This window comes from Oncorhynchus mykiss, chromosome 3 (genome assembly GCF_057628025.1).
Source record: "Oncorhynchus mykiss isolate SJ-2025 chromosome 3, ASM5762802v1, whole genome shotgun sequence".
NCBI lineage: Eukaryota > Metazoa > Chordata > Actinopteri > Salmoniformes > Salmonidae > Oncorhynchus > Oncorhynchus mykiss.
The window spans coordinates 76664294-76808472 of record NC_143024.1 but is presented as its reverse complement, the minus strand read 5'-3'; the positions used below and the strand labels follow the sequence as shown (position 1 = coordinate 76808472).

At 44.1% G+C, this 144179-nt stretch overlaps 5 protein-coding genes across 12 annotated transcripts; 3 read left to right on the top strand and 2 right to left on the bottom strand.

Annotated features, from left to right (window-relative positions):
• Window positions 1-56946: 56946 nt before the first annotated feature.
• On the bottom strand, window positions 56947-62704 carry insig2 (insulin induced gene 2). 4 transcript variants are annotated; one of them, XM_021597674.3, is made up of 7 exons: window positions 62524-62704; window positions 61374-61639; window positions 61169-61262; window positions 60124-60248; window positions 59349-59515; window positions 58668-58767; window positions 56947-58523 (listed from the first exon to the last, which is right to left on the bottom strand). In XM_021597674.3, exons 2-7 carry the CDS (start codon window positions 61545-61547, stop codon window positions 58482-58484), a joined length of 702 nt encoding a protein of 233 aa, XP_021453349.1. In that variant the 5' UTR covers window positions 61548-61639; window positions 62524-62704; the 3' UTR covers window positions 56947-58481. The 4 variants fall into 4 exon arrangements, with proteins under 4 accessions (XP_021453349.1, XP_036830818.1, XP_021453350.1 ...); XM_036974923.2 differs by having other exon boundaries at window positions 56947-58432; window positions 62524-62695; XM_021597675.3 differs by having other exon boundaries at window positions 62500-62684.
• Window positions 62705-75291: 12587 nt separating this feature from the next.
• Window positions 75292-87755, top strand: LOC118944694 (coiled-coil domain-containing protein 93). Its single transcript, XM_090230170.1, is given in 23 exon segments — window positions 75292-75599; window positions 75779-75892; window positions 76015-76099; window positions 76196-76307; window positions 76403-76501; window positions 76644-76695; window positions 78748-78752; window positions 80366-80466; window positions 81173-81209; window positions 81431-81532; window positions 81626-81674; window positions 81769-81857; window positions 81983-82096; window positions 82224-82360; window positions 82481-82562; window positions 84362-84436; window positions 84541-84612; window positions 84755-84863; window positions 84942-85024; window positions 86949-86986; window positions 87100-87181; window positions 87331-87435; window positions 87641-87755. Coding segments are annotated over 21 exon segments (1683 nt in total). The 5' UTR covers window positions 75292-75599; window positions 75779-75892; window positions 76015-76016; the 3' UTR covers window positions 87698-87755.
• Window positions 87756-88276: 521 nt separating this feature from the next.
• LOC110520386 (uncharacterized) lies at window positions 88277-109307 on the top strand. Of its 2 annotated transcripts, none has more exons than XM_021597667.3 (13): window positions 88277-88464; window positions 94328-94473; window positions 100368-100449; window positions 100663-100798; window positions 100927-101129; window positions 101249-101385; window positions 103496-103637; window positions 103769-104050; window positions 104234-105508; window positions 105682-106457; window positions 106617-107033; window positions 107267-108234; window positions 108572-109307. In XM_021597667.3, the coding sequence occupies exons 1-12, from the start codon at window positions 88342-88344 to the stop codon at window positions 108231-108233; spliced, it is 4686 nt and encodes a 1561-aa protein (XP_021453342.2). In that variant the 5' UTR covers window positions 88277-88341; the 3' UTR covers window position 108234; window positions 108572-109307. The 2 variants fall into 2 exon arrangements, with proteins under 2 accessions (XP_021453342.2, XP_090086292.1); XM_090230166.1 differs by having other exon boundaries at window positions 88278-88464; window positions 107267-108225.
• Window positions 109308-109351: 44 nt separating this feature from the next.
• Window positions 109352-116528, bottom strand: zgc:152951 (Thioredoxin_like and DUF547 domain-containing protein). Of its 3 annotated transcripts, none has more exons than XM_021597671.3 (11): window positions 116200-116528; window positions 114286-114525; window positions 113960-114089; window positions 113085-113237; window positions 112802-112981; window positions 112240-112313; window positions 111953-112150; window positions 111730-111867; window positions 111486-111575; window positions 111256-111399; window positions 109352-111173 (listed from the first exon to the last, which is right to left on the bottom strand). In XM_021597671.3, exons 2-11 carry the CDS (start codon window positions 114523-114525, stop codon window positions 111045-111047), a joined length of 1476 nt encoding a protein of 491 aa, XP_021453346.2. In that variant the 5' UTR covers window positions 116200-116528; the 3' UTR covers window positions 109352-111044. The 3 variants fall into 3 exon arrangements, with proteins under 3 accessions (XP_021453346.2, XP_021453345.2, XP_090086293.1); XM_021597670.3 differs by lacking the exon at window positions 116200-116528 and adding an exon at window positions 115236-115518; XM_090230167.1 differs by lacking the exons at window positions 112802-112981; window positions 113085-113237; window positions 116200-116528 and adding an exon at window positions 115236-115497.
• Window positions 115424-118824, top strand: LOC110520388 (uncharacterized protein C3orf38 homolog). Of its 2 annotated transcripts, none has more exons than XM_090230168.1 (4): window positions 115424-115559; window positions 117135-117310; window positions 117410-117648; window positions 117799-118824. In XM_090230168.1, the coding sequence occupies exons 1-4, from the start codon at window positions 115424-115426 to the stop codon at window positions 118163-118165; spliced, it is 918 nt and encodes a 305-aa protein (XP_090086294.1). In that variant the 3' UTR covers window positions 118166-118824. The 2 variants fall into 2 exon arrangements, with proteins under 2 accessions (XP_090086294.1, XP_021453348.1); XM_021597673.3 differs by having other exon boundaries at window positions 115484-115726.
• The last annotated feature ends 25355 nt before the right edge of the window (window positions 118825-144179 follow it).

The following is a 144179-nucleotide window of genomic DNA, read 5'->3' as shown; positions in this document are numbered from 1 at the left end:
ACCTTTTTTTTAAAAGGTATCTGTGACAAACAAGTTAATATCTGTTTTCCCAGTCATGTGAAATCCATAGATTAGGGCCTAATTTATTTATTTAAATTGACGGATTTCCTTATATGAAATTGTTGCTTGTTGCATTTATATTTTTTCAGCATAATATTGAATTGTGTTTGGTTGACAAACCAAATGTCAACATTTAAAGGAGCTGTATCTACTGCTTGGACACTTCCATCTGAGTTACTGGCTTATTCTATTATCCTATTCTTAATCCTATTCTTTCATTTATATTTTTGGTAGAGATGGAGATGTGAATCAAACATATTTATTATTAACTTGTAGATGCCATTTGAAATCAACCAACACTTGAAACCCTAAGCCCATACAGTGCATTCGGGAAGGTATTCAGACCTCTTGACACTTTCCACATTTTGTTTTGTTACAGCCTTATTCTAAAATTGATTTTTTTAAAATAATTCCCCTCCTTAATCTACAGACAATACTCCATAAAGACAAAGTGAAAACATGTTTAGGCATTTTTGCAAATTTATAAAAAATAAAAAACATATAATACCTTATTTGCATAAAGTATTCAGACCCTTTGCTATGAGACTCAAAATTGAGCTCAGGTGCATCCTGTTTCCATTGATCATCCTTCTATTTCTACAACTTGGGGTCAACCTGTGGTAAATTCAATTGATTGGACATGATCTGGAAAGGCACACACCTGTCTATCTAAGGTCCCAAAGTTGACAGTGTATGTCAGAGCAAAAACCAAGCCATTAGGTCGAAGGATTTGTCCGTAGAGCTCTGAGACAGGATTGTGTCGAGGCACAGATCTGGGGAAGAGTAACAACACATTTCTGCAGCATTGAAGGTGCCTAAGAACACAGTTGCCAAAATCATTCTAAAATTGAAGAAGTTTGGAACCACCAAGGCTCTTTCATAGAGCTGGGCATCGGGCCAAACTGAGCAATCGGGGAGATGGGCCTTGGTCCGGGAGGTGACCAAGAACCCAATGGACACTCTGACAGAGCTCCAGAGTTCCTCTATGGAGATGGGAGAACTTTCCAGAAGGACAACCATCTCTGCAGCACTCAATCAACCAGATCTTTATGCTAGAGTAGTCAGACGGAAGCCACACCTCAGTAAAAAAGGCACATGACAGCCCACTTGGAGTTCGCCAAAAGCCACCTAAAGGACTCTCAGACTATGAGAAACAAGATTCTCTGGTCTGATGAAGCCAAGATTGCTCTTTGGCCTGAATACCAAGTGTCACGTCTGGAGGAAACCTGGCACCATCCCTACGGTGAAGTATGGTGGTGGCAGCATCATGCTGTGGGGATATTTTTCAGCTGCAGGGAATGGGAGACTAGTCAAGATTAAGGGAAAGATGAACAGAGCAAAGTACAGAGAGATCCTTGATGAAAACCTGCTCCAGAGTGCTCAGGACCTCAGACTGGGGCAAAGGTTCACCTTCCAACAGGACAACCACCCAACCACACAACCAGTACAACGCAGGAGTGACTTTGGGACAAGACTCTGAATGTCCTTGAGCGGCTCAGCCAGAAACAGGACTTGAACCAGATCAAACATCTTTGGAGAGACCGGAAAATAGCTGTGTAGGGACGCCATCCAACCTGACAGAGTTTAAGAGGATCTGCAGAGAAGAAGGGGAGATACTCCCCAAATACAGGTGTGCCAAGCTTGTAGCATCAAACCCAAGAAGACTCAAGGATGTTATCGCTGCAAAAGGTGCTTCAACAAAGTACTCAGTAAATGGTCTGAAAAAATATTTAAATTTCATATTTCAGTTGTTTTTTGATACATTTGCAACTATTTCTAAAAACTGTTTTTGCTTTGTCATTATGGGTATTGTGTGTAGATTGATGAGGGAAAAACACTATTTAATCCATTTTAGAATAAGGCTGTAACGTAACAAAATGTGGAAAAAATCAAGGGTTCTGAATACTTTTCCAAATGCACTGTATGTATTGTCTATTTTTAGTTTAATCCTGGGCTGAATTTAAACATTAGTTGTTGATGACTTCCCAAATGCTATATAGGGCTAAATAGCCTCATTGATAATATATGATTAATATTGTATGGTTACATTTAATTTGCTCTGTTGATCCTACCCTTTGGAATGACTTCGATAACAACAGTGAATCTGTTAACTGGATAGTTCTCAACAGTCATTCTCACAATAGGACATTGGTAATAGTCAGTGACAAATATTAACGCTTGGCTAAAACCCTTGATGGGAGACCAACGGGATAGCTGTAGATAGATCAACTCTCCAGTAGGAGGTGCTGCCCAGCCCATTTGTTTTTGTTATAGTGGATATTACGTTGAAGATCTGACGTTGTTTCAAAAATAACAAATTCAACATATTTTATACAAGGTTTGTCTATGTTGAAAATTGGTTGCCATAATGAAATAATCCTGTGGTTAAAAATGACAGTTGATGACTTTTTTCAAATCCAATATATTCTCCACATCACAATACGTAGACAAATTACACTGAAACAATGTTGACTTAACCATTTTGTGTACGTGCATGGGAGTAGCCTCCCTCAATCGGTGAGCGAAGGGCCGTACACCCTGAGTTTTCACTCACTTGCACTACCAGGGATGGGCAACTCCAGTCCTCGAGGGCCTGATTGGTGTCACACTTTTTCTCCATTCCTAGCAAACACAGCTGATTAATCAAATTGTATTCTAAACTGAAGATCATGATTAGGTGATTATTAGAGTCAGGTGTGTTAGTTGGGGCTGAGGCAAACCTGTGACACCAATCAGGCCCTCAAGGACTGGAATTGCCCACCCCACCCCTGTCCTAGATCATAGTCTTAAATGGTACCCATATCTTGTCAGTGCCCCTCAGGTACAATAACATCAGCCAGGTTGTTCAAGATTGACGTCAAAATTGGACGTCTTTTCATGTCCTTAGTACGACGGGAAATGCCTTCAAAACCGTCCACTTGGGGCAACAGTGAGCGTAATTCATGTTGAGAATGGTTGGGTTTTGCTGGGGCATTGTGGATGGTGTAACTCCATGACTCTGGCTCAAAAGGTTGTGTGTTCCATCCTAGTCTTGGGCGCTGTTTTTTTATTTTTGGTTTTAACCCTCTGCCAAACCTTATCACTTACCTTAACCATTCGGAATGAGTGCCTAAAGTTAACTTCAAAATTTGACATTTGGAGAACTTGGATGAGCTTCTAATTATGCAGTGAGACTGTGAGAGATTGTTGAATAAGATATCATACTAGTTTGTCTGCCTGCTTGATGTCAGGCTTTTAAAGTAAGGCCCATATGCTCCACACACACACACACACACACACACACACACACACACACACACACACACACACACACACACACAGAGTTAGGATGACCATATTTAAAATACCCAAATGCGGGACAATATTGCGATTTTGTGGGACATTCGTGGGACAGTGTAGCCTATATGAATAAGATCATGTATAATACCTATTTAGTCATTATGTGATCTTCCAAGACATTGATTCAACTTTGAACTAACTTTACTAAACAAGCACTGTTGTGAAAAGTGGCGGAGCAACGCTCCGGTGCGCTCTGGCAGGCAGCACTACACCCCTTCACTCCACTGCTGCACCGAACAAGCACCTAGCATAGCCAAAATTGTATGATGCAGAAACGAGAGACCACGTGTGCCTGTTGCATGAACATCTGGGAATACTTGTTCCAAGGAAACAGTTTTGGTTGGTCTCAGTGAATGTAAAAAGGAAGGGAGACTATTAAAATGGGATTGAGTGAAGTAGCCGCAAATATGTTGAAGTATCAACTAATGAGCAAAGAGAGCATCACAAGTGATGAAATTACCTTATATCTTTCAGTCTAATACGGCAAATTACTTTTGTAGCTCTTCATTAGAAGCACACTTTTTGTAAGTAGTAAGGCTTAACTGTCCTCTCCAAGTTAGGCTGGAATTTAGATCAGAAGGATATGAGAAATATGATTGGTTGATGATAGGCCTATGACATTGGCCTATATCTCATCTTGTTGCTGCACAGAATATCAGTTCTCAATAACAATTGGAGAAGTGCTAAACATCACAAGTAGTTTTAGGCTACCACATCCTTATAATATACACTACCTTACAAAAGTTTGGGGTCACTTAGAAATGTCCTTGAATTTTGAAAGAAAAACACTTTTTTTTGTCCATTAAAATAACATCAAATTGATCAGAAATACAGGGTAGACATTGTTAATGTTGTAAATGACTGTTGTAGCTGGAAAGAGCAGATTTTTTATGGAATATCTACATAGGCGTACAGAGGTCCATTATCAGCAACCATCACTCCTGTGTTCCAAGGGCACGTTGTGTTAGCTAATCCAAGTTTATCATTTTAAAAGGCTAATTGATCATTAGAAAACCCTTTTTCAATTATGTTACCACAGCTGAAAACTGTTGTCCTGATTGAAGAAGCAATAAAACTTCTTTACACTAGTTGAGTATCTGGAGCATCAGCATTTGTGGGTTTGATTACAGGCTCAAAATGCCCAGAAACAAAGAACTTTCTTCTGAAACTCGTCAGTTTAAGCCTCCACAGCTTCTGAATAACAGAAAGATATTTTAAGAACATGTCTGCATTTCTGGTGTCAGGACATCGGGTATCTAAACATTGCCAGAGTTCATTTGGACTAACATTGTGTCATGTGACATATTTTTCATAATGTACAGCAGACCACTGCAAAAGAATGTGGTCCAAAAAGGATTTTGTTCAATATAAAATACATTTTCTCTGGATTTTTCTAGGAATATAGGCATGGACATTGATACGCCTTTCACTTAAAAAAATGTATGTGTTTGATTTATGGTGAATGTAAAACAGCTTCTAAGATTGAGCAATGAGGTGGTGCTGAGTTGAGTTCTGTTTAACTGAGCTGATATTTTGTGTTCAAAGGTATGCCTGTGAAGGTGAGAAAGGGAAGAGGCAAAACTACATTGGCACACATAATTCTGTCAGATTACTGGTGACAGGGATGCAAATAGTTCTCAAACCTTCAAGAGCATGTGACCTTCATATCACTAACACTCTGACACTCCATGTACGGTAACCACGTCTCAGATTATGCCGGACAGTCCCAAGTTTTGGCCCTTTGTCTTGCGTCCTGCAACCAAACAATCATATCCCCTATTTTATCAACAAATTGAAACACCACTAATTTAGAAAATAAAGGTTGATTTGGCCGTTATTTCAGTCACATGCCGACCTGTCTCTTGCAGTCACGTTGTGCTTATGAAAACATATACACTATCTTACAAAAGTTTGGGGTCACTTAGAAATGTCCTTGTTTTTGAAAGAAAAGCTCATTAAAATATAAAATGTATCGGAAATAGAGTGTAGACATTGTTAATGTAGTAAATTATTATTGTAGTGTATTGTATTGTATTGGAATATCTACATGGCCATTATCAGCAACCATCACTCACTCCTGTGTTCCAATGGCACATTGTGTTAGCTAATCCATGTTTATCATTTTAAAAGGCTAATTGACAATTAGAAAACCCTTTTGCAATTATGTTAGCACAGCTGAAAATGGTTATTCTGATTAAAGAAGCAATAAAACTTGCTAGTTGAGTATCTGTTAGTTGAGTATCTGGAGCATCAGCATTTGTGGGTTTGATTACAGGCTCAACATGGCCGGAAACAAATCACTTTCTTCTGAAACTTGTCAGTTTATTTTTGTTCTGAGAAATGAAGACTATTGTAACCGATGTGAAGTGGCTAGCTAGTTAGCGGTGGTGCGCGATAATAGCGTTTCAATCGGTGACGTCACACGCTCTGAGACCTGAAGCAGTTGTTCCCCTTGCTCTGCCGTGGCTTATGTGGTCCGATGGGTAACGATGCTTTGTGGGTGACTGTTGTTGATGCATGCAGAGGGTCCCTGGTTCAAGCCCAGCCCAGGTCAGGGCGAGGGGACGGACGAAAGTTAAACTGTTACACTAAGTGAGAAATTGCCAAGAAACTGAAGATCTCATACAACGTGTAAGAACAGAACAGCGCAAACTGGCTCTAGAGGAGTGGGAGGCCCCGGTGTTGAACAAGAGGACAAGTACATTAGTGTCTAGTTTGAGAAACAAGCACCTCATTAAATAGTACCCGCAAAACACCAGTCTTAACGTGAAGAGGCGACTCCAGGATGCTGGCCTTCTAGGCAGAGTTGCAAAGGAAAAGCCATATCTCAGACTGGCCAATTAAAAAATGGGCAAAAGAACAGACACTGTACAACGATATGGCTTTTCCCTTGCAACTCTGCCTAGATGGCCAGCATCCCGGAGTCGCCTCCTCACTGTTGACATTGAGACTGGTGTTTTGCTGGCACTATTTAATGAAGCTGCCAGTTGAGGACTTGTGAGGTGCCTGTATCTCAAACTAGACACTCCAATGTACTTGTCCTCTTGCTCAGTTGTGCACCGGGGCCTCCCACTCCTTTATATTCTGGTTATAGCCAGTTTGCTTTGTTCTGTGAAGGGAGTAGTACACAGCGTTGTACGAGACCTTCAGTTTCTTTGCAATTTCTTGCATGGAATAGCCTTCATGTCTCAGAACAATTATAGACTGACATGTTTCAGAAGAAAGTTATTTGTTTCCGGCCATTTTGAGCCGTAATCAAGCCCACAAATGCTGAAGCTCCAGATACTGCTTCTTTAATCAGGACAACAGTTTTCAGCTGTGCTAACATAATTGCATAATTGTTTTCTAATGATCAATTAGCCTTTTAAAATTATAAACTTGGATTAGCTAACACAACGTGCCATTGGAACACAGGTGTGATGGTTGCTGATAATGGACCTCTGTATGCCTATGTAGATATTACATTAAAAAATCTGCCGTTTCCAGCATTAACAATGCCTCCACTATTTCTGATAAATTAATGTTATTTTAATGGACAAATTGATTTTCTTTCAAAAACGACATTCTAAGTGACCCCAAACCTTTGAACGGTAGTGTATATATTTTCATAAGCACAACGTGACTACAAGAGACAGGTCGGCATGTGACTGAAATAACGGCCAAATCAACCTTTATTTTCTAAATTAGTGGTGTTTCAATTTGTTGATAAAATAGGGGATATGATTGTTTGGTTGCAGGACGCAAGACAAAGGGCCAAAACGCGGGACTGTCCGGTATAATCTGAGACGTGGTTACCGTACATGGAGTGTCAGAGTGTTAGTGATATGAAGGTCACATGCTCTTGAAGGTTTGAGAACTATTTGCATCCCTGTCACCAGTAATCTGACAGAATTATGTGTGCCAATGTAGTTTTGCCTCTTCCCTTTCTCACCGTCACAGGCATACCTTTGAACACAAAATATCAGCTCAGTTAAACAGAACTCAACTCAGCACCACCTCATTGCTCAATCTTAGAAGCTGTTTTACATTTACCATAAATCAAACACATACATTTTTTTTAAGTGAAAGGCGTATCAATGTCCATGCCTATATTCCTAGAAGAATACAGAGAAAATGTATTTTATATGGAACAAAATCCTTTTTGGACCACATTATTTTGCAGTGGTCTGCTGTACATTATGAAAAATATGTCACATGACACAATGTTAGTCCAAATGAACTCTGGCAATGTTTAGATACCCGATGCCCTGACACCAGAAATGCAGACATGTCCCTATAATATCTTTCTGTTATTCAGAAGCTGTGGAGGCTTAGATTCCACTGTATGCCTGGTTTTCATAGACACCATGCTCAAAGTGATTTGGCCCAGGATCTTTGGCCATGTAGGAGTACTTGGGCAGAAAAAATACATTTGCTGAAAAATTAGGGACATTTTTTCCATATTCACAGCAGACTCATGTCTGACACCCCAGATGAAGAGCAATGCCAGAGTTTTGCCCATACAGAGTAAAATAAATATGAAGACAAGATGGAGTTAACGTTGGAGAAAGAGATGGGATCATGTTTCACTCTGCACCCTTCAAACGAACCTTGAAAGAAACTCTCATCAATTACAGAAGATAAGCTCATTAGGGACATAAACTGGCCAAGTTCACCTCAACATATTTACACTGATCTAACAGACATTTCAGGTCAACACTTAGAGCTAGCCTGTCGTTCACTGTCATTCTCTTCAACATCATTACCTATCAACGCTTATAACTCTTTGCCAACCACTTAGCCTCATTTAGGCAGATACTTATTCAAGTTTTTTGCCACATCCATCAGACAAGTCAGTCAGTGGACATAGAATAGCCAGAGCTGTATGTCCCTGACCCCTACTAGATTACATAAAGTTATAATACTAACCTGTCAAAGAGAATGTTAAGTTCATGACACTATGGTGACATCATAGATGCAGAGAGCTAATGTTTTGTAAGGGGAGAACAACTACCCCCTCTCATTGAAGCCACGGAAGTTCAAGACCGACCGCTGTACTGAAGGCATTGTAAGTGTCCCAGGTGTGATGAATGCCCTTAATTACTGTGCATGCTTTTGCCCTAATTGAGTGTTCCTAATTGATTGTTTCATGGAGCAATGTGTTTGGCTGTTTATATCCCTTGTTTGAAGCGTGGCTGTCCAGGGGAAGGCGCAGGTTAGAGGGAAGTGATGTTGATTAAAGCTGTGACAGAGTGTTGGAAACCGACGGGTTTTGCTAAGAGAAGTATTACCTTGATGAAATAATGATTTCAGCTAAAGATAATGTTAAAATGCTCCCCATGCACTGAAACCTGTTTTGTTTGATATAAATGTTTGCATTTGTTGTCCGTCCTCCATTTGTGCTAATGCTAAAGTGGGTATGGAAGCTGAAATTGGGAGATAAAACAAACTGAACTGTAGCATGCCTCTCCTCCTTTCATGTTCTTCTGTTCAAACTCAAACTGAAAGAACCTGTGTAGCCAATGGTAGAAGTGTTTATTTGAGCTCCCTACGCTCTTGGTCTAAACCTAGGGTGGTGTAGTCTTATCTATGGTACTGAACTGTGTCTAGTCAAAGCTGCTCTTGACCAGCCTTTGACATTAGCAGAAAACCAGATCTCCCCGAATTATAGTGAATGGAAAAAATTGCAATATTTGTGTAAAAACAATGTATATTCTAAGACCAATCTGGTATCAATTGCATCTAATACACCAGAAGTATGTCCATGAACCGACTATTTTAAAATTGCACACAAGCTAAGGATAATTTTTTTAAATTCAGGCTAATTTAGTTGCTATTGGAAGCCTGCAGTAGTACCCTGGTTGGCCTTCAATTTGAGATACTCAATGAGAGGGAGCAGCACTGAGCTAGACTGGAGTAGAACAAACTGTGCATGTTATGTCTCCATGAAATGCAATCTTAACCGACTTCATTTGCAGGTGGTGGGCAGTAGAAAGCTATTTGCTTCAATCTTCGAGCTCAATTTCTGTCAAAAGAGGAGCTGTTTTCTAAGTATATTTTTTTCCGTGGTTTACATTTGCTCTGCTCGTATTTTCCCTATAACAATGCCTTGACTAATTTTTGATATTACCCTAAAAGTTTAGAAACATTTGGTATGGTGTGACTATTAAGCTTTAGCTACTGCAGGCCTAAGAGAAGAAGGCAGTGTGCCCTGGCGCTCCAACTGACTCCGACAGTTGAACTTGAGGTGAGGAAGACTGTTTCAGGCCTACCAAAGTTCCTCCTATAATCTAACAATCTAATCCTTAACTTTATTACAAAATATTCTGATAGAAAATGTACAATTTAGCCTCGTGTCTATATCTGTACAGCAGACGCAGTAGCAATCTGACATTTAAAAAAATGCATTTCGGTGTCATAGCATGCCACGAGAATATCTTTATCTCTGGGGTTAGGCATAAACTTCTCTTCCTTTATATAGGCAAAAAAAGAATTGTCCTCACTGTCGACTGCGTTTATTTTCAGCACACTTAACATGTGTAAATATTTGTATGAACAGAAGATTCAACAACAAATAAATTGAACAAATTCCACAGACATGTGACTAGCAGAAATTGAATAAATTTTCCCTGAACGGGGGGCAAAATCAAAAGCAAGTCAGTATCTGGTTTGGCCACCAGCTGCATTAAAACTTCTTACGGCTAGCGGAACCCCTCGACAACATTGCGCTGAAAAGGCAGAGCGCGAAATTCAAAAATATTTTTTAGAAACATGAAACTTTCATGCATTCACAAGTGCAATATACTAAATTAAAGCTTAACTTTTGTTAATCTACCCATCATGTCCGATTTCAAAAAGGCTTTACAGCGAAAGCATATGATTGTTAGGTCAGAGCCTAGTCACAAAAACACATACAGCCATTTTCCAGCCAAAGAGAGGAGTCACAAAAAAGCAGAAATAGAGAAAATTAATCACTAACCTTTGATCTTCATCAGATGGCACTCATAGGACTTCATGTTACACAATACATGTATGTTCTGTTCGATAAAGTTTACATTTATATCCAAAAATCTGTTTACATTGGCGCTTTATGGTCAGTAATGTTGTGCCTTGAAAACATCCGCCAAATTTTCAGAGAGCCACATCAATTTACAGAAATACTTACAATAAACTTTGATAAAAGATACACGTATTATGCACAGAATTATAGAAATACTTCTCCTTGATGCCACCGCTGTGTCAGATTTTTTAAAAAGCAAACCATGCAATAATCTGAGTATGGCGCTCAGACAAAAAAACAAGCCATGCAGATACCCGCCATGTTGTGGAGTCAGTAAAAGTCAGAAATAGCATTATAAATATTCACTTACCTTTGATGATCTTCATCAGAATGACCTCCCAGGAATCCCAGTTCCACAAATGTTTGATAAAGTCCATAATTTGTACAAATACCTACTTTTGTTAGCGCGTTTATTGAACAAATCCAAACTCACGAAGCGCGGGCAAATCCAAGCGAAAGTTCAGATGAAAAGTTCAAAAAGTTATATTACAGTTCGTAGAAACATGTCAAACGATGTATAGAATCAATCTTTAGGATCTTTTAACATAAATCTTCAATAATGTTCCAACCGGAGAATTCCATTGTCTTTAGAAAGGCAATTGAACGCAGGTTGCTCTCACGTGTGCGCGCGTGATCAGCTCATGCCACTCTGGCAGACCTCTGGTTGAATCAGCTCTCATTCGCCCCCACTTCACAGTATAAGCCTCAAACAACGTTCTAAAGACTGTTGACATCTAGTGGAAGCATTAGGAAGTGCAATATGACCCCATAGACACTGTATATTCGATAGGCAATGAGTTGAAAAACTACAAACCTCAGATTTCCTGCTTCCTGGTTGGACTTTTCTCAGGTTTTCGCCTGCCATATGAGTTATGTTATACTCAGACACCATTCCAACAGTTTTAGAAACTTCAGAGTGTTTTCTATCCAATACTACTATATATATATACACAAAATACTATACAATATGCATATATTAGCTTCTGGGCCTGAGTAGCAGGAAGTTTACTCTGGGCACGCTTTTCATCCGAACGTGAAAATGCTGCCCCCTATCCCAAACAGGTTTTTAAGTACTGCAGTGCATCTCCTCCTCATGGACTGCACCAGATTTGCCAGTTCTTGCTGTGAGATGTTACCCCACTCTTCCACGAAGGCACCTGCAAGTCCTCGGACATTTCTGGGGGGGAATGGCCCTAGCCCTCACCCTCCGATCCAACAGGTCCCAGACGTGCTCAATGGGATTGAGATCACAATGACAACAAGCTCAGTCCGATGATGCTGTGACACACCGCCCCAGACCATGACGGACACTCCACCTCCAAATCGATCCCGCTCCAGAGTACAGGCCTCGATGTAACGCTCATTCCTTCGACGATAAACGTGAATCCGACCATCACACCTGGTGAGACAAAACTGCGACTCATCAGTGAAGAGCACTTTTTGCCAGTCCTGTCTGGTCCAGCGACGGTGAGTTTCTGCCCATAGGCGACATTGTTGCTGGTGACATCTGGTGAAGACCTGCCTTACAACAGGCCTACAAGCCCTCAGTCCAGCCTCTCTCAGCCTATCGTGGACAGTCTGAGCACTGATGAAGGGATTGTGCGTTCCTGGTGTGCGTTCCTGGAGTAACTCGGGCAGTTGTTGCCATCCTGTACCTGTCCCGCAGGTGTGATGTTTGGATTTACCGATCCTGTGCAGGTGTTGTTACACGTGGTCTGCCACTGTGAGGACAATCAGCTGTCCATCCTGTCTCCTTGTAGTGCTGTCTTAGGCATCTCACAGTATGGACATTGCAATTCATTGCTCTGGCCACATCTACAGTCCTTATGCCTCCTTGCAGCATGCCTAAGGCACGTTCACACAGATGAGCAGGGACCCTGGGCATCTCTCTGTTAGTGTTTTTCAGTCAGTAGAAAGGCCTCTTTAGTGTGCTAAGTTTTCATAACTGTGACCTTAAATTACCTACCATCCGCAAGCTGTTTGGGTCTTAACGACCGTTCCACAGGTGAATGTTCGTTAATTGTTTATGGTTCATTGAACAAGCATGGGAAACAGTGTTTACACCCTTTACAACAAAGATCTGTGAAGTTATTTGGATTTTTACTAATTATCTTTGAAACACAGGGTCCTGAAAAAGGAACGTTTCTTTTTTTCTGAGTTTATATTTATTAAAATGTTAATATCATACAGTGGACACCTAAGCCTATAGGCCTATGCATGCAATGCCCTGATACATTTAGTGCTCAAATCTCTGACAACTGAACCTTGAGATTGACAATTATTGTTTTAGGAAAGTAGCCTAAAAAACTATTACAAAAATAGGCTATAAAGTGTTGCATATGCTTCACATCAAAACACAAGGAATTGTTTTTTGTAATGTGTTATAGGCTGTTTTTAAGGACACGTAAATGTGGCTAATTTGGCCAGTATCACTTTATTGATAGCGCTGGCTGAGCGCGGTTGGATCTGAATGCATATGGATGTCTGGTAAATTTCTCAAATGTCTTGTATATGAATATCTTCCCTGCCATGTTTTTCGGCACTACATTTTCAGAAAGGAAACTAATTTTGTTTATTTGAAGATTTCAGAATATTCACATGAAAATCTGCCGCCAAATGGATGGAAACCCAGCTAGTGTGCTAGTCCAGTGTCACTTTGATTATGTCTGCACACCATGGTTCACCAGCAGCCGCAAACATCTAAAGAATAAGTTACAAACCAAAAAAGCTTGTAAGAATTGTACTTACACTCTCCCCTCATATTCATCTGGAGCTTGAGCATTTTTCTGTCTCTATCTCTGTAATGTGTCTATTTATGTAATTGTATATGTATTTATGTAAAAAACAGGGATCACAATGGAAATAAGTCTCCAACCTTATTGTGCAATCCCGGTCACTTAAAAAAATCTTTGTGTGTATATACTGTACATTATGTATTTTTTTATTTGGCAAATAATATCAATCAATCCAAACTCTGCAGCGGCCAATTGATGAATGGGAAGAGACATCTGTTACAAAACACACACATTTAATGACATTTGGAGATGGTCAAGCCAAGCCTTCTATACTGGGTAAGCCTACAAGGTAGGGAGGGATGTATTTTCTGTTTGTCCAGATTTACATGGTCTATTTATTGTGATGTTGAAACCATGATATACCATGATAGTGAAGTGCCCGAAATTTGTATGCTTTGTTTATTGGTTGTGTGGTGCATTGGCACAGAAATCTGTTGGTGGATAATGAGTTGCATATATTTTACATAATTATAAACATGGCATCAAAATGTTGAAAATCTGATTTCCCCCAAGCTGATCATTGTCTGCAGCCAGCTCTGATTGTAGTGGAACGAAACAGGCAGGGAGAGTGAGCTCATTTATGGTGGTCGGCGAACCCCCAACCTTCTGGCCCGTGGCCCTGTGTGGCATCGACTGTGCCACAAAAGCATGCTGAAGTTGCAAAGTTGATATCCACGTTTCTAAACAAAGGGTCAGTAGTTATTGTTATATTTGATCGTAAACATTATTTTGAGTTAATTCTATGAGGGGGAGGGTGAAAATCACCCCCAGTAAATTTCGATCTGTCCCTTGTCCATATCTAAGGTAGTAGACAGCTGGTGACATCTTGAAAGAGATCGCCGTCCGACAAACTGCTATCAGGTATTTTTTATTTGTAATCTAACTATTTAGCTATAGAAATGTGATACCATCAATGCAAGCTGTAAAATGACTCCTAACTTAGAACACAGCAACCTTAGTAATGTTGCTAGTTAGCTAACTATACTAGCTAGCATGTCACCTCTTCATACGATAAAGACAATTCGTAAATCATGCTGCATATTTCCAGTGCACTCTAAAAAATATATTAATCTTATTTCAGTCTTTCGGAGCTAGCTATATCTGTTCCTCTTCATCAGACAGCAGCTCGTGCTTACATCGTAGATAGAAGCAGACCTTTGGCTGCCTTCAGAACCACCGTACATACCCCTCGTGATGATTGGCTCCAAGGTTAGCAAAATCGGCAAATTTATCTGAGCGGACAGAGTATTCAAAATATGTTTTATGAGAAAACGTGCAAGAATTGAAGGTGCCAATAATCCTAAGAATGTTTTACTCTCATATACAAAAAAATCAGATCCTCCCTCGATGGGGTTAATGTTTTTCGGCTTCGGCCCACCTCCTGTTGGCTTTAATGCGCTATTAAGTCTTCACATAGCAATGAATGGTGTCATGTGATCGATGACTTTGTCCATTTATATGGTCATTGGGCTTTAGTGAGACATACTGTTTGTTTCAATACCTATGCATACAATATCACCTGGTAAAAATAGGTTTTTTTTCTTGTACTTTTTTTTGTATGCTTTCTCATATGGTATCAGATCTGTGTGGTTACGACTCCTGTCGACTACTGAGAATAGTTGGAGAGAATTTCTCAATCACATCTAGCTGGATATCACATAATGAAAAACTGCAGTGCCATCCAGTGTTGGTTCAAGTGCACTCAATGTTAAGACTAGCGGGGGGCTCTAATAGACTGTGCTCAGAATCAATAAAAGTTCTGGGGTAGAATTCCTGTGCCGTGCCCCTCACTCATGTGGAGAGAAAATATATGAAAAACTCAAAACTGCCAGCAATTCTTTGGGGACTGTGTGTGTGTTTAGTCTAATACCCAGCGTCCTTTGGTGGTTGTGGTTCAAAGAACATAGAACTCGAGCCAAAAGCAGCTGTGAAACCAGCCCTTGATCGCAGTGCCATTGCCTTTCATTAGATTTACTGTTCAGAGGTAGGTCAAGAGCTCTTTGTAGACGTGTGTGAGGTAGAAGATCAGGTTGAGAGGGACATGTAGATTTTCTCACACCAAAGATGCTTGGGTTGCGTTTGAATATGGGTTAAATATGTACCAAACAAATAACATAGACACAACAACTGAAACACAGACATAACATAAACTACAAGCAGACTAAACAAAGACAGTTCTTTGATCAAAGAGCAGCTAAATACACTGAACAAAAATAAAAGCACAACATGAAACAATTTCAAAGATTTTACTGAGTTACAGTTCGTATAAGGAAATTAGTAAATTGAAAGAAATTCATTAGCCTCTAGTCTATGGATTTCATGACTGGGAATAAAGATTAACTTGTTGGTCACATATACCTTAAAAAAAAGGTAGGGGTTTGGATCAGAAAATCCATCAGTATCTGGTGTGACCACCACTTGCCTCATGCAGCGCAACATATCTCCTTCGCATAAAGTTGGTCAGGCTGTTGATTGTGACCTGTGGAATGTTGTCCCACTCATTTTCAATGGCCGTGCGAAGTTGCTGGATATTATTGGGAACTGGAGCACGCTGTTGTACACATCGATCCAGAACATCCTCAATGGGTGACGTGTGGTGAGTATGCAGGCCATGGAAAAACTAGGAGATTTTCAGCTTCAAGGAATTGTGTACAGATGTTTGCTACATGGGGCTGTGCATTATCATGCTGAAACATGAGTTGATGGTGGTGGATGAATGGCATGACAATGGGCCTCCTCGATAAAATGCAATTGTGTTCATTGTCCGTAGCTTATGCTTCCCTATACCATAACCTCACCGCCACCATGGGGCACTCTGTTCACAACGTTGACATTAGAAACCGCTCACCCAAACGACGCCATCTGCCATCTGCCCAGTACAGATGAAACCGGGATTCATCTGTGGAGTGCACACTTCTCTAGCATCCCAGTGGCCATCGAAGGTGAGCATTTGCCCACTGAAGTCAGTTTCGATGCCGAACTGCGGTCGGGTCAAGACTCTGGTGAGGACGCAAATGAACTTCCCTGAGACAGTTTGTGCAGAAATTCTTCGGTTGTGTAAACCCATAGTTTCATCAGCTATCGAGGTGGTCTCAGACGATCCCGCAGGTAAGGAAGCTGGATGTGGAGGTTCTGGGCTGACGTGGTTACATGTGGGCTGCGGTTGTGAGGCCGGTTGGACGTACCACATTGGAGGCGGCTTATGGTAAAGAAATTAATATTCAATTATCTTTTAACAGCTCTGGTGGACATTCCTGCTGTCAGCATGCAAAGTGCACGCGCCCATAAAACTTGAGACCTCTGTGGCATTGTGTTGTGGGACAAAACTGCACATTTTAGAGTGGTCAATTATTGTCCCCAGCACAAGGTGCACCTGTGTAATGATCATGCTGTTTAATCAATTTATTGACATGCCACACCTGCCAGGTGGATAGATTATCTTGGCAAAGGAGAAATGCTCATTAACAGGGATGTAATAAAATTTGTCCCCAAAATTTGAGAGAAATAAACTATTTGTGCTTTTGGAACATTTCTGGGATCTTTAATTTCAGCTCATAAAACATGGGACCAACACTTTACATGTTTTGGTTATATTTTGTTCAGTGTACAAACACAAACTTAGAAACAAAACCTTACCACCTTGCAACACTACACTGCGTTAAAGCAGCGCCAAAGATAATTGTGGTTGGTTGGTGCCACAACATTGAGCACTACATGAAAGGTAGTCTGCTGAGCTGACTGGCTGTTAGCACCACACTCTCTCATCTGCAATAAAGACTAATTATCTCAGTAGAGGACGGGCGACAGTGGGGGAAAGAGGGGCGACGGTGGGGGGAGGATGAGGTGGGGGAGGACGGGCGACGGAGCATTCACACATACCGAGGTGGCAGACGGTGGGTGTCTGTCTCCTCCCAGGGTGTATGACTGTGCTGCTGAACGCCGGCTCACGGCACAGCAGCAGGCAGAGAAACACAGGCAGGCCATCCTTCGCCGGGAACCATTGGATGGTATAATTAGAGCACCATTTCCCCTTGGCGCTTCTCTGTACCCATGTTGGCCTGTTTGTCTTGCATCGCTTCTCTAGTGCGTCACGTACATCTGTCGTGGCATTCACATTGCAACTCATCTCTGCTTTTTGATCCAGTGATGCGAGTAGAGTGTGTGTTTTGTGTGCTCACTATTTGGTTGTGGGTATTTGGCTAATTTAGTATGTTGGGGTTTGGAGATAAATCTATGGTGTCTGTCTGTGATATTTGTGAACTTTTGGATCTTGTATTTGACTCCAATTACAGAGACAGACACAACCCCAATATGTTGTACATCAAATGTTTGAACGGGGGAACAGGGTCAGAGTGGAGGATGTCTGTGGCTCATCCTTCTGTCCTTATCAGTGCAGGTAATTCAGGCGTAGTAATCCCTTCCTGGTCCCGTGGTAATGACAGACCTCTTGTTCGCCTCCACAGAGGTCCTGACTAATACCATCCATCAAACACCCAGACACTGCACAGACACAGCGATAGATAGAGGTCTCTTCTCCATAGGATGTCAGGTCACAAGGTAACGTTGCCTCATACTGGCATCTGACTACATTTGCTTTGAGGAAGAAGATTTGTTTCAGTTGTCATGAATTTTCATAGAAAGAGACAAAGTGAGACAGATCTTTATTTCACTCATTTAGTGGCCTTTTGACACAACAGGTGGAGTGTAAAGTCAGCAGCAACAAGCTTGTTGAAATCTGGGACTTCAGTTCACTCTGATCTCTTGGCCTCATCAGAGTAGGTCTGGAGGACAGACCCAAGCTGTCAGAAGGGTGTATATTAAAGATCACACCGGACGGTTACAGCCAAGTCGAGTGTCTTGTCCTCCCTCCCCTTCATCCAGACAGCAGCAGATAAACACCTTTCCTCTGTCTGCCGATGACTCCACATCCTGAGCTGTTGATGTCCCATAAATCACCTGGCTGGGATTGGATGTATCGATGAAGTTATAAATAACCTGCTCACTTCTTCTAAAAAAGTTGCTAGTTGGGTGCTCTTCTCTGTTGCTTCCATGAAGAAAGGGACCTAGCCGTAACAGTAGTGTGTGTTTGTGCCTTGCTGTCATTAGGAAAGAGATCTACTGACAAAAAGTGTGTGTTTGTGCCTTGCCAGCCTTCAGAGGTAACTGTTTGGAACCAACATGTTGTAATACCCTGCTGGACTAATTAGAATATCACACGTCATCTAACCTGTTGCCTACTGTCTGAATGACAACACCGCTAGTTAATTGGCCAACATGTTTCCTGGTTTACTCTCAGCAACAATATCAACAATGAACATTGGCAGCATGTAGTGCAGAGAGAAATATCACAGTCCTTTCCCTCTTGTCTATGGCTCAGTTCTCTTCCAGCTGTTCTAAAAGCGTAACGATTCTGGATCACAGGAACCATTACAGGTAGTAGATACACTTTACAGAGTCAGGGGTGTGTCCACCTGCCTGTGGCACATGACTGGACACGTAGCCTGCGGCCAACACTCTGTTCAGTGTCACAGCAGCAGCTTGACATACTGTAGTATAAGGCTAGACTCACCTCACCTCAGGGCCTGGACCGGTGTGGAGATGCTATCAGCCCTCAGAACAAGCTGAGCTGTCAGATGCACACCATTCATCTCCAAGGCCAGAGAAGAGATAGTCTCAGTCAGTCTAGACTTAAAGGCTGCGTTTTGACACTGACGGCAACAACGTCTCTCAGGAAAGTCTACCTGGTCAATTTAAACACAGCTTTTTTGTATCTTCCAGGAACTCGGGTGTTATAGGTTTTCTAGAATTGTAGTGCTGATTTAATTTCCACAGAGATTTGACCCTTTTATGTTCATGGAGAGGTAGAGAGACAAAAGCCACATTTATAGCTGGTTCTAACTTGACTCCTTTGTCCTGATCTTGTCCACATTCTGATTGGGCCCACGTTTTGATTGTCTACACCTGTCTAAAAAGACATATTGTGATCTGATTGTGATCAGACCATCCTACCCACCTCCTAAGGTAGTTAGACATGCATTGTGTCTGCATATCTTACAAGTGTCGACAGATCTGGACAGAGAAACTATTTAAATCATCATTATTCCACCCACTAAAATCATTGACAGGTGGCACCATTGACTGATTACATCCGTTTATATATATAAATAATATTTTGAAAGAATAACTATGAAATAATTTGCATAAAGGAAAGGACCAGGAAATATGGTCACAGTGTAGACACAGTGGACAGATAACAAACATATTTTAATACCACGTGTAGACACATTTCTGGAAATGTGGGCACAATCAGAATGTAGACAAGATCAGGACAAGGGACTCATGTTAGCACCAGGTATAAACAGGGCTATAGATAGAGGGGAAGAAAGAGAGAATGAAAGAGAGAGACAGGACCTCCATGGTCTAATGAATACAAATGGGCTCTCATCTGCATGGTTAGTGGAGCTCAGAACCAGGCTGGCTACATGGACACTAAGAAGCTTATCATTAGCCTATCAGGGGCTATCTATCACACGACTAACCCTGCTAATCTCCCTGTGTCTCCCCATGATGGATGTTATGCTACCTCTAATGCCAGATCACTCAAGCATACACAGAGATAATCATAAAGGGAAGTGAACGCATATCTCAGATAATTACCACTAAGATCCAAAGCACCATATTTTGACGGTGGGGATATGTTCAGCATGGCTCTGATGATATTCATAACCATGCACTCTTTGAAAAAAAAGCTATCTAGAACCTAAAAGGGTTCTTTGGCTGTCCCCACAGGAGAACCCTTTTTGGTTGCAGGTAGAACCCTTTTGGGTTCCATTAGAACCCTTTCTACAGAGGGTTCTACATGGATCCCAAAAGGATTCTACCAGGAACCAAAAAGGGTTATCTTATGGGGACAGCTGAAGAACCACTTTGGAAACCTATGTTCTAAGAGTGTGGATCATAGTGTTGATCTTGATGGTGATAATGAATGAGTTATTGCAGGGAGCTAGCTGTAAGATGGGTGAGGAGGAACTGAAAGGACATATTTGTCTGGAATACATTGTGATGTTTGGTTTTGTCTGATAAATTGGGGATGTAAATTATCTCTGTCCAGGGTTAGCTTTTGGTTCATGTTCTTTAGTTGGTAGTCGAAGACTTTATTTACAGAAAATGTACTATTTGGTCATGCTTTGAAATATTCTCATCCCTTCAGTATTACTGAATAGTATTTTTTCAGAGAGAGTGAGAGAGCAAACAAGCCAAGCAGGACCTTTCCTCTCTCAGAATCTGAGCCATTGTTGCTAGCTAACACTAATATCCGGGCCATGCCAGTCGCGCTGTCTGAGCGCGCTCTGTGAGCGTCTTGGGGATGTAATTCCTTGGCCTTTTCATTGGCCCGTAATGACTCTGCAGCATGGTGACTAATAGGGCATTATCAGAGCCTGTGCCTCAGCGGACAGCTGATTAATGTTGGTGGAGATGACAGGGGCCTGATAAAAGGGCTTGGGATTGGAGGGAGCGGGATGATGAACGAGCTACAGGGCCCCACGCCCCCGTCTCATTAGGAGGGCCCGGGCCCCGGTGCTGGACGATCAGCTAATGTAGCGAGGCAGCACTGTGGCTGTGACTCTGGCTGTGGCTAGGAGCCCTGGGGAGAACGATTCTGCAGGGTGAGGAGAATTGATATTGGGGAAAGAACAATTCAGAAGGGTGAGTTGTCTGATAGCAGCTAGGAGGCTTGTTGCAATTTACACATAATATAAGATTAGGAAACCTCGTACGCGAAGGTGAAATACCTCACGCACATGTCAGTGGAGTGCCCATATGGGTCAATTCTTGGTTGTGTTCATTAAAAATGAAAGATTCAAAACAATTCTTTAGTAGAGGAAATGTCACGATCAAGTATTTTCTAAACTACTTTGAGCTCAATTTTGACCAAAAAGGAGCCAAAATAATGCACATAATTTTCAATAATACACTGCCCTCCCAGTTCTCTCAATGTAGCTCCGCTAATTCAATTAGGATTTTGGTTGAGGGTTTGAAGAGAGAGTACTCCCTAGAGACTGCATTATTCTCCATCCCATCATTCTTTCGCACACCTTTGTGTATTTATGTGTGTGTGTGTCACCTCAATCATTGCCACCAGCTGCACACCTCCTCTGTCCATAAAAAGCCAATTACATCCAGAGTTATGGGGCTTATTGATAACTAATTTGATTATTCTTAAGAGGGCTGTCGCCCTTCTGGTTGACAAAGGGTCATGTGACAGGGTCTGAGTGACATAGAAGTGATAGGGGGCGTTGTAATAGGCTGCCCTCGTGACCCCTCCCCTCATCTAGAGGGCCAGAAAGCCAACAAGACTGATTCAAAATGCACTGCCTGAGAGGAGAGGCGAGAGATAGGGGACCATAAACACTTTCTCATGCAAATGTGCCACCGTCTGTTCCTCTCCACCCGCTACTCAGTCCAACGCTAGGGCTCAATGGATGAACAGACGACAAGGATGAACACATTTTCCATCAACAACTAAATAACAGAAGAGTGACCCATCTGCCTTCGGTGAACTCTGTTTTAGAGAGGGTTAGACACAGGGATTAATGTGCAGGTAAGGAGAGGAAGCATCTACAAACAAATAACTTATTTCAGGAATAGGATTAATAGGATCTAAAATGGTCACACGCTGTAGAGCATCTTTCTACCCAGGTTACTGCATATCACATATTTTATGCGAGGTAACTAAATATTTCTCAAATCTAAATAGGTATATATGTCTACATTTGGGCCATTACATCCTGCAATTAGTTAGACATTTTAAAAAGACTATTTGCAAGGCAAGATTTACAAATGTTCCCATCAAGTTTTTTCATGTCTGAGTGTATATTTATAACAGTAGCCTGATGTAACATTCTAGAGGGAGCACTGCAGGTGCATATTTCAAATGTCAGTGCAGGTTTAGGTAATGAATGCGACTCAATGCAGGACCATCATAACAGTACGCAATCACTGCATCAGGCAAACAAATAGAATAAATAGTGCAGAGGGACTATATGATCACGCCGGGAAAGAAATATGGCCTCACTGTATAACAATATATTACATGTACAGTATGCAGGAGTGTAAATACACACATTTTTATATGAGAGCCGATGGGTTGTCCAATTCAGCACATACAGTACATTCAGCTAAGGAGCAGGGGTTAAAAGGGAGAGAACCTCTTACAAACATACCACCAATAATTATATGCGGGCACAAGGGTATTGGGTACAGTGCAGTTGGTGTGAGACAGAGCCTCTCATCTCTGTGACTGTGACAGTCAGGCAGCAGGCTCTGTGGGTGGCGGAGCTGCACAGTTGTTTTGGGATATATGACCCCATGGGGGGGTCAAAGGTTTATTAAAGAACCAGTAAGTACGTGTTCAAAATAGAGCTGTGGCCCATTACCCTCTCCTCCCCACCCCCCACCTCCTGTGCTGCTGCTGTGGAAAGGAAGGGACACCACAAAGCACAGATACGCATGCGTGCACACACATTCACACATGCACACATTGCACCTGCTATTTTGTGGAGGAAGACACCAGAAAACACAAACTGTATACAAAACATTGCGATCACAATATTGTGATTGCTGTATCCTAATGTCACAGAATGTGATTTGAGATGAATGTGGATTCATTTAGACATTCAGTTTTACCTTAGTATTGTGGTGCCTATACTGATCACTGACTCTGACCCCCACCCCTATTTTCCCAGCAAAGACTTTCTCAAAGTCATCTTTAAAAGAGGCCCTGCTCTCCTGTGGAACATTCATGTCTAGACGGCTCCTCTCTAATGAAAGAGACAGAGGCCTCAGCCCTCACGTTCATCCTCTCCTCCTTTTGTCTATCCTGGTGTCTCTCCATCTTCCCTGCTGGCCAGAGACAATCCCTGGCCTCTGCCACTTCCTAAACGTGTCGTGGTAGTGGGACGCCCCACCGGCCCAGCAGCCCGGGTTCGGGGGCGGACCCCATGATCGCTCATGCAGGGTGTTAACGCCTGGCTGCACTCCAAGGGCTGGCGGATGCAGCTGTCAATCACACAGAAAACAACATTACACTGCAGACTGAATATTTGTTACTATCATGGCTGACATAATGTTGACATGCCATGCATTCACACATCTCACATATTTGCCAGGGTAGTGATTGTGTTGAATGCTTCACTCATAGGTGAAATCATTCAGGATTCCTATCACAATTCTGCCATCTTAATGACTGCGAGAATGCATAGTGTACCTGAGCATTAGGTTGAGATTCACTGTACACCTCCTATATTCCAGTCAGAGCCAGCTCTGTTCCAGTAAACATCTCCCTCTCCTCCTCCCTTCCTCCTTGTTGTTCTGTCTTATCACTAGCTAATGACTACATGGCCACACCAGCCAGAGGGAGGAGCCACAGCGTGCCTGGCTCTGTTCACACTAGAGGGGCTCCCTCTACAGAGACCCCACCCACAAAGACCACTCTCATACGCTTATTATCAACACCCTTCATTGTTTGTGCTGCCTGATAATAGCTACCAAAGCCTCTCCATATCAGCAATGACCTTCTGTCCGTGATGTATGGGAGGCCACTGTGTATCCTCTCTCCGATTCAGATCCGTTTCCCCAAAGTGCTGAAGGACTTGGCTTTGAGCTCTGTCTGCTCTCTTCATATACTACGATTTGGTGTTCTTTCTCACATTTCAGAGAATAAGTGTTCTGTGTTCATTATTACAGTGTGATTGTAATTACGCATCAGAATGGTCTGGCCCTCAGGGGCTCATCTGGGTCCCTCTATTTCCATATTGTTTATTAGTGGCTTTGTACATTAGCTGCATGGGTTTGCCGTTGGCATTCCAAACCACGGGGCCCTGCGCACCAATATTGTTGTCTTATTAATTACATTGCGGGGGTGTAATACAAATCTCCAGATCTCCAGAGCCAGGCTCACGGTCTTCAGCGCGCTGCTTTATTATGTGAAGAAACGTTAGCCTTAATTAAACTACACACTTTTATTAGCGTTCCTGTAACGTTCTCTGTCAGTGTGAATGCCTAATAATGGTGGTTGGTATTCAAGGGCCTTGAAGACATGAAAACAGACTAATCCCTTTCAATTGCTGTAATTAGACAGACTGTAAGGATCATTAGTCAGTCACAAATTACCCGTTTACACTGACTTAGAAATATTTGAAAGGTATTGCTTATAAATAGCAAGGGTATTGAAATGATTCAGCCTGATAGCAGATTAATAAGTTATTGATGTGGAGACATCAGACCAAAGTTGTTCTCCTGGTGTTCACTCACAACTGTAGAATACAATCTGACTCCATGTTACTTTGGCCATTGAAAAGAGTTTACAATGTAAGATGGTAATTACTTCTATTAGGAATTCTCTGCCCACTGACTGTCTCAATAACTCTGATGATGGGTAACACCTTGGGTAGAATAAAGTCTGTTTCTCCGCCATGCAGTGATTATAGACTTATTTTGTTTATCCAGACCTTCTTTCACTGGAGTTTCTCTATTGGGCATGTTTCTTTAGGCCATGAGTAGGCCTAGGCTTAATCTGCATCTGTAGAACTGTAGACGTCTGTCTGTATGGAGTTGAGTGGAGTGAGTCTACATGTGGGTGGGCCTATGTATGAACCCTGGCCTAGTCCCTGACCCCTCCACATTCTACACTCTCTCTATTACGGCACAGTTTGCAGGGCTGCCCCTGGTCTTGCTACTCGTGTGTGTGTGTGTGTGTGTGTGTGTGTGTGTGTGTGTGTGTGTGTGTGTGTGTGTGTGTGTGTGAAAATGTGTGAATATGTTTGGATGGCACTGGACAACGCATCAGCAGTGTCAGAGCAAGTGTCCGTATTCATCGCCTATGGATGTACACCCCACTGCTAAATCTGACGGGACTTCAAACATCGACAGGGGAGCAGGCTATCCAGTAACACATCTAGCAGGGCCGTAACTCAGGGCTGCGATAGTAATGAAACAAACCATCTTTCCCTGACCCGCACCCCTGCTGCCATTTCTGCAGACACATCAAATAGCAGACACCCCCAGGACAGCTGGCTAACATACCACTACAGCCACCGGATAGAGCATAATATCAGATGGTGTATGTACTATGGGCGAACACCAGTAAAGTCAAAGAAACCATCTGTGAGAGGAGTTAACGGAGAGGAAAAGAGAGGGAGCAGACAATAGAGGCTCAGTAGGTGAAGGAGAAATAGAGGTAAAATAGAGAGAACAGGTGAAAGAGGATTACAGATTAGAGGAAGAGAAGGGGGTGATGAGAGAATAAAGAAGATAGGTGTTGGGTTTGCCAGAGATGAGTGGAGGGTGAGTAGGAAATGAGAGGAAGGGAGGAGTGTGAAGGGGGGTGAGGGGTTGATGGGGGAGTGGAGAAAGACGGGGGAGGGAGGTGGGGGGTTGATGGGGAGAGGGGGGTTGATTGGAGAGGGGGGAGGGGTTGATGGGGAAGAGGGTTAATGGGGGAGGAGGGAAGGGTGGTTGATGGGGAGAGGGGGTGAGGGTGGATAGAGAGAGGGGTTGATGGGGAGAGGGGGGTGGTGGTTGATGGGGAGAGGGGTTGATGGGAAGAGGGGGGTGAGGGTTGATGGGGTTGAGGAGTTGTGGGGGAGAGGGGGGGTGATAGAAGAGAGGGGATTTTATGGAAAAGAGGGGGCTGATGGGTTGAGGGGGGTGAAGGGAGAGAGTAGGGAGAGGGGGGTGAGGGGTTGATGGGAAAGAAGGGGTTGATAGGGGGTTGAAGGGTTGATGGGTAAGAGGGGGGGTGAGGGGTTGATGGGATAGAAGGGGTTGATGGGGGTGAGGGGTTGATGGGTAAGAGGGGGTGTGGGGTTAATGGGATAGAAGGGGTTGATGGGTGAGAGAGGGGCATGAGGAGGTCGATGAGGGAGAGGGGGTGAGGGGGACGACAGGTTGATGAAGAGAGGGGGGTTGATGGGAAGGAAGGAAGCCTAAATGAATCCAGGCGAGATATCCAGCTGATGGTGTGGCCTAGCAGTTAAGAGTTAACACACATTCCAATGCCAGGATTCCCCACCCCACACACACTCAACATGCATACACACTCGCGAATACATACACTCCCGCATGCACGCACACACGTGCATCAAAAACACAGGTGCATGTAGAGTGAGGTCCTGTTGTTCTTCCCTTCCATATACATAGCATACCATGGTGGGGTAGAGTGGCCTGCAGTCTGGACATTCCACACATCCCCCCCTGCTGGTGTCCATCCAGACTGGACAGGCCGCTGACCGCTCTCCCTGAGTCTGGCTGGCTGATCACCACACCCATAGTAAAGACAGAACAACATGCACATGGTATACATAGCAGTATATGCTGCTCTCAAGGCTTTCCCCCTGCACAAACACAGAGAACGTTTTAGCTGCAATAGCCTTCATCAAGTTGTACTGTTTTATAGTGTGCAGGCTTTTCTGGTGTTAATTATCAATCTTTTTAAGGCCCAGCACCGCTGGAGAAATTTGGTAAATGCATTTGATCACCCACACACTCTTTCTGGTGCACCAAACGTAGCACGCTCAGGACAGGTGGCCAGGGGGCGGGACAGGACCCTACTGTTTAAAACAGACAGCGACCCTTATGACCTCCAGCTACAGACTCCTGACCTCAGAGGCACCTGCACAAGCTGGCCGTGAAATGTGGGTCAACCTGTTGCCATGGACTGCTGTCCGCTGACTTGTAGGTCACCACTCAGGCAGCTCTGGACAGCAGAGCTCTCTGGATGACCTCCAGAGGCCGGGTCACTGAGCCGTCCTTTACAACCTCAACACATACACAGTAAGTGCACCTGCAGTACTGGAGCAGTGCTTTCACAAGGACTATCTAATCAAATCAAAGTTTATTTGTCACGTGCGCCGAATATAATAATATAATTTGCACGCCCAATTATTCAGTTTTTGATTTGTTAAAAAAGTTTGAAATATCCAATAAATGTCGTTCCACTTCATGATTGTGTCCCACTTGTTGTTGATTCTTTACAAAAAAATACAGTTTTATATCTTTATGTTTGAAGCCTGAAATGTGGCAAACGGTTGCAAAGTTCAAGGGGGCCGAATACTTTTGCAAGGCACTGTATATACAGACACCGGTTAGTCCGGCTTATTGAGGTAGTATGTACATGTAGATATGGTTAAAGTGATTATGCATATGTGATGAACAGTGAGTAGCAGTAACGTAAAAAGAGGGGTTGGCGGGTCGTGAGACACAAAGCAGATAGCCCGGTTAGCCAATGTGCGGGAGCACTGGTTGGTCGGGCCAATTGAGGTAGTATGTACATGAATGTATAGTTAAAGTGACTATGCATATAAGATAAACAGAGAGTAGCAGCAGCGTAAAAGAGGGGTTGGGGTGGCACACAATGCATTTGGTTACCTGTTCAGGAGTCTTATGGCTTAGGGGTAAAAACTGTTGAGAAGCCTTTTTGTCCTAGACTTGGCACTCCGGTACCGCTTGCCATGCGATAGTAGAGAGAACAGTCTGTGACCGGAGTGGCAGGGGTCTTTGACAATTTTCAGGGCCTTCCTCTGACACCGCCTGGTGTAGAAGTCCTGGATGGCAGGCAGCTTTGGCCCAGTGATGTACTGGGTCGTACGCACAACCCTCTGAAGTGCCTTGCGGTCGGAGGCCGAGCAATTGCCTTACCAGGCAGTGATGCAACCGGTGTTGCTCTCGATGTTGCAGCTGTAGAACATTTTGAGGATCTCAGGACCCATGCCAAAACTTTTTAGTTTCCTGAGGGGGAATAGGCTTTGTCGTGCCTTCTTCACGACTATCTTGGTGTGATTGGACCATGATAGTTTGTTGTTGATGTGGACACCAAGGAATTTGAAGCTCTCAATCTGCTCCACTACAGCCCCGTCAATGAGAATGGGGACGTGCTCAGTGCTCCTTTTCCTGTAGTCCACAATCATCTCCTTAGTCTTGGTTACGTTGAGGGATACAGTGCCTTGCGAAAGTATTCGGCCCCTTTGAACTTTGCGACCTTTTGCCACATTTCAGGCTTCAAACATAAAGATATAAAACTGTATTTTTTTGTGAAGAATCAACAACAAGTGGGACACAATCATGAAGTGGAACGACATTTATTGGATATTTCAAACTTTTTTAACAAATCAAAAACTGAAAAATTGGGCGTGCAAAATTATTCAGCCCCCTTAAGTTAATACTTTGTAGCGCCACCTTTTGCTGCGATTACAGCTGTAAGTCGCTTGGGGTATGTCTCGATCAGTTTTGCACATCGAGATACTGACATTTTTTCCCATTCCTCCTTGCAAAACTGCTCGAGCTCAGTGCTCAGTGAGGTTGGATGGAGAGCATTTGTGAACAGCAGTTTTCAGTTCTTTCCACAGATTCTCGATTGGATTCAGGTCTGGACTTTGACTTGGCCATTCTTACACCTGTTTATTATTGAACCATTCCATTGTAGATTTTGCTTTATGTTTTGGATCATTGTCTTGTTGGAAGACAAATCTCCGTCCCAGTCTCAGGTCTTTTGCAGACTCCATCAGGTTTTCTTCCAGAATGGTCCTGTATTTGGCTCCATCCATCTTCCCATCAATTTTAACCATCTTCCCTGTCCCTGCTGAAGAAAAGCAGGCCCAAACCATGATGCTGCCACCACCATGTTTGACAGTGGGGATGGTGTGTTCAGGTGTGTTGCTTTTACACCAAACATAACGTTTTGCATTGTTGCCAAAAAGTTCAATTTTGGTTTCATCTGACCAGAGCACCTTCTTCCACGTTTGGTGTGTCTCCCAGGTGGCTTGTGGCAAACTTTAAACGACACTTTTTATGGATATCTTTAAGAAATGGCTTTCTTCTTGCCACTCTTCCATAAAGGCCAGATTTGTGCAATATACGACTGATTCTTGTCCTATGGACAGAGTCTCCCACCTCAGCTGTAGATCTCTGCAGTTCATCCAGAGTGATCATGGGCCTCTTGGCTGCATCTCTGATCAGTCTTCTCCTTGTATGAGCTGAAAGTTTAGAGGGACGGCCAGGTCTTGGTAGATTTGCAGTGGTCTGATACTCCTTCCATTTCATTATTATCGCTTGCACAGTGTTCCTTGGGATGTTTAAAGCTTGGGAAATCTTTTTGTATCCAAATCCGTCTTTAAACTTCTTCACAACAGTATCTCGGACCTGCCTGGTGTGTTCCTTGTTCTTCATGATGCTCTCTGCGCTTTTAACGGACCTCTGAGACTATCACAGTGCAGGTGCATTTATACGGAGACTTGATTACACACAGGTGGATTGTATTTATCATCATTAGTCATTTAGGTCAACATTGGATCATTCAGAGATCCTCACTGAACTTCTGGAGAGAGTTTGCTGCACTGAAAGTAAAGGGGCTGAATAATTTTGCACGCCCAATTTTTCAGTTTTTGATTTGTTAAAAAAGTTTGAAAGATCCAATAAATGTCGTTCCACTTCATGATTGTGTCCCACTTGTTGTTGATTCTTCACAAAAAAATAAAGTTTTATATCTTTATGTTTGAAGCCTGAAATGTGGCAAAAGGTCGCAAAGTTCAAGGGGGCCGAATACTTTCGCAAGGCACTGTAGGTTGTTATTCTGGCACCACCCGGCCGGGTCTCTGACCTCCTACCTACAGGCTGTCTCGTCGTTGTCGGTGATCAGGCCTACCACTGTTGTGTCATCAGCAAACTTAATGATGGTGTTGGAGTCGTGCCTGGCCATGCAGTCGTGGGTGAACAGGGAGTACAGGAGGAGACTGAGCATGCACCCCTGGGGAGCTCCAGTGTTGAGGATCAGCGTGGCAGATGTGTTGCTACCTACCCTCACCACCTGGGGGCGGACCGTCAGGAAGTCCAGGATCCAGTTGCAGAGGAAGGTGTTTAGTCCCAGGTTTCTTAGCTTAGTGATAAGCTTTGAAGGTACTATGGTGTTGAATGCTGAGCTGTAGTCAATGAATAGCATTCTCACATAGGTGTTCCTTTTGTCCAGGTGGGAAAGGGCCGTGTGGAGTGCAATAGAGATTGCATCATCTGTGGATCTGTTTGGGCAGTATGCAAATGGGAGTGGGTCTAGGGTTTCTGGGATAATGGTGTTGATGTGAGCCATAACCAGCCTTTCAAAGCACTTCATGGCTACGGACGTGAGTGCCACGGGTCTGTAGTCATTTAGGCAGGTTTTCTTTGTGTTCTTGGGCACAGTGACTATGGTGATCTGCTTCAAGCATGTTGATATTACAGACTCAATCAGGGACATGTTGAAAATGTCAGTGAAGACACCTGCCAGTTGGTCAGCACATGCCCGGAGCACATGTCCTGGTAATCCATCTGGCCCCACAGCCTTGTGTATGTTGACCTGTTTAAAGGTCTTACTCACGTCGGCTACAGAGATCGTGATCACACAGTCGTCCGGAACAGCTGATGCTCTCATGCATGCCTCAGTGTTGCTTGCCTCGTAGCGAGCATAGAAGTGATTTAGCTCGTCTGGTAGGCTCGTGTCACTGGGCAGCTCGCGGCTGTGCTTCCCTTTGTAGTCTGTAATAGTTTGCAAGCCTTGCCACATCCGACGAGTGTCGGAGCCGGTGTAGTATGATTCAATCTTAGCCCTGTATTGACGCTTTGCCTGTTTGATGGTTCGTCGCAGGGCATAGCGGGATTTCTTGTAAGCTTCCGAGTCCCGCACCTTGAAAGCGGCAGCTCTACCATTTAGCTCAGTGCGAATGTTCTGTGATAGCAAAACAGTCCTGTAATTTAGCATCTGCTTTATCTGACCATTTTTTATAGACCGAGTCACTGGTGCTTCCTACTTTAATTTTTGCTTGCAAGCAGGAATCAGGAGGATAGAGTTGTGGTCGGATTTACCAAATGGAGGGCGAGGGAGAGCTCTGTACGCATCTCTGTGTGTGGAGTACAGGTGATCTAGAATTTGTTTCCCTCTGGTTGCACATTTAACATGTTGATAGAGATTTGGTAGAACTGATTTAAGTTTCCCTGCATTAAAGTCTCCGGCCACTAGGAGCGCCACCTCTGGGTGACTGGTTTCCTGTTTGCTTATTTCCTTATACATCTGTCTTTGGTGGTAAATAAACAGCCACATAAAGTATAGCTGAGAACTCTCTAGGCAAGTAGTGTGGCCTGCAATTTATCATAATATACTCTACTTTAGGCGAGTAAAATCTAGAGACTTCCTTAGATTTCGTGCACCAGCGGTTGTTTACAAATATGCACAGACCCCCCCCCCCCGGTCTTACCGGAGTGTCCTGTTCTATCCTGCCGGTACAGCGTGTATCGCACGAGCTGAATATCCATGTCGTCATTCAGCCAAGATTCCGTGAAGCATAGGATATTACAGTTTTTGATGTCACATTGGTAGGATATTCATGATCGTACCTTGTCTAGTTTATTATCCAATGATTGCACGTTGGCGAGTAATATTGACGGTAACGGCAGCTTTCCTAGTTGCCTTCTGCGGGTCCAGACGAGGCATCCGGCTCTTCTTCCTCTGCGTCGCTTCTTGTTTGGAGAATACCGTGTGAGTCCTGCTTGCTGCTGTTATTGTTGAAGAAATCTTTTTCTAATCCGAGGTGAGTGATCTCTGTCCTGATATCCAAAAGCTCTTTTCTGCCATAAGATACGGTTGCAGAAACATTATGTACAAAATAATTTACAAATATCGCGAAAGACCTTGGTTAGGAGACCGTAAAACGGCGGCCATCTCCTCCGGCGCCATTTTCCAAATGCTGCATGTGTAACAGTATAAGTCAAATTGAGGTAGAATTTGCCAAAGCAGCAGCTACTCTTCCTGGGGTCCAGCCAAATTAAGGCAGGACTTGTGCCTTGTGGTGGGCCGGGCGCCTTCAATCTGACTTCAGGTGCCTTCAAGCTGACTTCAGGTGCCTTCAAGCTGACTTCAGGTGCCTTCAAGCTGACTTCAGGTGCCTTCAAGCTGACTTCGGTCGCCAGCTGAATGGTGTTTCCTCTGACACATTGGTGCGGCTGGCTTCTGGGTTAAGCGACCAGTGTGTCAAGAAGTAGTGCGGCTTGGTGGGGTGTTTAGGAGGAAGCATTGCTCTCGACCTTCACCTCTCCCAAGTCCGCACGGGAGTTGCAGCGATGGAACTAGACTGTAACTACCAATTGGATATCATGAAATCGGGGTGAAAAAGAGGGCTTATACAACTATTTGAATTTGATGAGACATAAAACGGAATACTGCTAAAGAGTCAATATAATAATGGTTAAAACCTTCAGTCTTTCTCTTTGTTTCAGCACCAGTCTAAAGCCATTCATTTCATTATCAGGTTCCACATATAAAATGAATAAATCCAAACAGAGAGAGGCCAATTCCATGCACCAAAAATGGGCCTTGGGTTTGGGAAGGCCAAGAGACTCCCCGCTGTCTTTCTCATCCTGACTCATTTGGATGTGTGACTGGGAACGAATCAAAGAGAATTACTTTTTACTCAACCAACAGGCATCTCAAAACAGGCATCTCTCTCTCACACACACACACACGCATGCACGCACGCGCACACGCACACGTAGGCACACACACACACACACACGTAGGCACACACACACACACACACACGTAGGCACACACACACGTAGGCACACACAGACCAACACACACACACACGCACACACACACACACGTAGGCACACACACACACACACACACACGTAGGCACACACACACGTAGGCACACACACATGTATATGTGGTATACCACTAGCTAATTTCTAGGCTGTAAATTGAGCCTACATTTTTCCAGCAGCATTCAGATCCCCTGCTGATAGACAGTGTGTTTACCTGGATGGCCTGCTGTCAGAGGTGGAGGTCAGACTCTCACGCTGAGCTGTAGAGAGCTACAGTTTCTAATTCACTTCTTCTCCTCATCCTTCCAACCAGTCCTCCCTCCATCTCTTTGATGTCGGGGGGGAAGCCCATGCACGGCTACCATGGCTCACACTTTTACTAAATTGTCTGTAAATTGTCTGTACTCTGTCTGTGGTATGTTACAGCTAGAGAAACAGGCAGCTGTATTCATGCATACTCTCTCAGACTCTCTCATGAGGCAGAGGCAGCTTTTATGAAGTCAAATGAAGAAATATAGCAAACACGCAAAGATCAAATGTTTTGAAGACCATACTCCTCAAAATGACTACCATTCCAGAACCTTGTGACACAACTTCATATTTTCTCTAGCCATTAAAACTGTTACCCAACGTCACCCTCTCATCTCAGACCTTACCCAATGACTGACAGAGTGTAACCAGCCGTAGCAACTATGCAGCGGGCCCCTCGGACAGAGGGTGTGATTTTCCGCCCTTTTTCCTGAGATGGATTACACACCATGCATTTTCTAGAGACTTTTGTCTCCCAAGTGTGTTCCTGCCGATGAAACAACTCTGGTAGCTACGCCGTAGGGTCCCACTTCCCTCCAATAGTGACTCAGTGAATTGTTAAATGCTCCCCCTGCATCTCCAGGTGTCACAGCCACATGCTCAGACAGGATACACGCTAGCTCTGAGGACACTGCCATGTGCTCATGCTTTCTTTTTGGTGTCATGCTGATGTCCCTCACTCAACACTAGGATGATCAGGCTCTCTCTCATTGCCAGACGTTACTGCTTTTCCCTGCTATTCCCAAACACTACTTCATGCAGCCACAAGCAGAGAACGGCAAACCGTCCTTGATGGAGATGAAGTCAATGTCCCGTATCAATAACATAGACGAGGTTTGAGGATCTTCAGTCAATGAGCCCAACTCATGCCCTGTTACAAGCTCATTACAGCCATGGCTGAGTGCTGTTGGCTAATTGAATGAATTGTCTACCAGTGGACAGTGGTCTGATCAGCTCAGCACAGCTCTGCGCTCCCCTGGATGTTGTAGTTCAACATTCAGCTTGTTATCTAGCCCTCAGTGGCAACATAACGATCTATATGTCTGACAGGTGTGTCGAGATTAGGGAACGCTTTCCCTCGTTCGTCCTGCAGACCCCCCATCCCTCGTATCGTAAATACCCCCACCAGCCTGCCTGTGCCTGGCTATTCTCGGGAAAGAAAGAGAGCATGTTTGACATAATTAATTGTCTCTATAAAGCGAGTCAAGGAGATGAGAAGGGTTATCAGGCTGAAATAATGAACTTGGTCTGAATTCACTGACAGTTGGCTCCTCTCAGGTAATTCACTTTTTTATTTTCTTAATTTATGCACTTCTAGAATGAATGGCATAGGCCCAATACTGGTGAAATGAGAGCAATTTAATCAAATATGGCTAAAAATAAATTTCCTTAATTTGAACCTAAGGAGAAGATCTTTGCACTTATACGTTTTCTTTTATAGATTATTGCCTTTCATTATGAGACTAATGTAGGATGGATTTTATTCCAATTAATTCCAAATGAAAGAGGAAATGAAGAATTTGAATAATAGTGTGGGTGGTTCCACACATCTCCTCAATTACCATCCATATCATCCCCTACTGATATCTCCTCATCAGATGAATTAAAGGGTTGTAAAGGGCTATTATGCCAGTCAGTGAAAGACCTAGGTATCCCTGCACAAAGAGGGACGAGTCATTCAAAAGGAGAATGAAAGGAGATCAGTCAGGTTGCTGATTTTAATCATTAGCTTCATTTTGTAATGCACAGAATGATGTGTACAACTAAAGTTATTTTACCAAAATATGAATTGATAGACTTTCCAAGTATTTATTTTTCCATTTAGTATATTCCATTTTAACTGTCGTTGATTCAATATTCATAGTGTTTGTGTGTGTGTGTGTGTGTGTGTGTTGTGCGTGCTCCATTCTGGTACACTGCTGTCACCATTAGCACTAACTCTGTTCTTTGTTGATGGACAATGGAGGGGTAATGGGAGCCATCAGTTTGTTGATGGACAATGGAGGGGTAATGGAAGCCATCAGTTTGTTGATGGACAATGGAGGGGTAATGGGAGCCATCAGCTTGTTGATGGACAATGGAGGGGTAATGGAAGCCATCAGTTTGTTGGGTGGACAATGGAGGGGTAATGGGAGCCATCAGTTTGTTGATGGACAATGGAGGGGTAATGGGAGCCATCAGTTTGTTGATGGACAATGGAGGGGTAATGGAAGCCATCAGTTTGTTGGGTGGACAATGGAGGGGTAATGGGAGCCATCAGTTTGTTGATGGACAATGGAGGGGTAATATAAGCCATCAGTTTGTTGGGTGGACAATGGAGGGGTAATGGGAGCCATCAGTTTGTTGATGGACAATGGAGGGGTAATGGAAGCCATCAGTTTGTTGATGGACAATGGAGGGGTAATAAAAGCCATCAGTTTGTTGGGTGGACAATGGAGGGGTAATGGGAGCCATCAGTTTGTTGATGGACAATGGAGGGGTAATAGAAGACATCAGCACATTCAATGCTTGAAGCCTCTAACACAACCAGGCTGTATGGTGCATTAGTGAAAGGTTTTGGATTGGATTTGGATTCATATATAAATTTGAAATACACATAAATTATCCCACTTACAATGTCTGCATCATGAAAATAAACCTATTGATCTAAAGATTGTAATGAATAATCAATGAATGGTGTTGTATGCCTGATGCACTTAGTTTTTCCTTTGTTTATAAGTGGAAGATGCCAGATACAAGGCATTGCAAGTGTTCTCTGTGTCTCACTCTGGATTTTGAGACTGAGCAGGTCTCTTTTGTAGAGATTTAACCCCAGTATGTAACTGTGACTCCATGGGGAGACTCAGTACTCTCTAGGGGACCTGGGGAGGCCCTGGACCAGTCAACCAGGACCCCATGGAGAAAACATCCCAACACCCCTTCACTCCCTGAGGACCACATCTAGAAGTTCTATTCAATGCTCACTAAAGAGTTCAGAGCTTGTTAAAGAGTGTCAATAATTAAGGCATATTGCCCATTACAGGTCAGCAGACAGGGCACCTAAAATAGTTGGTCCCTCAGTTTCTCTCATAGATAACTCCTAATGGTGACTCGGTCTACCATGACTCCCTAATGTCTTCTTGATGTGTCATTAACATTTATTAGACTGTGAAGATACGGGGTTGACATGCATACACACACACACACACACACACACACACACACACACACACACACACACACACACACACACACACACACACACACACATATACACACACACACAATCAATCAATGGGTATGGACTATGAGCAGTGGGGTATGGTATAGGTGGTCTCTGACACTGTATGACTCTGTGATTTATTCATCCTGTGTGTTTTCCACAGACCAGCCCAGAGAACCCCAGGAGACCCCTGAGAGTGTGTGTGTTGTTGGTATGCTGCTCTTCACAGCTCTAAATCACATTCTTTCTGCCCTCTTCAACAAATTAGACACAGAGCTTTGTCTTAGGGTCTGCAGAGAGAGGGAGGGAGAGACAGAGAGAGAGCAAGAGAGATAGAGAAAGAGAGAACAAAAAGAGAAAGAGAGAGAGATAAAGATAGATATAAAGACAGAGATTAAGAGGAGAGGAAGAGAGAGTGGTAAAGAGAGAAAGAGCAAGAGAGGGAGGGAGAGAGAGAAAGAGATAAATGGAGAGAGAGAGAGAGAGAGAGAGAGAGAGAGAGAGAGCACGATAGAGAGAGAGAGTGATAAGGAGAGAGAGGAAGAGAGAGAGAGGAAGAGAGATGGAGAGAGCGATAAAGAGAGAGATAAAGAGAGGGGTGATGGTACAGTAGTAACAGAGGACTGATAGGCTGCTGAAGAGCACGTTCTAGTGGCGTAACAGAGGACTAACATGTTGGACCAGGGCTAATAGATCTCCAACCAATCTCCAATCCAATCTTAGTGTCTTCTCACATGGCTTGTCTCTTCAGAGGCATCAGTCACCTCAACAGGGTCACGACTGTATAGCCCTATCACCTAACTGCAATCCATCCAAGAACATTGCTTTTATTGAGTAGAAGTACTGAGTAGAAGTCCTAAGAGTTTACAGTATATATTCCCTTTCCTGTCCTGTTTATACTGGTCCATTCTGTAGAAATAGGTTATTGGATGTGATGTCCTAAGGAAAGTAACAACATAAATCCAGATTAATAATGCATTAGTCTGCATCTCACAGTGGAGCCAGTGACTATAGTTCTGTTCTCTAGAAGGGGTGACTGCTGAGAAAAGATCAATTATCCATTGCTCTGTGCAAATGTGTATTATCATGGTGAGGGGCTGCATAGCGCGTCAGCTATGTCATCCTCGGACGCTGTGGTGTGAAATCTGAAGTTTGGAGCGCTAACATGGTTGCCAACATGGCTGCTAAATAATATGCCCGAAGCAGTGTTGGTGTAACCAATGTCCTGATTTCCACTGACTGGCTGGACATCAGGAGTTTTTACAACACAGAGAACCCATGGAACTCTAAATTAACAGTTCAAAACATACCTCTCTCATTTCTACACATACAGCCTGTTATAGACACTGTTGTAAAGAATAAAACTCAACTAAATAAAATAAAAACAAGTAAATTAAGACTAAGATTATTCATTCAGATTATTAATTCACAAGAATGAATAATAAATTAAGCGCAAAATAATTGTGGATTTAATTTACAAATGTAGAAAATAACTGTAATTCCAGCTCTAATGCAGAAATGTAGAAAGTCCCAACTATATTTGTCCACGTAAATCAAGACTTGTACTACTGTTCCACTGAGACAGGCATTTTCCTTGGGTTCAGTTGTCCTCAGGAGGAAGACCTCCCAACACAGAGGGAGAGATTTTCAGCTGCTGTGAGCGACGCTGTGCCAGCCTATAAAACAGTACACATCTGCTGATTACACAGAATGCTTCTGTTCACCACCTCTCTGATTAATATATCATGTCATAAAAGTGCCTACAAGGAGCAACAAATCAATCAAGGGATATAAGTATTATTTTGACAGAGAAAACCAGTTTTTTTTAAAGAAAAATGTATCAAATGTATTCTAGAAAATGATAAATCACTTTCTTCCTTTAAGGTTCTAATAATGTGCTTGTGTCCTATAGGAATGCAGAGAACACATTTAGAAATGAGACTAGAATGCATCAGTCATATACAGTAGCTACACTGTTTGTGTTACATGTCATATTAATGAAAGATGGATAGTTTGAGGGATTTTTAACCATGCATTGTGAAATTATAATTTAACTCAATTCATATGGTTGGAGAGCATTTCATTTTTCACCAACAAACAGTCTCATCTTTCCACTTTTCTGCAATGGAAAAAGAAAAAGAAATGACTGACGTTTGTTTAAATCCTCATTTGTGGGTTTGTCACATTTGAATAAACAGGCCGCAGATTGAAGGAAGACACATTGTTCATTAGGAAGAGATTTCTCAACATCTTTATGGGTTATTTTGGTTGATGAATAATGCTAATTATCTGTCAGAAGCTCTTGTATGAGAGTTACATATTGTCTCCATTACGTCAGTAAAGCCTTATTCATGTAGCACCATCAGGGAAAAAAATCTTTCTTACAACACACAAAGATGAATTAAGCTTCATTCACTCAATAAAATACACATTCAAACATAGCTGTCTTAGAGCTGCTATTTGGTAGATTTCTCTTGTACAGTAAATCTCTCCAATGCAAATAATGCAGCATGTTAGGTTCAGTAAAAATGTTTCCTAGAAATACTGAAAAGATTAAATGAAAGACGTAATTGAATAGTGAACGAGACTGAGAGGGTTTGAAATGAATACACTTCTGGGTTTCTATTTTGCTGTGTTTTATTTTTCTCTAGAATAGAAAATGTGAAGTCTCAGGTTCATCAGACAGAGGCTGGAGCACGTTCTACAGCAGAGGCAAGCTGTGTACAGAAAACGTTATACTTGTAGGGTTGGAGTCTGTCTGGTTCTGGATTGCCAATTAACCCTCCTTATAGCCACTCCTGTAGATCTGGGATTATTAAGTAGGTGTAAGCAACATTGTGACATTTCTACCAAGCCAAGCAGAAGGTAAAACGAAGCTATTACCTTAATGTTTATATCTATGCACCCCTTTCAGATCTAAAGTAGTGCCTATGGGAGAAAGGGCTTGTGGCCGGTTTGGAATTTAGCGCTAGGCATCTGCGACATGGCAGTGTCTTTTCTTCATATTATTATAAAAATATGTGATTCGAGTAATTACATTGATGCACTAGCAGACTGACTGTCATACGGCTATGTATTATAAGTCATTTACAACACATCTTCAGATATGCTCCAACGTGTATGTATGGCACCCAGTTATGTACTCTTATTTCTAAACAACGAAGCCCTGGAAATGAAGTAACACGGTTTGCCTGTCAGCCTGTACATTGTTCTTCCTAAAGTAGTCATGTAAACAACCTCCACCACTGGCCCTGTAACAAGAGAGCTGTGTTTCCACCTCACAGCACAGCACGCGTGCGCGCCACACACACACACACACACACACACACACACACACACACACACACACACACACACACACACACACACACACTGTTCCAGTTAGAGATGCATTCTCTCCACGCAGGTTTGCCTTCTAATCGAGGTGTCAGAAAAAGTGAGAGCATCTCAAAGGAGACGCAGGGTTCTGTTCACGGCTTTAACTCTATATACGAGTGTCAAAGAGACGAGCTACCTGTCAGTCTGGAGGCTCTCGCCGGTGTAAGGCTTACATGGTAAGCTGGCTGTACTGGAGGACAGAAAGACAAAGTGCTCTGAGATCATTTACACACTCAAGTGAGAGAGACGGGTACATCTGCAGCTGGAACAGATTGCTCTATGTGTTTTCTGAAGGGAAGGATTTGCTGTAGGAAAAAGATATTACCTACGCAGCTGTAGTGGTAGCAGTAGCAGTAGCAGTAGTAGCAGCAGCAGTAATATCAGTAGCGGTAGCAGTAATAGCAGTAGCAGTAGCAGTAATAGCAGTAGTGGTAGCAGTAGCAGCTATAGTAGTAGCAGTAGCAGCAGTAGTAGCAGTAATAGCAGTAGTAGTAGCAGCAGTAGCAGTAGTAGTAGTAGTAGTAGTAGTAGCGGCAGCAGCAGTAGTAGTAGCAGTAGCAGTAGCAGTAGTAGCAGCAGCAGTAATAGCAGTAGCAGTAATAGCAGTAGCAGTAATATCAGTAGCATTAGCAGCAGTAGCAGTAGCAGTAGTAGCAGTAGTAGTAGTAGTAGCGGCAGCAGCAGTAGTAGTAGCAGTAGCAGTAGCAGTAGTAGCAGCAGCAGTAATAGCAGTAGCAGTAATAGCAGTAGCAGTAATAGCAGTAGCAGTAGCAGCAGTAGCAGTAGCAGCAGCAGCAGTAGTAGTAGTAGTAGCAGTAGCAGCAGCAGCAGTAATAGCAGTAGCAGAAGTAGCAGTAGCAGTAGCAGCAGTAGCAGTAGCAGCAGTAGCAGTAGCAGTAGTAGTAGTAGTAGTAGTAGTAGCGGCAGCAGCAGTAGTAGTAGCAGTAGCAGTAGCAGTAGTAGCAGCAGCAGTAATAGCAGTAGCAGTAATAGCAGTAGCAGTAATAGCAGTAGCAGTAGCAGCAGTAGCAGTAGCAGCAGCAGTAGTAGTAGTAGCAGTAGCAGTAGCTTTTTGAGGATCTGAGGGCAAATGCAAAATCTCTTCAGCCACCTGAGGGGGAAGAGGTGTTGTCGTGCCCTCTTCACGGCTGTGTTGGTGTGTTTGGACCATAATAGATCCTTAGTGATGTGGACACCGAGGAACTTGAAGCTAACAACCCGCTCCGCTACAGCCCGTCGATTTGAATGGGTTTTTGCTCTGCCCTCTGGTTCATGTAGTCCATGATCATCTCCTTTGTCTTGCTGATGTTGAGGGAGAGGTTGTTGTCCTGACACCACACTGCCAAGTCTCTGACCTCGTCCCTATAAGGTGTTTCATCATCGTCAGTGATCAGGCCTACCACCATCATGATGTCGGCAAACTTAATGATGGTGTTGGAGTCGTGCATGGCTACGCAGTCATGGGTGAACAAGGAGTACAGGAAGGGACCAAGCACGCACCCCCAAGGGGCCCCCACGTTGAGGGTCTGCGTAGCGAATGTGTTGTTGCCACTGTGTCACTGGGCAGCTCGTGGCAATGTTTCCCTTTGTAATCTGTGATAGTTTGCAAGCCCTGTCACATCCGACAAGCGTCAGAGCCGGTGTAGTAGGATTTGATCTTAGTCTTGTAAACTACATTGTGTTGTTGTTCAAAACAACAAGCGAATCAAAGCTCTTGAGTCATCGGCCATATTGAACAAATTATCTGATCTCATGCCTAGTTATTGGCAATATCTGTTGAAGGGTGTATGTCTTAAGAGTGTATGCCTTGCGAAAGTATTCGGCCCCCTTGAACTTTGTGACCTTTTGCCACATTTCAAGCTTCAAACATAAAGATATAAAACTGTATTTTTTTGTGAAGAATCAACAACAAGTGGGACACAATCATGAAGTGGAACGACATTTATTGGATATTTCAAACTTTTTTAACAAATCAAAAACTGAAAAATTGGGCGTGCAAAATTATTCAGCCCCTTTACTTTCAGTGCAGCAAACTCTTTCCAGAAGTTCAGTGAGGATCTCTGAATGATCCAATGTTGACCTAAATTACTAATGATGATAAATACAATCCACCTGTGTGTAATCAAGTCTCCGTATAAATGCACCTGCACTGTGATAGTCTCAGAGGTCCGTTAAAAGCGCAGAGAGCATCATGAAGAACAAGGAACACACCAGGCAGGTCCGAGATACTGTTGTGAAGAAGTTTAAAGCCGGATTTGGATACAAAAAGATTTCCCAAGCTTTAAACATCCCAAGGAGCACTGTGCAAGCGATAATATTGAAATGGAAGGAGTATCAGACCACTGCAAATCTACCAAGACCTGGCCGTCCCTCTAAACTTTCAGCTCATACAAGGAGAAGACTGATCAGAGATGCAGCCAAGAGGCCCATGATCACTCTGGATGAACTGCAGAGATCTACAGCTGAGGTGGGAGACTCTGTCCATAGGACAAGAATCAGTCGTATATTGCACAAATCTGGCCTTTATGGAAGAGTGGCAAGAAGAAAGCCATTTCTTAAAGATATCCATAAAAAGTGTTGTTTAAAGTTTGCCACAAGCCACCTGGGAGACACACCAAACATGTGGAAGAAGGTGCTCTGGTCAGATGAAACCAAAATTGAACTTTTTGGCAACAATGCAAAACGTTATGTTTGGCGTAAAAGCAACACAGCTGAACACACCATCCCCACTGTCAAACATGGTGGTGGCAGCATCATGGGTTGGGCCTGCTTTTCTTCAGCAGGGACAGGGAAGATGGTTAAAATTGATGGGAAGATGGATGGAGCCAAATACAGGACCAAGAAAACCTGATGGAGTCTGCAAAAGACCTGAGACTGGGACGGAGATTTGTCTTCCAACAAGACAATGATCCAAAACATAAAGCAAAATCTACAATGGAATGGTTCAAAAATAAATATATCCAGGTGTTAGAATGGCCAAGTCAAAGTCCAGACCTGAATCCAATCGAGAATCTGTGGAAAGAACTGAAAACTGCTGTTCACAAATGCTCTCCATCCAACCTCACTGAACTCGAGCTGTTTTGCAAGGAGGAGTGGGAAAAAATGTCAGTCTCTCGATGTGCAAAACTGATAGAGACATACCCCAAGCGACTTACAGCTGTAATCGCAGCAAAAGGTGGCGCTACAAAGTATTAACTTAAGGGGGCTGAATAATTTTGCACGCCCAATTCTTCAGTTTTTGATTTGTTAAAAAAGTTTGAAATATCCAATAAATGTCGTTCCACTTCATGATTGTGTCCCACTTGTTGTTGATTCTTCACAAAAAAATACAGTTGTATATCTTTATGTTTGAAGCCTGAAATGTGGCAAAAGGTCGCAAAGTTCAAGGGGGCCGAATACTTTCGCAAGGCACTGTATGATCAAGCACCAAGATTAGCTGATTTGTTTCAAAATTAGGCATTGCAATCATCCGTACACTCTGTGAGTCAAGGTACAGATCAAGCCTAGTTAGCAGACAGAGATCCTCTTCGGGACAGGTCTGTCTGTCCATCTATCCATCCATCCATCCATCCATCCGTCCACACTTATCTGGAGAAAATGATTGACGGGTTGGGTCTTTATTTCCCTGGGGATTCGTACCCCCCCTCCAAGCCCCCTCTTACCCCCCAATTCTTCTCTCCACTGTCTCATCCCACGTCTCCCTCTCATTACAACCTTATCTTTGAGCCCTGCTCAAAAGGTTTATCTTTTTAATTATGTCAACGCTAACTGGCTGAAGAGGCCTGGTTAGTGCCTATCAGCCTATCAATGGCCTGGTCTCTGGATGTTAGAGACCTCTCTGTCTGGTTGCACCCCCAGCCCCCTGGCGCTGCTGTTTTCACACATAAAGAGCAGCACCTTTGTGTTGGAAATCTATTGACTGCAGATGATAACCTGACTCTGTCATAACCTCAATTATGCTCTCTCTCCTATCTCAACAAACATTCATAATTGTTCATTTCTCAGAGGGGTGTAGATAGCATTTCAACCAACGAGGTGCAGTCAAGGTGGAGCCAAAAATCACAAGAACATCAGTAAAGATCGTCATGACTCCCTCCAGGGCTCTAAATGTAAAAATGTCATTGGTAGCACTGGTGCGCCCAACTTAAAAAAGTTAGGAGCACCACATGAAATTTAGGAGCACCAGAAAATACGATTTTTAAATTGATTGAGATACAACCTATATTGGGCCTATGTGAATTCCAGTGCTATTGAAGAACATGGTGTGCCCTAGAAACAAATATTTAATACTTTATGTGTCCCCAAATGTATACACTGGTAAAGTTACCAGGTAGTTAGTTAGCCAATGAGATAACATGACTGAACAAAGTGTAAACAAATGGTTAAGTACGCGTGAGTAGTTTTAGAACGGCCTGGTTTATGAATGTAAAATGCCGTCTCGGTGATCTGATGTAGGAAGATAAAAATATTGCACCTGTAATATGGGTCAGATTTATTTTACCCGGTCGGGCTAGAAGCAAGCCATTAATGCTGTAGTAATGGTGCATCCGTGACACTGACGAATCTGCACTCTCTTGTTTCTCCAGGACACTCGGAAACAATTGTATAGCGAAGCCTTATCATTACAACAATTATTATCTGGGAGATTTTCTTTCATAGTAGCACAGTGCTCCCAAAATAAAATTAACAAATTGTTCACATTTTAGAGCCCTGAAGCCCGAGATCACAATTAGAAACTGTGGATTTTATTACACATTTTATTACACAACTGTGTGCTACTTGGGGGTTTCACAGACCACAGCTCATAGTTCAACGTCAGTCAATCTTTTCCCTTCAGATACCTCACATTTATGTGGACAAGTTGTGGCTGCGGTGGCACCTGGTTGGTGTGAAGAGGATCTAGAGCAGGCGCGGCAGCAGCACCAGAGGATTAGGAACGCTGACTCAGACTCGGCAAATGTGAGTCGTCCCACACCTCACACACATACAGAACATACGTTACCATAACAAACGCACCCACACAACAACTAATTCCTGGAAAATGTGACCTATTTTGACCCTGTGATAATTTCACTCTCCGCCTGATGATTTGTGGGATCTGCAAAAGGTGTTTGGATGCCAAGGGAGAGTTAAGGCCAAACTGCTGGCCCATATGTTTAGATTCAAGGTCTTCTGCACTAACGGTTTTATTGCCCTCTAAGTCTCAGCCTCCTTGAGATATTCCAGCACTGAAAACAGTGTGACATGAAATCACTGTTGAACCGGTGCTCTCAGGGGAGCCAGGGTGAAGTGCCATAGCTTTAAAGGGAACATCTAAACCCCTTGGGCCCCTGGGACAAGACCAGTGGATCTCCTGAGGGTACAGAGGCACCCATGGGGCTTAATGCTCTGGGTTTAGAAACAATGCTGGGACTGCATGGAGCTTGCAGGAGAACACAAATCACCACCTACTCTATAGCCCTATCTGTCAATGGGTTACTTAAATACTCTTTGGACAATATCAATAAATTATATACAAACAATAATGATAATGTATATAAACTCAGCAAAAAAAGAAACGTCCTCTCACTGTAAACTGCGTTTATTTTCAGCAAACTTAACATGTGTAAATATTTCTATGAACATAACAGTCAACAACTGAGACATAAACTGAACAAGTTCCAGACATGTGACTAACAGAAATGGAATAATGTGTCCCTGAACAAAGGGGGGGTCAAAATAAAAAGTAACAGTCAGTATCTGGTGTGGCCACCAGCTGTATTAAGTACTGCAGTGCATCTCCTCCTCATGGACTGCACCAGATTTGCTAGTTCTTGCTGTGAGATGTTACCCCACTCTTCCACCAAGGCACCTGCAAGTTCACATACATTTCTGGGGGAATGGCCCTAGCCCTCACCCTCCGATCCAACAGGTCCCAGACACGCTCAATGGGATTGAGATCCGGGCTCTTCACTGGCCATGGCAGAACACTGACATTCCTGTCTTGCAGGAAATCACGCAGAGAACGAGCAGTATGGCTGGTGGCATTGTCATGCTGGACAGTCATGTCAGGATGAGCCTGCAGGAAGGGTACCACATGAGGGAGGAGCATGTCTTCCCTGTAACGCACAGCTTTGAGATTGCCTGACATGACAACAATCTCAGTCCGATGATGCTGTGACACACCGCCCCGGACCATGACGGACCCTCCACCTCCAAATCCCGCTCCAGAGTACAGGACTCGGTGTAACGCTCATTTCTTTGACGCTAAACGTGAATCTGACCATCACCCCTGGTGAGACAAAACCGCGACTCGTCAATGAAGAACACTTTTTGCCAGTCCTGTCTGGTCCAGCGACGGTGGGTGTGTGCCCATAGGTGACGTTGTTGCCGGTGATGTCTGGTGAGGATCTGCCTTACAACAGGCCTACAAGCCCTCAGTCCAGCCCCTCTCAGCCTATTGCAGACAGTCTGAGCAATGATGGAGGGAATGTGCGTTCCTGGTGCAGTTGTTGTTGACATCCTGTACCTGTCACGCAGGTGTGATGTTTGGATGTACCAATCCTGTGCAGGTGTTGTTACACGTTGTCTGCCACTGCGAGGACGATCAGCTGTCCGTCCTGTCTCTCTTTAGCGCTGTCTTAAGCGTCTCACAGTACGGACATTGCAATTCATTGCCCTAGCCACATCTGCAGTCCTCATGCCTCCTTGCAGCATGCCTAAGGCACATTCACGCAGAGGAGCAGGGATCCTGGGCATCTTTCTTTTGGTGTTTTTCAGAGTCAGTAGAAAGGCCTCTTTAGTGTCATAAGTTTTCATAACTCCGTCTGTAAGCTGTTAGTGTCTTAACAACCTTTCCACAAGTGTATGTTCATTAATTGTTCATGGGTCACGGAACAAGCATGGAAAACAGTGTTAATAAAACCCTTTACAATGAAGATCTGTGAAGTTATTTGGATTTTTACTAATTATCTTTGAAAGACAGGGTCAGTGCACCACCATTAGTCGACAGCACAGTGCACCATATCTTTAGTGAACAGCACAGGGCACCATATCTATAGTAAACAGCACAGGGCACCATATCTATAGTCAACAGCACAGGGCACCATATCTATAGTAAACAGCACAGGGCACCATATCTATAGTCAACACCACAGTGCACCATATCTATAGTCAACACCACAGTGCACCATATCTATAGTAAACAGCACAGGGCACCATATCTATAGTAAACAGCACAGAGCACCATATCTATAGTCAACACCACAGTGCACCATATCTATAGTCAACACCACAGTGCACCATATCTATAGTCAACACCACAGTGCACCATATCTATAGTCAACACCACAGTGCACCATATCTATAGTAAACAGCACAGGGCACCATATCTATAGTCAACACCACAGTGCACCATATCTATAGTCAACACCACAGTGCACCATATCTATAGTCAACACCACAGTGCACCATATCTATAGTAAACAGCACAGGGCACCATATCTATAGTTAACAGCATAGTGCACCATATCTATAGTCAACAGCACAGGGCACCATATCTATAGTCAACACCACAGTGCACCATATCTATAGTTAACAGCATAGTGCACCATATCTATAGTCAACACCACAGTGCACCATATCTATAGTTAACAGCACAGGGCACCATATCTATAGTCAACACCACAGTGCACCATATCTATAGTCAACACCACAGTGCACCATATCTATAGTCAACACCACAGTGCACCATATCTATAGTTAACAGCATAGTGCACCATATCTATAGTCAACACCACAGTGCACCATATCTATAGTTAACAGCACAGGGCACCATATCTATAGTCAACAGCACAGTGCACCATATCTATAGTCAACAGCACAGTGCACCATATCTATAGTCAACACCACAGTGCACCATATCTATAGTCAACACCACAGTGCACCATATCTATAGTTAACAGCACAGTGCACCATATCTTTAGTCAACAGCACAGTGCACCATATCTATAGTTAACAGCACAGGGCACCATATCTATAGTCAACACCACAGTGCACCATATCTATAGTCAACACCACAGTGCACTATATCTATAGTTAACAGCATAGTGCACCATATCTATAGTCAACACCACAGTGCACCATATCTATAGTTAACAGCACAGGGCACCATATCTATAGTCAACAGCACAGTGCACCATATCTATAGTTAACAGCACAGGGCACCATATCTATAGTCAACACCACAGTGCACCATATCTATAGTTAACAGCACAGGGCACCATATCTATAGTCAACAGCACAGTGCACCATATCTATAGTCAACAGCACAGTGCACCATATCTATAGTCAACACCACAGTGCACCATATCTATAGTTAACAGCATAGTGCACCATATCTATAGTCAACAGCACAGTGCACTATAGTTGCACCATAATATCAGAGGTGAATGAGAAAAATAATTTATATGACATTGACAGCGAGAGATATCCCAGAGGTTTGAAGCTGAGCAGAGGAGGAGCAGCCATGGGATATGTAATAATTTGGTATCCATGACACCACAGACAAAAACCCCTCTTAATAACCCTAATCTCCATTATCAGAGGGACTGTGTGTGTGTGTGTGCGTGCGTGCGTTTGCGCATGTGCATGCATGTGTGTGTGCGTGTGGATACAGAAAGGCAAGGTAAAGCAGCTCTTTTATGGAAGCTAAATTGTTTGTTTTTTTGTGGATTATGGGAGATTAATCCTTTAAATGCTCACGAATACCATGATACTCATGGATGCAGGACATACATGTATATATCCACACACAGAAACATGTACATATCCACACACAGATAAACATGTATATATCCACACACAGATAAACATGTATATATCCACACACAGAAACATGTACATATCCACACACAGAAACATGTACATATCCACACACAGATAAACATGTATATATCCACACACAGATAAACATGTACATATCCACACACAGATAAACATGTACATGCACACAGACACACGTTCACAGTTGTATTTGAGATTGGGACGTATTTAAAACATCACTATAAATGGTGGGAAAAAATGATGCTAGTTGTTGTGAGGGTGAGCCACACACTTTAGTAGCTCTTAATAATATAACTCCATCTGATTGGAATGTATGAATGAAATAAAGGGTAATCCTCTGGATTATACACAGCTAATTACTAGTTTATTAAAATGGAATAATAGAACGGTCTCGTATGGCTCAGTTGGTAGAGCAAGGCACTTGCAATGCCAGGGTTGTGGGTTTGATTCCCACGGCCACCCGTACGTACAAATGTATACATGCATGACTAAGTTGCTTTGGATAAATGCATCTGCTAAATGGCATATAATAACATGATCACAGTAATAAGTAAGACTACTACTGCAATAGTAACATTGTCCATTGTTTTTCATTTAGAGCTTTCAGGAAAATATAACCATGGATTTCTTATCAATGTTGCACTGTAAATTGCAGGCCTCTGACCACAAAATCAGCAGACCTAAGCAAATGTACATGAGCTCAACTACTACTGTGGACCAACTGCTCCTCTCTGCTGTGGGTTAGCTCATCCCATGACCTATGGCCCACACCACCGCTCATGTATGGCTGCTTTAGTACCTCTGCTAGGCTGTGTTATGTGGGACCACACACAGTCTCACACACACAGCTAAGTGGATTACACACTGATGATTTGTGTTTGACCAAAAGCATTTAGTCACGGAGCGCACAGCAATTCAAACCCGTGATTAGGATTCTAGCATGTTATCCGTTTGGTCAGCAACCATGGCTAATGGTGGTGGTGATTTAGCATGTCATATGTGTCTGTCAGCATGTAAACTAACAGGGTGGGATAGATAGAGACGGTGTACTGTCTACTGTATGAGAGAGAGACCAACTGGAGAAATATGAACTGAATCTGAAGAGAGGTTGAGTTAAAATGCTCTGGTCTAGTTTGGTCTTCATTGACACCAGATGTAATGATGTGGCTCGTAGACAGAGTCAATATGCAAAATTCATACCGGCTACTGATAGTAGACTATATTGAAGACAGTTAGCGATACCGATTCATGATGAAAGCCTATACCTGAAGCCGGTGCTAAGAAAAGTCAAAGATAGAATGAAAGCAACAATATAGCGTCAAGATGAAGTTAGACATATTCAACTATTTACAGGATATCCTGTAAGTGTCGGGTGTGTAAAAAAAGTATCATTTGAAATGGTGCTGTAATTCTAGTTTGTTATGTGTGGTTCGGTTCCAATATCCCTCGGCTCATGTCAACCTATTGGGTTTTAAGACTAAACTAACCACTACCCCACATGCCTTTACTACACTGGAGAGCTCCATTTTCCTTTTAAATCTTTTGGATCTTTCCTGAGGGAGATGTTGTATCACCAAGGAGACCATGACAGTGCTTTGAATCTTCAGACCCTTCTTCAGAAAATTCAATTTGACCCTGTGACAGAATCAATGTATAGTCAGTGTCAGAGCAGGAAATCACTGTATGACAACGCCATCTGTGATTACACAAAAACTCACTGTCTCTGAGCCACAGAAAACAGCCTTAGTCCTCAGACTGTAACATTATTTACTGTTATCATGGCTGGTATGTGTCTTTTATTAATACATTTAAATAATTGTAGAAATAATGATATACATGTTCCTGGTTACAGAGTAAGTGTGAGTGTCTGGATCGGGAATTTCCCAAGGAGTACGACTGGTTTCCATTCTTCAATAAATTCTATTTAAAAAAATCTGAGACTGTTAACCTTGGTTGTGATCTTAGTCGAAGTGTTGGCCTACAGTGACTGGGTTCCCGTGGAGATTCACATCCAGCACAATACACAGCCCCTCATGTGTGACTCCACCATTGCTCCTCTCACACAAAATGCTCACTTTGATGTGCGATCCTCTCTGCTCAGTGCCCCTCTCAAAACCAACTGGGCTCGCTATGCTACACTGAGACCATGCTGAAGATAATTCAATCGATTTTAAAGGGCTGCTTCTCTGTGAAATGTTAGGGTGCATAAAAAAAACACACACCAAAAGAGCTACTCAACTTGGATCATCTATGTTGATTTGTGTTGGGCAAAAACATTAAATTCATTCAAAGGCCTCTGATTGGTTTCAGGTACAGGGGTGGGGTAGCTAGGCTCCCTTCCCCCCTACATCGTTCCAGATGCTACCCTGTTGCCATGACAACATGTTGGCACATAGAGAAAACCTTTGATTGACATACATGCTCCCTGCCAACGGCTTAAAGGCCACAAAACAATACAGGGAGGAAGTCAGCCATTAGTCTGGTTACAAGTCTAACCTGGTCTTGATCCCTCTGGGGATGCAATATTTAGGTCTAACTCTCTCTCTGTGTGTGTGTGTGTGTGTGTGTGTGTGTGTGTCAAGAGCAAAACAGACTTTTTGGTAAGCTATATTATTTGACAGCAGCCCAAATACCAGAGAGGATGTGTAATTCATTGATGATGATGATAACAGTGAGGGGAAGGAGAGGGAGGATGACTATATATTTCAATACACATACCATTGGAAATGGTTATTCATATACGTTCTCAATATATGTTTTGTTATATAATATATTTACCGAAAAATATGTTAAAGGTGCAATAGGGTAGTTGGGGCGATCAAAGCTTTTTATTTGATTTTTTCCCCTAATAAAAATTGTGTAGCGCTGAACAATTTTAAGTGTTATTTAAAAATAAATTACAATTAACATTTTTATACATATGCTGTACCAGTCAAAAGTTTGGACACACTTACTCATTCAAGGGTTTTTCTTTATTTTGACTATTTTCTACATTCTATAATAATAGTGAAGATATCAAAACTAAGAAATAACACATATGGAATCATGTAGTAACCAAAAAAGTGTTAAACAAATGTTTTATATTCTTCAAAGTAGCCACCCTTTGCCTTTATGACAGCTGTGCACACTGATTGTGGAGGCCAGGTCATCTGATGCAGCACTCAATCCCTCTCCTTCTTGGTCAAATAGCCCTTACACAGCCTGGAGGTGTGTGGGGTCATTGTCCTGTTGAAAAACAAATGATAGTCCCAACAAGCGCAAACCAGATGGGTCGCTGCAGAATGCTGTGGTAGCCATGCTGGTTAAGCGTGCCTTGAATTCTAAATAAATCCCTGACAGTGTCACCAGCAAAGCACACCATCACACCTCCTCCTCCATGCTTCAAGGTGGGAACTACACATGCAGAGATCATCCGTTAGTCTGCTTCTCACAAAGACACAGCGTTTGGAACCAAAAACTCATCAGACCAAAGGACAGATTTCCACCGGTCTAATGTTCATTGCTCGTGTTTCTTGGCCCAAGCAAGTCTCTTCTTCTTATTGGTGTTCTTTAGTAGTGGTTTCTTTGCAGCAATTCGACCAAGAAGGCCTGATTCACGCAGTCTTCTCTGAACAGTTGATGTTGAGATGTGTCTGTTACTTGAACTCTGTGAAGTATTTATTTGGGCTGCAATTTCTGAGGCTGGTAACGCTAATGGAGTAATCCATTAGTAACTCTGCGTCTTCCTTTCCTGTGGCGGTCCTCATGAGATCCAGTTTCATCATAGCACTTGACGGTTTTCGCAAATGCACTTAAAGAAACTAAAATGTATTGCAATTTTCCAGGTTGACTGACCTTCATGTCTTAAAGTAATGATGGACTGTAATTTTTCTTTGCTTATTTGAGCTGTTCTTGCCATAACATGGACTTGGTCTTTTACCAAATAGGGTTTCTGTATACCACACCTACCTTGTCACAACACAACTGATTTGCTCAAACGCATTAAGGAAAGAAATTCCACAAATTAACGTGGCACACACTTACTAATTGAAATGCATTCCAGGTGACTACCTCATGAAGCTGGTTGAGAGAATGTCAAGCGTGTTTAAAGCTGTCATCAAGGCAAAGGGTGGCTACTGATTTGTTTAATACTTTGTTGGTTACTACATGATTCGATATACAGTGGGGCAAAAACGTATTTAGTCAGCCACCAATTGTGCAAGTTCTCCCACTTAAAAAGATGAGAGAGGCCTGTAATTTTCATCATAGGTACACTTCAACTATGACAGACAAAATGAGAGAAAAAAAATCCAGAAAATCACATTGTAGGATTTTTTATGAATTTATTTGCAAATTATGGTGGAAAATAAGTATTTGGACACCTACAAACAAGCAAGATTTCTGGCTCTCACAGACCTGTAACTTCTTCTTTAAGAGGCTCCTCTGTCCTCCACTCGTTACCTGTATTAATGGCACCTGTTTGAACTTGTTATCAGTATAAAAGACACCTGTCCACAACCTCAAACAGTCGCACTCCAAACTCCACTATGGCCAAGACCAAAGAGCTGTCAAAGGACACCAGAAACTAAATTGTAGACCTGCACCAGGCTGGGAAGACTGAATCTGCAACAGGTAATCAGCTTGGTTTGAAGAAATCAACTGTGGGAGCAATTATTAGGAAATGGAAGACATACAAGACCACTGATAATCTCCCTCGATCTGGGGCTCCACGCAAGATCTCACCCCGTGGGGTCAAAATGATCACAAGAATGGTCAGCAAAAATCCCAGAACCACACGGGGGGACCTAGTGAATGACTTGCAGAGAGCTGGGACCAAAGTAACAAAGCCTACCTTCAGTAACACACTACGCCGCCAGGGACTCAAATCCTGCAGTGCCAGACGTGTCCCCCTGCTTAAGCCAGTACATGTCCAGGCCCGTCTGAAGTTTGCTAGAGAGCATTTGGATGATCCAGAAGAAGATTGGGAGAATGTCATATGGTCAGATGAATCCAAAATATACCTTTTTGGTAAAAACTCAACTCGTCGTGTTTGGAGGACAAAGAATGCTGAGTTGCATCCAAAGAACACCATACCTACTGTGAAGCATGGGGGTGGAAACATCATGCTTTGGAGCTGTTTTTCTGCAAAGGGACCAGGACGACTGATCCGTGTAAAGGAAAGAATGAATGGGGCCATGTATCGTGAGATTTTGAGTGAAAACCTCCATCAACCTCCACCTCCAACCTTCCATCAGCAAGGGCATTGAAGATTAAAAGTGGCTGGGTCTTTCAGCATGACAATGATCCCAAACACACCGCCCGGGCAACGAAGGAGTGGCTTCTTAAGAAGCATTTCAAGGTCCTGGAGTGGCCTAGCCAGTCTCCAGATCTCAACCCCATAGAAAATCTTTGGAGGGAGTTGAAATGTCCGTGTTTCCCAGCAACAGCCCCAAAACATCACTGCTCTAGAGGAGATCTGCATGAAGGAATGTGCCAAAATACCAGCAACAGTGTGTGAAAACCTTGTGAAGACTTACAGAAAACGTTTGACCTCTGTCATTGCCAACAAAGGGTATATAAAAAAGTATTGAGATAAACTTTTGTTATTGACCAAATACTTATTTTCCACCATAATTTGCAAATAAATTAATAAAAAAATCCTACAATGTGATTTTCTGGAAAATATTTTCTAATTTTGTCTGTCATAGTTGAAGTGTACCTATGATGAAAATTACAGGCCTCTCTCATCTTTTTTAAGTGGGAGGACTTGCACAATTGGTGGCTGACTAAATACTTTTTAGCCCCACTGTATGTTATTTCATTGTGTTGATGTCTTCACTATTATTCTACAATGTAGAAAATAGTACAAATAAAGAAAAACCCTGGAATGAGTAGGTGTGTTCAAACCTTTTACTGGTACTGTACATCTATAATAAAAGAAAACGATATCTACAGGGAAACAATAATAGATTTAGGAATTCCATTTACAGAGCAATTGAGTTTTACACAGATCACGGTTGGTGTAACAGTCCTGTAGTTTTGTGCCCCCTTCTGGTCATCCAGGTTCCATTCACAACACATGGGTTGCGTTTAGACAGGCAGCCCAATTCTGATCTTTTTTCCTATAATTGGTATTTTGTCCAATCACATCAGATCTTTTCACATCAGCTGTTTTACCAGAGCTGACCTGATTGGTCTTCAGACCAATTAGTGAAAAAATACTAGAATTGGGCTTCCTGTCTGTTTAAACGCAGCCTTTGTGATAGCAAAATATATCACTATAATACTAATGGAAGGCCCTAAAATATATCAACCGATGTAGAATATTGTAAGAAAATCATCCTAACAATGTGTTAATTTGTCCGTTCTGTGCTCAGATTATTTAGCAGTTGACTTGATAGCACCCTTGCATCTGCAGGGTAATGAAACCAAAACAATTAGCTGTATTCAGCACCAAACATCCACCTATAATGTCCCACATGACACAAGGCTGGTTTTCATCATCTCCTTCCTTATGATTCTCATGATTCTTTCACTGACTTTTCTGTTACCTTGTCAAAGAGATGCTGACTTGGCAAAGCCATTTTATTCCTTAGCTGTAAATATGATCCTGGAATGTGTTAGGCTACAAAACTCCATTATTACCTGTGCTGTTCATGCTACAGAGCTGGTAGGCAGGAGGAATGAGCAGATCGAGACACTGGTGGAATAGGAGTGTGATTGATGTGCTCCCATTAGCTAGTGTGTTATCGCTGTGGGTGGAGAGAACCATACAGCCACTGGGTTGTAACACAACACATTACCTGCTGCAGTCTCGAGCAGCCTCAGACGTTCAAATAAAATATAGACCCTCTCACTGAGATCCTCATTCCCTGCTCCAGACACTCCGAATAGCTGCTTTCACGTCAGCGCTGATTTGCTGAGCATTCCCACTCAATAAACACATCTTAGTATTCATATTATCTAGCAGGAGTCTCAGTTCTCTGCAGGAGCTCTCAGCCATGTACTGTAGCTCTCTGCTCAACCCTCTGTCGTGGATAATATCTGGTGCTCCCTGTCAAAGTGATAGATTGTGACGGATGCATGGGTTGTCCTGCATTACCCCAATAAATGATCCTCAATGGGAGACCTTGGCCACAGAGAAATCAATATCTCACCATTAAAATCTATTAGAGGAGAGTTAGATCATGCGCTGTCAGAGGCACCACTCTCAGGCGGCCACAACATTAAACCTGACACTGGCCGTACATGAGTAATCAATATATAGTGGTTCACAGATCATTTGTGGTCAACTTCTTAGCCCTGATGGATGTCTGTGCAGCCGGTGATTCATGTTGACACCGTTTAACAGGATTTTGCTCCGATTTAGATGGTCATTCCTCAGAGACTTACAGGAAACGTGGCAGTGGAGCATCCATTTCATTGTATGAAGACCAACCCCCATTTCAATTTCACTGAGACTTTATGGATTTTGTGCCCTGCCGTGTGTGAAAACACCTCAGTGGGCAAGGTCAAACTCCTACCATTGTTTTCATGTGATGAGCAAATGCAGTGACCACAGTTAACCACAGACTTGCTTTGAGGTGTGTTGGACACAACTGTACCTTACCGTTCAGTGCAATAGGGTACAACTGGGTTCAATACCAGCTACACTGGTGTCAGAAGTGGGGATAGCTAACACAGCTCAAGGTGGACATTTCAAAGGAACGTGTTACCCACAATCCACGACCACGCTAAGGAGCCTGCGGAATGGTTGGCTGGTTGGGAAAAGAACCCATCTCAGTTTTTCCTTGCAGTGTATCCGAGTGCTCTCAACCTTGCCTCTGGACCCTCAGTCTCTAAGAAGAGATAATTACTTGTCAGGAATAAATAGAGATTAATGAATTCATTAGCAGAAGGGAGTTTAGCTCATCACAGCACCACTTTCTGCTATGACACATCACGCCTATTGTTTTAGCTAGTTAGTTTTGAACAATAACATTCACACAGTAAATTGCCTCATACAGGACTGTAAAACCAAAGAAAAAAAAGCATCCACAAATCCTGGAATTTAGCAACCACGCAAACAAAGGAGTCAACTTCAGATTATTCATCTTAATTATGTGTCTATGGAAGCCTGTTATTGTGGGAGGCAGGTGAAGACAGGCGACATTAATCCACATTAGTAGAATACACCAGTTAGATAGGCCAAATCTGCCATAACAGGCACTGCACATTTGGACTGCAGCACTGGTATATTCATGCCAAACACATTCATTTAACCATGTAGAGTAGCTTAAGCATCATGACCAATAGGCTCTCTATATAACAACAAAATGTACAATGTCTAGAACAAAAAATCCCAAAATCTTTCAGAGCCGTGTGCGTGATCAAGGAGAAACAACATAAACCTGTCGTCAACAAAAGGCATGTTCTTTATTGAACCAAAGAGATTGCACAAGTTCCAGATTTTCTGTTTGGTGAGAGGATGAAAATGTCCCAGTTCAACCAGTTATATCCTCTACTTCCTGAAGAGATGGATGAAATAAAACTAGTTCATCTTATTTCTAGAAAAATGCACCATAGCTATCACGCTGACATGCTAGGATATCCAAGTTAGTCATTTTAATATTGATTGTTGGTTCTTAATTTTCTTTCCTCTGTAGTCATTGGCAGTTTGTTTGCCTTATCATGCACAGTGAAATTACAAACAATATTTTACAAAAACACTGTTGAGACACTAACACATTTTCAGCATCCTCTAATTCAACCATCATGGTAAATTTGTTAGTTTTTCTAAAGTAAAAAAATAACATATGAATAAAATTCCTTCACTTAGCAGTCTCACAACAACTTCTAGATATAGAAAGCCATCCCTTTTTCATGGTCTCTATTTCCAATAAGACCATCTTAACGATGAGAAGTGAGGTTCCTAAATCAAGTCCAACTGCATCTAGGAATGTAAACACTGTATTATATCTAATTTTTCTATTTAAAAAAATGCAGATCTGGCATTAGATGCCTGACCCAAGAACCCACTGATGATGTGGATACTTGTGTGCACCTGGAGGTTGGAGAATGAAATGGGAAGCCTGGTCTCTGATTGGATCTCATCAGGGTTTGGTTTAATTCAATTTTGAATTTAGGAAATTAACCAAAATTAAGTTAATGAAGTGAAATTTGCCCACAAACTTCTATGAGCGTTTTATTACAAAATGAAATGAATGAAAAGCAGGGTCTGGTAAGGCTGGATGAAATGCCAAACTGGACCCAGGATGCTGGTTGCCTTGATATAACGCTGGGATGGCACAAATAAGTGCAACACTGAACACTTCACCCCTTCATGACTGCCAGCAAACAGAGACATTACTGGCCTAAAAAAATAATTGTACATTGTAAAAGCATGGAATAAATGTCTCTACATATATGGGCTATATACACTGCAGCTTCTACCAGTAGATAAAGGATAGAAAGAATGGATGAAGAAAGAAAATAATTCAGATGGTCCTGTTTGGCACGATGGAGCCAAAGGTTTCACACCACTGGTGCCGAAAGTGCCCTGAACAACAGCAGAGCTACACTAATATTGGTGCCCGTTGAGTTGCAATCACAGATTGCGTTGTAGATGGGGCCTACCTACCACACACACACATCGGTAGTTGTTATTCCTCTCCTTAGACATCCATTGAATGCTTATAATAAAGCGAGCTGGTGTCTGTCCCCCTAGGCCCAGAAAGGGCACATAAGAACCAACCAAAACACTATTTTCCACGGTAAAGCACTCAGCAAAGCAGAAGCACATCATTTGTTGCTTGTGGATGACTGCTCCGCCTCCAAGGTTGACCAATCTCCATCAACGCTGCATACAGATGTCCTTTACCATCCCCTTTTGGCTTTTTGTTGCTACGAAAATGTAATTTTGTGCAAAAGTTTGATATAGCCAGAATTTCTCTCAGTCTTGATGAGTCTTTTCTGACATAAGTTTGCATTCGTACTGGAAAAGAAAACCCAGGAGACAAGGGATAATGTAATGTGGCAGTTGAATATTCAGTAGAAAGCTCTGGTTGGAATGCATGCATGCATGTAGGCCATTTATAAACCTAACCCTTTTTCATTCAGCATAATAAAGTTTCCTCACCAGGGCTAGCTGTCGTCCTATGTTCCCCATGGTTATCACACCAGCGAAGAAGATGCAAGGTAACCAGGAGCGAATGTACAGAAAATCTGGAGAGGTATACCTGAAACAAAACAATAGAACAGGTATTAAACGTAGGACAATCCACAAATGAGCATGAAAATCTACAGAAATCCCTCCTGTATCTTGAAAAATATTATAAACTGGGTGTTTCGAGCCCTGAATGCCGATTGGGTCAAAGCCGTTGTATATTTAAGCAATAAGGCCCGAGGGGGTGTGGTATATGGCCAATATACCACGGCTAGAGATGTTCTTAGGAATGACACAACGTAATATGAGCAGTAAAAATAAAATGTTTTGTCATACCTGTGGTATACCCAATCAGCATTCAGGGCTCGAACCACCCAGCATATAATAGAACATATACCACGGTTATGACAAAATATATTTTTACTGCTCTAATTAGGTTGGAACCAGTTTATAATAGCAATAAGGCATCTTGGGTGCTTGTGGTATATAGCCAATATACCACGGCTATGGACTGTTTCCAGGTACTCCCCGTTGCCTCGTACAGAAGAACAGCCCTTAGCCATGGTATATTGGCCATATACCACACCCCCTCGCACCTTATTGCTTAATTATTATACATGTATGTCCTGTAAACTGTATTGTATTAGTACTCACTGAAAGACTCCGTTGTAGACCAGGAGCTGAGTGGATAGAGTGGCCAGCAGGGCGATGACCACCCCCAGGCCAAAGCCGGATCGAGACCGGTCAAATGTCCACCAGAGGCCGATGGACAGGGCCGCCAGCGTCAGGGACAGCTGCACGTTGTTCGCAAAGTCCACTTTCTGAGAGGGGTTAAGGACAGCTGATTATGTAGTAGGATAGTCCACACAGGAACCATGGGCTCTACTCAGTAAAGTTCTTTCTTGTAAACGGGCTTGTTTATTCACATTTAAAAGCCCATCATTTTAGCTGGGCATTTAGTCACTGACCTTATTGTTTTACACATTACATTTGAGTCTTTCAGCAGATGCTCTTACAGCTTACAGAAGCAATTAGGGTAAAGTGCCTTGCCCATGGGCACATCGACAGATTCATTTTGTTTTATTGTAAAGTGTGTTGTGATAATAAATACAATTTAAATCTGCAAATTAGATTTGCAAATGTCAACAAGGAATGCTTTTGCCCCATGGTTTACAGGTTTTTACATATCTTTTAATTATTCACATCAAATTCAGTGAGAGACAGGCAGGTAGGTAGGAATAGAGCAGGATACTCAACTCTTACCCTACATGGTCTGGAGCCTGCTGGGTTTCTGTTCTACCTGACAATTAATTGCTTACACCTGGTGTCCCAGTCTAAATCAGTCCCTGATTATAGAGGGGAACAATGAAAAAATGCAGTGGAACTGGCTTCCAGGTCGAGAATTGAGTTTGAGGGGCATAGAGGATACAGCACTGGCATGGTTGATGCCCACGAACACGGCCACACAGCGCATCACACTGGACCACTCCCGCTTGAACTTGTGGGGCTCGCCGAGCCGACAGTCAATGCATGGATACAACAGACCGATTATTGCTGAGAGAGAGGGGTAGACGGGGATAAAGGTAAGGGATTGAGGGTGCAGAAATAGGGAGAGGGGATCAGAGATCAACAATCAGCTTTATTGCTGCAGTAGCACGGCCGGTGCCGTACATTCCTGTTAGTATGGTTGTGGAGAGAAAGGCTGCCATGCCAGCCCACCACATAGCATCAACACTATTCTGATGACACACCAAGCATTTAAAAAAACAAAAAAAACAAACACTGTTGTTGAGGTTGGCCTCCTTTTAAAGCTATTGTTTAAATATTACACAAGAACTACAATCTGCTGTGCAAATGTAGGTAACTATATACAGTAAACTGCTCAATAAAACCCGATAGCTACTGCATGATGCAAACAGCCCAGTGCGCAGTAACAGTGGAAACCGGCATCTCCCCCAGGCTGAGCAGTCGAGCGCAGCAGTCTCAGTCTCAGGGGGATACAGGCCTGCGGCTGTTGTGCTTTTCTACTGATCCACTAGGAATCAGCAGCTACATCTACTCTCTGTGCTGTAGACCCAGGGGACAACAATTCAATAATGATAGTAGTCAAGTCTGGCAGCAAAAACCTGTGTGTGTGTCCCTTCTAGCGCTGACTTTGCTGATAGCTACTTTGAGGAAAAGTGTACTTACTATGCCTGTGATGTGGTTGTCCCACCTAGCTATCTTTTTTTTTTACCTTTATTTAACTAGGCAAGTCAGTTAAGAACAACTTCTTAGGAACAGTGGGTTAACTGCCTGTTCAGGGGCAGAACGACAGATTTGTACCTTGTCAGCTCGGGGATTTGAACTTGCAACCTTTCAGTTACTAGTCCAACACTCTAACCACTAGGCTCTTAAGATGAATGCACTAGCTGTAAGTTACACTTGATAAGAGCGTCTGCTAAATGACTAAAATGTAAATGTGTGTGTTCTACCTGAGGCGGTCCCACAGCAGGGCGGCACCCACCAGGCTGATGAGAAGATGCTACTAATGACATCAGGCGGGAACAGAGTGACGTTCCTCTGTACCTGCAGTGAGAGAAAACAAATATTAGCTACTTTAGTACTCTTAGTCATATCTTCCCCTTAAAATGTTTCCCCATTCAAGATATGTATCATTAAAATACAAACATAGCTCACCTGCAGCAGGTTGAGCACCAGAGCCAGGAAAACTCCTATAGAGAACAGCATGAACCCACGGATCACCAGGGTGGTGCTTCTGTTGGTGATCACTGCAATGTATGGTCCTCTGGAAGGATCGGTTTGCCCGGACCCAGACCGCTGCTGGTCGCTGACTACTGTGGAGTCGGCCATGGCGGCTGGGGCAATCGTGGACACCAGGACAGAAGGGGAAACGCTAACTCTATCCTCCAGTGATCGCGCTGTCCACTGACATCACCAATACCCTAAAATACAGGAACATGTTTAGGTATTCAGATGTGGCTACATGATTATCCAACAAAACAACCACAGCCCAGAGGTGTGAAGTCAGTGGACAAACACAGATGTGTGTCTAGTTCAGGGATGGGCAACTCCAGTCCTGAAGGGCCTGATTGGTGTCACACTTTTGCCCCAGCTAACACACCTGACTCAAACAATCAACTAATCATGATCTTCAGCTGTGTTTGCTAGGAATGGGCAAAAAGTGACACCACTCCAGACATCCCTGGTCTAGTTAGTCAATGTTCATGTCTCAGCATACAAACACTAGTCAAATAATTAAGAGTAGCTAGCTATGCCTAATGTTGATTTCTTTGTCTCAAGAAGAGACAACTCTTCAGTCATTTCATCAAACCACGTTATGCTCAGCCTCAGCAAATGAATGCATCACATTTGCCAGATGGCTCGCTACTTTTGACCTAGTTAGCTACCTACAGTGACGTTTTATCTACTTCGAGATTGGAAGCTGATATAACAGCAACCTGTGGCAGTATTGGCACTGCCAGAGCAACGCAACGTTATCTAACTAGCTAGCGAAGGTCATTGAAACCAGCTAAATTAGCTAACGTTAGAAGATAGCCTGCTAGCATAATATCAAGCTAGCATAATAGCCAACATTAATACTTTGAATACACTGTTGGATACAAACAATAGTTACCAAACGTTAGCTAACTATATAATGTAGTATTAAATAAAACTAATTTGATAGTTTTTGTATATATGCTAGCAACCGTTGATTGCTGATGATCAGCAAACACATCTTGTTTATTAGCCTAGCTAGCTAGCACACTTCGTCAGCTGATATTTACAGTAACACGCTATTTACCTTGAATTAAATACTAAATATTACCTTCCATGTTTATAAAGTATTTTTCAAAAATGGTAAAAGACACATTTTGCTTCTTTTTTTAGGTAGTAGCAGGAGTTTGAGAACTAGCTTCGAGGGGGGAAAAAACTCGCCTTCTCGCTAATTTCGGATGAACTGTTTTGGCACTGGCTACGTGGCCAACCAATCGGCTTCTAAAACCCTGACGTAATCTCATTGCGCAAAACCAACATTTTGCCCAGGTAGAATAAATGCAAAGTTGTCTTTGATATTAAACATTAGAAAATGCACAGAAGTGGTTAAAATACATTAATTTATAAACATATTGATAAAATGGCTGAGTTGTTTGGCAATTGGTTGTCAACAGGTATAATTGGATTCTTATTTACAACGACGGCCTAGGAACAACGGGTTAACTGCCTTGTTCAGGAGTAGAACAACAGATTTTTAATTTGTCAGATCAGGAATTCAATCTTGCAACCTTTCAGTTACTAGTTCAACGCTCTAACCACTAGGCTACCTGCCACCCCGTTATATAAGAATGTCTTTAATGTGGATCACATCTGTCATTAGTGTAGGCCTATTGTAATTTTTGGTCTATCCATTGGATGAAATCCAGAGTTGCTCTAAACATAACAATAAAACCAAATAGGCTGAGAAAGTGTCAATGGTCTGTAAGACTTTGAGAAGGCAAAAGTCTGAATACTGAATACCAAATCAAGTGGGAATGGGGATTATCTGTGATCTACTCCACACTGTGACTGCCTCACCTCCATAGCATAAGCCTATTAGAGCACATGCTGGAGCAAAAGGAATGTCTTGACTGAACAGTGGTAAGAGACTTAAGGGAAGAAATTCAGCCATCATGAATGAAAGATGACAGGAGAGAGAATGGGATCACATTTTTGTTTGAATATACAGTGAGAAGCAGGACAGGGATATTGTGCAGCTGTACTTTTGAGGGACACAAAAGCCTTTTGAATTATTTGGCACAGAGATAGTTGAACTATTAAGGGATATTTCCATTTCTTCTGACATACAGTAGGATGAACTGTCACTAAACTACTTCCCAACACACCAGTGAAAACACCTTAGTCTCCATTTACACTGGATGGCTAGGACCTAAAATCACATAGCGGAGGAGAAGAAGAATAGTGGTGGTGAATTCATTTAGAACTGTTATCACCTTGGGTTTTTTGGATTCAATCAGGACACTGCAAATCCCATCTACTACAGCAGTACCAACAATCCCCGGGGAGATGTCCTTAACCCTAATAATCAGAGTGATAGAGGGAGCCTGCTAGGTACAGGCAGGATACAGAAGGGGTTTCAATTAGTTGTCAAGGGCTATTTGGAGGCCCCCTGGCGCTAAGAGAAAATGGTCAGGGACCCAATTCATCATCCTGACTGGCTCAATGTTAAGGGCCTTTTCATTACCAGCACCGTGTTTCCCAGTCAGACACAACCCTGGTATGTATGTGACTGATGGGGAAGGTGCAGGGTGAGGTGTGCTCTAGTTAAAGTCAACCCCTATTGGCCTGTTACAGGTCTCAGCTCACACATAATAGGTCCCCTGACCTTTCTGTTGTCTCTAATTAACCCCTAAACCCCTCCCCTCTCTGACTCGCCCACCAATCCCCAGACAGGGATAATAGATGCTTTTTGCTGTGCCACTGGAACTCTCCGCCTCTCAGAGGTGTTATTTAAAACTAAAAACCACTGAGGGCAACAAAGGAAAATGGCTGAGTATGTGTTTCACTGGGGCTGCCTGTACATCATGACCAATAAATACCTGTAACATTTTTTATGCCGTTGCGTGTCATTTCTGTTGGGGACAACGGTGGTAGTCTTCAATCACTTATAAAGCTGTTGTCTAAATGCCATAGAGAATTAAGAATAGTTTTCTAACATAAACTCATAATACTAATGAAATGCCTTATTTGAAATTCCACCAACGCACATCTGTTTGCACGTTCTAGTGTGCCCCCTTGTCCGCAGGGCTCACAGGGTGTATCAGCAGGGCTTGACATATTTATTGTCTCTCTCTGCGTGACTGACATGCTGTGAATCTGCATGAACATCTGTAATGTGTTGTGTTTACAGCAGCAGAGGATGGCCAAGCAGAAGATAAGCCAAGAATTAATAAAGAACCATGCAAGTACCTCCCTCAGAAAGTATATTGGCATTTAATGCAACAATAAAATACCAACCGTCATATTCATGGTATTGCTCAATGAGTGATAATGGAAAGTCAAATGGCCCATAATTGCATGATTAGACATTCCATGTAGTATTTAAGGAGCACAGCATTCAGGCACACAGGGACGCACACTTATGTCTATAATTCAAAATAAATTAGAAAGAAACACTGTATGGACAATAATATATATGCTGGAGCTTTAGAAACAGAGGGTAGTCTACTAGTTCATCATTGTCTATGAAAATTCTTCAGCGTTTGAGGTAAAATGCTAATGTAATTTAGCTGGCCACACGGAAGCACCAATACCAGCATGTGTGTGGCATCTTGAATGATAATGACAAAGCACGCCATATCCCTTGTGAGCAAGTCTGTGGAACGCTGATTACAGATTGGCCAGTGTGTCCACACCCCCAAGAGGACCAGGATTCTAATGCTAATCACTGTTGGCTCCCATTGAAATGTATTTTCCCATGTAGCTCTAAAGCAGGGAAGTAAAATGGAATACACCAGTTACACCATTGTACAGAGCGCTGCATGTTTTGCCATTTTTAGCCCAACTGCATTTTATACCCCACTTGCTCACTGTCAATCTTAACCTATTGCACCATCTACTGGCACCATCATAGAACTAGCCTGGTCAACCTATCAAGTCAAAATGACAAGCTCAGATGTGCTTTATGGAACCCATTGTTTCTAACGGGAGGAAAGAGAAGACAATATATGAGGATGTTTATTCACCCCTCCAGTATATTTATCAGTCATCATACAGGTATAATCAGTGCACTCTCAATTTGAGATAAATCCATGATTATCGAAAACTTCAACAAGCATTTCTCAACGGCTGGCCATGCCTTCCGCCTGGCTACTCCAACCTCGTCCAACAGCTCCCCCCCCCCCCCGCAGCTACTCGCCCAAGCCTCTCCAGGTTCTCCTTTACCCAAATCCAGATAGCAGATGTTCTGAAAGAGCTGCAAAACCTGGACCCGTACAAATCAGCTGGGCTTGACAATCTGGACCCTCTATTCCTGAAACTATCCGCCGCCATTGTCGCAACCCCTATTACCAGCCTGTTCAACCTCTCTTTCATATCGTCTGAGATCCCCAAGGATTGGAAAGCTGCCGCAGTCATCCCCCTCTTCAAAGGGGCGACACCCTGGACCCAAACTGTTACAGACCAATATCCATCCTGCCCTGCCTATCTAAGGTCTTCGAAAGCCAAGTCAACAAACAGATCACTGACCATCTTGAATCCCACCGTACCTTCTCCGCTGTGCAATCTGGTTTCCGAGCCGGTCACGGGTGTACCTCAGCCACGCTCAAGGTACTAAACGATATCATAACCGCCATCGATAAAAGACAGTACTGTGCAGCCGTCTTCATAGACCTTGCCAAGGCTTTCGACTCTGTCAATCACCGTATTCTTATTGGCAGACTCAGTAGCCTCGGTTTTTCGGATGACTGCCTTGCCTGGTTCACCAATTACTTTGCAGACAGAGTTCAGTGTGTCAAATCGGAGGGCATGCTGTCCGGTCCTCTGGCAGTCTCTATGGGGGTGCCACAGGGTTCAATTCTCGGGCCGACTCTTTTCTCTGTATATATCAATGATGTTTCTCATGCTACGGGCGATTCCCTGATCCACCTCTACGCAGACGACACCATTCTATATACTTCCGGCCCGTCCTTGGACACTGTGCTATCTAACCTCCAAACGAGCTTCAATGCCATACAGCACTCCTTCCGTGGCCTCCAACTGCTCTTAAACGCTAGTAAAACCAAATGCATGCTTTTCAACCGTTCGCTGCCTGCACCCGCACGCCTGACCAGCATCACCACCCTGGATGGTTCCGACCTTGAATATGTGGACATCTATAAGTACCTAGGTGTTTGGCTAGACTCTAAACTCTCATTCCAGACCCATATCAAACATCTCCAATCGAAAATCAAATCAAGAGTCGGCTTTCTATTCCGCAACAAAGCCTCCTTCACTCACGCCGCCAAACTTACCCTAGTAAAACTGACTATCCTACCGATCCTCGACTTCGGCGATGTCATCTACAAAATTGCTTCCAACACTCTACTCAGCAAACTGGATGCAGTTTATCACAGTGCCATCCGTTTTGTCACTAAAGCACCTTATACCACCCACCACTGCGACTTGTATGCTCTAGTCGGCTGGCCCTCGCTACATATTCGTCGCCAGACCCACTGGCTCCAGGTCATCTACAAGTCCATGCTAGGTAAAGCTCCGCCTTATCTCAGTTCACTGGTTACGATGGCAACACCCATCCGTAGCACGCGCTCCAGCAGGTGTATCTCACTGATCATCCCTAAAGCCAACACCTCATTTGGCCGCCTTTCGTTCCAGTTCTCTGCTGCCTGTGATTGGAACGAATTGCAAAAATCGCTGAAGTTGGAGACTTTTATCTCCCTCACCAACTTCAAACATCTGCTATCTGAGCAGCTAACCGATCGCTGCAGCTGTACATAGTCTATTGGTAAATAGCCCACCCATTTTCACCTACCTCATCCCCATACTGTTTTTATTTATTTATTTTTCTGCTCTTTTGCACACCAATATCTCTACCTTTACATAACCATCTGATCATTTATCACTCCAGTGTTAATCTGCATAATTGTAATTTATTTGCCTACCTTCTCATGCCTTTTGCACACAATGTATATATAGACTCCCCTTTTTTCTACTGTGTTATTGACTTGTTAATTGTTTACTCCATGTGTAACTCTGTGTTGTCTGTTCACACTGCTATGCCTTATCTTGGCCAGGTCGCAGTTGCAAATGAGAACTTGTTCTCAACTAGCCTACCTGGTTAAATAAAGGTGAAATAAAAAAAAAAAAAAAAAAAAAAATTCATCATCAATTACAAACCGAGAAACACTCATCAAAAAATATCAGTCAGCAGACACTTTATTTTCATTCAGGAAAGAGAAATATGTTGGAGCCGAGCCCAGTGAAACTCAGTTACGCATCCAATATAGGTGAATTGAAAGGAGGTTCAGTGCATATGTTCTCATTGGCTGCTCCTCTGTAGCAAACTGTTAGTTAATGAGCAGCCATCTCTTAAACTGCGGCCACGGCTATCAGTGAGGTGAGACCATTGCTATTCAGGACCAAACAGAAGACAAATCATTTGTGCATAATTAGTGCTCAGCAAGGTTACAACTGGCACAAATTTCCATCTTAATTAGGAGGGAAATTTGTTCCATTAATTTAATTTGGTGCGCATGAGCAGGTTAGCAACTAACTACGTTAATCTTACAACTGTCAGTGCGGGCGAGGAGAGGGCCTTGGATCACGGGCAAACAGGAAAGACTTCTATGAAACAGGCTTTATTTCATATGTAGGACACCATTGTGAATGTCTTCTGTTTTCATTACAGTTAAGGTAATAGTATACCAAACTCAGCAAAAAAAAACAAAAAAAACAAAGAAACATACCTTTTCAGGACCCTGTCTTTCAAAGATCATTTGTACAAATCCAAATAACTTCACAGATCTTAATTGTAAAGGGTTTAAACTCTGTTTCCCATGATTGTTCAATGACCCATAAAGAATGAATGAATATGCACCTGTGGAACGGTCGTTAAGACACTAACAGCTTACAGACGGAGTTATGAAAACTTATGACACTAAAGAGGCCTTTCTACTGACTCTGAAAAACGCCAAAAGAAAGAAGCCCAGGTTCCCTGCTCATCTGCGTGAACGTGCCTTAGGCATGCTGCAAGGAGGTATGAGGACTGCAGATGTGGCCAGGGAAATAAATTGCAATGTCCGTACTGTGAGATGCCTAAGACAGCACTACAGGGAGACAGGACGGACAACTGATCGTCCTCGCAGTGGCAGACCATGTGTAACATAAGCTGCACAGAAACGGTACATCCGAACATCACACCTGCTGGACAGGTACAGGATGAAAACAACTGCCCGATTTACACCAGGAACGCACAATCCCTCCATCAGTGCTCAGACTGTCCACAATAGGCTGAGAGAGTCTGGACTGAGGGCTTGTAGGCCTGTTGTAAGGCAGGTCCTCACCAGACATCACCGGCAACAACGTCGCCTATGGGCACAAACCCACCGTCGCTGGACCAGACAGGACTGGCAAAAAGTGCTCTTCACTGACAAGTTTCAGTTTTGTCTCTCCAGGGGTGATGGTCGGATTCGCATTCATCGTCGACTGAATGAGCGTTACACAGAGGCCTGTACTCTGGAGCAGGATCGATTTGGATGTGGAGGGTCCATCATGGTCTGGGGCAATGTGTCACAGCACAATCGGACTGAGCTTGTTGTTATTGCAGGCAATCTCAACACTGTGCGTTACAGGGAAGACATCCTCCTCCCTCATGTGGTACCCTTCCTGCAGGCTCATCCTGAAATGACCCTCCAGCATGACAATGCCACCAGCCATACTGCTCGTTCTGTGCACGATTTCCTGCAAGACAGGAATGTCAGTGTTCTGCCATGGCCAGCGAAGAGCCCGGATCTCAATCCCATTGAGCACGTCTGGGACCTGTTGGATCGGAGGGTGAGGGCTAGGGCCATTCCCCCCAGAAATGTCCGGGAACTTGCAGATGCCTTGGTGGAAGAGTGGGGTAACATCTCACAGCAAGAACAGGCAAATCTGGTGCAGTCCATGAGGAGGAGATGCACTGCAGTACTTAATACAGCTGGTGGCTACACCAGATACTGACTGTTACTTTGATGTTGACCCCGTTGTTCAGGGACACATTATTCCATTTCTGTTAGTCACATGTCTGTGGAACTTGTTCAGTTTATGTCTCAGTTGTTGAATCTTGTTATGTTCATGCAAAAATGTACACATGTTAAGTTTGCTGAAAATAAACGCAGTTGACAAGGAGAGGAAGTTTCTTTTTTTGCTGAGTTTATAAACATACAGTTGAAGTCGGAATTTTACATACACCTTAAACTGAGTATAAATGTATTTGTCTTTCACAATTCCTGACATTTAATCCTAGTAAATATTCCCTGTCTTAGGTTACCACTTTATTTTAAGAATGTGAATTGTCAGAATAATAGTAGAGAGAATGATTTTTTCAGCTTTTATTTCTTTCATCACATTCCCAGTGTGTCAGAAGTTTACATGCACTCAATTAGTATTTGGTAGCATCGCCTTTAAATTGCTTAACTTAGGTCAAACGTTTCAGGTAGCCTTCCACAAACTTCCCACAATAATTTGGGTGAATTATGGCCCATTCCTCCTGACAGAGCTGGTGTAACTGAGTCAGGTTTGTAGGCCTCTGTGCTCGCACACGCTTTTTTTAGTTCTGCCCACAAAATTTCTACAGGATTGAGGTCAGGGCTTTGTGATGGCCACTCCAATACCTTGACTTTGTTGTCCTTAAGCCATTTTGCCACAACTTTGGAAGTATGCTTGGGGTCATTGTTCATTTGGAAGACCCATTTGCGACCAAGCTTTAAGTTCTTAACTGATGTCTTGAGATATTGCTTCAACATATCCACAAACTTTTCCCTCCTCATGATGCCATCTATTTTGTGAAGTGAACCAGTCCCTCTTGCAGCAAAGCACCCCCACAACATGATGCTGCCACCCCCGCTTCACGTTTGGGATGGTGTTCTTCGGCTTGCAAGCCTCCCCTTTTTCCTCCAAACATAACGATGGTCATTATGGCCGAAGAGTTGTATTTTTGTTTCATCAGACCAGAGGACTTTTCTCCAAAAAGTACAATCTTTGTCCCCATGTGCAGTTGCAAACTGTAATCTGGCTTTTTTTTAATGGCGGTTTCGGAGCAGTGGCTTCTTCTTTTCCTTTCCTGAGCGACCTGTCAGGTTATGACAATATAGGACTAGTTTTACTGTGGATATAGATACATTTGTACCAGTTTCCTCCAGCATCTTCACAAGGTCCTTTGCTGTTGTTCTGGGATTGATTTGCACTTCTCGCACCAAAGTACGTTCATCTCTAGGAGACAGAAAGCGTCTTCTTCCTGAGTGGTATGACGGCTGCGTGGTCCCATGGTGTTTATACTTGGGTACTATTGTTTGTACAGATGAACGTGGTACCTTCAGGCATTTGGAAATTGCTCCCAAGGATGAACCAGACTTGTGGAGGTCTGCAATTGTTTTTCTGAGGTCTTGGCTGATTTCTTTTGATTTTCCCATGATGTCAAGCAAAGAGGCACTGAGTTTGAAGGTAGGCATTGAAATACATCCACAGATACACCTCCAATTGACTCAAATGATGTCAATTAGCCTATCAAAAGCTTCTAAAGCCATGACATAATTTTCTAGAACTTTCCAAGCTTTAAAGGCACAGTGAATGTAGTGTATGTAAACTTCTGACCCACTGGAATTGTGATACAGTGAATTATAAGTGAAATAATCTGTATGTAAGCAATTGTTGGAAAATGTACTTGTATCATGCACAAAGTAGATGTCCTAACCGACTTGCCAAAACTATAGTTTGTTAACAAGAAATTTGTGGAGTGGTTGAAAAACGAGGTTTGAAACCTCTTAGGGCTCGGCGTCCCGCTAGAGGGACAACTTCCGGTGAAACTGGAGGGAGCACAATTCAAATAAATAATTATTAAAGTTATGGATATTAAACATTTAGGTAAATGTAAGTGTCTTATATCGGTTGAAAGCTTAAATTCTTGTTCATCTAACTGCACTGTCTGATTTACAGTAGCTATTACAGTGAAAGCATGCTATTGTTTGATTGTTTGAGGACGGCGCCCCACATCCAAATATTTTTCCACCGGCACAGGTTACATATATTCACAAATAGCGATTAAATATTCACTTACTTTTTGAAATTCTTCCTCTGATTTGTCATCCAAAGGGTCCCAGCTACAAAATGTAGTGTCGTTTTGTTAGATAAAATCCTTCTTTATGTCCCAAATCGCCATCGATTTGAGTAATCCACTCGTTCAACATGCAGAGAAAGGAATCCAAAAAATCTACCCCTAAACTTTGTTATATCAAGTCAAAATGCATTTCCATATACTCCTCAGATACCCTAAAATGTAATCAAACTATAATATTTCTTACGGAAAGAAGTATGTTCAATAGGAAACCGTTCCTTCTTCATGTCGCGCCAAACACGAATTTCCAAGACTGTGTCCCTGTACTAAAATTGATATTTATTCTTTGTTTTCAAAGTTACAAGCCTGAAACCTTGAACATAGACTGCTGACACCCTGTGGAAGCCGTAGAAATTGCATCCAGGGAGCAAATTTCCTGTATGCCCTTATACTTTCCATTATAAGAGCACGGTCTCTCTCAAAAAAATAAGTCTGGTTGGTTTTTCTTTGGATTTTCTCCTACCATATCTATTGTGTTATATTCTCCTACATTATTTTAACATTTCTACAAACTTGCATGTCCTGGCTTCATGGCCTGAACAACAGGCAGTTTACTTTGGGCACGTCATTCAGGCGGAAATTGAGAAAAAAGGGGCCTAGCCCCTGACTCCAACATTAGTGTATGTAAACTTCCGACTTCAACTATATATATGCATATATGATACAATAGTGGTCACAGTAAGCTATAATATGGCAATAATAATATTGTAATCACCATAAGAAAAACCTTCAGCCTATTCTGTTATAAATAACTTGCAATATGGCTTCAATTTATAACAAAAACCTATAGCCCAAAACCCTGTTTTGAGATGGCTTCAGTCTATATACTTGTCAGGTGATGTTCTATTGTAAGCCTCTTATGCTTGAGTGAGAGCCACTGTGTAATGGTTTCAGCTGGGTGGGCATTGATAAGTCCAAGGACTAGGTCTCTTTTCATTGTTGAGGAGGCCGAGGAGTAGAGAGTTTATGAAGCTGTAGTAATTACCTGAAAGAGGCAGTTCAATACACACTCAGAGAGAGAGATAGGGGAGAAAGAGAGAGTGAGCGAGAGAGAGAATTACTGATTTAGGAACTGTGAGTCTAATGGAATCCTCCACTGCCTCCTGGGTGCTCAACCTGACTACCATTACCTGCACTGATGCATATTCCATTATGGGATCCTCCACTTTAATAGTGTCCATCAAATCAAATTTTATTGGTCACCTACACATGGTTAGCAGATGTTAATGCGAGTGTAGCGAAATGCTTGTGCTTCTAGTTCCGACCGTTCAGTAATATCTAACTTGTAATCTAACAATTTCACAACAACTACCTTATACACACAAGTGTAAAGGAATGAATAAGAATATGTACATATAAATATATGGATGAGTGATGGCTGTGCGGCATTGTCAAGATGCAGTAGATGGTATAGAGTACAGTATATACATATGAGATGAGTAATGTAGGGTATGTAAACATTATATAAAGTGGCATTGTTTAAAGTGACTAGTGACACATTTATTACATCCAATTTTTTATTATTAAAGTGGCTAGAGATTTGAGTCAGTATGTTGGCAGCAGCCACTCAATGTTAGTGATGGCTGTTTAACAGTCTGATGGCCTTGAGATAGAAGCTGTTTTTCAGTCTCTCGGTCCCAGCTGTGATGCACCTGTACTGACCTCGCCTTCTGGATGATAGCGGGGTGAACAGGCAGTGGCTCAGGTGGTTGTTGTCCTTGATGATTTTTTGGGGGCTTTCCTGTGACATCGGGTGGTGTAGGTGTCCTGGAGGGCAGGTAGTTTGCCCCTGGTGATGCGTTGTACAGACCTCACTACCCTCTGAAGAGCCTTACGGTTGTGGGCGGGGTAGTTGCCGTACCAGGCGGTGATACAGCCCGACAGGATGCTCTCGATTGTGGTTCTGTAAAAGTTTGTGAGTGTTTTCGGTGACAAGACAAATTTCTTCAGCCTCCTGAGGTTGAAGAGGCGCTGTTGCGCATTCTTCACCATGCTGTCTGTGTGGGTGGACCATTTCAGTTTGTCCGTGATGTGTATGCCGAGGAACTTCAAACTTTCCACCTTCTCCACTATTGTCCCGTTGATGTGGATAGGGGGTGGGTGCTCCCGCTGCTGTTTCCTGAAGTCCACGATCATCTCCTATGTTTTGTTGACATTGAGTGTGAGGTTATTTTCCCGACACCACACTCCGTGGCCCTCACCTCCTCCCTGTAGGCCGTCTCGTTGTTGTTGGTAATCAAGCCTACCACTGTAGTGTCGTCTGCAAACTTGATGATTGATTCGGAGGTGTGCATGGCCACGCAGTCATGGTTGAACAGGGAGAACAGGAGAGGGCTGAGAACGCACCCTTGTGGGGCCTCAGTGTTGAGGATCAGCAGGGTGGAGATGTTGTTTCCTACCCTCATCACCTGGGGGCGGCCTGTCAGAAAGTCCAGGACCCAGTTGCACAGGGCGGGGTCAAGACCCAGGGTCTCGAGCTTGGAGGGTACTATGGTGTTCAATGCTCAGCTGTAATCGATGAACAGCATTCTTTCATAGGTATTCCTCTTGTCCAGATGGGATAGGGCAGTGTGCAGTGAGCAGTGTGGTTGCGATTGCGTTGTCTGTGGACCTATTGGAGCGGTAAGCAAATTGGAGTGGGTCTAGGGTGTCAGCTGGGTGGAGGTGATATGATCCTTGACTAGTATCTCAAAGCACTAGTCAATAGTCGTTTAGCTCAGTTATCTTAGCTTTCTTCATGTGAAATACAGAGACATCAGGTGCCTGCCAAAGCACTCACACCTATGTGAAGGTCTAACCCTCTCTGTAATGGCTGTTCTTTTACACAATGGCGCAGTATTGCTTATAAATATGGTAAATCTATTTTTTGTAACAAAAAGCATACTGAAGACAAAGGCAGAAGGAATTCAAAAATACAAGTTGTTAAATGGGAGCGTTCTATTGTCTCTCTCTCTCTTTCTCGCTTTCTCTCTCTCTCACACACACACACTCCACTAGCAGGCCATCAGGTAAATAATATTTTAAATCCCCCCCCAAAAATGTATCCTAAAAAAAATGGTTAGAAAAATACATCTAGCTAGTGGTGCTAGACATTTTATAGCTAAAAAGATACCTGGCATATTGTTTTTAAATGTGTGCATGCTTTTCACCTCTGAGAAAATATATGTTTCAAAGGGTTTGTGGCAGATTTTAAAACTCTTCCATGTAGGATACACTGGAGCATCCTCTGCCAGAAGACGGCAGTCGAGGAGAGGAGCAAACTACTCTCTGTTCACCTATTAACTAATTGACGCTCTCCTACATATGGCAACCACTTATCGGTTTTTGGGGTCACGTTGGAAAGGAGGACAGATGAGTTGAGGAGAGGACGCACTTTTGCCCAATTGAGAATATCTCCCCATCACAGATGAACACTGGATCTGAGAGCAGAAAAGGGTTGATGACACACACACACACAGCAAATAGATTTTACGTTTTGTGTGACAAACTGATTTGGTTGGTGGTAATGGTTTGCATTATAGGCCTATGGCAGGATCATTGGACAGGGTGTGTACTTGATGGTCCTGCTTCCTTACATCACTTCAACAACTGAGGATCATTAATCACAACGTGCATGATTTATTTGTTTCCAGGAATACTGACAACCCTGTTCAAATGAAAGATGCAATGATGTTGGAAAGGCTTCAGACCTAGAGAGCTTCATCATGTCAGCCTTTCTATATAATCTTTAGTGGCATTAGAGCTCCATCCAGTGGTGGTATTGCTTTTGTTTTTCTAAATGTTAACTCAATACTCACTTTATCGACTCCCAAAACACTCGACAGTGGCCGTGTTGCAGTCGGCATCTAAGTGAGGTTAGCTTACTTTTTGTATAAAAATTACAGCTACATCTTGAACGCACAATTTTTCAAGAATTAAGACCAAAGTCATATGCTTTCGTCACACCACAGTCCAACATGGCGGCCACGTCTGTTTTCCACAGAGCGAGAACAGGTTCGAAAATAGGAGCTCAATATGATCAAGAGGGAAATCTTATTCAGGTAACATCATTTTTAGTCAGTCATTTTTCCTAATATAGTGCGGTTTCTGTCATAATATAACAACACAACATTGCAATGTAAACATTCCTGGGTTTGCCACTTGGCTAGATAGCTACTGGAGCTAGCGAATTCACAGTTTGCTAAATAAAGCAACTGATGTTAGCAACTGTGGCTTGCAGGCTGAAACAAGGGAGGACGAGGAGCAGAGTGTCAAGCTAGCAGAAATCCTGGAACTTCTTCTTGCTGCTGGATATTTCAGAGCCCGAATAAAAGGACTGGGACCTTTTGACAAGGTGAGAACCAACTGACATTACAAACCTAAAGATCTGCAGGCTTTTGATTCCTGGTTTACCATCTCCTTGCTACCCTTTCTAATTCCATTCACTGAACCATGTATTTGTATATGTGGTTGGAGGGATGACATGGTGCATCACAACATGTAACTTTGACATTGATGTGGATCTGCTGTTCCAGGAGAATTCAACTATTGGACAGAAAATGTAAGTAGCTAACATATAGCATCATTTTATTTACTGTTAGTGATGTTGCTGGACCAGTGTAACTGATGTTGGATGAACTTGTGTATCTCTTTGCAGCGCTCTCACAGAGAAGATTGTGTCTGTTCTGCCCAAAATGAAGTGCCCTTATTGCCAGGAGCCTCATCAGATCCAAGGGCTGGATTTCATCCATATATTTCCAGTGATACAGGTGTGTATTCCTAGACATTAGAGTTTTGTAATAGGGTACCACACTTGGTTTGTGACCTCATGTCTGATTCATTGCCGGTGTTGTATGATCTTCAGTGGCTGATGAAGAGGGCCATAGAGACGAGGGAGGAGATGGGAGACTATGTGAGAGCCTATTCTGTCTCTCAGTTCCAGAAGACACACAGCTTCCCTGAGGTGAGTGCTGTTATTGTAGGGTGGCTCCATGGCAGGGATATTCATCTCCAACTCTACTCATTACATTTCTAAGTGCAATGTTCTGAACTTTTCATTGAATAAACCCCTGTCTTATGCACCCTGTATTGTCCCTCCATTTTAGGATGAAGACTTCCTCCAGAGGAAGGAAAATGCTGTGAAAGATGTATTGGTGAGTGACTCCCTGACATGAAGCTGACATGCCATGTCTGGGTCAAATTATTCCATGAGCCTTTACAATAAAGATGCCATAAAGATGGTGCTGCAGGGGATAGCAGGCGTTTTACAGGCTTCTGATTAAATCCGCTTATACACTGCTCAAAAAAATAAAGGGAACACTTAAACACAATGTAACTCCAAGTCAATCACACTTCTGTGAAATCAAACTGTCCACTTAGGAAGCAACACTGATTGACAATAAATTTCACATGCTGTTGTGCAAATGGAATAGACAACAGGTGGAAATTATAGGCAATTAGCAAGACACCCCAATAAAGGAGTGGTTCTGCAGGTGGTGACCAGACCACTTCTCAGTTCCTATGCTTCCTGGCTGATGTTTTGGTCACTTTTGAATGCTGGCGGTGCTTTCACTCTAGTGGTAGCATGAGACGGAGTCTACAACCCACACAAGTGGCTCAGGTAGTGCAGCTCATCCAGGATGGAACATCAATGTGAGCTGTGGCAAGAAGGTTTGCTGTGTCTGTCAGCGTAGTGTCCAGAGCATGGAGGCGCTACCAGGAGACAGGCCAGTACATCAGGAGACGTGGAGGAGGCCGTAGGAGGGCAACAACCCAGCAGCAGGACCGCTACCTCCGCCTTTGTGCTAGGTGGAGCAGGAGGAGCACTGCCAGAGCCCTGCAAAATGACCTCCAGCAGACCACACATGTGCATGTGTCTGCTCAAAGGGTCAGAAACAGACTCCATGAGGGTGGTATGAGGGCCCGACGTCCACAGGTGGGGGTTGGGCTTACAGCCCAACACCGTGCAGGACGTTTGGCATTTGCCAGAGAACACCAAGATTGGCAAATTCGCCACTGGCGCCCTGTGCTCTTCACAGATGAAAGCAGGTTCACACTGAGCACATGTGACAGTCTGGAGACGCCGTGGAGAACGATCTGCTGCCTGCAACATCCTCCAGCATGACCGGTTTTGGGGGTGGGTCAGTCATGGTGTGGGGTGGCATTTCTTTGGGTGGCCGCACAGCCCTCCATGTGCTCACCAGAGGTAGCCTGACTGCCATTAGGTACCGAGATGAGATCCTCAGACCCCTTGTGAGACCATATGCTGGTGCGGTTGGCCCTGCGTTCCTCCTAATGCAAGACAATGCTAGACCTCATGTGGCTGGAGTGTGTCAGCAGTTCCTGCAAGAGGAAGGCATTGATGCTATGGATGTAATGGACTGCTATGGACCCGCCTGTTCCCCAGACCTGAATCCAATTGAGCACATCTGGGACATCATGTCTTGCTCCATCCGCCAACGCCACGTTGCACCACAGACTGTCCAGGAGTTGGCGGATGCTTTAGTCCAGGTCTGGGAGGAGATCCCTCAGGAGACCATCCGCCACCACATCAGGAGCATGCCAGGCGTTGTAGGGAGGTCATACAGGCACGTGGAGGCCACACACACTACTGAGCCTCATTTGGACTTGTTTTAAGGACATTACATCAAAGTTGGATCAGCCTGTAGTGTGGTTTTCCACTTTCATTTTGAGTGTGACTCCAAATCCAGACCTCCATGGGTTGATACATTTGATTTCCATTGATAATTTTTGTGTGATTTTGTTGTCAGCACATTCAACTATGTAAAGAAAAAAGTATTTAATAAGAATATTTCATTCATTCAGATCTAGGATGTGTTATTTTAGTGTTCCCTTTATTTTTTTGAGCAGTGTATATACATACAGTGCCTTGCGAAAGTATTCGGCCCCCTTGAACTTTGCGACCTTTTGCCACATTTCACGCTTCAAACATAAAGATATAAAACTGTATTTTTTTGTGAAGAATCAACAACAAGTGGGACACGATCATGAAGTGGAACGACATTTATTGGATATTTCAAACTTTTTTAACAAATCAAAAACTGAAAAATTGGGCGTGCAAAATTATTCAGCCCCTTTACTTTCAGTGCAGCAAACTCTCTCCAGAAGTTCAGTGAGGATCTCTGAATGATCCAATGTTGACCTAAATGACTAATGATGATAAATACAATCCACCTGTGTGTAATCAAGTCTCCGTATAAATGCACCTGCACTGTGATAGTCTCAGAGGTCCGTTAAAAGCGCAGAGAGCATCATGAAGAACAAGGAACACACCAGGCAGGTCCGAGATACTGTTGTGAAGAAGTTTAAAGCCGGATTTGGATACAAAAAGATTTCCCAAGCTTTAAACATCAAGGAGGATGTTATTAAGGAGCACTGTGCAAGCGATAATATTGAAATGGAAGGAGTATCAGACCACTGCAAATCTACCAAGACCTGGCCGTCCCTCTAAACTTTCAGCTCATACAAGGAGAAGACTGATCAGAGATGCAGCCAAGAGGCCCATGATCACTCTGGATGAACTGCAGAGATCTACAGCTGAGGTGGGAGACTCTGTCCATAGGACAAGAATCAGTCGTATATTGCACAAATCTGGCCTTTATGGAAGAGTGGCAAGAAGAAAGCCATTTCTTAAAGATATCCATAAAAAGTGTTGTTTAAAGTTTGCCACAAGCCACCTGGGAGACACACCAAACATGTGGAAGAAGGTGCTCTGGTCAGATGAAACCAAAATGGAACTTTTTGGCAACAATGCAAAACGTTATGTTTGGGGGAAAAACAACACAGCTCATCACCCTGAACACACCATCCCCACTGTCAAACATGGTGGTGGCAGCATCATGGTTTGGGCCTGCTTTTCTTCAGCAGGGACAGGGAAGATGGTTCAAATTGATGGGAAGATGGATGGAGCCAAATACAGGAAGAAAACCTGATGGAGTCTGCAAAAGACCTGAGACTGGGATGGAGATTTGTCTTCCAACAAGACAATGATCCAAAACATAAAGCAAAATCTACAATGGAATGGTTCAAAAATAAACATATCCAGGCGTTAGAATGGCCAAGTCAAAGTCCAGACCTGAATCCAATCGAGAATCTGTGGAAAGAACTGAAAACTGCAATTCACAAATGCTCTCCATCCAACCTCACTGAGCTCAAGCTGTTTTGCAAGGAGGAATGGGAAAAAAATGTCAGTCTCTCGATGTGCAAAACTGATAGAGACATACCCCAAGCGACTTACAGCTGTAATCGCAGCAAAAGGTGGCGCTACAAAGTATTAACTTAAGGGGGCTGAATAATTTTGCACGCCCAATTTTTCAGTTTTTGATTTGTTAAAAAAGTTTGAAATATCCAATAAATGTCATTCCACTTCATGATTGTGTTCCACTTGTTGTTGATTCTTCACAAAAAAATACAGTTTTATATCTTTATGTTTGAAGCCTGAAATGTGGCAAAAGGTCGCAAAGTTCAAAGGGGCCGAATACTTTCGCAAGGCACTGTATCTTCCTCAATTACCTCATCGACTCGATACGGTTTGTCTCCAGGCTGTATCACAATCGGCCGTGATTGGGAGTCCCACAGGGCGGGGCACAATTGGCCCAGCATCGTCCGGGTTTGGCCGGTGTAGGCTGTCATTGTAAATAAAAAGTTGTTCTTAACTGACTTACCTAGTTAAATAAAAATAGACTATACCTGTTGTTTACGTAGCATATGACAAATGAAATTTGATTTAATTTAAAGGCCCCCTTTGTTATAGTATAGAGACTTTAAAACCACACAGCATGTTGTTTTTCTCCTCTGGTATTGACAGGAAGTGTATAAACCTCATAGGAAATACAAGAGACAGGTTGAAGCAGGATCCCTGTTGGACGAGGAGTACAGGGTTCACTCCACTCTATTGGAGTACGGAAGGTAGGCTGCCTGTCTCTCTCGCTCTCTCCATCTCTCCATATTCAGTCCTCCATATCCAACTTTCTCCACAGTTCTTGTTACATGTTCACATTAAAAAAATATATGTTTTTACCTTTATTTAACTAGGTGGGTCAGTTAAGAATAAATTCTTATTTACAATGACGGCCTAGGAACTGCCTTGTTCGGGCAGAACGACAGATTTTTACCTTGTCATTGAGAATCAGAACCAATGTGATCTCATCCCATTTGACAATTGTGTTCCTTTCATTTTCCTATTATTTTCCTGTGTCTCATCCATCCTTATATTAGAATGTCAGATTACCTTCTGTAAGTATATAATGGACTCGTTCACTGCAAGGAGTGTTTCACATGAATGCTTGTTGTGTGTGTGTTTCGATACAGAAGATAGTACTAATTTAAAACAAGCATGGAGTGGGTGTGTGTGCATACGTGTGTTATGTGCTCCTTTCATGTACCAGTATCCTAACAGCAGTGGAGGCTGTTGAGGGGAGGACGGCTCATAATAATGGCTGAAACGGAGCAAATGGGATGGCATCAAACACATGGAAGCCATGTGTTTGATGTTGTTGATACCTTTCCACTATTACGCTCCAGCCATTTTCACGTGCCTGTCTTCCCCAATTAAGGTGCCACCAACCTCCTGTGCCTAACAGTGATTTAAGTACTTATTAGACCTGTGTTTTAGACAGTATGGATTCAGCAAGCAGACAAAACAGGACCAGGTGAGATTTATTGAAATTACTGTCATATTTGTAAAGTTAATTGTAGCATTATATAAATTCAAAGCCTATAACTACAGAATGATGAAGACAGGGACAGGAGGTCGATCATTACAAACAATATTACAGGGATGGAGACTTGTGGATCATAGGTATTCTGTGAACTGTAGCTTTAGTAGAAAGTGAAACCACGATGAAAGATGGTATCCCCCTGTTCCCTACAGGCAGAGGACCGGAAAGCCTTGTTGATGCCAGGCTCTCAGGCCACACCCCCAGGGATTACAGAGGGGTCGCAGGAGGAGGAGGAGTACCTGCAGGCAGCGGAGGTCTAAAACCAACCGCAGCCCCATGTCCAATACTACAGAAATGCATCCCTCTTTGTGATGATGTCCCTGACTCCCTGTGATATATCCTCTCAGCTGCGCATCAAAACACTGATGCCCAGCATGGCTGCCATGGTGACAGGAGGTAGGCATGGCTTTAGTTCTTCTCTTTGCCAGCGCCTTTACTGTGTGGTTGATTACTGTGTAAAGTTGTTTTATTTAATATGTAACATCAATACAGGGGAGGCTAACGGCTAGCACAGTGGGACAGATAGTTGGGCTGCAGTCTGAGGAGATGAAACAGATAGCATCTGAGTATGCTGAGAAGGTGAGCGACTCCCACAGCAGGGTTAAATGGTTAACTGCAATCATAAAATATTTGTCATGTTTTAAAGAATAAGTCAATGCCACAGTGTGTAGTTAAAAGTGTTTCCACATACACATTTCCATCAGTTGGAGAGGTCTGCAGAGGACCGTCCAGAGTGGTACGGGCCAATCCAGCAGCACCGTAGGATAGTGACCTCTCTGAACAAACAGATCCAACAGAAGACCAAGCAGTTGGAGGAGGTGACGACTGGACTTTATGAATTTCACAGAACGTTGTGTAAAATAGCCATGCATTTCTTAAATGGAAGGATACAATGCACTTCCTGTCAGAAGTAACTAAAAGTATGTGTATTTGGTGTGTTTTCAGCTACAAGCCAAACACTTGGGTGTAAAATCAGGGTGTGTGGAAGCTAAGAGCAAACTGTTGGAGGCCACAGAGCAGACCGAGAGACTGGAGAAAGAGCTGAGTGCCCTTGAAGAGGCTGAGGGCCAGGCTGATACTGGGTGAATGTGGCACATACAGACCAAACCATTAAGGCATTAATTCAGTGGTTGTTAGTATATAAACCCCTAAAATTATACAGGTGTTTTGGACTTTTCTCATCCTCCCTGTGTGTGCCACAGACTGTTGGAGAAGCTGAGGGCTCTGGTAGGCATGAATGAGAACCCGAAGCACCAAGAGCAGGAGTTCCAGACACATTGTAGAGTGAGTCTGCATATTTTCAAATCAAATGTTATTTGTCACATGCATAATGCATGCACATACAACAGGTGTAGACCTTACAGTGAAACGCTTAGTAACAAGCCCTTAGACTTCTTGAAGCATTGTTGGTTAAGAAAAATAAATGTTAAGTAAAAAAAAAAAGAAGATAAAAATAACAAATAATAAAACAGCAGCAGTAAAATAACAATAGCGAGGTTATATACAGGGGGTACTGGTACAGAGTCAATGTACAAGGGCACCGGTTAGTCAAGTTAATAGAGGTAATATGTACATGTAGGTAGAGTTAAAGTGACTATACTTAGATAACCAGAGAGCAGCAGCAGTGTAAAACAGGGGTCTCGGTAGCCCTTTGATTAGCTGTTTAGGAGTCTTATGGCTTGGGGGTAGAAGCTGTTAAAAAGCCTTTTGGACCTAGACTTGGTGCTCCAGTACCGTGCGGTAGCAGAGAGAACAGTCTATGACTAGGGTGGCTGGAGTCTTTTACAATTTTTAGGGCCTTCCTCTGACACCACCTGGTATAGAGATCCTGGATGGCAGGAACCTTGGCCCCGGTGATGTACTTGGCCGTACGCACTACCCTCTGTAGTGCCTTGTGTGCGGAGGCCGAGCAGTTGCCATACCAGGCAGTGATGCAACCAGTCAGGATGCTCTTGATGGTGTAGCTGTAGAACCTTTTGAGGATCTGAGGACCCATGCCAAATCTTTTCAGTCTCCTGAGGGGGAATAGTTTTTTTCATGCCCTCTTCACAACTGTCTAAGTGTGTTTGGACCATGATAGTTTGTTGGTGATGTGGACACCAAGGAACTTGGAACTCATCACCTGCTCCACTACAGCCCTGGCGATGAGAATGGGGGCGTGCTCGGTCCTCCTTTTCCTGTAGTCCACAATCATCTGATGACCTCCCCATAGGCTGTCTTGTTGTCAGTAATCAGGCTTACCACTGTTGTGTCATCAGCAAACTTGATGATGGTGTTGGAGTTGTACCTGGCCATGCAGTCATGAGTGAACAGGGAGTACAGGAGGTAACTGAGCACGCACCCCTGAGGGGCCCCCGTGTTGAGGATCAGCGTGGTGGATGTGTTGTTACCTACCCTTACCACCTGGGGGTGGCCCGTCAGGAAGTCCAGGATCCAGTTGCAGAGGGAGATGTTTAGTCCCAGGGTCCTGAGCTTAGTGATAAGTGGGAAAGGGCAGTATTGTGTGCAATACAGATTGCATCATCTGTGGATCTGTTGGGGCGGTATGCAAATTGGAGTGGAGCTAGGGTTTCTGGGGTAATGGTGTTGTGAGCCATGACCAGCCTTTCAAATCACTTCATGGCTACATGCGTGAGTGCTACAGGTCGGTAGTCATTTAGGCAGATTACCTTAGTGTTCTTGGGCACATTGACTATGGTGGTCTGCTTGAAACATGTTGGTTTTACAGACTCACTCAGGGACAGGTTAAAAATGTCAGTGAAGACACTTGCCAGTTGGTCAGCACATTACGTCCTGGTAATGCGTCTGGCCCTGCGGCCTTGACCTGTTTTTAAGGTCTTACTCACATCAGCTACGTAATCACACAGTCGTCCGGAACAGCTGATGCTCTCATGCATGTTTCAGTGTTACTTGCCTCGAAGCGAGCATAGAAGTAATTTAGCTCGTCTGTCATAGTCCATCCACATATGACTTGTTAGATTTAAGTTTGAAATGGACCTACTTCACAGGTGTATTTGTGATGTAATTCCCTTATTTCCTGGTAATAGCAAAACAACTAACATGGAGTGCAATTTTTTTTCCAGGAGTAGATGGTTCGCCTGCAGCAGAACATTGAGGACCTGAAGATGGAGTCAGGAGATGATACAGAGGATGAGAAGGTAACACACTCCCAAGACCAGCTAACACTTTTTTTTGTCTATGTTTAATAAATGTTACACTGTGACTGACTTTCTTTCCCCCTCTTTCTCACTCTCGCCCTAAGGAGAGGAGTCAGCTAATCGACAAGCAGTACAACACAGACAGAGATAAGCTACAGAAGATCAGACTGATGATGGTAAAATGCACAATGCTGTAGCAGGATTCATTCCTGCATAATCAATTTGAATTCACTTAGGCATTCTGTTTGGAGCATGCAAATAGTGGTCATCTTACCAAGTCCTTTATTTGCTCATGACCTGAGGGCTACTCTCTGATAGGCTTGGAGGAACCGTGAGATCGCCATCCTGCAGAGGAAGATAGACGAGGTGCCGAGCAGGGCAGAACTGAACCAGTATCAGAAGAGGTTCATTGAGCTCTATGGCCAAGGTCTTAGCCTCAACCACTTATTGATTTGTTAACTAATTCTTACATCAAAGAACCATTACTTTTGTGTGTGTCCCCTAGTTTCAGCAACACATAAGGAGACCAAGCAGTTCTTCACCTTGTATTACACATTAGATGACAAGAAGGTGTACCTGGAGAAGGAGGTAAGAGGAGAGGGCATCAATTTCATAGAGTCATTACAGCTGAAATCAGCTTGTTTACTCATGGTAATCATCTTCTGTGTTTAAATTTTTTTTAACTAGGCAAGTCAGTTATTAAGAACAAATTCTTATTTAAAATGATGGCCTAGGAACAGTGGGTTAACTGCCTTGTTCAAGGGCAGAACGACAGATGTTTACCAAGTCAGCTTGGGGATTCGATCTACAGTGCCTTGCGAAAGTATTCGGCCCCCTTGAACTTTGCGACCTTTTGCCACATTTCAGGCTTCAAACAAAGATATAAAACTGTATTTTTTTGTGAAGAATCAACAACAAGTGGGACACAATCATGAAGTGGAACGACATTTATTGGATATTTCAAACTTTTTTAACAAATCAAAAACTGAAAAATTGGGCGTGCAAAATTATTCAGCCCCCTTAAGTTGATACTTTGTAGCGCCACCTTTTGCTGCGATTACAGCTGTAAGTCGCTTAGGGTATGTCTCTATCAGTTTTGCACATAGAGAGACTGACATTTTTTCCCATTCCTCCTTGCAAAACAGCTCGAGCTCAGTGAGGTTGGATGGAGAGCATTTGTGAACAGCAGTTTTCAGTTCTTTCCACAGATTCTCGATTGGATTCAGGTCTGGACTTTGACTTGGCCATTCTAACACCTGGATATGTTTATTTTTGAACCATTCCATTGTAGATTTTGCTTTATGTTTTGGATCATTGTCTTGTTGGAAGACAAATCTCCGTCCCAGTCTCAGGTCTTTTGCAGACTCCATCAGGTTTTCTTCCAGAATGGTCCTGTATTTGGCTCCATCCATCTTCCCATCAATTTGAACCATCTTCCCTGTCCCTGCTGAAGAAAAGCAGGCCCAAACCATGATCCTGCCACCACCATGTTTGACAGTGGGGATGGTGTGTTCAGGGTGATGAGCTGTGTTGCTTTTACGCCAAACATAACGTTTTGCATTGTTGCCAAAAAGTTCAATTTTGGTTTCATCTGACCAGAGCACCTTCTTCCACATGTTTGGTGTGTCTCCCAGGTTGCTTGTGGCAAACTTTAAACAACACTTTTTATGGATATCTTTAAGAAATGGCTTTCTTCTTGCCACTCTTCCATAAAGGCCAGATTTGTGCAATATACGACTGATTGTTGTCCTATGGACAGAGTCTCCCACCTCAGCTGTAGATCTCTGCAGTTCATCCAGAGTGATCATGGGCCTCTTGGCTGCATCTCTGATCAGTCTTCTCCTTGTATGAGCTGAAAGTTTAGAGGGACGGCCAGGTCTTGGTAGATTTGCAGTGGTCTGATACTCCTTCCATTTCAATATTATCGCTTGCACAGTGCTCCTTGGGATGTTTAAAGCTTGGGAAATATTTTTGTATCCAAATCCGACTTTAAACTTCTTCACAACAGTATCTCGGACCTGCCTGGTGTGTTCCTTGTTCTTCATGATGCTCTCTGCGCTTTTGACGGACCTCTGAGACTATCACAGTGCAGGTGCATTTATACGGAGACCTGATTACACACAGGTGGATTGTATTTATCATCATTAGTCATTTAGGTCAACATTGGATCATTCAGAGATCCTCACTGAACTTCTGGAGAGAGTTTGCTGCACTGAAAGTAAAGGGGCTGAATAATTTTGCACGCCCAATTTTTCAGTTTTTGATTTGTTAAAAAAGTTTGAAATATCCAATAAATGTCGTTCCACTTCATGATTGTGTCCCACTTGTTGTTGATTCTTCACAAAAAAATACAGTTTTATATCTTTATGTTTGAAGCCTGAAATGTGGCAAAAGGTCGCAAAGTTCAAGGGGGCCGAATGCTTTCGCAAGGCACTGTAGCAACCTTTCGGTTACTGGCTCATTGCTCTAACCACTAGGCTATCTGCCACCCCGTGTTGATCTGTTTCTGTAGGTGAACTTGCTGAATTCCATCCATGACAACTTCCAACAGTGAGTATTTTCACAATTTACCCTTTATAAACCTATCCTGCTTTTCGTATTATGGGTAATGGAGTCCAGCAGGTTTACATTCTGTCTACGCCGTGGTCTTCTGTCTTGCTCAGGGCGATGGCGTCTTTGGGGGCCAAGGGGCAGTTGAGACAGATGGAGCAGATAGTGGTGGGAATCAAACAAAGCCGCATTAAGGTGAGTACGGTAACTAACCATCTCTCTTATCTTCACTGTACGCTGCCTAATGACAGCTTGAGCTGAAGACTCCAGGTGCTTTCCTCGTGGCCCTAGTGAAAAACACTTAAATATGAGTGTTGTGTGATGCATATTGGTGATGTCTACAGATGGAGAAGAAGAAGCAGGAGAATAAGATGAGGAGAGACCAGCTGAATGATGAGCTGCTGGACAAACAGAGGCTCTACTTCAAAACTGTCAAGGACTTCAAAGAGGTGAGGCCTGAGAGAGAACCGCATTCTGGTTATGTATGGTAAAACATGACGGAACTAGTTAACTGTTTTATGAATGTGTTCTACCGTAGTCTCCCAGAGCTGATTTTTAAAAATGTATTTATTTGTATTTTTTTGCATTTTCCCTTCTAAACTGATAAAGTGAATCACTGACGTTGTTTTACTAATTCAATACTCTTTCTTACAGGAGTGTCATAAGAATGAAATTCTGCTATCCAAGCTGAGAGACAAGGGTGCTTTGTAACCCAAATCACTGTCTCCAAAATAAGTTCTCACTGTTATATAAAAAATAATCTCATCAATCAACGACTGTATGTCTTGCTGTCTGGCAATACTTGCATTGTATTGCCTTATTCTGCCTATTGTATTGTGCTTTGACATTCCACATTGCTTTGCAGTATGTGGATAGTGATGCCACTACTGGCAGGGCAGAGATTCTTGAGGGACATCAATTGCCCTTTGCACGGTGACATGAGGAATGTTCTCTACGTACCATTTATATTTAGGTGCAGGAACTCTATACTTTGGAGCTAATATTCTAGGAGATGCAGGAACTCCAGCAGAAAAGAACATTTGAGGTGCTGGTACTCAGTTTTAGTGAGCTCCTGCCCAAGTCAAGCACTGGCTTTACCCATGTGTATTGATCTCTGTTGTCTACCCATTCCAGCAGTTTATCATCACTTTGGCACTTGCACAGTCTGTAAGATTTCCTGCTGTTTAATGCCTGGTCATAAAAATGTTACAAAGCATTACGAGCAACTGCCTTGCTTTCTCATAACCCTTCATATTGATGTAGTTGTTATTCAATCTAGATCCAGGATATGAGTTGTTGTAGTTTGTCAACCTATCCGCTAGAAGTCCCTTTATGTGCAAGGTAAACGAGCCAGTATGGCGGAGGGGGAAAGTGATTTGGAAACAGACAGGCTAGAATTGGAACTGGAGACTTTATACATATACTCTAACGACAACTGTTCAGTACAAAGCAAAGAATATTGCTCCGAGTTTTGTAAGGTAAGCTAAATCACGTTGGGAGAGAGGCGAGTTCTTACGCCAAGCTTGCTAGCTACGAAGTAGCCAGTTGCTTGCAGTACGAAGCAAGGCTGTTCAGATGGCTAGTAAAGTAATTTATTTGCTAACGTTACGTAGCATCGCATTAATTAGCTAGCTAGCAAGCATTCATCGCAAATTCAGTCAACCCATACTGGCCTAGTTAGCTATAACGTTACCCCACAGAGCTTTTATTTCTCTTTGACTTGGCTAGCTAGCCAACTTTAGCTACCACTATGTGACGTTACACGCTAACTATGGGTGCGTTCGTAAATTCACTCTAGCCATCTACTGCGAATTCATAGCACTCTCGAAGAATAAGGAATTTACGAACGCGCAACATCCGTTGAATATGACCGGTGTCAGTACTGTAAACGTCATGCTAGCAGCACAGTCACCACCGCTCTAAACAATATGAAAACAGCCTAACCAGTTTTGCTGGGGGTGATTAAAATTGCTAGAGAGGTGTTCTCTCACTTGTGTCTGGAAGTAGCTTGGGTGCTTGACTGTTGTGAGGCCAGAACGCTCTGATCAACCCTACTCCTCAGCATCCAGTGTACGCTCCGGAGAGCGCAACCAAAGATAGACCTGTCGTTTCCAATGGGAGCAAATAAATCCTAGTGGGCAGAACAAGCAAGGAGATGGCAAAGCCAAGAACGAGCTAGCGGGATCCAATTGGCGCGTTCTAGCATTTATTTATTTCCGTTAGGGAACGCTTACGCTGATGTGCGTATTAACTCGATTCGCCCTTGTACTCCTAAACACCATTTAGAATTTTATATATATATATTGCAAATGGTAAAGTCTACAAAACGCAGTCCACTGTTTGTTACAGATTACATTTCTGAACTGTATGGATGAGAAAATGTGCAGAATGTCAGCCAAAAAACATCTTCTCCCACTGCCTGCTACTGGGTTTCGTCTCGGCAGGATATTTGGTAGTGTGCGGAAACACCAACATTTATACATCCGGTAAAATATCTGTCTCATTGTTCTATCTGTGGCGAAACGTTCTGAACGGCATATCTGACAACGCTCTGAATTTACGAACACTACCTAGGATTGCTATTGCTTCACACCGTCCCCTCGCCCATACCCGGGCGCGAACCAGGGGCCCTCTGCACACATCAACAACAGTCACCCACGAAGCATCGTTACCCATCGCTCCACAAAAGCCGTGGCCCTTTCAGAGCACCACTACTTCAAGGTCTCAGAGCAGGTGACGTCACCGATTGAAACGCTATAACTATCACTGTGAAGAAGCCTAACGTTACTGATTGTGTCCACAAGTTTAGCTAAAATGACAATAAGCTGACATGTAAGCTAGCTGTGCTGTAATATGTTAGTGTTTACATTTAGCCAGTTGGCTAATGATACGCTAGCTAAAGCTGTCACATAGCTATGTCTCTTGGCAAAAAGCTAGGGTGACCACATTTTAAAATACCCATATGGGGGGACAACAGGATGATTGTGGGACAGTGTAGCCTGCATAATAAAATATAAAAAAACGGCAGCGCCCTCTATTTTTAATACCCCCAAACACCAAGTAAGGCATACCTAGTTTCAAAATGGGCCATCACTGTTAATCATGAATGACAATTCTTCACGTGAAACGTCCAAATTGCATCTGCATGTCAATCACTTGATCTCAAATCAGTTTAATGGGAATATGCATTTAGATCTTCATTTTTTTGTGAACAAATTACAGCAGATTGTGTTAATTAGGATAATAAGGCCCGAGGGGTGTGGTATATGGCCAATATACCAGAGCTAAGGGCTGTTCTTAAGCGTACTGCAACACGGAGTGCCTGGATACAACCCTTAGCCGTGGTATATTGGCCATATACCACCAACAAACCCCAGATGTGCCTTATTGCTATTATAAACTAGTTATCAATGTAATTAGAGCAGTACAAATACATGTTTTGTCATTGATTCAGCAGCTTTGATCTGACTTTAAATGAGCACCATTGTGAGAAGCGCTCCACTACTGTCTTGCTCCCGCGGCACTGAACGAGCTAATAGGTTAGCGTAGCCTACTTTTTTGCCTGACGCAAAATTTGGTGATGCAGAAACGAGTCCACATGTGTGGCTGTTTTATAAAAATCTGGGAATATTTGGCCAATAAATAATTTCTGGTTGGTCTCAGGGAATGGAAAATAGATAAGGGAGTCTTTTAAAACGGGACTGATTGAAGTAGTAGCAAATATGTTGAATTATGAAATTACCTTAAATGTTAAGGTACCTTACTTCGTCAGAAGCACGCATTTTGTAAGTAGTTAGGCCACCCTCCCCCGGGCACATCTTCACACTTGAATGTGATAAATAAAAGTATTATCTGAGGTTTTTTAATCCCGACTCCCGAAGTCCTCCTTGCTAGTTAGCGGGATTGAAACTGGTAGACAGTGGCCTTGTCTTCTGCCTGCGGAACAGAAATGCTGGAAAACAGTGCCCAACAGGCAGTGGCGAAGGACAGTCTACCGGTCGCTCCCGCAAGAACGTCAGGTTGGAGCGATAGTATGTGTTAGTTAGCGACACCGTGTTCTAGATTGCCCTCATCGTATTTAACAGAACTTTGGGGAAACAGTGCCTGATAGGCGGGGACGAAGGACACTGTTTACCGGTAGCACCCGCCTCCCACTAGAATAGCAGGCTGTGCTAGCTAACTAGGTACCACTGCTGCCTTGTTTCTGACGCTAAGCAGGGTTGGTCCTGGTCAGTTCCTGGATGGGAGACCAGTTGGAGGGCCAGTAGGAGGCACTCTTTCCTCTGGTCTAAAAGAATATGTGTAGGGTGCAGTCTTTCGGATGGGACGTTAAACGGGTGTCCCGACTCTCAGGTTATTAATGATCCCATGGCACTTATCGTAAGAGTAGGGGTGTTAACCCCGGTGTCCTGGCTAAATTCCCAATCTGGCCCTCAAACCATCACGGACACCTAATAATCCCCAGTTTACAATTGGCTCATTCACCCCCCCCCCTCCCCTGTAACTATTCCCCAGGTCGTTGCTGGGGAATACTTACCTGGTAAAATAACGGATAAATAAATAAAATAAAGTAGCGACACCATGTGTTTGTTAGCTAGCGCACATAGCTAGTTAGCACACGGTGTAGCCCCCGCCTGCTGTGTACCGGACTAGCTGGATAAACTAGCAGTGTCCTTTGTTCCAGCCTGCCGATCACCTGCTGTCGTTAACAGAACTGCGGCAAAACACTGCCGATCACCTGCTGTCGTTAACAGAACTGCGGGAAAGCAGTGCCCGACAGGCGGGGTGAAGGACACTGCCTATTGGTGTATGGCTAGCTACTGTTGTCGGGCCCTCTCCTTTTTCAGTGGAGTTTATCTGCGGCTGATATCCAACATTGTGCATTAACACCACGTACTGCACTGGAGCGCTCCCGCCTGTCCTATCTTAATAAACATGTACCAATATAAGTATAGAGGGGTTCCTGCAGATGCAGGGTCGCTCTGAACTGCAGGCTGCACTTGCACCCTTCTCCCAAGTTTTGCTGGAATTTAGCCCCAAAGTATTTGAGAAATGTAGTTGATTGATGATATGCATGTCTCATCTTGCGCTGCGCAGAATCAGATCTCAACGACTGGAAACGCGTAGTTGAGATCAGTCCCAATTTCAGCCCCTCGAAGAAAAATAAAATAATGCATTAAGGTGAGAAGTTGTGGGTGGGGGGAATTGCTCATAAATATTCGTTTAGGGGTGGGTAATTGTACCTGATCCCAACACTTTCTCAGTAAAGCATACTTACCATAAGTCCACTGGCACACTCATAATAAAATAATGGCCATCGCTTACAATGTGGTTCTGGACAGTTAGCTCACAGTGGTAAGGCGCTGAGTTCCTGAAATCTATTGCCACTTGCTGTGTAACATGCTGACCACAACGCCTGCAAAATAAATGTACACATGCATGTTATTCAATAATTTCATCCAAATTGCTCGTGTGTGTCAACAAGCATTTACATAACCAGGCGTTAAAATAGAATTTGGTTCTATTTTAGACGCACTTAGAATACGTGGACAACTACAAATACTTAGGTGTCTGGTTAGACTGTAAACTCTCCTTCCAGACCCATATCAAACATCTCCAATCCAAAGTTAAATCTAGAATTGGCTTCCTATTTCGCAACAAAGCATCCTTCACTCATGCTGCCAAACATACCCTTGTAGAACTGACCATCCTACCGATCCTCGACTTTGGCGATGTCATTTACAAAATAGCCTCCAATACCCTACTCAACAAATTGGATGCAGTCTATCACAGTGCAATCCGTTTTGTCACCAAAGCCCCATATACTACCCACCATTGCGACCTGTACGCTCTCGTTGGCTGGCCCTCGCTTCATACTCGTCGCCAAACCCACTGGCTCCATGTCATCTACAAGACCCTGCTAGGTAAAGTCCCCCCTTATCTCAGCTCGCTGGTCACCATTGCATCTCCCACCTGTAGCACACGCTCCAGCAGGTATATCTCTCTAGTCACCCCCAAAACCAATTCTTTCTTTGGCCGCCTCTCCTTCCAGTTCTCTGCTGCCAATGACTGGAACAAACTACAAAAATCTCTGAAACTGGAAACACTTATCTCCCTCACTAGCTTTAAGCACCAACTGTCAGAGCAGCTCACAGATTACTGCACCTGTACATAGCCCACCTATAATTTAGCCCAAACAACTACCTCTTTCCCTACTGTATTTAATTAATTTATTTATTTTGCTCCTTTGCACCCCCATTATTTGTATTTCTACTTTGCACATTCTCCCATTGCAAATCTACCATTCCAGTGTTTTACTTGCTATATTGTATCTACTTTGCCACCATGGCCTTTTTGCCTTTACCTCCCTTATCTCACCTCATTTGCTCACATCGTATATAGACTTGTTTATACTGTATTATTGACTGTATGTTTGTTTTACTCCATGTGTAACTCTGTGTCGTTGTATGTGTCGAACTGCTTTGCTTTATCTTGGCCAGGTCGCAATTGTTAATGAGAACTTGTTCTCAACTTGCCTACCTGGTTAAATAAAGGTGAAATAAAATAAATAAATGTTGCGCTGCAAGTCCCGCCTCTCCCATCTCAGTTGTTTTTAGGAGGATACACCCACGTGGGTGAATGACAGACGAATGAGGTCCACACTCCAGTCCAGTTGGTTGATGCAACTTAAAGTTGCTTGCCAAATGCCATATAAAATCCAAAGAAGACTGAACTAGGAGAGATTACTAGAAACTAACTAGAGCTGTGTTCGAATACTCATACTAACCCGCACTGATTATATAGTATGCTTATTGGTCATAGTATGGATGTAGTGAGTATGCCAAAAGTTCCCGCATACTAAATTTGCCAAAATATGAAGTATACACACATTCTTCAGGAAATGGACATGGCGTCACAACGTCAGTAGTCTAGTCAAAGAGAGGATCATGCAAAAAATATATTGGCTCACTCCACTTGCCAAAAACATTGACAAATAAGTTGCACTGTCACTTGATTTTATAGTAAGTATTGAGGTGGTACTACCCAGCACATCTAACGAGCAATGAAACCCAATTTGAGCTAGCTACTGTAAAACATTTCAGATGAGCAGCACTCTTCTCTGAAGCATTCCCTTGCCACATGGTCTAAAATCTAGATTGCTAGCCAGCTACACAAGTTTCGACTGCAGAGATGCTGAGATCTCTACAATACCTCACCTGAAAAAAGGTTTTAATATTTCAGAATTCAGAAACCACAACAACGCATGACATACGGATCCAATAATCTGCACTGGCCTGTGTATCTCAATCACAGCCCCTGTTTCTCTGTCTCCCTGTAAAGCTGGTAGAGGTGCACACAGGGAGATGGCAGGTGCCGCTGCCCCAGCTGAAGGTGCTGCGGACGGCTCTGACCTGCTTCACCAGAGCCACTGTTGCCTACCCCGATGACTGTCAGCACGTCAATTATGCTCTCAGCAGCTTGGCTTTGTAAGTACTTGTTTGGTTTTCATCATGTAATGCTGACCCACACTGTAGAAAGCTGACTTGAATATTCTTTCTACAATGCGCTATCCAGCACGACTGTTCTCTGAAAGTGTATATAATATACTCTAGGCAACCATAGACTTACCTAGAGTACCACTCTAACCACAATCCCATAATTACAAACAACCCCAGACAAAACAAACCACATAAATCCCCATGTCACACCCTGGCCTCACCAAAATACTAACGAAAACACAAAATACTAAGGCCAGGGCGTGACAGTACCCCCCCCAAAGGAGCGGACTCCCGGCCGCCACCTAAATCCATAGGGGAGGGTCTGGGTGGGCGTCTGTCCACGGTGGCGGCTCTGGCGCTGGACGTGGAGCCCATTCCAACATAGTCTCTGTCCACCTCCTTCGCGTCCCTTGATTGGCGACCCTCGCCGCCAACCCAGGCCTACTAACCCCAACAAAGGGCCCACCTGGACTGAGGGGTGCCTCACTACTGAGGAAGCTCAGGACTGAGGGGAAGCTCAGGACTGAGAGGAAGCTCAAGCAGGTTGATGGATCTGGCAGATCCTGGCTGGCTGGTGGTTCTGGCAGATACTGGCTGACTGGTGGTTCTGGCAGATCCTGGCTGACTGGTGGTTCTGGCAGATCCTGGCTGACTGGCGGTTCCGGCAGATCCTGGCTGACTGGCGGTTCCGGCGGATCCTGGCTGAATGGCGGATCCTGGCTGAATGGCGGCTCCTGGCTGACTGGCGGCTCCTGGCTGACTGGCGGCTCTGGCGGATCCTGGCAGACTGGCGGCTGACTGGCTGACTGGCTGGCTGACTGGCGGCTCCTGGCTGACTGGCGGCTCCTGGCTGACTGGCGGCTCCTGGCTGACTGGCGGCACTGGCGGCTCCTGGCTGACTGGCGGCACTGGCGGCACCTGGCTGACTGGCGGCACTGGCGGCACCTGGCTGACTGGCGGCTCCTGGCTGACTGGCGGCTCCTGGCTGACTGGCGGCTCCTGGCTGACTGGCGGCCCCTTGCAGACGGGCGGCGCTGGGCAGACGGGTGGCGCTGGGCGGCGCTGGGCAGACGGGTGGCACTGGCGGCGCTGGGCAGACGGGCGGCTCCGGCAACGCTGGAGAGGAGGTAGGCTCTGGCAGCGCTGGGCAGACGGACCGCTCAGGCGGCGCCTCTGGAATGAGGGGCTCTGGCGCCTCTGGACTGAGTGGCGCTGGTGCCTCTGGACTGGGGGGCGGAAACTCTGGTAGCGTCGGACAGGCGGGAGCACCTGTGTTGATGGGACGGAGAGACAGCCTGGTGCGGGGTGCCGGCACTGGTGGTACCGGGCTGAGGACACGCACCTCAGGGCGAATGCCTTGCCTACTATGCCAAACCAACAGCCTTCTCTCTACTCTGTCCAATATATCCTCAACACTCTCAGACTCAGCACTCAGCTTCGCCGACAGCTCCAAATCCATCCATGGCTCCTTACAGTAAACAGGGGGAGTTGGCTCAGGTCTGACTCTGCCACACTCTCCCTGTGCCCGCCACTCGGGCTTCCAGCCGCTCTGCCATGCTAGCTCCTCATGCTGCTGCTTTTGCTGCTGCTGCTGTTGCTCCTGCTGCACCTGTCGCTTCTCCTGCTGCCTCTGTTTACCACGCCGCTTGGTCCTTGGTTGGTGGGTGATTCTGTAACGGTTTTCTTCTGGTGAAAGAGAGGCGGACCAAAATGCAGCGTGGTTAGTTTTGTACATCTTTAATAAAGATGAAAGTACAACAATCTACAAAACAAGAAACGTGAAAAAAACGAAACAGTCCTATCTGGTGCCACAAAGACAGGAACAATCACCCACAAGAGACCTAAAGAATATGGCTGCCTAAATATGGTTCCCAATCAGAGACAACGATAAACACCTGCCTCTGATTGAGAACCACTCTAGGCAACCATAGACTTACCTAGAGTACTACTCTAACCACAATCCCATAATTACAAACAACCCCAGACAAAACAAACCACATAAATCCCCATGTCACACCCTGGCCTCAAAAAAATACTAACGAAAACACAGAATATATATATATGTATGTATGTATGTATATATGTATGTGTGTGTATATATACACCGTTTTTTTACAGACATATTATTTCACTTATAATTCACTGTATCACAATTCCAGTGGGTCAGAAGTTTACATTCACTAAGTTGACTGTGCATTTAAACAACTTGGAAAATTCCAGAAAATGGTGTCATGGCTTTAGAAGCTTCTGATAGGCTTATTGACATCATTAGAGTCAATTGGAGGTGTACGTGTGGATGTATTTCAAGGCCTACCTTCAAACTCAGTGCCTCTTTGTTTGACATCATGGGAAAGTAAAAAGAAATCATCCAAGACCTCAGAAAAACGCCTGAAGGTACCACGTTCATCTGTACAAACAATAGTACGTAAGTATAAACACCATGGGACCTCGCAGCCGTCATACTGCTCAGGAAGGAGACATGTTCTGTCTCCTAGAGATTAATGCACTTTGGTGCAGAAAGTGGAAATCAATCCCAGAACAACAGCAAAGGACCCTGTGTAGATGCTAGAGGAAACCGGTACAAAAGTATCTATATCCACAGTAAAACGAGTCCTATATCGACATAACCTGAAAGGCCGCTCAGCAAGGAAGAAGCCACTGCTCCAAAACCACCATAAAAAAGCCTGACTACAGTTTGCAACTGCACATGGGGACAAAGATTGCACTTTTTGGAGAAATGTCTTCTGGTCTGATGAAACAAAAATAGAACTGTTTGGCCATAATAACCATCGTTATGTTTGGAGGAAAAGGGGGAGGCTTGCAAGCCGAAGAACACCATCCCAAACGTGAAGCATGGGGGTGGCAGCATCATGTTCTGGTGGTGCTTTGCTTCAGGAGGGACTGGTGCACTTCACAAAATAGATGGCATCATGAGGTAGGAGAATTATGTGGATATATTGAAGCAACATCTCAAGACATCAGTCAGGAAGTTAAAGCTTAAAGATCCTTACATGGAACCCAAACCGGCTGCGCGCATACATTTATTTTGTCCCCCCACACCAAACGCGATCACGACACTCAGGTTAAAATATCAAAAGAAACTCTGAACCAATTACATTAATATGGAGACAAGTCGAAAAGCATTCAACCTTTATGGTAATTTAGCTAGCTAGCTTGCACTTGCTAGCTAAGTTATCCTATTTAGCTAGCTTGCTGTTGCTAGCTAATTTGTCCTGGGATATAAACATTGAGTTGTTATTTTACCTGAAATGCACAAGGTCCTCTACTCCGGCAATTAATCCACACATAAAACAGTCAACCAAATTGTCTCTAGTCATCTCTCTTCCTTCCAGGCTTTTTCTTCTCTTGACTTTATATTGCAATTGGCAACTTTCATAAATTAGGTGCATTACCGCCACTGACCTTGTTTGTCTTTCAGTCACCCACGTGGGTATAACCAATGAGGAGATGGCACGTGGGTACCTGCTTCTATAAACCAATGAGGAGATGGGAGAGGCAGGACTTGCAGCGCAATCTGCGTCAGAAATGAACTGATTTCTATTTTAGCCCTTGGCAACGCAGACACTCGTTGGCGCGCACAATAATTGAATAACATAGATTTCTACATTTATTTTGCAATGCTTGCGCACACGACACGAGCGGTGTGGTCAGCCTGTAACTGACCTAAGACAGTGATTTTTTTACTGGGATTAAATGTCAGGAATTGTGAACAACTGAGTTTAAATGTATTTGGCTAAGGTGTATGTAAACTTCCAACTTCAACTGTGTGTATATATAGATAGTACCAGTCAAAAGTTTGGACACACCTACTCATTCAAGGGTTTTTCTTTATTTGGACTATTTTCTACATTGTAGAATAACAGTGAAGGCATCAAAACTATGAAATAACACATATGGAATCATGTAGTAACCAAAAAAAGTGTTAAACAAATCAAAATATATTTTGTATTTGCGATTCTTCAAAGTAGCCACCATTCTCCTTGATGACAGCTTTGCACATCCTTGGCATTCTCTCAAGCAGCTTCACCTGTATTGCTTTTCCAACAGTCTTGAAGAGTTCCCACATATGCTGAGCACTTGTTGGCTGCTTTTCCTTCTCTCTGCGGTCCAACTCATTCCAAACCATCTCAATTGGGTTGAGGTCGGGTGATTGTGGAGGCCAGGTCATCTGATGCAGCACCATCACTCTCCTTCTTGGTCAAATAGCCCTTACGCAGCTTGGAGGTGTGTTTTGGGTAATTGTCCTGTTGAAATACAAATGATTGTCCCAGTAAGCACAAATCAGATGGGATGGCGTATCGCTGTGGTAGCCATGCAGATTAAGTGTGCCTTGTATTCTAAATATATCACTGACAGTGTCACCAGCAAAGCAACCCCACACCATCACACCACCTCCTCCATGCTTCATGGTGGAAACCACACATGCGGAGATCATCTGTTCACCTATTCTGGTGCTCACAAAGACACGGCGGTTGGAACCCAAAATCTCAAATTTGGGCTCATGAGACCAAAGTACAGATTTCCACCGGTCTAATTGTCCATTGCTCGTGTTTCTTGGCCCAAGGAAGTCTCTTCTTCTTATTGGTGTCCTTTAGTAGTGGTTTCTTTGCAGCAATTTGACCATGAAGCACTGATTCACGCAGTCCCCTCTGAACAGTTGATGTTGAGATGTGTCTGTTACTTAAACTCTGTGAAGCATTTATTTGGGCTGCAATTTCTGGGGCTGGTTACTCTAATGAACTTATCCTCTGCAGCAGAGGTAACTCTGGGTCTTCCTTTCCTGTGGCGGTCCTCATGAGAGCCAGTTTTGTCATAGCGCTTGATGGTTTTTGCGACTGCACTTGAAGAAACTTTAAAAGTTCTTGATATTTTCCAGATTGACTGATCTTCATGTCTTAATGTAATAATGGACTGTTGTTTCTCTTTGCTTATTTGAGTTGTTCTTGACAATATGGACTTGGTCTTTTACCAAATAGGGCTATCTTCTCTATACCACCCATCCCATGTCACAACACAACTGATTGGCTCAAACGCATTAAGAAGGAAAGAAATTCCACAAATGAACTTTTAACAAGGCACACCTGTTAATTAAAATGCATTCCAGGTGACTACCTCATGAAGCTGGTTGAGAGAATGCCAAGAGTGTGCAAAGCTGTCATCAAGGCAAAGGGTGACTTTTTGAAGAATCGCAAATATAAAAATATTTTGATTTGTTAAAGACAATTTTGTTTTGTTTATGACATGATTCCATATGTGTTATTTCATAGTTTTGATGTCTTCACTATTATTCTACATTGTAGAAAAAAGTTAAAATATAGAAAACCCAGGAATGAGTAGGTGTGTCTAAACTTTTGACTGATACTGTGTGTGTATATATAGTTCCAGAAGCACAACCATCTCTGCAGCACTCCACCAATCAGGCATTTATGGTAGAGTTGCCAGACGTAAGCCACTCCTCAGTAAAAAGCACATGACAGCCCACTTGGAGGCACGTAAAGGACTCTCAGACTACAGGAAACAAGATTCTCTGGTCTAATGAAACCAATATTGAACACTTTGGCCTAAATGCCAAGCGTCACGTCTGGAGGAAACCTCTCATAGCAAAGGGTTTGAATACTTATGTAAATAAAGTATCTGTTTTTAAATGCAATTCATTTGGAAAAATGTCTAAAAACCTGTTTTCGCTTTGTCATTATGGGGTATTGTGTGTAGATTGAGTAAAAAAATGTATTTAATCAAATTTAGATTAATGCTGTAACTTAACAAAATGTGGAAAAAGGGAAGGGATCTGAATACTTTCCAAATGCACTATGTGTGTGTGTGTGTGTGTGTGTGTGTGTGTGTGTAAATGTAATTTTCAGGAGCTTCTTTGAGCTGATGTTGTTCTTCGGGAAAGAGGAGTTCCTAGAAGCCCCCCTGAGGGACATATTAGCCTCTTTTCAGGTGAGGCAAAAAAAGTGTTATGTTTTTATTCTCACTGAGTGCAATCATCATGATGATCCATGTAAACAGTGTTAATGTGAGTCCCATTTCCTCCTCTTTGACCCTGAAGAAGGCACAGTGATGCCGAAACGTTGGTGATTTGCCCAATAAATTACTGTGAGTTTTTATATAGAGTGTGTGACTATCTTTAATTGTTTTATTACTCCTCTGTAGGCCTGTCATCGCCGCCTGCTGAGACACAGGAACGTGTACCTGCTGCAGGTGAGGCAGATCATCAAAGATGGCGGTCCCTGGGAGAGACCCGCTCTGCAATCCATCCTGAAAGACACAGCCCTCACACAGACAGAAGGTACATATACATTCTCTCTTTGTTTTTTTGTTTGTGAGGTTCCTATGTATTTCTTATTGTCTTTTATCTCCTCTCCCCCTTTTCCTTTTTTCCTCTATTCCTTCTCCCACTCTCTCTCCCTGTTAAAGTGGAGAAGTATTTGAGCTCAGAGAAGCCAATGTTCTTTGAGCTGCGTGTGCGGTACCTGCAGGCCTGTGAGCGCGTGCAGGAGGCCATGGCCCTGGCTAAGTGCTGCCTGGAGCACCCAGAGGTGTGGAGGCACCTGTTCTTCCACCAGGCCTACCTCACATGCCTGTACAAGGCTTCACTACATCAACACCTGCACGAAGAGGTACAGCAACCATCTATAACTACCTTTCACTCTATCTTTAGACAGTCTCTCTAATCAGAGTAGGTTGATGGACAATGAGCATCATCAGCATGGACTCATGGTTTTGTTTCCTCCCTCAGATGGCTGAGATAGATGGCAGAGATGCAGTAGAGATAATCTGTAATGCAGAGAGCCAGGAGAAAGATGAGCTGCTGCTGTCTCTGTGCAAAGCCTTCCTCAGCCAACGGCTACACAACGGAGACATGTACTACATCTGGTCAGTAACACTGTGATATATAGACTTCATGTACTACATATGGTCAGTAACACTGTGATATATATACTTCATGTACTCCATCTAGTCAGTAACACTGTGATATATATACTTCATGTACTACATATGGTCAGTAACACTGTGATATATATACTTCATGTACTACATCTGGTCAGTAACACTGTGATGTATACTTCATGTACTCCATCTAGTCAGTAACACTGTGATATATATATACTTCATGTACTACATATGGTCAGTAACACTGTGATATATATACTTCATGTACTCCATCTAGTCAGTAACACTGTGATATATATACTTCATGTACTACATATGGTCAGTAACACTGTGATATATATACTTCATGTACTACATCTGGTCAGTAACACTGTGATGTATACTTCATGTACTCCATCTAGTCAGTAACACTGTGATATATATACTTCATGTACTACATATGGTCAGTAACACTGTGATATATATACTTCATGTACTCCATCTAGTCAGTAACACTGTGATGTATACTTCATGTACAGTCGTGGCCAAAAGTTTTGAGAATTACACAAATATTAATTTCCATAAAGTTTGCTGCTTCAGTGTCTTTAGATATTTTTGTCAGATGTTACTATGGAATACTGAAGTATAATTACAAGCATTTCATAAGCTGTTATTGACAATTACATTAAGTTTATGCAAAGAGTCAATATATGCAGTGTTGACCCTTCTTTTTCAAGACCTCTGCAATCCGCCCTGGCATGCTGTCAATTATCTTCTGTGCCACATCCTGACTGATGGCAGCCCATTCTTGCATAATCAATGCTTGGAGTTTGTCAGAATTTGTGGGCTTTTGTTTGTCCACCCGTCTCTTGAGGATTGACCACAAGTTCTCAATGGGATTCAGGTCTGGGGAGTTTCCTGACCATGGACCCAAAATATTGATGTTTTGTTCCCCGAGCCACGTAGTTATCACTTTTGCCTTATGGCAAGGTGCTCCATCATGCTGGAAAAGGCATTGTTTGTCACCAAACTGTTCCTGGATAGTTGGGAGAAGTTGCTCCCGGAGGATGTGTTGGTACCATTCTTTATTCATGGCTGTGTTCTGAGAAGCAACCCCACACATGAATGGTCTCAGGATGCTTTACTGTTGGCACACAGGACTGATGGTAGCGCTCACCTTGTCTTCTCCGGACAAGCGTTTTTCCGGATGCCCCAAACAATCAGTAAGGGGATTTATCAGAGAAAATGACTTTTCCCCAGTCCTCAGCAGTCCAATCCCTGTAACTTTTGCAGAATATCAGTCTGTCCCTGATGTTTTTTTCTGTAGAGAAGTGACTTCTTTGCTGCCCTTCTTGACACCAGGCCATCCTCCAAAAGTCTTCGCCTCACTGTGTGTGCACTCACACCTGCCTGCTGCCATTCCTGAGCAAGCTCTGTACTGGTGGTGCCCCAATCCCGCAGCTGAATCAACTTTAGGAGAGCGTCCTGGTGCTTGCTGGACCTTCTTGGGCGCCCTGAAGCCTTCTTCACAACAATTGAACCGCTCTCCTTGAAGTTCTTGATGTTTCGATAAATGGTTGATTTTAGGTGCAATCTTACTGGCAGCACTATCCTTGCCTGTGAAGCCCTTTTTGTGCAAAGCAATGAGAACGGCACGTGTTTCCTTGCAGGTAACCATGTTTGACAGAGGAAGAACAATGATTCCAAGCACCACCCTCCTTTTGAAGCTTCCAGTCTGTTATTTGAACTCAATCAGCATGACAGAGTGATCTCCAGCCTTGCCCTCGTCAACACTCACACCTGTGTTATTGAGAGAATCACTGACATGATGTCAGCTGGTCCTTTTGTGGCAGGGCTGAAATGCAGTGGAAATGTTTTTGGGGGATTCAGTTCATTTGCATGGCAAAGAGGGACTTTGCAATTAATTGCAATTCATCTGATCACTCTTCATAACATTCTGGAGTATATGCAAATTGCCATCATACAAACTGAGGTCGCAGACTTTGTGAAAATTAATATTTGTTTCATTCTCAAAACTTTTGGCCACGACTGTACTAAATCTGGTCAGTAATAATACAGTACTGTAACATAATAGAATGTTGCGTTCATACAGGGATCTGGTGTTCTTGTGGAGCAGACTGTACCTCAGGGCCCATCCCTCTAAGCAGGGATTCCTGTCTGAGTGTCGCCAGCTGATGCTCTCCGCCATCAACGCCAGCGCCATCTTCCCCTTCATCAAAGTCATCACAGCAGAGGTGGGTGTACAGCCAAACACCAACAAATCTGACACTCTTGTTTGCTTAGTTTACCCTGACTTAGAAATCAACTTTGTTGTTCTGCTATTTACATAATTAAATGTAAAACTTTGTTCCTATTTCTTTGCCAGATGGGTAGTGAGGGAGTGCCCTTGTGTGTGGAGCTTTGTGCTACAGCGTTACAGACAGACCTCCAGTCTGACCCTGTAACACGCTGTCTACTGTGTAAGACCATCGCCTTCCTGCTCCCCAGGGACCTGGAGGTATGTCGCCTCTGTGCCCTGCTGGCGTTCTGTCTGGAACGTAGCATGGAGGCCTACAAGACCATGTATCTGCTCTACACATACCCCGATGAGGAGCCACACCCCCAGCACACCCATGTCAGAACCAACATCCGCTTCTATATCCTACAGGTCAGAGACGGGCACCGGGGAGTACGTTTGTCAAAAGTGTATTTCATTGTACAGTATGGCATTTGAAAGCCCATTGGGCTATGTATTTTTTTTCTATGTAAGAAAATGTTGGATTTCCTCATTGAGGATACATGTTGTAATAATAATGTAATACTTAGAATTGAAAACTCTGTCCTGGTCCAGGTGCTGAAGGAAGGTCTGTTCTTTGACCCAGAGTTCTGGAATCTGCTGACCCTGAGAACCCACTGTCTGGAGCTGATGACTGACAAGGCCATGAGGGATGCTCTAAACGAGCTGAAGGAGGAAGAGGAGTTGGAGCAGGTGGAGGAGGAGTGGATACCAAGCTACTGGATGGAGGAGGAGACATGCAGAATACACACAGATGCCTCCCACCTCCACCCACACACTAACACAGCACTGGAGAGCTCTGACACTGTAGGTCAGGAACCCGAAGAGGTATTGAATGGGGATGCTTCTGAGTCACAGACAGAGGACTTCCCTGTGAGGAGGAGGAGGAGGAGGAAGAGGAGGTGGAGGAGAAGAAAGTGTAGGTCAGATATTGAGTATGCTGACGACCCAGACATTAAGTACTCCCTCATTCACAATCTCAGTTCTGAAAGCTCCACCAAGCTACCGGCCAATCGGCAGAGAGAATACCTGGCCAGACATGTGAAGAACAAGATCCTGAAGAGACGCAACAGGAAACCAAGATGGCTGCTCCTGGAGATGACCAGACAGACGGAGAACATATCCCCAGGGGGAATGAGGGAGAAGCGACGGGAGGGAATGAGAGGAGAGGATAAGAGACAGGGAGGGGAGGGGAAAGAGAGGGGGCATGAAAAGGAAAATAAGAGAGAGATGAGGCAGGGAAGGGAGAGTAAGAGACCTTACCGTCGGACTATATCTGGCATGGAGCTGTCCTTCCCTGAAAATGAAGTGCCTGTTGACCGGGAAGTGGTAGAGAGTCATCTAGAACCCAGTGTTCGTATTAAACAACAGCACAGTGAGTCTGAGAAATATGTTAACATGGGACTGCCTAATGGTGTATATGGTGAGAGACCGTTTAAGTATAAACCAGAGTCAGACGTGGAGACTTTGGCGGTGGAGACTTCGGCGGTGGAGACTTTGGAGGTGGAACCTTTAAAAGTGGAGCCTTCAGAGGTAGACCCTTCAGATGCAAAGCCTTTAGACTCCAAACGTTCAGTAGTAGAGCCTTCTGACATAGAGCCTTCTGACATAGAGCCTTTAGAAGTAGAGCCTTTAGACGTGAAGGTTTTAGAAGGTCCCAGTGAGCAAACTGACCCAGAGTTGGATGGTCCAGCCTTGGAGATGGAGGAGTGTCCACTGAAACTGTTCCACATCTACGCCAAACTTTCCAAAGGGACAGCTGCTAAGGAACTACTTTCTAGAGAAAGTGAATTCACAGTGACAGAGGCGGGACCAGACTCAAACACTCAGGTTAGTGTTATCTGGAGAGAAAAAAATCTAGTGATTCATTCATCTATGATGTTAATCTATAATGTATTTTTAACCTTCCTCCAGAGTTATTTTAGTGTTTATCTAGTACACCCGGTACTGTGAATATCACCTCTCCACTTTGACAGCATAACAGCTTGTTTCTGCACCTGCAGGGTGAACAGACCAAGCCAGGCAAGGCTCCAGTACGCTCCAAACACCTGCGCTTCCACTGCAGCCACTGCCAGAAACTCTTCAAGGGAGGCAACGTGGTGAGACACACCCTGGCCCACCTGAAGCTGAGAAAGACCAGGCTCAGCTGTGTCTTTTGCGGCAAACACTTCCAAAGGTACAACCGCGCCAGAGAACACGTTCTAGAGCACATAGAGGAACTGAGAACTTCCACAGCCAACATTAAGGTCAAACCCACTGTCAATGGGGAGACATATCCCTCAAAGAATATTAATCAAGCTTCAGAGAACGAAGCAAAACCTGTTGAGAACGTGACTGAGCCCTCGACTTCGACGGACCAGCCTCCTAAACCCAAACGTGTTAAAGCCAAGCCGGTGGTGAGCAAGCAGAGTAGAATCATCCAGAACCTGAGAAACCTGATCAGAAAGACCCAGAACCAGAAGTGTAAAATGGACATGGACAACCTGAAGTCTATGGAAGTGACTGATGAACAGGTGACTGTGAAAGACAAAGTGGTGATCGTGAGAGAGGTGGTGCCTGGGAAGGAGACAGAGGGAGGAGAGGACAAGGAGAGCGAGGGAGGAGAGGAGGAGGGGAAGCAGAAGCAGTACCACCTGTGTCCTTCAGAGGGCTGTGACAGCATCTTTATGAAGATCGGCCCATCGCTGCTGAGACACGCTGTCACCTACCACATGGAGGACGCAGCCGTCCTGGACAAGACCTTCCAGTGGGGGAAGGGGAAGTGCCAGATCTGCCAGAGGTAAGAAGGGTCTTTCCCCACAGATTATTTCCCAGGTCAGATGCAAAGGCACAGAAAAATATGTAGGCTCCAACTAGACCAAAATGTATCTAGGTGGGGCGGGGGTTCCAACTTTACTATGGTGTCACTTATGTCTCCATCTTTTTTGTTGTGCCCCAGGCTCTTGTTGGTGATTGAGCACTACAGAGACCACATGAAGCTCCACGATGCTCCTCTAAAACATGCGTGTCTCCACACGAATTGTGACCAACGCTTCAAGACTGCCCAGGAGCTCAAAGACCACATAGACACCCACCGCCCTCTCCAGGCCCCCTGTGGGTACTCCGGCTGTAGGGAGATCTTCTTTACCCTCCCCTCTCTCCACGACCACGAGTGGAGGCACTATACCCAGCCCCAGTCTAAAGACGAGCTGGAGCAGGGCGCTACCACAGAGCTGAGCCCTGAGGGCGAGGCCCCCTGGAAACAGAGGGCGAAGAGCCAGGATGTGACAGTGCACGGGTGGAGGGGGCAGAGGGAAACGCCTACTCCCAAAAGCAGGCGCTCTGATCCTCATGAGAAGTGCCTTCACTGTAACAGGTGAAAAGAGGGACACACTGCTGTCAAATGATTTCTATCAAAACAATATTTCAACCTTGAAATGTTCTTCAGGCCAGGCCTGAGACACAACTTGCAGAAGCCAGTGAGAACACCAAATCTACTGCTCTCCATGATTAGGCTGGGGAACCAGCCCATAGATGGTTGAGCCGGTAAAACAGGCCGTAGCTTGTTGAAAATGGTGTTGCTTATGTCTCTATTCTTTTCTGTTCCAGGTACCTGTGGAACCACCAGCACTTCCTAGAACACATGAAGATCCATGATGCTCCTCTGAAACAGGTGTGTCTCCACCTGAACTGTGGCCAGCGCTTCTACAGAAGCCACTTACTCTGGGAGCACATGGATACGCACCTGCCTCTCCAGGCCCCCTGTGGGTACTCTGGCTGTGGGCTGATCTTCTCCCGTCTCCCCTCTCTCCACGACCATGAGTGGAGGCATTACATCCAGGGCCAGGCTAATGACGAGCCGACAGAGGAGCAGAGCGCATCCAAAGAGGAGGGGCAGACTCCGGAGTCAGACACCAACGGTAACGACTATGATGGCCCAATGGAGACTCCAGGCACTGTTCATGGTGCTGTCACCACACCTCCTAATCATTGCACACTGAAACTCATCAACGGCCATGATGAAAAGGATAAGAAAGACAAAGGCCCCGAGACAGCCGTCCCTGCCACCACTACCACCTCTCCCACACCCCCATCCCAAACCACCACATCCACACACCCCCATCCCAGAATCCTCCAAAACATCACTGAGCCAATGACCATGAGGGACGTGGACAATATCGTCAGTTTGGCTCAGGTGGTGCCTGGCGGAGAGGAACCGGTTATCGCGGAACACAAGACCTTAAAACAAGAGGATCCTTCCTACCTACCACTGGCCAAAGCTCCCCTCATCCGCCCGCCCCCCTCTACATACCTGACCGAGGCAGCCCTCAGCATGCGCAAGCGCAGGAAGCCCAGCGAGGTCACTTCCTGCGGGCCTGGCAAAAAGAGTAAGGCTGCTGTAAAGAGGAGTGTGGTGGGGAAGAAGGAGGTGGTGGCTGAGAAGGAGGCCCCTCAAAGACAGCGCTGCTCCAAGTGTTTCTCCTCCTTCACTAGCACCGAAGAACTGGAGAAACACCTCTCCCAAAATACCTGCTCCTCCCTCTTCAGCTTCGACTCCGATGACGACAGTGAGTAGCGTACGTGGGAGTTTCTGTTCATTGAATTTGTCAAACGGGGAGCTAGGGCTGTGACCATTATTACATTTGGGGTAACGATTAATTGTCATGCAAATATCCATTTATCATAATTGTAATTTGTTGAAACAAGTTTTGAGCTTGTTATCATAATGCATGTTTGAAAATGAGCTACGGTACACCTAATGAATAGAGCACAGCTTTATATCAAAAGGGAGAGAATGTTTTGAAACATGAACTTGGTCAACAGTTTCTCTATCATATACAAAAAGCATTTGCATAGTAATGTGACAACTCTGTTTTGTAAAGCAAATATACATTTCGTTCTATTCCTTCCCAGGTTAGTGGTGAAGGGGAGTGAAATGCTCTTCATGTTCAAGCACTACAGAGACCATATGAAGCGCCACAATGCTCCTATCAGACAGGTGTCTCCACTTCTGTGTTATATCTGTACTCTCTGAACTGGGCCTAATACAGGCACTACTAGCAGACAGTCGGCTCTGAGAGCTGTAGGGCCAGACTCGTGGCCTGAAGTTTGCCGGGCACTAAAAATACAACACACACAACCATCTGGAATCAGTGTTACTGCTACACTTCCCTGTACATACATGTGGACCGAACAGTACTGCCTTTGTCATTACACTTCTTTGTTCAATTCTTATTTGCTTTAAAATCAATATGAAGAATCACACAGTAGGTATGGTGCTTCAAAAGTCATTCTAATTGTATTCTTAGGCATAAGTTTTAGTTGGCACATAAAATCTATATTTTAGTTCAGTATTTTAACTGATTTTGTTCTGACAAATTAAACTGTTTCACAATGTATTAGAAATGGATCATCTATGCATTTAATTTAAATATTTTGTAAAAGTGATTCCAAAATTCATTTGAGAATAAAAATCACTGTTGAAGAGCCCATAATGGGATGAATATGGTGATGTGCACTTACCTGCATTGGTTGTTTATATGTACAAATGTTATAAGTTTGTACTCAATGAAAATATACTCAATTCAACTCTATTTTTCTTAAAGAAAAGTCACTTGTTTTCAATAAACAATTTCCAGTATGAACCAAAGTAGTGCTTTACTGCAACGGGTCAAGAAGGGAGAGCACAATCAGTGAACTATAAGATATTTATTTCAGATGACAAATTGCATCATTTCCATCATAAAAAGTATTGCTTCAGAGTTAGGTCATAGTTGGATCCAGGCAAAAGCCACGACAGTGTTGTTCTCTACAGGTTTGCATCACATTTTTACCCCTGACAAATACAAAGAGAGATGAGGTAAGTTTAGGGAAGTACAGTAGTCGTCAGAGCAGACTGAGCTCCAACTTTTAGGGTATCATTCAGAGTACAAGCCCCTACTGTTGCAGATGCATGAAACCTTACTAAAGCAGTGTTCATTACTGGTCCCGGAGCTAATCAAGGTCTGAAACAAGTATGTTAGGGCAGGGCTGGAACAAAAGCTTGCACATACTGTGGCTATCCAGGACCAGGAGTAAAGAACACTGACCAACTGGAATCTCCCGGCAACATGTCTACCAGTGTAGTAGTTATAACTCTGTTAATATGGAGTACTGGTGCCTGTTGTTGGCAGTAGGGGTTAGGAGCAGTTGTAATAGGAGTACTAGCTATAGATGTGGCCAGGGTCTGAGGTACTCTCTCTCTCATGCAGGGTTAGAAGGCACTGGCTAGAGAACAGGGTCATATATTCTAACTACAGGCTTCAGGATGAGAGGATTCAGCATCCCAAGCATACAGTAGTACATGCATCAAACAAACTAATGCATTCCAGTCATTGTAACATGCATTTCAGTGAGTGAATGAGACAGTAAAAATAGTAATGCCTAGTAATACTTCTAAACAGTATCTAAGGTCGGCTTTGCCTTCAGAGCAGGAGAGTTATTCCTCTCACTGGAGAATCTGCTTCACTAGAGGTACAGCAAGCCTCACAGAAACCCAACAAACAAAGCCAAACATCAGAGTGGGAGACAGAGCAAATGGTTAAGCTACATCAGGATTTGACAGAAATAGTGCAGTACACTGCAAGTATATGAATGATACAGATATTACATGTTATAGTGATATGACAACAGTTTTCCAGATTTTGTTCATACAAGAAGTCCTACCATTGCATCATGGGGCAGCTGACCTGAGATAAACACACAAGTGATTTGTGGGTAAAGAGGGAGACATACCCCTCCATTGTCATACCGTGGGAGAGTTCTAAAAACAGATGGGCTAGAACAGACTCAGTGTGCTACACAATACAAAGCTCTTTCTGGAGAACAAGGTACTGGTACCTGGCTATACGGAAACCAGCACAATGTGGTGTGCATAAAGCAGATGAACAAACCATTTGGGATAAGATAAGTTTTACTAAACAGTTTTAGATCTTTTTTTAAATTTATAAATAGTTAACTTTTTATTTTGTTAGAAAAAGTACAAATGTGTCCTTTAAATGTTGAATTGGATCATAAACATGCATGGAATTAATCAAGCCTTCCTAACATATACAGTATCAATAAATATATTTATAATCAATGATAAAACAAATGTATAATAAGTAGATGCGTGCTAAAATGCAGCATTAGCACTTCCAAGACTGAAAATGGAAGACCCAGTAAGAAGAGGAAGTAAAACCAGTTTAAACTATAGGTTCACATGCTGTGGGAGGGTAGGGAAGCAGATTGAAAGAAAGGGTTAGACACACAGACCTCTTTACTGAGGATAGACATGTCTGCAGGCTGAGCTGTGTGTTTCTCTGTGTTGTAGACAGAACAGTGTGTTCCTATGGCTTGTTACTCTGCCTCAGTGAGAGCTGTTGGTGCTCCAGTCGTAGGGCAGGTAGCTGACTTTGATTTTCCCAGAGGAGAGGACACTCTGCAGGCTGGACCTCTTGGGAGAGTCCCCCATGTGCTCCAGGATCCAGTTCAACAGCTGAAGGAGAGACCGGGCAAGGCTGTGTTAGGACAGGAGACCGTACTCTTCAGTTAAAGGTAAAAGGTCAGTTTTGAGGTACCTTCTCATCTGTGCCTCCGAAGTCTGCCTTGTACCACTTAAATATTTGGCTGAGACGGACCTCGCCCTTCTCAGAATCCACCACACAGCCATCATCGTTCTCCAGGAAGGACTCGGCCGCCGTGCGCAGCTGACTATCGATGTCCTGATTGGTCAGAGAGGACAAATCACGTGACTCCAGATTCATAAAATACTGTGTAGTATTTTCAGGGTAAAAACCCAGTGTGTTACCTGTGGAGTGTATGTTTTGATGGGTGGACAGCCCATAGCTCCACAGTTCAGCGCAAAATGGATGAGAGGCTCAGCGTCTGGGAGAGCCACCTGGTGGACAAACAGAGAACATCCACTATCACCACTACCACAGATTGTTTTTATCTGAAATGTTGCACATACATTTTCACCAGTAAATCAGAGATGTGAATAAAAAAAATGATAATAAGTTGAATAGTTTTCCCGGTCCAGCGGAGTAGTGTACCTGTAGACGAGGGTCAGTCTTAGAGAAGGGCTTGAGAAGCTGTGCGACGCCCTTTCTGTTCCCTCTCAGAACTCCGTTCTCTATGTCCTGCAGAGTGAACACCTCTCCTCCAATCAGGTAGCTCACGTAGTTAAAGAACTGCAAACACAAAGGAACAAAGTTATATCACTGCTAAACAGACTATTACTTGTTGTCTTTCCACAATCCTAGATGGTGCTCTTACCTTGTATCTCTGCCACGTGTTGGTTGGGGCTCCCATCCGGACGTTTCCGTGAATGACCAGAGCGTTGTAGATGTTGATGAAGAAGGCTAGTTTCTCCTCTCTGGTCAGCGACAGCAGCTCCACTCTTTGTAGCTGAACAGCCAGCTCACAGTAGCGCTCAAACACTGGGCTCAGGGACATGGCCTTGTAGTCCACACACTGTAAGGAAACACACATATTGTAGTACAACTCTCATGTCATAATATATCTACTGTAGTGGAGGGTGCAGTAAGTTCAGTGTGACTTACCTTTCCATCAGAAGAGAGGTACTCAGAGAACAACTTCAGGATCATATTCCTTAGAATGGCAGACAACTCAGCAGCTGAGAGAGAGGGAGAAAGAGAGAGAATATAGACACATTATATCATTAATAATCTATTTTTAACAGATAATGAGCAGATGTCCTAACTAGGAAAGACATTCTGATTAAGGTTACTTCTTATGCAAGACAACAAGAGGCATGCAGAAAAGCTAAACTTATGCAATGACATAAGACTCACACACACATGTTTGCACGAACACAGACAGATCAGCTGCTTTTAAGGACACCTACTGCAATCCCAGTTAATCGTATCAGGGAATTAATGTAATAGCCCACACCAGGTGTGGATTGCCTCTTACACTTATGTGTTTAACTAGCAGAAAGAGAAGCTCCATGCAGGAAAGCCCACACCTACACAGTGTGATTTATCTGAAAGTGCCTAAACCACCCAAAGAGCTAGCAGAGGCGACAGTGGCAAGGAAAGGCTCACTAGCAAGAAGAAACTTTGAGAAGAACCAGACTCAGAAAAGAGAGTCCTCCCTACCTACCCTGTAAAGGAGAGCATGCAGCAGTCTGTCCTGCGTTCAGGGCCGAGTGAGGGTTGCGTTCCATCAGCCTGTACAGCCTGTCACTCACTCCAAACCCCTCCCCCTTCCCTGCCCCAGCCACGCCCACCATGTACTTCCTGTCCAGTAACATCTGCCCAGTCTCACATGCCTTAGTCATCTCTGCCAGAATCCGAGAATTAGAATCAGTTAGAATCATAGAATAGAACAATAGAATTAGAATTTGTACGTAGAATTTAGGAATATCTGTTTACTCATTCCTTACCCATGCCCCTCTCTTTCTGCAGCCAGCCAACCAGCTGTGCTCCTGTGAAGCTGTTTCTGCACATGCTCAGTCCCCTCCACTGAAATCCAATCACATCGCTCTGCTTGAGATCCTCTACCACGTCCGCTAACGCATGCCTCTCACACTTAAACTCTGCAGAGAATGCACACAGGGCTTGAAAATCATCTAATGTGTGAATGGATGCCACTCACCAGACATCAACACTATAGGAATGTGTAAGAGAACATGGTTGGAGCAATTGACAATATTTATTTCTTACTGTAGTCTGTATGAATGTATTTTATGGACCTGAGTGGTAGCAGAGGAGACTAGAACTCAGACACATACTGTGGCTGGGCAGAGAGGCCAGGTGCTGGCTATCAGGTAACACTGATCCATTGTCTCTGCGTCTGCTGTGGTGACAGGAGATGGGCGCACACACACACACTCACACACAGAGAGCTGTGGCTGCTGAAACAAAACCACAAAACCAGCCTGTCTCTCATGCAGCAGACGCCAACATTCCACACTGACAAGACAGACACTTCTTCCCCAGGTCTTATGATACTGATATTATAGCTGGTATTCAAACAGTAGCATGTCCGGTAATATCAGTATCATATCCAAATAACCCTGTCGAATCAGAGCTCATGTTTATAACTAGAGGAAGACTAGATTAGTCTCGCCGCAGGAGGTCTGTCTTTTAACTGCAATAGGCAAAAATGGTTAATAAACACATTTGACTGAATGTGTCTTTGCAGCCATTCCAGTCTACCCATTCCAGTTCTAAGGTGCAAACATTTCTATAGAGCAGGGCCCAACTCTAAATCGACCGTAATCTAATCAGGCACAGGGCTTCTTGTGTGTCCACTGACCTCCATCAGCCTCCTCAGCTGTGTCTGGGCCATCTGATTGGTTCTCCTCGGCCAGGGGCAGGGGCAGGGCTTCTGACAAGACAGGCTCCTCCCTCACCAAACGCACTAGACGCTCCAACTCCTCTGGAAGCTTCAGAGAGTAGTGTTTATTTAAACTTTATTTAGCCAGGTAAGGCATTCAGAAGCAAGCCTCTACTAACTACAATAGCAAACCCACCTTTTGTACATTTTTTGGTAAAGTACCTAACGTTCACTTAACTGAATGACTGAATATAGAGCAGTCAAAGAGACAATGTATCCATCCATCTGAGAGACAGTGTTCTCACCAGTTCCTGCAGGTCATCATTCCCCCCGATGTGGACACTGTTGAAGAAGATCTGAGGAACTGTGCTCCGTCCGGTCAGCTCCTTCACACTGTCCCGGAGCTCTGGGTGCTTTCCCATGTCTACATCACACACAGGCAGACCCAGACGGCCAAGGCTTGTCTTAGCCTGCACACAGTGGGGACAGCCCAGCACAGAGTACACCGTCACCCTGCCCAGCACCCTGCCCTCAGATTCCCCCATCTAAACAGCCACCGGAGAGGATAAACAGAGAAGAGACAGAGGTTTAGTAAGCAGCATTGTTGGGTGGTAGTGGTGAAATTAAGTGTTTTGACAACACTTCCTTGAGGATGTGTAGCAATAATTATGTACCAAGTTCCTTGTGGGGAAATGACAGTGATTTGCAATATAGGTTCATTGGGTTGATGAAATCATGGTACGCTATCAACTTCCTCCTCAAAACATGCTTACCTGCAGAGTTCATCAATACTGGAAAAAGTATATTTTTACCTCCATGATGACATTTAACACACTGTTGAAGGACTCGGTGGTTTAAACATTGCCTACAACTTCCTGTTAATACATCTGACAAGATTTAAAAAACGTGGCTACTGATGACATCCACTTTGTCCAATCTTCTGCAAAGAGGTTCATCGTCTCTGGTAATAGGATTAGTTTAGGGTTGAGGTTGTTTGGGTTACTAGGGTTATTAACGTACCGTTAGCTAGGAACACCCTTAGCTAATTAACGTCATCATACTGTGCTGGCAAGACCCGTATAGCTAGCTACTGAATCGCTAAATGATTGCGAAGCCCAGCAGTACAGTAGTGTATTATCAACTGGCCAACATTAAACTATCATACAAAATGCAGATGCTTGACATAGCTAGGTAATGATACTCACCATAGCATAGTCTAGGTAACCTTAGCTAGCTAGTTATCATCATTGCCTACCTTGTTTTGGGACGGCGTCGGACACCCTAACGTTACTTGCAATACGCCACAACCGTTATCGACAAATCTCAGAGATGCACGGAATAAATTATGTTCTTCTGTCGCGATAATAATGCCTTAGTATGCATTATTAAGAAAAAAAAATTGTACCTAGTACATGCTGAAAATGAGTAGTTAACTCACTGTAGATGGCACTGTCACTTCTGCTTACAGGCAGTGTGCAAATACTTGCGGAACCTTTGAGGGATGCCGTGTTTCCTCCCGGACGTTCCCTTTGGTACCCTCGAGTGGTGGATGAAGGAAGTACAACCACAGCCATTGCAGGTGTTTACTGGGTTAAAAGTTGTATACTATCGTTTTAAATATGCCTGTATTGTCCGATACGGAGCGTAAGGGCTGTAAAAATATGTTGGGTATCATGTCAAGGGGCGACATACTTTCGCTTAGCGATACAGTCACCAACAAAATGATTGCAGTGGAAAACATTACAGGTGAGAACTTAGCGGCTAATGTTAACTAGGCTAGCCCAATAATAATGGACTAAAGGAGCCGAACGTTGCTGCTTTTCAGTCCAAAGACCACATGTTCTGTTTAAATGCGAATTGGCTTTGGATACAAAAACAGACAAATACTCAATCTAAACGTGAATCGATTGTCAATTGCGGTTCGGCTGTAGAATCCTAAATCCCTTTACTTTCATATCACAATTTGTATTTTTGTAAATAAATGTAACCTTTATTTATCTAGGCAAGTCAGTTAATTAAGAACAAATTCTTATTTTCAATGACGGCCTAGGAACAGTGGGTTAACTGCCATGTCCAGGGGCAGAACGACAGATTTGTACCTTGTCAGCTCGGGGATTCGATCTTGCAACCTTTCGGTTACTAGTCCAACGCTCTAACCACTATGCGACCTGCCGCCCCCCACTTCGAAAAAATGTCTCAAATGCAAAATACACACTTACTGTACATTGTTTTAATACAGTCGCAGCCGGGAGTATTGTTCAGTGTCAACGTGTTTTTGGCGTCCGTCTACGGTTTGGTTACACACAGGTGTTCGGAGACGCAGATAGCTAATTAGCACATGTAACTAGTCTAACCACTGTCTAACGTATTTTTCCGCTAACAAGCGCTGTAACAGGGACATATGTGTGGGAACCCGAAACCTATAAATATGTGTATCAATATAACCTCTTATGATTTCTCCCAGATATGAAAGATAAGAACCTTTCTTGCATCCGAAACCATACCCCAAGCCATGATGTTAACGTTCAGACCGAAAGTCGGGGCTCTTAACAAAACACCCCAATACAGAAGACGCCTTCATCCAATGATCAAGGGGTAGCTAAACCCACTCATAACTACCTCTAGCGCCTATTGATGATAGTGTCTTCTGGCCAGGGCATTTTGTTAAGAGCCCCGACGCTTGTTATGAACGTTAAAACGCATCGCTTGTGGAATGATTTTAGAAACAAAGATTGAACATCTTTCATATAATCGAGAAATATTTTTTTTAAACAAAAGGTTAAATTATTACACACCTTAAGGTTCCCACAAGGCAATATTTCCAAGTTACAGCACTGTTGGCTGCAACTTTGTTAAAACAGTGTACAGTGTATATTTTTCATTTGTGAAATTATTTTGTGATATGAAAGTAAAGGGCTTTTTGATTCTAGTACTATACCTCAATTGAGAATTGATTCACATTTAGATGGAGTATTTGGCTGACAGCTAATTCGCCTCTAAACAGAACATGTAAGGTCCTTGGACTATAAGGAGTAACATTAGGCTCCTTTAGTCCATTATTGGGCTAGCTAACTAGCTAGCTGCCAACCATTGCAAGTTTTGATCTGTAAATGGTATACCATAGTCAAATCTTGGGGTCGTCTGTCTGTTACAGAAGCAGTTGAGGCCATTCTTTCATACACCAAGGATACGGAGGAGCTGCTAAAACGAAAAAAGGTCCACCGTGACGTTATATTCAAGTACCTGGCAAAGGAGGGGGTGGTGATGCCCCCCAACAGTGAGAAACACCAGCTAGTGAAGCGGACTCTAGAGTTTTGGTCTACTGGGAAGGTATAGACACATTTGTGTTTCTGTGTTTCATAGAGGCTGAATTTGGCAAGAACATTTTAACATGCTTTTGTCACTTAATGTCTGTGGTCTTGTTTGTAGGCATTGGACTATCAAACCCCAGCAGTTGAGACCAGCCTAAGTCTGAGACCAGCTGAGAGTGTCTCTGTTTCCTCTGAGGCAGGGTACAGTCCTGGTTTTGACCACCTGGCCTTGGCCAGACAGTTCTGTCAGTGGTTCTTCCAGCTTCTCAACAGTCAGAACCCCTCCCTGCGCCAGCCTCCTAAGGACTGGGGACCACAACACTTCTGGGAGGACGTCCGTCTGCGCCTCTTCTCCAGGTAAAAATCTGGACACAAATTCTATAGTTTTTAGTCTCTTAGGGACTAAGCATTGATTTTGACTAACTTACCATTTTCTTTTGTATTGACCATACAGTATTAAATACCATATTAATTCATAGGACCTCTCTCTCTCACTCTCTGTCTCAGTGCTGTTGGCCAACAAATGGAAGAATTCCATGGCTCTGAGCTGACTAGCCTGCGTCTCCTGGCCCTGGCGAGGGACGAGAGGCTCCTGTTGAGCCCCAACCTTGACCCTCCTGGCCTGAAGGTCCTGTCCTCCCCCCACGGCCTGGTGTTGGTGGCTGTGGCAGGGACCATTCACAGAGATGATGTCTGCCTAGGAGTATATGAACAGGTGTTTGGCCTCATCCGCTCACCGCTGGAACAGAACAGCTGGAAGATCAAGTTTGTCAACCTGAAGATCAAGGGGCAGGACGCCCTGGGAGGAGCAGAGGAGCTGGCCTCTCCTGCACTGACCTGCAGCTCCTCTGAACTACAGCTGCTCTGCAGATGAGGGAACTGAGGTTCATCCCAATAGTCTAAAGGGGCTTCCTCTCCTTACTTCCTTTCCTTTATCTGCACTTGTGAAAAACATGGACAGGTGAAAGTAAATTGCCAATGTCACCATCCACCATTTTGTTTTCACCTATCTTGGGTTCTCAGGTCAGTGCAGATAAAGGAGAGAAGAAGAGAGAGACACACTTCAGATTATTGAAATTATTGAAATTCACACTTGGTGTCACTAAGAGAAGAGGACTGCTCTGTAGACCATAAGGGAGCAGTGGTTAGAGATGTGCCTGTGAGAATGAAAGACAAACATACATTTCATGGTCTGTTTTCCTCAATACTATATAGTTAGCTATTATTTACTGCTGTATCAAGAAGAAACATGTAACATTTTTGCTATTAATACTATATTCCAGGATATGTTTAGGTTTACTCTCCATGTAATGGGAAAAGTTCTTGGTTGGTGTAGGACTGGGTGGTTTTCACGATTCTTCTGTTCTCTCATTTGAGGCATTTTCCCTTAAATGACCTGTGATCTGTGCCTTATGTAGAATAGTCTATAAGCAGAAGCATGCCTCTATCATCGGTAACGGTATATGGCTAAAACTTTAAGTATATTATATTGTAAATATGTATCATACCAGTACTAAAAATAATTTAAACCTTTGCCTGTGTACTGTTTGCTTCGCTCTGTGTCATCCTGTCTCGGAGCTCTATGGACAATTCCTTCGATCTCGTGGCTTGGTTTTTGCTCTGACAAGCACTTCCAACTGTGGGACCTTATATAGACAGGTGTGTGCCTTTCCAAATCATGTCCAATCAATTGAATTTACAGCAGTCCAGTCAAGTTCTAAATACATCTCTAGGATGATCAGTGGAAACAGGATGCACCTGAGCTCATTTTTGAGTCTCATAACAAAGGGTCTGAATACTTAAGGTAAGGTATTGCTGTTTAGTTTTTCATAAATGTGCGAAAATGTCTAAAATCCTGTTTTCACTTTGTCATTATAATATATTGTGTGTAGATTGATGAGGGAAAAAATAAATGTAATCAATTTTAGAAAAAGGCTGTAACATATCAAAATGTGGAAAAAGTCAGGGGGTCTGAAAACTTTCCGAATGCACTGCATTTACCTAGTCCAACAGTTCTCTTTCGACCTGTGCTTTATGCATTCTTATAATTCACTGAATTTGCATTACTTTTCAATGTTTTGCACAATCATTTTGCAATAGACCATCAATACATTGGTTAATGAACCAAATGTTTAGCAGTTAATTAGATTTTTTATTGAGGTTACAAAGGTTTCTATTTTGCGTAATTGAAATCAAAAGCTCCCAGATATGCTCTGCTGAAATGGAACTGGTTAAATTGGCATATATTGCTGGCATGATCTGACATCAAGTTACTATGAAAAGTTTCAGCACACGTTTCTGATTTTAAATGAGCTCTTTGTAGTTTTTAAAATGTCAGGATTTAATTACAACGAGCGTTATGGTTGCAGAGAGTTGGAGAAGATGGACTACATCCTCACTTCGATTTACTGTCACTAACAAAAAGACGTCTCTTTTCAAATCAAATACACATTTTTCGATACATGCTTCGTAAACGCGTGTGGACTAACAGTCAAATGCTTACTTACGGGCCCTTCCCAACAATGCAGAGAGAAAGAAAATATAGAAATAATAGAAAATTAAGACATGTAATAATAAATACACAATGAGTCATGATAACTATATGCACAGGCTACCAGTACCGAGTCGATGTGCAAGGTAGTCAAGGTAGATACTATATGTACATGTAGGAATAAAGTGAAAGATAATAAATAGTAGCAGCAGTGCATGTGATGAGTCAAAGTTAGGGTCAATGTAGATAGTCCAGGTAGCTACAGTGCCTTCAGAAAGTACTCACATTGTGTTGTGTTACAGCCTGAATTTGAAATTGATTGAATTGAGATTGTTTTGTCACCGCTATAGACACAATACCTCATAATGTCAAAGTGGGATTATGATTTTCAACATTTAATCATTAATAAAAAAACAAAATGTGAAATTTCTTGAGTCAATAAGCATTCAATTCCTTTGTTATGGCAAGTCTAAATAAGTTCAGGAGTAAAAAAGTATTTAACAAGTCACATAAATTACACTCTGTGTGCAATAATAGTCTTTAAAATGTTTTTTGAATGACTGTATCTCACCTCTGTACCACACAGATACAATTATCTGCAAGGTCCCTCAGTCAAGCAATGAATTTCTAACAAAGACCTGGCAGGTTTTCTATTGCCTCACAAAGAAGGGAACCTGTTGGTAGAAAATAAGCAGGCAATGAATATTCCTTAGAGTATAGTGAAGTTATTACTTATACTTTGGATGGTAAAATCCCTGGGGAAGCCAATGCTCAACCCCCCCTGAAGCAATTCCATAAGTGGAAAACAGGAGCTGCCTCCACCATTTCAACTTCAACATTTCAACATCATCAAATCACTTCTGCTTGGTCTAATACAGTGACACCTTAAAGACCGGAGTGATGGCCAAATCCAAACTGGCTTCCGTTGACACTTTTTTTTGGTGTGACAGGACCATTCACACTTGAGCTTGCTAGGTTTAGCACAACGCTGATTGGCAAATTATACTCTTTTTGTCAAGGAAGGCCAGATGCTCGATGGCTTCCCTTGCCTTCAATGCCAAGGGTGGCAACAGTATACTCGTTTAGACGAGACAGACTAGACAGCAACTAGACAGACAGAGGGGTGTTGGTTTGCTCGCTCGGATGCTTTCTCCTGTGAGATACATTCAGCTTCTTGCGAATTGTAGTAAAATTATGAAACACAGAGATATCCATGAATACACGCCACTGTGGATCAACAGCACTGTTTTTACTCCACAATACTAACCTTAATTACATAATGAAAAGAAGGAAGCGTGTACAGCTAACAAACATTCCAAAACATGCATACTGTTTACAATAAGGCACTAAATAATACTGCAAAAAGCAAGACTCTCACAGTCTCACGTCAGAATTAGATGTTCATCCATGTTTCTCAAATGTCAAATTTCAAAGTTTTTGGTTACTTCTCTTTATCCTTCCAATGTTAAGTTTAGTTTCCAAATTCTTAAGGTTTGGCATTAACTCCAAATGGTTAATGTAAAGGTTAAGGTTTGGCATTAACTCCAAATTCTTAAGGTTTGGCATTAACTCCAAATGGTTAATGTAAAGGTTAAGGTTTGGTATTAACTCTGAATGGTTAATGTAAAGGTTAAGGTTTGGTATTAACTCTGAATGGTTAATGTAAAGGTTAAGGTTTGGGATTAACTCTGAATGGTTAATGTAAAGGTTAAGGTTTGGGATTAACTCTGAATAGTTAATGTAAAGGTTAAGGTTTGGTATTAACTCTGAATAGTTAATGTAAAGGTTAAGGTTAGGGATTAACTCTGAATAGTTAATGTAAAGGTTAAGGTTTGGTATTAACTCTGAATAGTTAGAGTAAAGGTTAAGGTTAGGGATAGGTTTAAAACCAAAATATCAAAAACAACTTTATATCACTGGATTCCTACATGCAACCAGAGGCAGACGCTTACACCCATCCACCACCACTTTCCACAACACCTTAACATAACCAAAACCTACTTGAAGGTAACAGTGCTCACTGTTGCCCCTAGTGACTGGTTTCCACGTCATCTCCCGACGTTCTCAGACATGAGTGTTGAATGCTCCTGAGTGGCCTAGTTACAGCTTTGACTAAAACTTCAAAATGGCTGCCTAGCAATGACCAACAACCAATTTGACAGAACTTGCAGAATTTGAAAAAAATAATGGGCAAATAATTGTACAATCCCAGGTTTGCAAAGCTCTTACTTTCAGTTGAATGCATTCAGTTATACAACTGACTAGGTATCCCCTTTTCTTAGAGACTTACCCAGAAAGACTTACAGATGTCATTGCTGCCAACGGTGATTCTAACATGTATTGACTTGGGGCACTAATAAAGATATATTCATGTTTATTTTATATTCATAAAAATATAATACAAATATTCCACTACGGCAGAGTATTTTGTGTAGATGACAATTAAATATATTTTAATCCCAATGTGTAACACAACAAAATATGGAAAAAGTCAAGAGGTGTGAATACTTTCTGAAGGCACTGTATGTACTTTCACAAAGACAATTTCATGACAGAAATGATATGTGTCCACTCCCTTTTTCACTGGTTTTCTCTCACCCTCAATCTCTCTCTCTGTCACTCTCTCCTCTCTCACTCTGTGTGAATGTAGCCTATAGGCCTGGCTCTGTGTGGTGGGGTAGAGAATGCAGCAGTGACTCTGTGGTTTTGGTGGGAAATGTTACATGTGGGAAATTATTCTTGGCATTCGCTTCAAAGGAACTGAGCTAGTTAATATCTGTCTCTGTCGGCTGGGGCTCTGTACTTTACTGGGCCATAGTTGTGGCAGAGGAAACCACCACGGCCATTGATCTCTGGCTGTTCACCTCACAGAAAGAATAATAACAAGTTGCCAGCCTCCTGCCTTTATGGCACTTGGCTTTCCTCTGTTTAATAAGTGGTTTGGCCCATGGCACGGCTCTGACGCACAGCTTCAAAAATACGACTCACTGGCGTCTGAGCGTGTGTGTGTATGTTTGGCGTCTCCTGATCCCGGTGACTGGAGTTTTTCTTTAATGAAGAAGTGTGTTTCTCATAATGGAAATGTTCAACTCTAAACTCTGGATCCCTGGAGCTTTGAAATAGCTTTCGGGTGGTGAACCATGGAAACAGCTTTAATTGCCAAGTAGTTTTGTTTTTGCACTTCAGTTTGATTTGACGGTTCTAATTACGTTACACAGTTGCTTTTGTATAGAGATGAATGAGCATATTAATGAGAGAATAATTTGGTGAAAGTCTGTATGGTGGAACCATCATCCCTTCTCAGACACTCTCTGACAAAAATGATGGCTTTACTGGTGCATTGTAAACCCAGATTTTCCCCTTAGATGGAGTTAAATGTATCCTGTCTGTTTTTGAACTGGGTTACTGTTTCATGATGGTATAATATATGAAATAATAAAACGTTATATACCGGATAATTATGCCCTATTTTTTAAAATAATCTCATACTGAAAGAATGATACTGATCTTTTTCCACCATTTCAAGTTTTGATGACTTTCAAAGTGACATTGTCCCATCATTCCACAAGGGGGCAGGCATGCTACATCAGGGAGCAGTGATATTTTGATCCTTGGCCAAAATAAAAGCTTTTAAAGCAATTATGTGAGGAAAGTTGTCAATTCCTAAGCACAGCCTGGGCTACTTTATGTAAGCTGGCAGTTTCTTGAAGCCTAGGTCATGAACGAAACAGTAAATTTTTTAGTTTACTGTGAATTGTCTGCCATTAAATTAATAGGGTTCTAAAAGAGTGGCACATTAAACTATTCCCTTTCAAAGGTATGAAAACACATATTTCACTAGTTATGCAAGTGGCAGTAATTTATGGATGCACATGAAGGCGACAGAGACAGCTTTGGCTGCTACAGAAGAAAGACAATAAAAACTGGATTTATGTTTGGCAGCTATAATCAATCAATAGGCAATAATATTTCTCCTCAAAATTGACTGACAAATCACATTAAGAGGTAAATTCAATCAATGTGATTGGAATCTCAGAAGTGCTATTCAGTCAGAGAATTTCTAATACATACAAATGGTTACAAACTTTAGTTGAGTAGACTTATCTAAAATAATATATAGAAAAAGTTATGTAAGAAAATTGAGGGTGATGGTAAACTAGATTCTGGACAAGGTCTCTATCGATTGACAAATGATGTCACCTTCTCTCTTACTTCCTTCCCTTTACGTCAGCTAAATGCATCTATTTGCAGGTGACATCATTGTTCCATTTCAGGCTAAATTGATGTGGACTGGAGAGGCAGGATGGAGAGGTTCTGACAGTGCTCTGTGCTCCGGCCTGGTGTAGTTTTACACTCACATAATTACCTCATATAAACATTGGAAACGTTATACCACAGGGGAATACCCAGGATCCCAGGAAACAAACAGGCAGAGCGTGAGAGGATCCTGTGGCTGTGACAGTCTAGTTTAACATCAATTAACCCAAACAACAACCAGAACACTTTCTGTATTTATACAAGGGAAAACACAGGGATAAGAACACCTAAATACATGAAGCCAACTAGGATGTTTCAATCAGAAGAGCTTAAAATAAACCAGGAAACAATCACTGCTCTCCATCATCCTATACAGTAGTTGACATGGGGTGGAAGGGGCTGGTACACTGACCCAGTAACTCAGATTTTCTATTGCTTGAATGCCAGCTCAAAACGGGTTCATCCACAATACATATCATGGGAGTATTAAAGATAGAGTGAGCAACTTGATTTTTCAAACACACATAAACACACAGCCCTTTAGAACATCTGTAGAGTTCTATAAACACACAGCCCTTTAGAACATCTGTGGAGTTCTATAAACACACAGCCCTTTAGAACATCTGTAGAGTTCTATAAACACACAGCCCTTTAGAACATCTGTAGAGTTCTATAAACACACAGCCCTTTAGAACATCTGTAGAGTTCTATAAACACACAGCCCTTTAGAACATCTGTAGAGTTCTATAAGCACACAGCCCTTTAGAACATCTGTGGAGTTCTATAAACACACAGCCCTTTAGAACATCTGTAGAGTTCTATAAACACACAGCCCTTTAGAACATCTGTATAGTTCTGTAAATACACAGCCCTTTAGAACATCTGTAGAGTTCTATAAACACACAACCCTTTAGAACATCTGTAGAGTTCTGTAAATACACAGCCAATGTTCCCTATAATGTTTTTCGGCACTGAGCAAATTTTAGGTCTGCTGAGCGCAAACTTGAACTTTGTGAAAATTCTGTGCAACTTCTTACTTTGAACACTGAGGCTGTACCAACTTTAACTTACAGTTTAAAGAGTGGCCATGTAGGCTACTGTGGCGATTTGATCATAATGTGCAGTACATGTGGAAAGTATTCAGACCCCACATTTTGTTACATTACAGCCTTGTTCTAAAATTGAAAAAATAGTTTCCCCCCTTATCAATCTACACACAATACCCCATAATGGCAGTGTGAAAACAGGTTTTTAGAATTGTTTTACTAATTAATAAAAATAAAAGAACGAGCAATACCTTATTTACAGAAGCATTCAGACCCTTTGCTATGAGACTCAAAATTGAGCTCAGGTGCATCCTATTTCCATTGATCATCCTTGAGATATTTCTACAACTTGATTGGAGTCCACCTGTGGTAAATTCAATTGATTGGACATAATTTGTAAATGCACACACCTGTCTATATAAGTGACTGTGCATGTCAGAACAAAAACCAAGCCATGAGGTTGAAAGAATTGTCCGTAGAGACAGGATTGTGTCGTTCTGGGGAAGGGTACCAAAATATTTCTGCAGGTCCCAAAGAACACAGTGGCCTCCATAATTCTTAAATGGAAGAAGTTTAGAACCACCAAGACTCTTCCTAGAGCTGGTCACCCAGCCAAACTGAGCAATCGGGGAGATGGGCCTTGGTCAGGGAGGTAACCAAGAACCCAATGGTCACTCTGACAGAGCTCCAGAGTTCTTCTGTGGAGATGGGAGAATCTTCCAGAAGGACAACTATCTCTGCAGCACTCCACCAACCAGGCCTTTATGGTAGAGTGGCCAGACGGAAGCCTCTCCTCAGTAAAAGGCATATGACAGTCCGCTTGGAGTTTGCCAAAAGGCACCTAACAGACTCTCAGACCATGAGAAACAAGATTCTCTGGTCTGATGAAACGAAGACGGAACTCTTTGGCATGACTGCCAAGTGGCACATCTGGAGGAAACCTGGCACCATCCCTAAGGTAAAGCATGGTGGTGGCAGCATCATGGTCCGGGGTGTTTTTCAGCCGCAGGGACTGGGAGACTAGTCAGGATCGAGCGAACAATGAAAGGAGCAAAGTACATACAGTGGGGCAAAAAAGTATTTAGTCAGCCACCAATTGTGCAAGTTCTCCCACTTAAAAAGACGAGAGAGGCCTGTAATTTTCATCATAGGTACACTTCAACTATGACAGACAAAACGAGAAAAAAAATCCAGAAAATCACATTGTAGGATTTTTAATGAATTTATTTGCAAATTATGGTGGAAAATGAGTATTTGATCAATAACAAAAGTTTATCTCAATACTTTGTTATATACCCTTTGTTGGCAATGACAGAGGTCAAACGTTTTCTGTAAGTCTTCACAAGGTTTTCACACACTGTTGCTGGTATTTTGGCCCATTCCTCCATGCAGATCTCCTCTAGAGCAGTGATGTTTTGGGGCTGTTGCTGGGCAACACAGACTTTCAACTCCCTCCAAAGATTTTCTATGGGGTTGAGATCTGGAGACTGGCTAGGCCACTCCAGGACCTTGAAATGCTTCTTACGAAGCCACTCCTTCGTTGCCTGGGCGGTGTGTTTGGGATCATTGTCATGCTGAAAGACCCAGCCAAGTTTCATCTTCAATGTCCTTGCTGATGGAAGGAGGTTTTCACTCAAAATCTCACGATACATGGCCCCATTCATTCTTTCCTTTACACTGATCAGAAAAACAGCCCCAAAGCATGATGTTTCCACCCCCATGCTTCACAGTAGGTATGGTGTTCTTTGGATGCAACTCAGCATTCTTTGTCCTCCAAATACGACGAGTTGAGTTTTTACCAAAATGTTCTATTTTGGTTTCATCTGATCATATGACATTCTCCCAATCTTCTTCTGGATCATCCAAATGCTCTCTAGCAAACTTCAGACGGGCCTGGACATGTACTGGCTTAAGTAGGGGGACACGTCTGGCACTGCAGGATTTGAGTCCCTGGCGGCGTAGTGTGTTACTGATGGTAGGCTTTGTTACTTTGGTCCCAGCTCTCTGCAGGTCATTCACTAGGTCCTCCCGTGTGGTTCTGGGATTTTTGCTCACCGTTCTTGTGATAATTTTGACCCCACGGGGTGAGATCTTGTGTGGAGCCCCAGATCGAGGGAGATTATCAGTGGTCTTGTATGTCTTCCATTTCCTAATAATTGCTCCCACAGTTGATTTCTTCAAACCAAGCTGCTTACCTATTGCAGATTCAGTCTTCCCAGCCTGGTGCAGGTCTACAATTTTGTTTATGGTGTTCTTTGACAGCTCTTTGGTCTTGGCCATAGTGGAGTTTGGAGTGTGACTGTTTGAGGTTGTGGACAGGTGTCTTTTATACTGATAACAAGTTCAAACAGGTGCCATTAATACAGGTAACGAGTGGAGGACAGAGGAGCCTCTTAAAGAAGAAGTTACAGGTCTGTGAGAGCCAGAAATCATGCTTGTTTGTAGGTGACCAAATACTTATTTTCCACCATAATTTGCAAATAAATTCATAAAAAATCCTACAATGTGATTTTCTGGATTTTTTTTCTCATTTTGTCTGTCATAGTTGAAGTATACCTATGATGAAAATTACAGGCCTCTCTCATCTTCGTAAGTGGGAGAACTTGCACAATTGGTGGCTGACTACTTTTTATATATAAAAAAGTATATCCTTGATGAAATATATCCTTGATGAAAACCTGCTCCAGAGTGCTCAGGACCTCAGACTCACCATCCAACAGGGCAAAGACCCTAAGCACTCAGCCTGTCACACCTTGATCTGTTTCAACTTTGTGTCAACTTTTTGTCTTTGTGATTTTCTCACCCCCCCCCCCCCCCCCTCCAGGTGTCGCCCATCTTCCTCATTATCCCCTGTGTATTTATACCTATGTTCTCTGTTTGTCTTTTGCCAGTTTGTCTTGTTTGTTCGAGTCAACCGGCGTTTTGTGTCTCAGCTCCTGCTTTTTCCAGTCTCTCTTTTCTCGCCCTCCTGGTTTTAACCCTTGCCTGTCCTGACTCCGAGCCCGCCTGCCTGACCACTCTGCCTGCCCTTGACCCTGAGCCTGCCTGTCGACCTGTACCTTTTCACCTCTCTGGATTACCGAGCTCTGCCTTGACCTGTCTATCGCCTGCCCCTGTTGAATTACTAAACTATTGTTTATTCGACGTGGTCTGCATCTGGGTCTTACCTTCATACCTGATAGTACGAACTGGCCATGACTGACCGAGCAGACCTGGACCAGCTGCGCAATACCATCTCCTCCCAAGGAGTCTCAATTGGTAGGCACAAGGAATTGCTTCGTGGGCTGATGGAGGGGACAAAATGTTGGCTGAGCGCCATGACCGGGCATTGGACATGCTGCTGGAGCAATTTGGCGGGTCGTCTGCCTGCCTCGTCTGCCGCCCCTCAGAAACTCAGCGGTTAGCAACGCAGCCCCACCGGCCACTCCACCTTCCCGGGAGTCCCGGGTTACCTCCTCCGGAATTCTTTCATGGAGAGCTGAGCAACTGTCGGGCATTTTTAGCTCAGTGTGCCCTCAATTGTGAGCTTCAGCCATCCTCCTTCCCCTCGGATCGCTCCAAAAATTGCCTACCTAATCACACTGATGTCTGGTAGGGCTCTCAGCCGTATGGGAACAGCAGCCAGCCATATGCGCGAGCCTGGAGGGGTTCGTGAGAGAGGTGAGGAAGGTTTTTGATGCCCTGTTCTCTGGGAGTGAAGCTGCCCGGAAGCTAATCTAGCTCCGGCAGGACTTCCGCACTGTGGGCGGACTATGCGGTGTAGTTCGTTGGCAGCGGAGAGTGCGTGGAACCCAGAAGCACTGTTTGACATGTTCCTGCACAGCATCTCAGAGGAGGTTAAGGACGAGCTTGCGGCTTGGGAGTTACCCACAGATTTTGACTCCCTTATCGCTATGACCATCCACATCGATGGGTGGGAATGACGGATGGAGAGGAAATTCGATTTCACTCGCATGTCCAGGGATTCCACATTGCCTCCGAGTCATCCCAGAAGTCCCCAGCGGTCCCGTGGCCAAGAGCACCTGAGATTTCCCGACCTTCTTCGAGAGTCACTGACGAGGGCCGAGGCACTGTTTCCCGAGCCCATGCAACTAAGCAGGGCTGGGCTGTCGCCAGTGGAGCAGCAAAACCGGATCAGCACAAGGATCTGCCTGTATTGCGGGACATTTGGTCATTTTGTGTCCTCGTGCCCAGTATAAGACCAGGCTCACCGGTAGGTGCGAGTACTCTGAAGGGCCATATGGGGAATTTGACCCCTTTTCATGTCATTCTGCTGTGCGGAAAACAGTCCAAATCTCTCCGTGTCCTCATTGACCCTGGGGCCGATGAGAGCCTTTTGGACACCACACTGGCTTCCTAGCTGAACAGCCCCACTCAGCCCCGCTCCATTCCCGTGGATGTTAGAGTGTAGGACAGGCGCTCTATAGGTCAGATCACCCATAACACCACTCCCATCAACCTACGTGTGTCAGGGAATCACAGCGAGACCATTCAGTTCCTGCTCATCAAGCCCCCCCCCCCCCCCCCAGATTCCTGTGGTTTTGGGATTATCCTGGCTCCAGCGACACAACCCACTCATCAACTGGTCTACGGATAACATCATGGGCTGGAGTCCGTTCTGCCACGCCCATTGTCTGAAGTTGGCGCAACCTGCCCCGGGACGTCTTCCTGTGTCCTCGGATGTGGTTTCGGATCTCTCTGCCATTCCCACGGAGTTCCAGGATCTATGGAAGGCTATGGAGCACTACATTGGGGACTCCCTAGCTACTGGATTTATCCGTCCCTCTTCCTCTCCCCCTGGCACAAGGACAAGACCCTGTGCCCGTGCATTGACTACCGGGGACTCAATGACATCACTGTTAAGAAACATTATCTGCTACCACTAATTTCCTAGGCCTTCCAGCCGCTCCAGGGGGCCACTGTGTTCTCCAAGCTGGATCTACAAAACGCCTACCACCTGGTGTGGATACGAGAGGGGGACGAGCGGAAGAACGCCTTCAACAAGGCAAGTGGCCACTACGAATATCTGATAATGCCCTTTGGCCTCACCAACGCCCCTGCCGTATTCCAGGCTCTGGTGAATGACATTCTCCGCGTCATGCTGAATCGGTTCATGGTCCAGCACATCTTCTGGATCCGTGGACTGCCCGTGGACATTGTCTCCGACCGTGGTCCTCAGTTCACGTCCCGGTTCTGGAAGGCGTTCTGCACCCTCATTGGGTTATTGGCCAGCCTGTGCCCCGGGTTCCACCCCCAGTCCAATGGCCAGTCAGATCGAGCCAACCAAGACCTCGAGACCACCCTGCACTGCCTGGTCTCCACCAACCCCACCACCTGGAGCCAGCAGCTGGTGTGGGTGGAATACACCTGCAACATCCTTCCCTGCTCTACCACGGGCCTATCAACGCTTGAGTGTTCCCTGAGGAATCAGCCCCCGCTCTTCCCTGAGCAGGAAGAGGAGGTCGACATACCTTCTGCCCAGATGTTTGTCCGCCGCTGTCGTCGTACCTGAAGGAGAACCCGGTCGGCCCTCCTCAAGACCACCTACAGGAAACGACGACAAGCGGATCGCCATCGGACCCCAGCTCCCCGGTATCTTCTCGGCAGAAGGTATGGCTGTCCACCCGGTATCTGCCCCTCCTGGTGGAATCCCGCAAACTCTCCCCCCAGTTTATCGGCCCGTTTCCCATCTCCAAGATCATTAGCCCCTCTGCTGTTCATCTTCTGTTGCCCGTACCCTTCATATGCATCCCATCTTTCATGTGTCCAGAGTCAAACCCATGTCTCACAGCCCTTTGTCTCCTGTTTCCTGACCCTGAGCCTGCTTGCCGACCTGTACCTTTGCCCCCCTCTCGATTACCAACCTCTGCCTACCCCTGACCCTGAGTCTGCCTGCCGTCCGGTACTGTTGCCCCACCTCTGGTTTACTGACCCCTACCTGCCTTGACCTGTCTATGGCCCGCCCCTGTTGAATTATTACATTTTTATTCGACGTGGTCTTACTTTCATAACTTATACAGCCAAGACAATGCAGGAGTGGCTTCAGGACAAGTCTCTGAATGTCATTGAGTGGCCCAGTCACAGCACAGACTTGAACCCGATCGAACATCTCTGGAGAGACCTGAAAATAGCTGTGCAGCAACCTCCCCATCCAACCTGACAGAGTTTGAGAAGATCTGCAGAGAAGAATGGGAGAAACCTCTCAAATACAGGTTTGCCAAGCTTGTAGCGTAATACCCTAGAAGACACAAGGCTGTAATCACTGCCAAAGGTGCTTCAACAAAGTACTAAGTAAATAGCCTGAATACTTATGTAAATGTGATATTTTCGATTAAAAAAAAATTAAAACCTGTTTTTGCTTTGTCATTATGGGGTATTGTGTGTAGATTGATGAGGGAAAAAAACGATTTAATACATTTTAGAATAAGCCTGTAACATAACAAAATGTGGAAAAAGTGAAGGGTTCTGAATACTTTCTGAATGCACTGTAGGCCTACCAGAGTGGCCTACCATTAAAAACAGCGGAGAAAATGCATCCCATAACATTTTAACATGGAAATAGCTGTTATATCATTCAGCCTACAATTGCAGCTAATGTGTGGTATTCAATGTAGGCCTAAAATCCATGAGATTAGGAAAAAACAAAATATGCAGGGCTTGATATTAACCTGTTTATCCACTTATCTCCTTGTGGTGTTTGATGCAAGAAACCACTTTACAAAATAAAATGCATTATTATTCCCATACCATTATTACAGAGAAGCAGACAAATTATGCTACCCTCTGCCTATTGGCTGCTTAGCTTATTCAAGCCCATCTAAAAATACAACACTGCCTCTTTAAGACCAAAAAAAGCTCTTTACTTGACTCGTGACAGTACCCCCCCCCCTGACGCGCGGCTCCCGCAGCGCGCCGACACCGGCCTCGAGGTCGCCCCGGAGGACGAGGCGCAGGGCGATCCGGATGGAGGCGATGGAAATCCCTCAACATGGAGGGATCCAAGATGTCCCCCACCGGTACCCAGCACCTCTCCTCCGGACCGTACCCCTCCCAGTCCACGAGGTACTGCAGGCCCCTCACCCGGCGTCTTGAGTCCAGAATGGCCCGGATCGTGTACGCCGGGGACCCCTCGATGTCCAGCGGGGGGGGAGGGACCTCCGGTACCTCACTGTCCTGCAGGGGACCAGCTACCACCGGCCTGAGGAGAGACACATGAAACGAGGGGTTAATACGATAATAGGAAGGGAGTTGTAATCGATAACACACCTCGTTTATCCTCCTCAGGACTTTAAAGGGCCCTACACACTGCGGACCCAGCTTCCGGCAGGGCAAGCGGAGAGGTAGGTTTCGGGTCGAGAGCCAGACCCTGTCCCCCGGTACAAACACGGGGGCCTCACTGCGGTGGCGGTCAGCACTCCTCTTCTGCCGTCCACTCGCTTGTCGTAGAGATTCCTGGACGGCCCTCCAGGTCTCCTTGGAGCGCTGTACCCATTCCTCCACCGCAGGAGCCTCGGTCTGGCTCGGATGCCATGGTGCCAGGACCGGCTGGTACCCCAACACACACTGAAAAGGGGACACGTTAGTAGAGGAGTGGCGTAGTGAGTTCTGAGCCATTTCAGCCCAGGGAATGTATCGTGCCCACTCCCCTGGCCGATCCTGGCAATACGACCGCAGAAACCTACCCACCTCCTGGTTCACTCTCTCCACCTGCCCATTACTCTCGGGGTGATAACCGGAGGTCAGGCTGACAGAGACCCCCAAACGTTCCATGAACGCTCTCCATACCCGGGACGTGAATTGGGGGCCCCGATCAGAAACGATGTCCTCCTTCCTTTTTCCTCACAAAAAATAAACTTGAGGAGACGGGTGAAATGGAGGACCGAATGTACCCCTGTCCCAGCGCCTCCGTGACATATGTCTCCATTGCCAACGTCTCCTCCTGGGACAGCGGGTACACGTGACTCTTGGGAAGCGCAGCGTCTACCTGGAGATCTATTGTACAATCCCTTCCCGGTCGATAAGGTGGTAATTTAGTCGCTTTCACTTTACTGAAAGCGATTGCCAAATCGGCATACTCGGGGGGAATGCACACCGTGGAACCCTGGTCTGGACTCTCCACCGACGTGGCACCGATGGAAACTCCCAAACACCTTCCAGAACACTCCTCTGACCACCCCTGGAGAACCCCCTGTCTCCACGAAATTTTAGGATTGTGCCGGGCCAGCCAGGGAGTCCCCAGCACCACTGGAAACGCAGGCGAATCAATAATAAAGAAACTGATACGCTCCCTATGATTCCCCTGCGTCACCATGTCCAGTGGGACCGTGGTCTCCCTGACCATCCCTGACCCTAATGGCCGGCTATCTAGGGAGTGCACGGGGAAAGGAGAATCTATCGGCACCAGCGGAACCCCTAACTTAAGGGCGAGTCCGCGATCCATAAAGTTCCCAGCTGCGCCTGAATCGACTAGCGCCCTATGCTGGGAAGAGGGAAAAAAGCGAAGGAAAAAAGTTAAGACAAACATGTGGCCAACAGGGGGTTCTGGGTGAGTTTGATGCTGACTCACCTGGGGTGACCGAGAAGCGTTCCGCCTGCCATCTCTACTCCCAGACGGACCCCCCCAGCACCGATCAGACGTGTGTCCTCTCCGACCAGGGTTGGTGCTGGGAAAGCCTCCTCCTCCGGTACCCCTCGGCGCAGCCCCTCCCAACTCCATCGGAATGGGAGCGGAGGGGCTGGGTGGTGGAACGCACAGGACCCTCTCTGAACGCCCGCGGGCAGCCAGCAGATTATCCAGTCGAATGGACATGTCAATCAGCTGATCCAGTGACAGAGTGGTGTCCCGACACGCTAACTCCCGGCGGACATCCTCTCGGAGACTACACCTGTAGTGGTCCATGAGGGCCCTGTCGTTCCACCCAGATCCGGCTGCCAAGGTCCGGAACTCCAGCGCGTAATCCTGGGCGCTCCTCCTCTCCTGCCTGAGGTGAAATAGTCGTTCTCCCGCCGCTCGGCCGTCTAGAGGGTGATCAAACACGGCACGGAAGCGGCGGGAAAACTCTGGGTAGTGCTCCCGCGCTGAGTCTGGACCATTCCAGACCGCGTTCGCCCATTCCAGGGCACGACCCGTGAGGCAGGAGATGAGGACACTCACCCTCTCTGCTCCTGAGGGAGTGGGTCTGATGGTGGCCAGGTATAGCTCCAGCTGGAGCAGAAACCCCTGGCAACCCGCCGCCGCTCCATCATAAGCCCTCGGTAGCGTCAGATGGAGGGTGCTGGAGTCGGGAGATGGGGAGTCCGGAACCGTGGGTGCCGAAGGTGGAGAGAGGAGCCCACTCCTCTCCCATCTGTCCATTCTCTCCATCACTTGATCCATCGCGGATCCGATCCGATGAAGGACGGTGGTGTGGTGGAGAACCCGTTCCTCCATCGATGGGAGAGGGTCGGCTGCTGCTCCTGCTGACTCCATTCAATTTGATAGGTGCGGGATTCTGTAATGCTCCGGGTGTCGTGGGTGTGGAGTCAAATGCAGGAGACAGAGAGTTCAATGCTGCGCGTCTTTTAATCGCACCAACGCACCACAGGGTGCTCACAAAAAAGTTATGTTCCCAAAACACAGGGAATCAAAACGTACAATGGGAAAATCCCGACCGGACACTAACACGTGCCTATACCACAGAGCCGAAGGTTACATAGAAATAATCCCGCACAACAATCCCGGCTGTCTAATAAAGACAAACTAATTAAACATCCACAGGTGCTACCACTCAACATACAAGGAGGGGAAGGAAAAACAATCAGTGGCAGCTAATAGGCCGGTGACGACGACCGCCGAGCGCCACCTGCCCGGGAAAGGGAAACACCCTCGGTCGGACTCGTGACAAAATGGCACAGATCCATTTATGGCAACGGTCTATTTGCATATAGGCCTACTGCAGCTCTGATTGGTTATGCCTCACCGATCTGTGTGGAGTATGGGCTGAGTAGTGGGATCAATGCAATAGAATCCTACTACGATGAATTATGCCTATAACAAAATCTCTTGCATAGTTTGTTTTGTTTTGGTATATTGCTTTGAAAGTGGCTAATATTGTGTGATTCGATCACAATTGCCACAGTAAAGAGAAACGTTGATAGTGTTAACAGGGAAAACTCTAGAACAGTGGTCACCAATCTTTTCTGAGTCAAGATCATATGTACGACGATATCTACCACTCATATTTTTTTTTAACATGACGTAAAAAACATAAGCCCATGCAACATTAATCAATTAAAAACAGTACTGTAGCAATGAGATTGGTGGAGTCAGCTATAGGCCCAATACATTATCACCGCATATTGGCATTGCTGGAAATGCCATGCCAATGCATTGTTGTTCGGGCCATTTTTCTTTATTAAAAAAGCTGTATGATCACACTGGTAATAGATCCATTGTTGTATTACTTATAAAGCACAGCTGAGTGAGCATACATTTAAATAAATGTGCTTTCTATTTTTAATTTATTGGGATGATGGTGCCTGCATCTGATGGTCAGTCTCAGCAGAGGGAGAGAGGAACAGACTGAGGGTCCGCCTCTCAACATCCCTCCACTCTCCCTTTCCTCCACTGACATTGACCAAAAAGGGACACAGTCTTGCAGATGATGGTGAAACTCGAGTTGCACCGCATTATTTCTGCCTCATGCACAAATTCATGTTGATACTCCTATGAACAGACAAAGTGAAATATTCCTCAATATTAAAAAAAACCCAAGCTGCTAATAATAACAATAACGCCTGCTTATAGATCCACTTTCCAACTCATTCATTACTGATGCAGTGTGCCTTTTAGCGCTGAGGGGAAATAGGAAGAACACACATTTTATGGTTTATAAAAGTGTTGAATACAGTGCTGAGGAAAAACTTAAATATGAACTCACTCATTTTTTTTCTGTATTTATTGAGTCTCTCTCTAGTCATGGTTTTAAACATTTTGAAATCTCACAGTATCAACGTTCTTTTAGGCCTGCTACATTCCTACAGACACAGTCATCTGAGCCATCCAATTGGCCAGTGGTTTTATTTTATCAAGGTAAGTTGACTGAGAACACATTCTCATTTACAGCAACGACATGGGGAATAGTTACAGGGGAGAGGAGGGGGATGAATGAGCCAATTGTAAGCTGAGGATGATATGAGGGCCAGATTGGGAATTTAGCCAGGACACCAGGGTCAACACCCCTACTCTTACAATATGTCCCATGGGATCTTTAGTGAGTCAGGACACCCGTTTAATTACCCATCCAAAATACAGCATCCTACACAAGGCAATGTCCCCAATCACTGCCCTGGGGCATTAGGATATTTAGACCAGCAGCACCTGGTCTCCCATCCAGGACCAACCCTGCTTAGCTTCAGAAGCAAGCCAGCAGTGGGATACAGGGTGGTATGCTGCTGGCAAAGTGGTAGGCCTATAGTGCACTTGATTTGCTCTCTGGGCCTGCTGGGAAGGCAGAGTTTGTACCTTCAGACACATGAAATGGTTAAAAATGGCAACAGTTCGCCTAACCGGCATGCAGGGCAGCTGAATCTGGTGCACCTTCTACCAACAGCTGAGACAGGCCTTATCGTTGGGTTTTTTACAGAAATGTTTGACGATCGTCTAGGAATGCCATGGATCGACCGGTTGGTGACCACTACTTGAGAAAGTTGAGTGAAGTTCAATCTCGTGCTTCTCCCTGTGGGCTGATGTTTGTGCGCAGAAGAGTTCTATAAACAACAGCAAAGTTATATAATCACACAGCCCTTAAGAACAACAGCAGAGTTCTATAAACACACAGCCATTTAAAACAACAGCACAAATCTATAAATACACAGCCATTTAAAACAACAGAACAGTTCTATAAACACACAGCACTTTAAAACAACAGCAGAGTTCTATAAACACACAGCCATTTAAAACAACAGCACAAATCTATAAACACACAGCCATTTAAAACAACAGCACAAATCTATAAACACACAGCCATTTAAAACAACAGCACAAATCTATAAATACACAGCCATTTAAAACAACAGAACATTTCTATAAACACACAGCACTTTAAAACAAAAGCTGAGTTCTATAAACACACAGCACTTTAAAACAACAGCTGAGTTCTATAAACACACAGCCGTTTAGAACAACAGCAGAGTTCTGCAAACACACAGCCCTTTAGAACATCTGTAGAGTTCTATAAACACACAGCCCTTTAGAACATCTGTAGAGTTCTATAAACACACAGCCCTTTAGAACATCTGTAGAGTTCTATAAACACACAGCCAGTTAAAACAACAGCACAGTTCAATAAACACACAGCCCTTTAGAACAACAGCACAGTTCTATAAACACACAGCCCTTTAGAACAACAGCACAGTTCTATAAACACACAGCCCTTTAGAACATCTGTGGAGTTCTATAAGCACACAGCCCTTTAGAACATCTGTGGAGTTCTATAAACACACAGCCCTTTAGAACATCTGTGGAGTTCTATAAACACACAGCCCTTTAGAACGTCTGTAGAGTTCTATAAGCACACAGCCCTTTAGAACATCTGTGGAGTTCTATAAACACACAGCCCTTTAGAACGTCTGTAGAGTTCTATAAGCACACAGCCCTTTAGAACGTCTGTAGAGTTCTATAAGCACACAGCCCTTTAGAACATCTGTGGAGTTCTATAAGCACACAGCCCTTTAGAACATCTGTAGAGTTCTATAAACACACAGCCCTTTAGAACGTCTGTAGAGTTCTATAAGCACACAGCCCTTTAGAACATCTGTGGAGTTCTATAAGCACACAGCCCTTTAGAACATCTGTGGAGTTCTATAAACACACAGCCCTTTAGAACGTCTGTAGAGTTCTATAAACACACAGCCCTTTCGAACATCTGTGGAGTTCTATAAGCACACAGCCCTTTAGAACATCTGTGGAGTTCTATAAACACACAGCCCTTTAGAACATCTGTGGAGTTCTATAAACACACAGCCCTTTAGAACATCTGTGGAGTTCTATAAACACACAGCCCTTTAGAACATCTGTGGAGTTCTATAAGCACACAGCCCTTTAGAACAACAGAACAGTTATATAAACACACAGCCCTTTAGAACATCTGTGGAGTTCTATAAACATACACACTGTATAGCCTCCATACTGAGTGTTACTCTGATATAGCCAGGCCTTCACCAAGCAGCCCAGGGCCCTGACTACTCTCTCAGCTTGGCTCTAAATAGAGATCATCACGTTATCAGAACGTTGCCAGGAGGTTGTCAGCTCGCGTTGGGCCTGCTGGCTGCCCCGACCAGAGCGTCCGGTTGGCGGATGTGTGTTGGTGCCAGCCTCCCAGCACCCGTCCTCCAGGACATCTGCTGCTGAGAGCTGCCTGCCTGTCCACACTGCATCTTAATCCCCGTCTCTCTCCAGCCTCCAGCCCTCAGCCCACTGCCCGCCTGTTTGTATTAATTGCCCTTGCTTTGCTCGCTGTTTGCTTCTGATTACACTCATTAATTTCAATTCCCAGGGAACCCAGCCGCTGCCACTTCACACACACACACACACACACACACACACACACACACACACACACACACACACACACACACACACACACACACACACACACACATACAAAATGACATCAGTGCCTGGACATTTGGATGCTATTAATAGCTCTTAATAGCAGCAATGTCCACTCCCCACCTCTATCCATCTGTCTGGAAGTGGACTGCCAGTTTGAAGGGTAAAGATGTGGGTACTGACCCTATGACCTTATGTCCCTTTGCCTATAGCCCAGCCTCTAGATATCCAGCAGGTGGATCAGATCTGGTCCCATGTTTCATCTAGATTACATTGAGAGATATTCACTGTAAAGCCATCAGAAGTGTTATAGCTTTCTCTCTCCCTCTCCCTCCAGCTATCTTTCTCTCTTTCAGAGCCCTATGAAGAGACTAAACCCAGAAAGCATCAGCTCTCTCCTGCTGAGTAGAGGAGAGATTTAGACAACGGGAAAACTTTGAAGGTTTTAACAAATAACTTAGCTGAAAGTTATAACAGTTATGATACATTGACGTGTTCGAAACCGTTCCATTTATTCTGTTCCAGGCATTACTATGAGCCTGTCCTCCCCAATTAAGGTACCACCAGTTGCCTCAGGTATGGGGGTAGGTGCTGTCCTTCTACAGTTGACTTGCCTTGCTACCTCTACTACTGTACCGTCAACTGCTGAACTGTTCAACTACTGGCCCCGGCCCTGTTCTGCTAAGCCTACCAGTGGAACCTCACTTACTGTATTTTGCCTACCAGATGGGCAGTGGAAGACTCAACTCCCACCCACCCAGCTGCTGCTCCTCTCCCTCTCACTCAGTCCTCTTACAGCCTAGTGTCACGATCGTCGTAAGAAGCGGACCAAAGCGCAGCGTGGTGTGAATGCATCATTTAATAGATGACGAAAAACACGAGGTAAACTGTACAAAAACAATAAACAAATAACGACCGTGAAGCTATCATAAGAACTGTGCTGACACAAGCAACTAACATAGACAATCACCCACAACCCACAATGACAAAACAGGCTACCTAAATATGGTTCCCAATCAGAGACAACGACTAACACCTGCCTCTGATTGAGAACCATATCATTCCAAACACAGAAACAGACAAACTAGACATTCAACATAGAATGCCCACCCACTCACGTCCTGACAAACACTAAAACAAGGAAAACACAAAAGAACTAGGGTCAGAACGTGACAGTACCCCCCCCCCCCCCCCAAGGTGCGGACTCCACATTAAACCTATAGGGGTCTGGGTGGGCATCTGTCCGCGGTGGTGGCTCTGGCGCTGGACGTGGACCCCACTCCATCATTGTCTTTGTCCACCTCCTTAGCGTTCTTTGAGTAGCGACCCTCGCCACCGACCTTGGCCTAGGAACCCTAACAAAGGGCCCCACTGGACTGAGGGGCAGCTCCGGACTGAGGGGCAGCTCAGGACTGAGGTAGCTCAGGACTGAAGGGTAGCTCAGGACTGAGGGGTAGCTCAGGACTGAGGGGTAGCTCAGGACTGAGGGGTAGCTCAGGACTGAGAGGTAGCTCAGGCTGGTTGACGGCTCTGGCAGCTCCTGGCTGACTGGCGGCTCTGGCAGATCCTGACTGAATGGCGGCTCTGGCAGATCCTGGCTGAATGGCAGCTCTGGCAGATCCTGGCTGACTGGCGGTTCCATGCTGACTGGCGGCTCTGGCGGCTCCATGCTGACTGGCGGCTCTGGCGGCGCTGGGCAGACGGCCAGCTCAGACTGCGCTGGGCAGACGGCCAGCTCAGGTGGCGCTGGGCAGACTGGAGACTCCGGCAGCGCTGGAGAGGAGGAAGGCTCTGGCAGCGCTGGACGGAGGAGCTCTGTCGCCTCTGGACTGAGGGGCTCTGGCGCCTCTGGACTGAGGGGCGGAAGCTCTGGCAGCGCCGGACAGGCGGGGACTCTGACAGCACTGGAGAGGAGGAAGGCTCCGGCAGTGCTGGACAGGCGGGAGCACCTGTAGGGATGAGACGGAGAGACAGCCTGGTGTGGGGGGCTGCCACCGGAGGGCTGGTGCGTGGAGGTGGTACTGGATAGACCGGACCGTGCAGGCGCACTGGAGCTCTTTAGCACCGAGCCTGCCCAACCTTACCCGGTTGAATGCTCCCGGTCGCCCTGCCAGTGCTGCGAGGTGGAATAGCCCGCACTGGGCTCTGCAGGCGAACCGGGGACACCATGCGTAAGGCTGGTGCCATGTACGCCGGCCCAAGGAGACGCACTGGAGAGCAGATGCGTAGAGCCGGCTTCATGGCACCTGGCTCGATGCCCACTCTAGCCCGGCCGATACGCGGAGCTGGTATGTACCGCACCGGGCTATGCACCCGCACTGGAGACACCGTGTGCTCCACAGCATAACACGGTGCCTGCCCGGTCTCTCTCGCCCTCCGGTGAGCACAGGAAGTTGGCGCAGGTCTCCTACCTGGCTTCGCCACACTTCCTGTGTGCCCCTCCCAAGACATTTTTGGGGCTGACTCTCGGGCTTCCATCCGTGCCGCCGTGCTGCCTCCTCATACCAGCGCGGCGATATTCAGGCGGCGATATTCTCCTGGTTGTGCCCAGGATCCTTTACCGTCCAACTCGTCCTCCCATGTCCATTCCTCCTTGCGCTGCTCCTGCTGCCGCTGTCTGTCACCACGCTGCTTGGTCCTGTTGTGGTGGGTGATTCTGTCACGATTGTTGTAAGAAGCGGACCAAAGCGCAGCGTGGTGTGAATGCATAATTTAATAGATGACGAAAAACACGAAGTAAACTGAACAAAACAATAAATGAACAACGACCGTGAAGCTATCATAAGAACTGTGCTGACACAAGCAACTAACATAGACAATCACCCACCACCCACGATGACAAAACAGGCTACCTAAATATGGTTCCTAATCAGAGACAATGACTAACACCTGCCTCTGATTGAGAAGGATATCAGGCCAAACACAGAAACAGACAAACTAGACATCCAACATAGAATGCCCACCCAGCTCACGTCCTGACCAACACTAAAACAAGGAAACCACAAAAGAACTATGGTCAGAATGTGACACCTAGGGGATTCTGGGAAAATGAGTCTGCAAGAGTGATTCATTGTGCAGCTGTACCCTAACAGGCCTCCAGGGGGCGACACCTCAGGGGTCAGTGCTTTCTGCTTAAACCCCCTGCATCCTGACTGACTTCCTCACACAACACAACCCACGCACAGTAAGCCAATTAGAGAACAGAGCTTGGATGGAAAAATGAGAATGTTCCGCTCTAGATTTCCCAAGATAACTATATTAGTTTATTAAAACATTTTCCTCTGTGATTTTCAAGGGTTGTTTCAGCATGTCACCATGTAGTGAGTCAACACACCAGATTCATGCCTTAGTGAGTGGATGTGGGTGTGACATCCTAGACTGGAACCGTGTTCGAGAGACTGACCTACAAAACATCGTGCATCATAATAACGACTCATTATAATTTGAAGATCAGTCAGTCACAATTTACTAAGGATACATTGTGGTTTTTATCCTCTCAAACACAGCCGGAGGTCTCTTGTGTACCACAAGACTGTTTTAGTGGGAGACAAACGCATCTCTTCAGGTCTCAGGCAAGGTTAATCACCATTGAAACACCTCTATTACAATTCAATGATCGATTCAAGGGTCTTCCTACTGTATCTATCACCCTCCAGTACCTCTCTAAAAGACAAAAGATCATGATTGTCTCAGCATTGTGGGTAGTACAATACTGCATTACCCTGGGGGCCTTAGGGCCTTAAGGCCTTCTGGGGGATACTGGAAGATGGAGCCAGTTAGAAGGAAGGATCTGTGTTCCGTGTTGTAGAAGAAGGTCATATTGATTTATAGCTGACCCCTTGGCTAGGCTGGGAGTTGTGAGTTGTGTTCCCTCTGGTCTTGTGCTGTGTGTTTGTGTTGGAGACCAGACTGCTGCCCACCGGGCCTGGTAATCGCTGGTAACACCAGTTAGAGAGAGGAGAGGAAATCAATGGCTGCCCTGCTCACTCGGAACCCAGGAGTGCATCTCAATAGTCTAATAGTCTACATTTGCCCACTCCTCTGCTCTCGTCTCCTCTCTTCTGGCTATACATCAATATGCTGCTGCTGCTGACATCCAGGAATGTTCTCATTCATCCTCATCTCCTCCACCAGACTCCCCTCTTTATTTCCCCAGACGACCCCCACAGACCTCTCCAACCCAGCAAGCAGTTAGGGAGCCGTGTGCCTTCATGGAACCTCTGTCAATATGTCATCATATAAGCCAGTTGGCACCACAAGCAGAAAGAGAAGAACAGAGAGGAGGAGAGAGGAACAGAGAGGAACAGGAGGAGCAGAGAAGAACAGAGAGGAGCAGAGAGGAACAGAGAGGAGCAGAGAGGAACGGAGAGGAGGAGAGAGGAACAGAGAGGAGCAGAGAGGAACAGAGAGGAGGAGAGAGGAAAAGATAGGAGCAGAGAAGAAAAGAGAGGAGCAGAGAGGAGGAGAGAGGAAAAGAGAAGAGCAGAGATGAGCAGAGAGGAGCAGAGAGGAACAGAGAGGAGGAGAGAGGAGGAGAGAGGAAAGAGAAGAGCAGAGAGGAGCAGAGAGGAGGGGAGAGGAGGAGAGAGGAAAAGAGAGGAGCAGAGATGAGCAGAGAGGAACAGAGAGGAACAGAGAGGAGGAGAGAGGAACAGAGAGGAGGAGAGAGGAAAAGAGAGGAGCAGAGAAGAAAAGAGAGGAGCAGAGAGGAGGAGAGAGGAAAAGAGAAGAGCAGAGATGAGCAGAGAGGAGCAGAGAGGAACAGAGAGGAGGAGAGAGGAACAGAGAGGAGGAGAGAGGAGGAGAGAGGAAAAGAGAAGAGCAGAGAGGAGCAGAGAGGAGGGGAGAGGAGGAGAGAGGAAAAGAGAGGAGCAGAGATGAGCAGAGAGGAACAGAGAGGAACAGAGAGGAGGAGAGAGGAACAGAGAGGAGGAGAGAGGAACAGGAGGAGCAGGAGGAACAAAGCTGTTAGCAGCAGAGATGTGTCAGCAGATCTATTCATCTCTCTCGGTCATCTAGTTTAGGCCAGAAGTGCTTACTGCTGCTGTATACTCTGTGTCTTACTGCTTTGACAAACACACACACACACACACACACACACACACACACACACACACACACACACACACACACACACACACACACACACACACACACACACACACACACACACACTCACACACTCACACACACACAGCCCTCTCTGTGTTCTCTAGGAGAGAAACATACAATTAAGCCGTGTCCTGGTGGAGTTGGACTCATGATGAGGTTGTCTCTGTTCAGTAACTTTGTCCCTGCAATTGAGAGGTATTTGTGATGAACAGTCATGTGGCCATCAGGAGGCACATAGTGTGTGTGTGTGTGTGTGTGTGTGTGTGTGTGTGTGTGTGTGTGTGTGTGTGTGTGTGTGTGTGTGTGTGTGTGTGTGTGTGTGTGGAAGCAGTAAGACACAGAGAACTGTGTGGGTGTATACAGCAGTAGTAAGCACTTCTGGCCTGAACTA

Excerpts from the sequence above, each read along its gene's own strand:
- insig2 (XM_021597674.3), bottom strand. The coding sequence starts at position 61,547 with ATGGCCGACTCCACAGTAGTCAGCGACCAGCAGCGGTCTGGGTCCGGG. Across the intron at positions 61,263-61,373 it reads TGGTGCTCAACCTGCTGCAG|GTACAGAGGAACGTCACTCT; the intron begins GTGAGCTATGTT and ends CTCTCACTGCAG. Across the intron at positions 60,249-61,168 it reads CTGCTGTGGGACCGCCTCAG|CAATAATCGGTCTGTTGTAT; the intron begins GTAGAACACACA and ends CCTCTCTCTCAG.
- LOC110520386 (XM_021597667.3), top strand. The coding sequence starts at position 88,342 with ATGGCGGAGGGGGAAAGTGATTTGGAAACAGACAGGCTAGAATTGGAA. Across the intron at positions 88,465-94,327 it reads ATTGCTCCGAGTTTTGTAAG|CTGGTAGAGGTGCACACAGG; the intron begins GTAAGCTAAATC and ends CTCCCTGTAAAG. Across the intron at positions 104,051-104,233 it reads TCCGCTTCTATATCCTACAG|GTGCTGAAGGAAGGTCTGTT; the intron begins GTCAGAGACGGG and ends GTCCTGGTCCAG.
- zgc:152951 (XM_021597671.3), bottom strand. The coding sequence starts at position 114,525 with ATGGGGGAATCTGAGGGCAGGGTGCTGGGCAGGGTGACGGTGTACTCT. Across the intron at positions 113,238-113,959 it reads AGCTGAGGAGGCTGATGGAG|AGTTTAAGTGTGAGAGGCAT; the intron begins GTCAGTGGACAC and ends CATTCTCTGCAG. Across the intron at positions 111,174-111,255 it reads TCGGAGGCACAGATGAGAAG|CTGTTGAACTGGATCCTGGA; the intron begins GTACCTCAAAAC and ends TCTCTCCTTCAG.
- LOC110520388 (XM_090230168.1), top strand. The coding sequence starts at position 115,424 with ATGGCACTGTCACTTCTGCTTACAGGCAGTGTGCAAATACTTGCGGAA. Across the intron at positions 115,560-117,134 it reads TACAACCACAGCCATTGCAG|AAGCAGTTGAGGCCATTCTT; the intron begins GTGTTTACTGGG and ends TGTCTGTTACAG. Across the intron at positions 117,649-117,798 it reads CGTCTGCGCCTCTTCTCCAG|TGCTGTTGGCCAACAAATGG; the intron begins GTAAAAATCTGG and ends TCTCTGTCTCAG.